The following is a 144,179-nucleotide window of genomic DNA, read 5'->3' on the forward strand; positions in this document are numbered from 1 at the left end:
ATTTAGTAGTTTAGCCACCCCTACCCACAACTCACGAGACCTTCAAAAGACATGCGCGAGAGTTTCATATTCTCTCGCTCGCTACACGAAAATTATTAATCCTAAAAACAAGGACATGACCTTCATGTAGAAGATTTAATGTAATTCATTTATGTAGTGGAATACGTTTTCGCTGGAGGCTGTAGTTTTAGAATTATTCAAGAAAACCCTACAAAATAAACTTTCAATCGGTGATTTTCATGAGTAACTAGAAAACCGTGCCCTCCAGGGAAAACGTATCTCAGTACAAAATATATCTAAATTAAATTTGCTACAGAAATATCTTGTTCATTTTTTTTTGTAGGGCTAATAGTTTGTATGTAGTGCTTGGGGAAATATGAAAATCTTGGGCATGGTTGCATTAAACCCATTGCCATGGCTACCTGAATCACGCTGTAAATCTCAGACTGTTTTAGAATGGAAGCATCGCAGTTTGAATGACAGAATGAGTGAATTATGTTTTCTGTTGTAAATCACAATTTCTTGTCCACTTTGTTTGCATTTTCTGTAAAGGAACCTGTCTGCATAAGTGTCCTCTTTCATTTATAACTTTATAACGATTTTTGCGTTTCATCTAATCAGTGGAAGAGAAATGCCAACTCAGATAGAAGGTAAACCGCTTCCATTACTGTGAAAGGTATTGCATCTACAGTGAAGCGTCGTAGACTGATTGGTGTCGTATTCAATGGACGATGTGACACTACCAAGGAGCACTGGCTATATAAAACCCTCTACCCAGCGTACTGCTTCTAACGCGTAGTCCCGCCCAGCAGCTCAGACACCGGAGCCTGCCCACTCGTTTGCTCGCCCCCCAGGGATCCACCCTCTGCCCGCTTTTACTCGCGGATCAGCCACCGTCTTTCAGAGAAGCCCTGCAGGGCGCGACCCGCCGTGCTCCTGCGTCAGAGGCGCTAAACTTAGCCCGCGTCCCCGCCTCCGCCGCCGCCATCATAACAATCATGCTCTCCGGGACACCTGTCGCCCGCTGACGTCATAGCTGCTATCGACTGCCGGCGGAATCGATGTCGCGTTGTCGATCTTTCCTCGCCGATGATGCTACCGTGACTCCCGTACCCGGAATAACGAGCAGCTACTCTTTCACCTCGGCGACACTGCCCATGGTATTTTTTTCTGTCGGTATCTGCGAAAGAGTGTCGTTAAATTGAGGCAGGAAAATGACAGATGCCTACTGTGTTTCCTACAGAGCCACGCCTACCGTTGCGAGAACTGTGTCCCAGGCAAAACTGTTTCAATCACTTCGGACTTACAGAGAACACCGTGACCATGAATTGTAATTTTAGGCATCAAAATAATTACCGAAAACAGTCACTTCTGTTGTTGCGTATCTACAGTGCATAACATCAGATCTTCAGTTCATAATGATGGCAATATTGTAGCGTATTTTCAATATAGTTTAGATAAACGAGTGTCAAGAATGTTTAGACCGCGGAGTGCGTCGTAATGTAACATCTCCCCCTCGCTACGAAAAACTGCGATCCGTGTAGCTTCGTAGTTTCTATACAGAGTTAATCTTTACTTTTTTTCAAGCAATTCTATTGCTACGAAATAGATACTCACTTTCGGAAAATATCTTTCTTTTACCGAGTCATTTTCACCTGTCACGACCGAAAGAGAGAATATTACTCAACTGCCTGGTAGCTGTGGTTTCATGGGGACGCAAACTATTGAGCGTGCTTGATTTTGTAGCTGTTTGAAGATAGACTGAACGTAAGCCTAGGAATTCGTGGCATCGCATCCATTGTTTCAGTTCCTAAAGTGTCATATATGCTAAAGATTATTAAAGAAAAAGCCGGTTCAGCAGCAGGAGAGGTTTTAACACTGAGACATACATCTATATCTGTGAAGTTAACCGTTTCATTAAACGCACAAAGCGTTGCGCTGCATTCTTTTATCTGCATAACTTTGCGGAACTACGAAAGTGCGATGACCACTAGCTCGAGGCCTTGGAAGAAGTTACATAAAAACGCACATTATGATCATCTGAAGATGAATGGTTGTCTACTACGAACAAGATATGCACTGTAAATGAACAACAAATCGAAAGGGAATGGTTGCCATCATTTATTAACTTATAAAATCCGACATACGTTTGCAAGAAGCAAAATTAAAAATTTTATCTAGATCTCTGTGTGTGATCACTGAGATATTTCAACGAATTTTCTATACTGAAGTGCAAAGCCAAAATTTCATGGCTTAACCTCCACATTTTATTATACACAGTCTACTGTTTCTCGACTGAAACTGTCTCATAGATAGCTTTGACGATCGGAGAAATTTTCGTAACGTTTCTTTGGAATACGGGCGCATGAGTATATTATCAGTCTGGTTTCGTAATGTATTGTACCAAGGACTGACTACAGAAGCAGATACGCATTACACCTGCAAGAATGTCACCCTCTGGACAGAAAAGTAGTATCAGGGGACGCGTTGCAAGCAGACGTGGTCACGTGGCTTTACATTACTTAAATTATTAATTAAAGGGCCTAACTTTCGATGAAAATAGGGATAAATTAATTAATGCCTGCTGTAAGGAGCATCACCTCAAAGCACCCCGTAGTCTCTTCAGTTGTTATGAATTTATGACCAAATTAGGGCACCTTCGATCGATTTATGCGGCCTGCCCTATTTCCAGTTGTAGCCTGAAAGGAGAGGTATGCAATATCAACATGCATTCGTTAATTCGTTAAGCGCAAGCCCGGTCGCTTTAATGAGAAATGATAGGGAGTCCCCAGCAGAACGTGCTGGTTCGCTGTAATAGCTCCTAATTCTGACTGCGCCAGTGATCGCGTGTTGAGAGGCCCTCTTCCCTCGCAGGTCTGTGGCGGCTATTTTCGGTAATTTCCGCGCCGTACGTAATTCATAGGCACTTGCCTCAAAAGAGCGCCGCGCCTAGCTATTCTCAGAGCCGAGCGGCCGCTTTTAGACGGTCGAGTTTCGTCTGCGGAGCACGTAAAGCCGACGAAATAGGAGCAACAGATGAGGCGTCTCCCTGCGGTGCTGCTTTGGCACTCTTTGTTCCCCCTTAATCTCGCCACTTCAGTCGTTCGCTTCCTGTTTCCTGGATGCCCTCGAAATAGCTCGCCTCGATACACTGTTAAGCTCAACTGTAATGAAACCTTTCCCGATCGTGTTTCCTATTGGCCCTCGAACCACTGTCACATTTTTTGTTTCATTTTCCTGCGTCGACAGGGCCAGGAGCAGGACAAAATATATTTTGTTCTCTATATCATATGAACGAAAAGAAGTAACAAGAGCAAAATCCTCATTCTCCAAAAGGAAATTTAACCAGTTCATAACAAAACGAAATAGAATTTTTCGTAAAAACCAGCAACTAGCCTCGTATTAAAATGTACTATTTTGTGTAAATAATATAACGACAAAAATACTGCCAAACTTTCAAGACACACTGCTCAACCGATATCCGCTACAGTAACATTTGTATGATACGATTGACATGTCTAAGGATTGAGAATGTTACAGAAGGGGCACGCAAACAGTTATCAACCATTCGAAGCTTACTGAGACCTTCATTAGGTGCCCACATATTCTATAATAACAGAATTCTGGCGATGGTTTGAGACGCAGTCTAGCCACTATCATTTCTTCAAAAACATTGAATAAATACTATTGCTTCTACTTGATTATCCTCAGCCTCTCTACTTCTTTCTCTCTTCAAGTGTTACACTATCCATTTCCTTTCTAACATAATAACAGGTTAATCACCTGGAACGGAAAGCCTGTGTATCAGCGCTAAACGCCTCAACCGGGAGACAATACTTTATTCGGTTTTCCGCAGTCCCAAAATCCAGATGAAAGCTAAGCTTTTGTACAGTCCAAGCGACGCAGCACACTGACCATCACATAACGCAGATCGTGAAGTTCCTTCCCTGTAATTTTTCCCTCCTGTACTGTACTGACATCGACCTAACCCTAATTCCTCTAAACGATGAAATCCTATGATACACGGGTATTCCGTCACATTCATCGCTCTTCCATGCTACACGCTGTACCCTGGTCGTCGAGTCGCCCCTTGTCTTCGTACTCAGGCACATGCGTAACACAGAATCGTAACAGTGGGAGTAGTATTGTGCGATGAGGAAAATAAACACGGCACCTGATTAGCGAAACCGGAGATTAATGTCGCAGACGATTGTTTGTAGTCTCATTCGGACTGCTCGTGGAAAAGCGGGTTGCACGATTATTGCGGGAAAAGCGGTATCTTGTCCATCGGTGCTGAGGATGTTCCTAATCTACGCGAACATTCAGTTCTTTGTTCTCCCTGCGGTTTTCCCTGGCAGTAAAGCAAGAAAAGCATAAAAAGAATCCGTTACGAGTCTGCAGTCGAGTGTCTACGATAGAACAGAATTTAATTTTCTAGTGAACACCGGCAAAAACTCGAAGCTTCTGTGCTAGATAAATCTGGTATCTAGAGACTAATTGACATCAGTTAATTTGCAACAAGTTTTTTTTCAGACAGTTTTGATACAGTATAACATAGTTATTCCAGTTCCTCTTATGAAGGACGCAGAGCTCTTACTATGGAATCAACATTTGCTTTCGCAACGTAGGAGGGTCTTTCACAAATCTGATACAATTTCCTACCTTGGGAAAATATTAAAAAATAGATACTGTTTAGTTGCTGTTGTACAATAAATGACTGTACTGTACTTGTGTGGAAACGAAAATTTACGGTTGTTGTAGAAGGTGTCAGAAGTGCAAGAAAACACTATTAATTGTTTTTTCATCTTTCAGCTTACACCACAGAAATATTGCTGCTATTTGTAGCTCCATTTGACTGTTTCCTCTTAAAGGGGAGTATGGAAATGAACGGAATCGTAAGTACAACATATTAACCCTGTGACTTTTACAAATCAAAATTTTCAGTATGATGTATATTTGAATGATGGAAATGATAGAAATACACGAAGTGTTTGCAGTTATCCGGTCATAGTGTATATGAAGCAAATTCTGCTTTTCCCTGTTAGCACCTCTGAAGTGGGTGCCATTTTCATAATAAAGCTGCTTGTAATCGAAAAATTCCACATTTCTGTGCTTAATAATCAGTCAACTGCCATTTTCATAATAAAGCTGCATGTAATCGAAAAAGTCAAGATTTCTGTGCTTAATAATCAGTCAACTGCACACAATTTTTATATAAATACGTTACTATGTGAAAACTGTATTCGCACTCTATTGTGATAACTTAGCAAGCATGGAACAGATAAGTCAGAGACGCTGCAACTCTGCGTCCAACAATACAACCCTTAAGTCTTCTATTAAAATATACATTGTAGGCTTAGAAATTTATCTCTAGAAAATAATTAATGGTGAAACAGTTAATGGAAGTATAAAGATAGCTTAGGCGTAGCTAAACAGGTTACTGAGCATGTACCAGTCTTCATAAGACATCCTGAACCGTAGTAAAACGTAATTAAAATGATTAGTCCAGAATCTTATCGTTATAGATATTGCAAAAAATTATTTAAACTCTCATAGTGTACTGCAGTTAACAGTAAAGTGGTTGCAAACTCTTGAGAGTAACTAAACATGTGACTTCGCAGGAACCACAGGAAATGCTAACATACGATAAAAGTAAACACAAACAATGGAATCTGTTTGCTTTGGACTTAGGAACACGTCTAAAGCACTATAATACTGCTATTATAACATTCACTGGCTGCTCTAATGAAAGGGAAAAATTACTTTCTTTCTTAAGCGAATTCCTGCGAAATCACAGGAATGAGAGATGTCGTTCTAACTTGTTAAATACCTAAGAACATTTCAGACTACGTCAGGAAGAACTGCTAAGTTTTCATTCAGTGTCCTGAGAATATGTTTGGACTAAACGGTTTTATCATCAGAGTGAAGGAAAATTAAGCATGCACCTGTAAAACAGTTAATAGTGAAAAAATTTCTATTGTTATGAGTTTTTATGGTAGAGAGCTGCAGAATAGTTTGTATTGGACTTTTAATTATATCAGTTTTTTGTATTATTTAAAATATTTGCGAATATTTTAGCAGTAATTATCAAAATATGTGGAAATATAATTTGGTTTTGGTAGGACATTATGATAAAACAACTTTGCCGCACAACATTTTTTTAACCGTTTTCTCGTGAAGAATGACACTCCTTTTGAGTGCGCTATTTTGCAGGGCAGACTAGAAAATTAAAGAGAGTTTCAGCTCTGTACCACTAATTATTTTGAACTGGTAAACTTCAGATCATTCTGGGTTAATGATAGCAGATAGCTGGTGCCGAAGATCTCCCGTTAAACATTTTTGCGAAGCTGACACTGAAGTTAACGTGCCGTAGAGAGGTATATTCACATGGAGCACCTGTTATTTCGCGAGAGCAAGCACTGTAGACAGTCACATTAGTTGAGCTACAACACAATCTCTTCCTGAGAGCCCTTGATATTACGTCTATTAATACAAAGATACACTCGATATCACTTAATTGTTTGAAAATAGTGTTAATATATATTAGGTAGAAGTTTCTCTGCAGTTGTCAGAGAAGTACGGATATCGAGATGCAGTGGCATAACTAAGGGCAGGATGTATCCGCTCAATTGTGTGCATAACTAGATTGCCAGAAAGTTGTAAGAAAGAGACAATGGTTGCCTCGCAATAGCAACGGACCGAAATAGATGAATTTTATCTGTCATGTCAGCATCTTTAAGTGTCAACCATTGCAACGCTTTCACACCCGTGACTGTGGTTACCCAGAATGATATGAAGTGAAGGACAAATTACAGGGAAAAATGGAGAAAAAGAAAAGCAAAATAATGTAATCCTCGCTAGACATGCTTCCGTGTCGTCAATCGCGTGTCTGCTTCATTTTTAGGCCGTGTTGTTCAGTCTTTCTCCGAGAAGCACGATCTGGTGGGTTGTTTCGGACACTCTGCAGAGCCGCCAGGTTGAGTGTGGCCGCTCGGTGACACGTCGGAGCATACGCGCTTGCGGACAGGAAACCTAAATGGAAACGAAAATTTCCCCCGCAGGTACAGACGGGGGAGCGGACTGCGTGGCGGTGGGGAGACGGAGCGACCAGCCCAGCCCAGAGGCCGCGGGCTGCTGGGGTGTGGCAGCGGGCAGCGCCTATGTGGAGAGCGGCTTGTGCAGGCCGCCCAACTGCTCCACCAGCGCCTCCTCGCTGCTCACAAACCGCTTCTGCGGAGGTCGCCGGCTCACCTCCTCCTGCGGGCACAGGGATGACACTTTTATTGTTTACCAGTCACTTACATTCGCAGCAACAGCCAAATTGACACACTTCAGACACAGCATTGTAAAATTTGAAAGCAAAATTTTGTTTTTACAAGGTAATTTAGCTGATGAAACGAAATGTCGTGTGGATAAGGCCTCCCGTCGGGTAGGCAGGTCGCCTGGTGCAGGTCTTTTGAGTTGACGCCACTTCGGGAATTGCGCGTCGATGGGTATGAAATGACAATGATGAAGACAACACAATACCCAGTCCCTTAGCGGAGAAAATCTCCGACACAGCCGGGGATCGAATCCGGGCCCATTAGCATGGCATTCCGTCACGCTGACCACTCAGCTTTCGAAGCTGACAAGTAGTTGATGATGAAGATACTAAGTTGATGATGATATGATGTACTTCACATTGTTGTCAAGATTATACGCTGTTGTTGTTGTTGTTGTTGTTGTTGTAGTCTTCAGTCCTGAGACTGGTTTGATGCAGCTCTCCATGCTACTCTATACTGCGCAAGCTTCTTCACCTCCTAGTACTTACTGCAACCTACATCCTTCTGAATCTGCTTTGTGTATTCATCTCTTGGTCTCCCCCTATGATTTTTACCCTCCACGCTGCCCTCCAATACTAAATTGGTGACCCGTTCATGCCTCAGAACATGTTCTATCAACCGATCCCTTCTTCTAGTCAAGTTGTGCCACAAGTTTCTCTTCTCCCCAATTCTACTCAATACCTCCTCATTAGTTATGTGATCTACCCATCTAATATTCAGCATTCTTCTGTAGCACCACATTTCGAAAGCTTCTATTCTCTTCTTGTCCAAACTATTTATCGTCCATGTTTCACTTCCATACATGGCTACACTCCATACAAATACTTTCCGGATCGACATCCTGACACTTAATTCTATACTCGATGGTAACAAATTTCTCTTCTTCACAAACGCTTTCCTTGCCATTGTCAGTCTACATTTTATATCCTCTCTACTTCGACCATCATCAGTTACTTTGCTCCCCAAATAGCAGAACACCTTTACTACTTTAAGTGTCTCATTTCCTAATTTAATTCCCTCAGCATCACTCGATTTAATTCGACTACATTCCATTACCCTCGTTTTGCTTTTGTTGATGTTCATCTTATACCCTCCTTTCAAGGCACTGTTCATTCCGTTCCTGCTCTTCCAAGTCCTTTGCTGTCTCTGACAGCTATCTGATCGAAAGCACCCAACGCCAGTTGGTTGACGTTAACATCCGGTCTGTGATGTATATATGCCGACTGACGCGAAGACTGAAAATTTGTACCAAGTCCAGGATTCGAACCTGGGACTCCTGCTCATTAGGCAGACGTGCTAACCACTACGTCCCGTGGCACAGCGGGTTTGTGCAACTGCACTAACTACCATCACGCGCCTCCCTTCTCAGTCGAAATTCCCATTCACGCCTCAGCCCACTTGGTATTGACCCTAAATTCGAACAGCATTGCAGAAGCTCTCTCCATCTATATTGGAACGGCACCTCGGTATGGAACGAGTATACTGCCTGAAACCGAGGTTTAGGTACTTTAATAAAACCATATGTTTCCAGAGACCCTTTCATCTGTGTTGTATACATGCAGACTGAAGGGAGAAATGAAAATTTGTTCCGAGGGCAGGATTCGTTCCACGGTGAGGCACCATTCCAGTACAGTTGAAGAGAATCTGCAATGCTTCTCTAGTTTAGGGAAGATACCAAGTGGGCTGAAGCGTGAATGAGAAATTGTATTGAGGAGGGAAGCGTACTAGCATCCGTCAGATGTCAGGGTGGTGTAGTGTCTAGCACATCTGCCTCGTAAGCAGGAGACCCGGCTTAACGTCCTGGACTTGGTACAAATTTTCATTCATCGTTTGCGTACAGTCCCCATAGATGTTTGAGACTTCGGAATGTCTCTGGAGCCGTATAGTTTCATTTGATTAAAGCACCTATGCCCGGGTTTCAGTCAGGATACCCCTTTCGTTTGATGCTGAAGTGCTATCCCAACAGAGCTAGAGAGCGTCTGCAGTGCTATTACAGTTCAGAGGAAGTACCAAGCGGGCTGAAGCGTGAATAGGAAATTGGACTGAGGAGGAAGGGGTGCTTGCGTAGTCAGTTCAGATGTGCAGAGCTACTGCGCAAGGGTGGAGTAATGGTTAGCGCCTCTGTCTAGTAAGCAGGAGACAGTTTCGAATCCTTGCCTTAGTACAAAATTTCGTTCGTCGCTTCATTCTGCATATATACATCACAGATGTTTTAGATTGTGAAGGTCAGAAGGCACATACTTTCAGTATGCGATTTGCCCCCTCCCCCTTGCCTTTATGACGAACTCGGGTAACCTATTCTTCCTCAAGGTCTGACACGTGAGAAGGTAGTTATTAGGACGTTCGGGACAGAATAAAAGTCAACGTTGTGACTCATCCGAGAGGTGTTCTGCAGGGTTCACGACGTGAATCTGAGCAGGCCTGACCATTCGGGAATCTATTGCCCCACAGATGCTTCTGACGGGCTCCACTGTCATGCATCGTCTGCAGACTGTTTCTTTTCCAACCGGCTAAAAAAGCTCATCTTCTTGAATGCCTTGTCATCCAACGGTATCAAACACGGACTTCATGCAACTACTTAGAAGGGCGAGGCGAATGAGGTGGGATGTGCAATAGAGCAGACGAACCGACAGCAAAGGGAAACGTCATAGAGAAATACACTCTGTGATGCCATCAACGTATTGGTATACGAAGCACCCGAGCCATGAGGGTTATATATTACCATTGAGCGAATGAAATTCAATCATGGTCATTTTAAATAACATTTTCATCCTGTAGAACTGTTCGACAGCCCTTTCCGGACTTGTAAAGAAGAAGAAGAAGAGACGAACCATGTAATATTAAGATATCACGATAAGACAGACAGGGTAGATGCGACACTAAATCAACTGAGTGCTAGGCAAGGTACAAAGGCTCCCAATTCGTTACCACTCTTTTGGCAACAACAGACGTTACAGCGTATAAACTCATACTCACAGCTGTAAAGGAATTAGGAGTGTTCATATAATCAGCCACGTCTAAACCAGGATCCTACGGGTACGGTAGGGTGGAGGAGGAGACGGGCAACAGGGAATCATAGGCGTGAACTGCCGCTGCCTGGAGGACGTACTCCAATACCCAAAACATCAGAAGAGAAATCGAACACATAAAGTCAGCTGTACTTCCACACAATTATTTAAAGTTGTTTCTAATTGACTTTTAATTAAATGTTGCACATAGATAAACCGAGTATATATATATATATATATATATACTCCGCACTCCACCATACGGTGCGTGGCGGAGGGTACCTCGTACCACAAGTAGCATCTTCTCTCCCTGTTACACCCCCAAACAGAACGAGGGAAAAATGTCTGCCTATATGCCTCTGTACGAGCCCTAAACTCTCTTATCTGTGTGGCCTTTCCACGAAATGTAAGTTGGCGGCAGTAAAATTGTACTGGAGTCAGCTTCAAATGCTGGTTCTCTAAATTTCCTCAGTAGCGATTCACGAAAAGAACGCCTCTTTTCCTCTAGAGACTCCCACTCGAGTTCCTGAAGCATTTCCGTAAGACTCGCGTGATAATCAAACCTACCAGTAACAAATCTAGCAGCCCGCCTCTGAATTGCTTCAATGTCCTCCCTCAATCCGACCTGAGAGGGATCCCAAACGATCGAGCAGTACTCAAGAATAGGTCGTATTAGTGTTTAATAAGCGGTCTCCTTTACAGATGAACCACATCTTCCCAAAATTCTACCAATGAACCGAAGACGACTATCCGCCTTCCCCACAACTGCCATTACATGCTTGTCCCACTTCATATCGCTCTGCAGTGTTACGCCCAAATATTTAATCGACGTGACTGTGTCAAGCGCAACACTACTAATGGAGTATCCAAACATTACAGTATTCTTTTTCCTATTTTAGAGTTAGCTGCCATGCTTTACACCAATCACAAATCCTGTCCAAGTCATCTTGTATCCTCCTACAGTCACTCAACGACGACACCTTCCCGTACACCACAGCATCATCAGCAAACAGCCGCATGTTGCTGTTTATATATATATATTGTTTTAAAAATATTTAATTTTAGAAAAACAATCAAAACCGACAGTTGCTACTCTCTGGTTGCATGGTCGTGGAACAAAAAGGCAAAATGATTGAATAAATAAATTCTTCAAGCAGTACACAATTCTATAAACGTGTTCTTATGCTTCTGCGGTTAGTGTTACCTTCAGGGTAATTCAGGGAACACAACTTACCACTGACACCCTCACAACAACTCGTCCTCTTCCTTTGTCACACTACAGGTACTGCCCACTATTAGGTAGATGTCTCTAAGTCAACTGTTTAAACGTGCGTTGTCGGTTTTTCTTCTAGGACGATTTCAGAATTTTAAATTTCAAATGTCGTATAGGTAGGTTGTTACACTAGTGTCCTACGTCGTTTTTCGTATCAGTTTCGCGTCAAGACGGTCATATTATGACGATTTGAGTAGTAGTTACACATAAATTTAACTGCTAGTAAGCTTGTAATGGAGGGGTACGGAATGTAGACTTATGAAGTGTTCCTGCTGGTTTATCAGCTTCGTCGACTCTCCGAAAAGCCAACAGACAGCTAACGCGTGAGCTTTCCATGGATCGCCAGAGGCCAGCCATGCCCGTCTATCTGCCGTCTGTCAGCTCGGAAAATTGGTTTCTGGGCCCTCCGGACGTACGGCGAGGCAATAAATCACAAGCCAAGTTCTCTGAGCAAGTGGCGCGTCGTCGAGGGAGACAGGCAGCGCCACAAGCGGAAGGCGGCCGCAACACGCCCAACAGCCGAGCAGCTCTGCGCAAGTCTTCCAGACAACAGTTTATGCGTGTTATATCGTCTGCGTATACTCGTTATGAACCACATGGGGCTGAGGCAATTATTACTGCTAACCCGATAAGAGTTAGAATTAACTCTCGGCGTGTCTTCGCTCAGCACTGAGTATTGCTTGCAAAGAAACTGTTCGGTACTGTCAAGTAGTATCGGCGGAACGATACATGTGACGTGAGAAAGTGAGGAACATATTTGTTAACCATGGTTCGAGCTGCAGAATACAAAATGGAACTGGTGATGTAAAGAACACGTATGTATTCCATTTTCAGATCTTCAAAATTTTCGTTTACATATTATTACGCATTTTTACTTCTGATGATATGAAAAAAATAGTGTTTATTTAGCATACACCATACCGGGGTGTCGAATTCGTTGCAGAAGCTTTTTCACACCGTTACTCGCAAGCGACTTCCAATCAAACAGCGTGCCTATGGAGTATTGCCCCAAATGTGTGACTGTATTCGTAATTTCTTGTCAGAATGGTCACAGTTCGGGAAGCTATATAGTAAAACAGAAGTGATCTTGCGTTGTCCAAAGAAGTATTATGGAGCATTTGCTGTTCACAAGTTGTATAAGTAACTTAGGAGAGAAGCTGAGCAGCACGCCCCAGAAATCAGGTGAAAACCTCCCTGAACCAATATGAGCTCACTTAATGTAGAAGTTATACAGTAGAGCATGCTACCGTCTTAGACAGGGAATGAAAGTTGACGAAGAAAGCATCTGTCGGGGGGGGGGGGGGGGAGGGGAAGGGTGTCACACATCGACACACGTCGATTAGTTCATCGACTTTGCCCTCAGACACACGCAAAAAGCTACGTACTCAAGTGATTCGATTGGAAAGGTTTTCGATGTGATTATGGCCGCACGAAGCGAATTAACAGACTGGACGCAGAATGGTAGTTGGAGCTAGAAGCATGGGACATTCCATTTCGGAAATAGTTTGAGAACTGAATATTCCGAGATATACAGTATCCAGATTGTGGCGAGAATTCCAAATTTCAGGCATTACCTCTCACCACGGACAACGCAGTGCCCGGCGGCCTCCACTTAACGACCGGGAGCAGTAACCTTTTACGTATCGTTGTCAGTGCTAACACACAAGCAACACTGTGTGAAATAACCACAGAAATCAGTGCCGGACGTGCGAAGAACATATCTGTTAGGACAGTGTGATGAAATTTATCGTAAATGGGTTGTGGCAGCAGACGTCCTACGCGAGTGCCTTTGCTAATAGCATGACATCGCCTGTACCGTCCCTCGTTCTTCAGATGGCTTGTGCCCATATCGGGACGTCAAACTAATTCCACATGGCTTTTGACACCGTTCCCACAAGCGAATTCTAATAAAATTGCGTGCCAATGGACTATCGCCTTAGTTATGCGATTGGATTCTGGATTTCTTGTCACAAAGGTCACAGTTCGGAAAGTCAACAAGTAAAACAGAAGTGATATCTGACATTTGTCAAGAAAGTGTCACGAGCCCTCTGCTGTTCCTGATCTATATAAATGCAAATAAATAAATAAATAAATAAATAAAATAAAAAAAATAAAAAAATAATAATCCAATTTCACTGTGGCAGGCGAGTCTACTGCACTAATCACTGCGGGGCCTCGCTAGTTAGGAAATGTTTGAAATTATGCTTAAAGTTTGTTGGAAGTCACTAAGTTCTCTCATTATTAAACACTGAATGAAAAGAGTCTGGGTAATCTGCGCTACATTTCAGAAAGTAAACTCGTTTTCCACGCATCTTAATGTTTAGCACATCAATCTCCTCAACTATGTGTCGTTCAGTGATATATTTTTGTATGTATGTTCAATAAGACGTGTAGATCTGTCTGCAGAGGCCGTTGCGAATAGAGTTTGTGCAACGAAGCCACCCTGTGTGGCCGAGCGGTTCTAGGCGCTTCAGTCTGGAACCGCACGACCGCTACAGTCGCAGGTTCGAATCCTGCCTCGGACATGGGTGTGTGTGATGTCCTTAGGTTAGTTAGGTTTAAGCAGTTCTAAGTTATACGGGACTGATGACCTCCGATATTAAGTCCCATAGTGCTCAGAGCCATTTGAACCATTTGTGCAACGAAGTCATGAGGTGAAACATCGTACTTGACGCTGAAGTTCTACTGAGCTCGATTTTAAGCAGAATCTAGTTTTTCACGCATCTAAATATGTATGACGTCACATCTCAAGAAATACGCTTATGTGCAGGTGTATTCAATGGCATATCTGCACAGTGGGTGCAAACTGTGTTGCGAATAAAGTATATGGTAATGAAATAGTAAATTAAAACATAACCTGTAATGTTAAAATGTTACTCCACGAACAGCGGAAATGTAGTAAGCTGGTTCAAATGGTTCAAATGGCTCTGAGCACTATGGGACTTAACATCTATGGTCATCAGTCCCCTGTAGTAAGCCATTACGATTTTTCCTTCCGTCATTTTGTTGGAGGGTGTCAGAAAAAGTCTCATAAAGCTTTGAAATTACGCGTAAAGCTTGCTGGTGGTCGCAAAGTGCTCCCATTCTGAAATATTGTATGAATAAAATCCGGTTATTTGCGCACAGTCTGTTACGCTGCCTGAAGAGAAACACACAGTTTCTAACTGTAATACTTGTCTTATAGTGTTAAATTAACATGAGCTTGTGCCTCCTAATGAGTAGGTTATGACAACATTTTAAAAATTTAAGTTAATCGATAATCACGCGAAATATTGAAAATCAATTTTATTTTTCCCTGGAAGGCGTTAGATAGGCCACCTGTAACTGGTGCTGGGTTCTGGATTTCGGGATAATCGCACAAAATCAGTCGTATTGAACACCGAGCACCGAGATACGCGTATAAGGTGGGCAAATAAACATTAGCGATGCATCCTGGATTAAGTTTGGTCGGGTTCTCTTCACCGGCGATCGCAAAATTTGTGTGAAGCCTAATGATCGGTGTAGTAAAATATGTAAGTGACCGGGTACCAAGATACGTCTCATGTATGTAGTTCGACGGGTTTAGCAATGAAGTGAGGCAGTCACGTTCTGAGATTATGTGTTACCGTCGGAGTCCTTTCTGCATCACCTAGAGCTGTGAAGTGTCTGAACAGTATCCACCAACAAACTTTTCAATGTGACAGTGAGCATTCACGCATGGCTACGTTCCTAGAATGGTTCAAATGGCTCTAAGCACTATGGGACTTAACATCTGAGGTCATCAGTGCCCTAGACTTAGAATCACTTAAACCTAACTAATCTAAGGACATCACACACATCCATGCCTGTGGCAGGATTCGAACCTGCGACCGTAGCAGTAGTGCGGTTCCGGACTGGTGTGCCTAGAACCATTCGGCCACAACGGCCGGCCGTGGCCACGTCTCGAACAAATTCCTCCATTGGCAATGATCAATGAAATGTGATGGCTTGCGATATCTGCTGACGTTAATGCGATTCAGCTTGTTTGGGACCAGTTTATACCAGTAATGCATGATCTCACCAACGGTTCTCATACACCACAGGTCCTAAGGAGGACAACGGTAGAAGAGTGGAACACGCTTGTTCAGAAATGTCTGTACCACACTGCAGCCAGGATGATGCTTTTTACAACGCATAGGGTGCAGCAACACGGTATCGACTGCAAACTAGGACAGACTTTGCTATCATAGATGTGCAAAGATGTTCACTTTCGAAAATATTGGCTTATTGTTTTCTTTTTTTAACCTTAGTAGGAACTTGGTAAATAGTGTATAGATCTAAGGTCCTTGATAGGTTTCCGAATGTATGTGACCGCAGAAGTCTATGCTCAGTTCACGCAACTCCAGAATATTATGGGCGCGAACATGTCCGATATGTGTTGAATCAGGTCAGAGTAGCCAAATTTGGTACCCAAGACATAATGCGACTTCATCATGCTGATGAAACCGCTGTAGCACGATTTTGGCCTTGAGACACAAACCGTTATACTGTTGGAAGATGTCATCGTCTTCGGGGTAGGATAAAGCCTAAAGGGATGTAGTAACGTTAAGCTATTCCACACCTGTCATGTTGCACTAGATTACTACTAGTAGTTCCATGAAAACCCCAATGAACGTGCCTTTTAGCATGATACTGCTCCAGCCTTCCAGCGTCCGTGGGCGGTGTATATTTCGAGCAGGCATTCATCTGGAAGATGGCTTATCCGGACACAACTATCGACCTTGTGGAACAAGAAACTTGACTTGTGTCGGTGCTAGCGCTTCTATAGATCCTCGCTCCAACCTCGATGAGCCCGTGCATACTACAATCGTAAATAATGATGTCGTTGTACCAACATGAGAACACGTAAGGGTCGTCTGCTGCCGAGGCGGTGGCAGCTGAACGATGTGCTCCGAAACATTTGTGGCTTTGCGTCTGTCGTCAGATTTGGCATAGATCGCCGCCTGTTCTGCTTTACACTGTGTGTAGGCCTCTGACTTTCAAGTTTGATGAGCCATGGACATGATACACCTTGCTCAAAACAGTTGTTCGCGGACAGGTGACCGGCTTCACCGTTCCCGACATCGTCGTTCACAGGCAGTAACAATTTTGCCTTTGGCAGAGTCGTTTATGTCAGCGGATTTCCCCATTTTCGGCATCACAAGCAGAATTACTCAACATTCATGTTCGATTCGTTTATATACTTTTCTTACGACGTCACACATCCAGCCACTATGGGGCATTCAGCAACAAGGTGGGCAGTGCAATTAACGATTTGATCAAATGAAACTATATGGTTCCACAGAAATTTTAAAGCCTCAAACATCTGTCATGTATACGAGGCGTGTTTTTTTTTTAAGTTAGGTCCGTTTTGTTGTAGACACTAGTAACTCGAGCGCATACCGCAACGAACACGTGCGTCGTTTACCGGCATGCCTCAGGAACAACTGTGCTCAGTTTCAGCCCTGTAGCTAACCTGTACAGTTCTCTTCTGTACTTTCAAAATGTTTATCATCTCACCCGCCGCGTGTCAGGTTCGCTCAGTGACACGGTTTTTGTCAGTAAGGAACCTATCTGCTGCAGAAATCCATCTACAGATTTGCGAAGTGTGCGGTGATACTGTTATGAGTGAAAGCAAAGTGCGTAAGTGGGTATGAGAATCCAAATATGTCAGTGACAACGCCCATGATGAGGACCACTCCGGTCGCTCTTCTTTGATTACAGACGATTTGGTGGCTTCAGTTGAAGCGAGGATTCGTGAGAACAGGCGCTTCACAATAACAGGTCTATCAAAGGAATTTCCTGACATGTCGAGATCAGTGCTCTACAACATTGTTTTTGAACACGTTAAGTTTAGGAAACGGTGCTCCCGTTGGGTCCTGAAACTCCTGACAGAGGACCACAAAAACCAAAAATTTGAGTGTACGATGAAGTTCTGGACTCGTTACCATGAAGAAGCTGACTGCTTCTTGACTCAAGTCGTAACTGGAGGCGAAACATGGGTTTCGCATATCACGCCCGAATCGAAGCGACAGAACAGGGAATGGGGACACACACACTTGCCTGTAAAGGTGAAGGTCGAACAAACTCTGTCCCAGAGCAAAATCATGGCGCCGGTGTTTTGGGATAGGCATGGTGTTTTTGGTGGTCGACTTCATGCAACGAGGAACCGCTATCAATGCAGAAGCATACTGCCAAACCCTGAGAAAGCTACGCAGAGCGATTAAAAACAAAAGACGCAACATGCTGACAAAGGGAATTGTCCTTCTCCATGACAGTGCAAGACCTTACACTGCAGGTCAGACCCGCGATTTATTGGACAGTTTGAGCTGGGAAGTCTTAGACTATCTACCCTACAGTCCTGATCTTGCGCCGAGCGATTACCATCTGTTCCTCCACTTCAAACAACACCTCAGTGGCAACCGTTACAATGATGACGACGATGTGAAAACGGCAGTGAACTCTTGATTATTGGAGCAGGTGGGAAGTATTTATGAAGAGGGTATTTTATAATTGGTTGAGAGGTATGATACGTATTTGAAGAAACTTGGCAACTATGTCGAAAAATAGAGTATGTACTTTCTGAAAATAAATTTTTTTTTTGAAATAACCTTTCGTTGAGTACTTATGTTCAAACGGACCTTACTTAAGAAACACGCCTCGTATGTACAAACTGAAGTAGCAAGACTGGGTTTTGAACCCAGATCTCCTATTCACTAGGCAGATATACTAACCACTACGCCCCCCTGGCGCAATGGCTTTGGAAACCACGTAGATTACCCTAGCACGCCCACTTACTCAATCCTAATTCCCACTAAGCCACAGCCAACTTTGTATTCCCCGTAAAGTCGAGCAGCATTGCATAGCTCTCCAACTGCGCTGGAATAACATCTCATCAGTAACCGAAAGTGGAGATGCTACCTAAAACCCGCGCGTGGATGCACAGCCTCTGCGCTGCTGTTCAAGTTTTTGGGGAAATACCTAGAGGGCTGAGGCATGAATGGAGTTTGAGTTGAGAAGGGAGGAGCAGCAGTGCAATCCATGCAGTTGTGCAAAACCACTGTGGCAGGGTGTCGTAGTGGTTAGCAGATTCGAATCTCTGTATTGGTAAAAATTTTCATCCGTCACTTCAGTTTACATATAGATTATGTTTTGGCTCATCAGCATATGTCATGGATTCATTCCCTGGTGCGTTAAATAGAAGCTACACCCGGTTATAAAATATGCGTATGGTGTAATATACAATACTTCATCCGTTTATTTTCAGTACAGGACGTACGACGAATCACTGTAGTCGGGACAAGTCAGCGTGTCAAGTAATCGATGTACTAGCGTGGACTGCGCGGCTGTTTTGTGAATGAAGTTGTCTTTGGCAAGAGGGGTGGGGCTGTGACGACAGTAGCGCTTGAGGGCGTTGTCCGAGGGAGGGGTACATATTTCGGTGGTGGTGGGGCGGTAGGAGGGAGCTTCATGTATGACACATGACGTATGACGCTCTCTGCGCAAGTCTGTGTGAGTGCTTTCCAGGCACGGTCCAGTCTACTGCTGTGTGTGTGTGTGTGTGTGTGTGACGGAGAGGCGCAGGACCAGGGGGTGGCGGATGGGGGCGCTGGCAAGCTGCCCAGAATTGCAGAGCGTCGGCGGCGGCGGGGAGTAAGGGGCGGTGGCGGTTTGACGTCAGCAGCGACGCGCCTCCGCCTCCGCTGGAGCCGCGGTCTTGTGAATGGATCCGCTGCAGCCCAGCTGCCCACGCGTCCAGACTCTGCAGCCAGCAGCCACCAGCTGCCCATTGATCTGCACAGGACTAGGAAAGCGACCTTCGCTCCTGACCAGCGTTACAGTGTATTGTGATAACGTTTTGGTATCCGACAGGCTACGTCGTACGTGAGACGAGGCTACAATACTCTTTGTGACGGCTGACCTCTATTCTCTCTCTAAGGGATTGCAGGGCATGTTGGCGTTTGTGAATGGAGTTCCCTTCCCAGAATGAATTTATCACTGTGCAGCGTAGTTCGAACATGTCTGGGAGACTGTGTGCCAGATGTGGACTCGAAACCGCCAGAAGTGCTCTTGCAGAATGCATTACCAACAGACGACTCTCGCTCCGCCCTCAGCGAGAACTGCGCTCTCGTGTTTTCCGAACATAGCGGAAGCTGTCCTTGATACCGTCCTGGACTAACACTCTGGAAGAAATTGTGCTGCGGAGAAACTGTTTAGCTGAGAGCAAGTTGCGAACTGTGCTCGGATAGGTCAGCTGGTAGTAGCATTCAGTTCCAGGCTACTAGGAAGTTTCGAAACAAAAATCATTGGGATTTAGAGTGACAGACTCATATTAGAAACATTCTCTTAGGCAATGGCTAAGACATTTTTCCACAGTTATTTTTGTTTAGCAGAGCTGGTCCAGACAGGAACGTGGGCAAACTTCTGTGAAGTTTAGCAGAGAGACAGGCTCTACTGCCAGAAGTGAATCTTGATGGTGGACCATAAGTCGTGATTAGATAACTCAGTGTCTAAGCCTATTCCCCGCAAATGACTTGGTTCCAGGTTATAGCCCTGGTCCGTTACAGAGTTTTAGACTGCCGCGAATTTCAAATTCCCTTTGTGATGAATACTAGGAACAATTTATACGTCTAATCCGACGCACAATGCCAAGGAAAAACTTGATCATTTTGGAAATGATTAACGTTCGTAGCTCAAAATGCACTTTCATTTTTTTTTTTTTTTTTAAAAAAAAAAAAACATCGCTGAACACAGTGCACTACACACCACATAGTTCCAGAGAGCACATTCTGTCTGTGAACCGTGAAACTCCTACACTTGCCCAATCAAACGACTCCCAGCTCGTGAAGAGATTATAATTTTCTGATACCTGGTTAATTGGTAGAGAACTTGTACAATATGAAGTATTTCTGGAAGGGAAATGTAGCCATGGGTTTGAATTTCAGTCCATCTACACCAGCGCCGGATATACACATGCCACCCGCAGTTTTTGCAGAGAAGATCTACCAACCTGTGAGCTTCACGGCTCGGAACAAAATCGCAAGAGGCGCATCTGTTAGGCTGGTCACGAGGCTCCTCTTATTGCCGGAGGAGGTTCATAGTGTCTTTGGGTCTTCGTACAAAAAAAGTGACGAAAGATGCCACCGGTGCCTCAGTTGAAGTCAGTTCTTAGTTGGAGCCCGGCCGTAACTTCATCAGCGAGAGAGATGCCGCCGTTATGTACGAGTGTGCATGCTTCTTGCATCGGTTGCGCCTATTGACTGTGCGACTCGCTACAGTATTGTCAGTAACTCGTTTCCGTATGCTAATCTACAACAATTCCGACGTGAAGGAATAGCGCGAGTGCCAAATCGTAGGGGCGGGAACGCATCTTGTTTCTGGAATAGCAATGTAAACAGTCCCTGGCTGGACCAGTCTCCGTAGTTCTCACGACTATTAGTATTTCAGATATTTTTCGGCGCACTCTATCTTAATTCGGTAGTTTGACCATTCATCACAATGTCCGTTAATTTTTCTGCAGGAAGACTAGTTCTAGCCAGTTTCTTTGCATAATTTCTGGGTAGTAACCGTTATTTTTTCTAACAGGCTACTAACTCATGTGTTGTGTTGTTTTAGAACAATATGCAACGTTTTACCAGATCTGTTAGTTTTTCCTTGAGGTGCGGTTTCTACCTGTTATCACTTTTTACTATCACATCCTAGACGTGATGAATCCTGATACCGGGGTCGGTTGGGATGGCAGCAGAACCGCAGATTAGGCTTGCGGGCTCAACATCGCCACTTCATTAGGGGAACAGACAGCCAATTTTATAATTGCTGATATACTTTCAGTTAATCTCATCGAAATGGCTCTGAGCACTATGGGACTTAACGTCTGAGGTCATCAGTCCCCTAGAACTTAGAACTACTTAAACCTATCTTATTTAAGGACATCACACACATCCATGCCCGAGGCAGGATTCGAACCTGCGACCTTAGCGGTCGCGCGGTTCCAGACTGTATCGCCTAGAACCACTCGGCCACCCCGGCCTGCTTAATCTCATCATTACACGACATCTGAACAAGCGTAGCAGCCATAACGCAGCAAATTAATGTTTGTATCATGATATTTCTGTTAAAGCTATACTAAATAGCCAAAGGAACTGGTGCACCTGCCTATTATCGTGTAGGCCCCCGCGAGCACACAGAAGTGCCGTAACATGACGTGGCATAGACTTGACTAATGTCTGAGATAGTGCTGGAGGGAATTGACACTATGAATCCTGCAGGGGTGTCCATGAATGTATAAGAGTACGTTGAAAGCATCCCAAATATCGTCAATAATGTTCATGTGTAGGGGAGACTGGTGGCTAGCGGAAGTGTTTAAACTCAGAATAGTTTTCCTGGAAACACTCTGCAACAATTATGGACGTGTAGGGTGTCGCATTGTCCTGCTGGAACTGCCCAAGTTCGTCGGAATGCACAATAAACACGAATGGAGGCAAGTGATCAGAAAGGATGCTCACGAACGTGTCACTTGTCAGAGGCGTATCTAGACGTATCAGGGGTCCCATATCACTCCAACTGCGCACTACCCGCTCCACTATAGAGCCACCACCAGCTTGAACAGTCTCCTGCTGACATGCAGCGTCCATGGATTCGACCAGGCAACATGTTTCCATTCATCAACAGTCCAATGTCGGTGTTGACTGGCCAGGTGAGGCTTAAAGCTTTGTGTCGTGCTGTCATTAAGGGTGCACGAGTGGGTCTTCGTCTTCGAAAGCTCATATCGATGATATTTCGTGGAATATTTTGCACGCTGCCACTTTTTGATGGCCCAGTATTGAAACCTGCAGCAATCTGCAGAATGGTTGCACTTCTGTCACGTTGAAAGCCTCTCTTCAGTCGTCGTTCGTCCCGTTTTTGCAGGATCTTTTTCCCGCCGCAGCGATATCGGAGATTTGATGTTTTACCAGATTCCTGATATTCACGGACTCGTGAAATGTTCACACGGGAAAAATCCCCACTTCACCGCTACCTTGGAGATGCTGTGTCCATCGCTCGTGCGCCGACTTTAGCACCACATTCAAACTCACTTAAAACCTTGATTACCTGGAATTGTAGCAGCGGCAATCTATCTAACAACTGCACCAAATACTTGTTGTCTTATATAGGCTTTGCCTACCGCAGCGCGGCGCTGCTCCAGCGCTCATTTAGTGCACAATATGCGTCCATTTCAGAGGCGACAACACAGTAGAAAGAGGCGTTTCACGTTTTCCGTTCAACCCGATGCAAGTCAGTCAGCTCTGCATTCAGTATTTTACGGACTATAAGACGCACTTTCTTGTTTAAAAAATTGCATCCGAAATGCAGGCGTATCTTATGCTCGACATAAATGTAAACGTGTCCAATGTTTCATTTAAAATTCCGGCCAGTCTTAAAAAAGGCGATATTTTGATGCCACGTTAAACCCTATTTGGCATCATTGGATTCAACTGACAGCAGCAATGCACCGATGAGACGAACATGAGTTGTGGGATTCACAAACTTGCTAACACTACCTCCCTCCCGTCCCATCCTCACAAACCCAGAACATTCTCTAGCCTGTGATGAGTCATTGCAGTTTACAGTGCCTGTGAACTTGAATTGAAAGTGATTTGTGTTATCGATAACAGTACAATGTTTTTGTCAGTAGCTGGTTTCGAAACGGAGAAAATGACAGATATTCATATGATGCGGGCTATAAAGTCAAAGTAATAGCATAAGCAGAAGACAATGGGAACAGAGCAGCTGAGCGGCATTTAGGCCCTGCACCAAAAGAAAAAAAACCATTCGCAATTGGTGGGCTGGTAAAGAAGAACTGAAAAAAATGGGGAAGACTAATTATGTAGTTAGAGAACTGAATGAAAACTGACTAAAACTAGAAGATGTATTGAAATGGATTCAAGAACACCGTCAAAATGGCACTATAACTGATATAAAAATGATTCAAATAAACGCTCGTAAGCTAGTGCTTCAATGGGACTTAGCAGACTTCTGCGAACCAAAACTAAAATATCTCAGTAAATACCACAAGAGTATGAAAATAATATATCCTCCTCCCATCATTTTGTTACCGGTGTTCAATACCGAAGGCAACCAGTGTGGAACAAGTCCGGTAATGAATATGGACGAAATCCTCTGATATTTGAAGTGGCGTGTAGCAGAACTGGTACCTTGATAAGTGCTAAAAGTGTAACTATAAAAACAAGTGGACATTAAGAAATGATCTATACTGTTATCCTTTCATGTTGTGCTGACGGTACTAAACTTAGTCCAGTGATCATCTTGAAGCGCAAAACAACGCAAAAACTTTCTGAAATACCGTCAGTTATTGTTCACGAACATTACAAGAGTTGGATGGACGAGGCTGGTATGAAATTATGGATTAACAGAGTGTGTGCTAGTCATTTGAAAAATTCTGTGGAATACCAATTGAGACAGGGAAATATAGAGCTTGCTGTTTTCCGGGATGACTTACGTAACAATTGAAAGCTTTTGGAGCCGGCCGGAGTGGCCGAGCGGTTCTAGGTACTACAGTGTGGAACCGCGCGACCGCTACGGTCGCAGGTTTGAATCCTGCCTTTGGCATGGATGTGTGTGATGTCCTTAGGTTAGTTAGGTTTAAGTAGTTCTAAGTTCTAGGAGACTGATGACCTCAGAAGTTAAGTCCCATAGTGCTCAGAGCCATTTGAACCATTTTTGTGCAAGCTCTTGATGTCTCGATGAATAAACCATTTAGTTTGTGTATGAGACAGGAATGTAACAAGTGGATGATAAATGAAACTCAGCATGAATTCACGCCGAAGGCAACTTTAAAACGAGCTACAATCAAAAAATTGTGTCAGTGGAAAACATAGTTGTGGTCTAGTGTGAGAGAAGACAGTATTGTTAAATCTTTCAAGAAGTGAATCATCAGTAACGTTCTCAATGGCAGTGAAGACTGTCTTATATAGGAAGAGGACAACGATGACGACGAAGAGGAAGAAGAAGAGGAAAAAAAAAATGTTCAGTCGACGATTTTCAGGGATTTTAAAGGTCAGTCCGGTTTTACTGATTAAGATTTTTTTTTTTGTACTGTGGCAATCTAATAATGAAAATGGCAAAAATCTTCATTTTTAAAAATATTGCTTAAAAATTAAGGTTCCTTTTACAGTCGGTAGTGACTTATTGTCCGTAAAAAACGGTAAGGGTACTTCTTATCAATGAGATGCTTCAACACTGAATCGTCCTTGAGGGTCGCAACGATCTTGAATTGGACCATAGGTCTCCAAAATCACTAATTCTCGTGATTTCTTTTAGTGGACTGTGAAAGGAGCAGTGTGAGTACCTCCGATTTCAATACTTTTGATGACCAGCACCATCGCATAACAAGAGCAGTGCTCGCAAAAGTATGGGCTTTACACATCTTTAAATGTTGGTATAAAATGGAAAGATAAGAGGCTAATGAAGGAGATGCATTCAAAGCAAGAAATGAAACTGGAGCAAGGAGTGAGGAGACGGAAGAGATGAATATTGGAAGGCTTATAAGACAAGGATTCTGGCTGTCACCGAAGTTATTTAACATATAGTGTGGTTGTAATTAGCTTTCACTACTTGAGTTAGTGCAGACGGAAAACGGTTTACCGTATCGGTACGCAGCTATGTGGGAATGATGTTGAGACTGTGCGCCGCAGGATTTGCGGTGTTGGTTGTGTTAGTGCCATGACATGCAGTTAGGTGTCGGTAGTGGTAAGGCGACGTAGGAATGAACAAGCGTCAGTGTGTGCTACATTTGCTGAGAGTAAACATGAATCTGGACTAAGCGAGCAGGCATTTGCGTGTAATTTTTTTTAATGAAAACAACAGCAGTAACACTGCTGGTCTTCGCGAGAATCATTCAATTAAAGGAATACGGGGAAGTTGTCTTTCCGCACAAGTGTTGAAGAACATGATTCAGAAGTTCGAATTAACTGACGATCTGGGAAATGGTCTTGGGAGATTCCGACGGCCAATTGTGCCACAAATTGTTTGAGAAGTTACTGTCGCCATGGCTGAGAATGCTGGACGCAGTGTGCGATGCTCGGGCAGTAGACGAACTGAGCCACGACAGCTGAACATTTCATGGTCCACTGTTCGAAAAGTGTTACAAACTGTTATGAAATGGTATATGTAGTGCTGTTACACGCTGTCGTGGATGAAGATGGTCGTCACATTGAGCAACCTGAAAAGTAAACGTGGTAACTTTGCAAATTTTTCCACAAAGTTTTATAGTCCTAAGACCATCCATTATTCATGGGGGCCCTCTGAAGCAACGAAAGTTTAGTTATAACCACCATCGACATAGAGAAGAACTAATAGCTAAGGCCATATAGGATGCAAGAAGCACTGTAATTGGAGTGATGAAGCAGAACCGGCGGAATCAGAAGAAGACCTACAAAATATGTTGAATAATATTGCAAGAAGGCTCGAAGAGTATGGAATGAACATAAACAGGGGAAACACAAAAGAGATGATAATAAGCAAGTAGCAATTTCCAGTTAACATTTTCTTAGACGAAAATATGATGGAACAAGTAAAATACTTTCTGTATCTGGAAAGTTTAATGACATCAAACGGAAGCTGTGCAGTAGAAATAAGGAGGAGGAAATCTACGGGAAACAAAGCATTTGAAAGTGTGAAGCAGTTACTAACTTTTGGAACAATTGCAATAGATCTGAGGAAAAGATCTGTCAAATGTAGTGTTATACAGTAGAGAATCAAGGACAGTTAAAAAGAAAGAAGATAGATATTTAGAAAGATTTAAAAGTGGCTGTGGACAAGAATGCTTAAGGTCAAGTGGACTGACAGAGTTAGGAATGAATGTTATGAAGAAAATAGGGGAAAAATAAAATTATCTGAATTGATCAGAAAGAGGAGAAAAATCTTGTCTGCGGCATACACCTCATATATTGCAACATATACTGCAACAACGAAGTACAGAGGGAAAGTCGAAGGAATCAGAGGAAGGCGCAAGAAGGGAATTAGAATGATCGATGACGATAGAAAAAGACGAACATCCAAACAGACGAAGGAAGATTCTCAGAACAGAACTCGATGGACAGCTCCCAGTTGAAACCTTCCAAAGACAGATACATTAAAGAAGGATAAACCAGCAATGATAATTATTACCGCAAGGCGGAGGCCGCTAATTGAGCTTTCTAATGCTCAAAAACGGACCGAAATTCATATTTTCGCTAGAGTCCGCAGTTTTCAAATTATTCAAGACAAACGTACATCCAAACGCTTTTATCCTGAATAACTCGATAACCAAGGTCTCCAGCGAATACTTATCCTGCTAACTAGAGTAAATTTCATACCGAAAGTTCTTGTAAATGTTTTCTGTATGGCTAAAAGTGAGCATGTAGTGAGAGAGACATTGTGAAAATCTCAAGCGTCGTTTTTGAAGACATTGTAGGCTGCATAAATGCTATCGATAGCGGCAGCTGATTCACCCTTTATAATCCTTTGCGACTTAACTCAGCATAGCCAACTGTATAGCGATTAGTGGTGTGCTGAGCTGGTGTGAGCTACCGGTGCGCTGCGTCCTGCGTTGACTACGCGCGGTCAGACACAGGCGGGAGGGGGTGGTGTGGTCAGGTCAGGACCACGCCGTGCGTCCGCCCCCGCACGGCGAGGTGTTCCGCATTGCGGCAGCCAGGCACAGCACAGCACGACACTCGCGCACGCCCACGCAGCACCGCTGGCCGGCCACCTGCCGCCGTAGGGGGCGGGAGAGGGGGGAGAGGGAAGGGGGCGCACTGCGGCTAGTGCGTTCACTGTAGGAGGTCAACACCACACAGCTGTTACGTTCCACTTGTAGAATACTTTCACTGACCCTCGTAATGCGACTGTGGACTGTGTACGGGTACAGATGGACACATCAAACAGCGCAGCACACTGCAAGCTGCACCTAGAAACTGAATTTTTCTAGTTGCCTCTCATGGCATCAATAAATTTGAAGAATGGCACAGTTTATACCAAGCTGTTGCTTTTATCATACACTACTGGCCATTAAAATTGCTACGCCACAAAGATGACGTGCTACAGACGTGAAATGTAATCGATAGGAAGAAGCTGCTGTGATATGTAAATGATTAGTTTTTCAGAGCTTTCACACAAGGTTGGCGCCGGTGGCGACACCTACAACGTGCTCACATGAGGAAAGTTTCCAACCGATTTGTCATACACAAACAGCAGTTGACCGGCGTTGCCTGGCGAAACGTTGTTGTGATATCTCGTGTAAGGAGGAGAAATGCGTACCATCACGTTTCTGACTTCCGCGATTGCAGTTTGTCGTATCACGACATTGCTGGTCGCGTTGGTCGAGATCCAATGACTGTTAGCATAATATGGAATAAGTGGGCTAAGGAGGGTAATGCGGAACGCCGTGCTGGATCCCAACGGCCTCGTATCACTAGAAGTCGAGATGACAGGCATCTTATCCGCATGGCTGTAACGGATCGTGCAGCCACGTCTCTATCCCTGAGTCAACAGACGGGGACGTTTGCAAGACAACAACCATCTGCACGAAGAGTTCGACGAGGTTTGCAGAAGCATGGACCATCAGCTCGGAGACCATGGCTGCAGTTACCCCTGACGTTGCATCACAGACAAGAGCGCCTGCGATGGTGTACTCAGCGACGAGCCTGGCTGCACGAATGACAAAACGTCATTTTTTCGGATGAATCCAGGTTCTGTTTACAGCATCATGATGGTCGCACCTGTGTTTGGCGACATCGCGGTGAACGCACATTGGAAGCGTGTATTCGTCATCGCCATACCGGCGTATCACCCGGCGTGATAGTATGGGTTGCCATTGGCTACTCGTCTCGGTCACCTCTTGTTCGCATTGACGGCACTTTGAAGAGTGGACGTTACAATTCAGATGTGTTACGACCCGTGGCTCTACCCCTTATTCGATCCCTGCGAAACCGTACATTTCGACAGGATAATGAACGACCGCATGTTGCAGGTCCTGTACGGGCCTTTCTGGATACAGAAAATGTTCGACTGCTGCCCTGGCCAGCACATTCTCCAGATCCCTCACCAATTGAAAACATCTGGTCGATGGTGGCCGAGCAACAAGCTCGTCACAATACACCAGTCACTACTCTTGATGAACTGTGGTATCGTGTTGAAGCTGCATGGGCAGCTGTACCTGTACACGCCACCCAAGCTCTGACTCAATGCCCAGGCGTATCATGGCCGTTATTACGGCCGGAGGTGGTTGTTCTGGGTACTGATTTCTCAGGATCTATGCACCCAAATAGCGTGAAAATGTAATCACATGTCGGTTCTAGTATAATATATTTGTCCAATGAATACCCATTTATCATCTGCATTTTTTCTTGGTGTAGCAATTTTAATGGCCAGTAGTGTATTAAGTGCATGAAATAAGTAATGCAACACTTATTCTTTTCTCGGCCTGTTTTGGTTGAAAAAATGCGGAATCTCTTGTGATGCATTGTGAAACATTCCCGCTTCAGTCCCTGTAGCTTCATGATGTTCCTACAGCTAGCGGAGCGTTAGGTAGCCTTCAGAATGATATCTGTAGCGGAGGTGCGTTCCAAGCAGAAAGCAAAGACTGAGTTTCCTTTGGAGGAAAACGAGAGCATCAGACATACTCATAGGCGCTTGCACAATCTCTACGTAGACCTGGCAGTGAACAAAAACACGGTGAGCCGTTGGGAGGGGCTTCTGTCATCATCGTAACAAGTTCACGCAAACCTGTTTAATCTCCCGCGTGCCGGCCGGCCGTACATAGTTGTACCGCCTACAGTGTTGCAACGTGCGGACACTCTCATTCGTGGTGGTAGATGGCTCAGAATCGAACATCTTGCTACACAACAGGACGTCTCTGACGGTAGTGCTGACACACTCATTCACGTGTTGGGGTACTCAAAAGCGTGTGCCCGCTGGGTTCCCAGCCGCCTAACAGAAGATCATAAAGAGCAACGAAGGACCATCTATGAGGAATTGTTTTCATGTTAAGAGGCTGAACGTGACAACTTTTTGTCGAACATCGTCACAGGCGATAAAACATGGGTTCATCAGTTCAAACCCTAAACAAAACGGCAATCCATGGAGTGGCGCCACAATACCTCACCTCCGAAGAAAAAGTTCAAAGCCGCATCCTAAACTGGTAAAGTCATGGAGACGTACTTTAGGTTTTCTGAAGGGGTGTTCTGTTTGATGTTCTCCGTCTTGGTACAGCGACCATCTCTGAAGTGTATTGCGCTACCCTAAGGAAATTGGAGAAACGACTTCAGAGTGTTCCTCGTCACAAAAACACAAACTAACTTCTCCTTCCCCGTGACAGTCTGCAGGCCAGAGAGGAGCTCACAAGACTTTAATGGACACTTCTTTCTCATCCACCCTACAGTCCAGATCTCGTGCCTTCAACTTTCCACCTGTTTGGCCCAATGAAGGATGGGCTCCGCTAGAAATAGCACGTGGATTAGTTTATTGAAATTCTGAAGAAAAACAACTTGCTTCTAGAAAAAAAAAAAGTGTTGCGTTACTTACTGAACGCCCATCGAAGTACTTTACTGAGCACTACTAGTTAGTTTGAAACTTCCGCCATTTTCATTGCATCTATAAAAATAATAACGCACTAGAATTGGAAAGCTGTCTCTTTAATCGCCACTTTCAATAGTCCAAAACTGTTTTATGTCTTCTATGCAGAGTGTCCCAGGAGCAATAGTCAATATTCAGGGATACAAAAGAAACGACCATTCGAAGCAAAAATTCTCGTAACCATGGGCTCTAAAGGAGCTACTAGAACTTCTTTATTTTGGGTACTGTAAAGAAGAGAAGAAAAGTACAATAAACATGGCCAGTAAAGTGCATGAAACACATTTCTTCTACTGTTTAAGCCCGTACCGTTCTTAAGGTACACATTTTAGTATTCCACGCTCAGTAGACCAGGTTTCTTATTTTGGTCGATACTGTCTCTTCCCAAAACATGGAAGGCAAAAGCTTGCAGGTGAACAGATTAATTTCGCAGTATTGAAGATGAAGATGTGCTCATAGCTCTTAAGTTACGCATTTTAGAGCTCATGAAAACTGCGTTGTCTTGGAATGATCGTTCCTGTCATAACCCTGAATATTAACCATTCCTACCGGCACACCCTGTTTTTCAATTACACTCTAAGATGAAGAAGGAAAAAAAGAAAAAGAAAGATACACCAGAAATTATGTGAATGAGACGTAAATCGGAAGATGTGATATACATGTAGAGACAAATAATTGCTATTCCAGAAAAATTGGATGAGTTGTTCAAGAGAAAGAGCTTCACAAATTGAGTAAGCCAAAGACGTGACACTGACTGACAAAGCTGTTGGACGTCCTCCTGAAGGATATCGTACCAATTTCTGTCCAACTGGCGCGTTATATCGTCAAAATCACGAGATGTTTGGAGGGTCCTAGCCATAACGCTGCACACTCTCGCATGGGGAGAGACCCGGGGACGTTTCTGGCCAAGGTAGAGTTTATCAAGAACGAAGACGTGCTTTGAGGGTGCCACGGATGACGACCAAAGAGGCACTGCTGCGATGAGAAATGGTATCAAAGACCATCACTGCTGGTTTCGGACCGCGTGGCGGGCTTCAGGGAGGTTAGTATTCCACTGCTGTACGGAGTATCTCCAGATACGTCCGGCCTGGAGTGTAATTGGAGTAAGATTGTCCCCATCGATGAGTTCCGATTCGAACTTAGCCCCGCTGACCAGCGAGGAGTAATGGCTGAGGTCTCATTTCTTTTCGTAGCATGACATCTTTGTTTGTCTATACATAAAGGGTGTATAAGTTTAAGTATTCATGTTTTTAGAATGATGCTACCACACGTTGCTTCTTGCGACTGCAGCGATAAATGTGTTATTGACATCCATCTCGCAGTTTCAATTCTCACTGACCATTGGCCAAAGAATTAAACACTATGGAAAAAGACACCGAGTTTCACCGGGAAAACCGCCATCAGTGGTTATGAGTGAGTGCCGCATTTAGCTCTATCACTGTTCAATTTGTATGTGAATGTATACTTTCAACTCGGCCTTCCATCCGGCTGACAGCGTTGAAATTCCGCGACGTTTCAACTTTCATAGAAACTCATAGAAACGTCGCAGAATTTCGACGCAACTATCCAGATGGAAGCGTGAGAAAATTCCGGTAGCAATATTAAATTTTATTGCAAATTTCTGTGAAGTTCATACGGACTCTTCCATATTTAACCTGTCCTAGCCACTGTCCTACTTTCTCTATTTTTTTTAATTAAAAATGAAATTCCTCCAGCTGTATTTAAGATTTTGTATTTACTTCGCTGCTAGTTTCGACGTTGCGTCAACGCCATCTTCAGGCCCTTACACTTTGATGAAATCAGTTGTGTGTGGCTCAGTCTAGTAGCCCGCGGTGAGACCAACACGTGCTCCACATTGATGGCGGGCGGTAACTTTCTCTTTACCTGGTTAGCATCAGAACCACGTTGCTGTTACAACTGTCAAAAAAACTTAATAATTTTATTTCATCTCATTCCACACAAACATAATTTAAAAGTTAATTAAGTGTTACTGCATTGCAGTTTCGCAACTATTCATTTGTTCAGTTCTGTAGTTACTTAATTACAACAAAACACTGTAATTAAACGATACTTTCATATCCAGTTTTAGTGAAGCATTTTTCATTATATAAGGCCTGGCAGAGTCAAGAATGTAGAATTCGAATCTTAATTTTTGATATAACCTTTATCTGTGTAGATTCAAATGGTTCAAATGGTTCTACGTACTATGGGACTTAACATCTGAGGTCATCAGTCCCGTAAACTTAGAACTACTTAAACCTAACTAACTTAAGGACATCACACACATCCATGCCCGAGACAGGCTTCGAATCTGCGACCGTAGCAGTCGCGTGGTTCAGGACTGAAGTGGCTAGAACCGCTCGGCCACTGCGGCCGGCGTATCTGTCTAGATCGCGAGTTTATAAATGATATGACCGGTTTCTATTGTGCCATCTATTATCTTCGGATCATAAACTGTTTTTACAGAGTGTAACACATCACATGAATTACTTTGAATTATTGGGTCATAATACTGCAGTATTTTAAGACACAGTACATGAATGTACCTCATGTGACGTGTTACGCTCTGCAACGATATTCTATGAGCTGAAGATGAATGCCAGTAGGACAATGGAAACCGATCACACCATTCTACAACTCGCGATATAGACAAATAAAGGTTATACCTTTCCATTGTAGTTGCTGTATCCTAGCACGAAATAGGAAAGTTAATTCGAATCAAAGAGTGACTGTTTCATCGTGTTTCTGCTCTTACTTGGTCTGCAGTATGAATAAATTAATTCAGGATTATGAGAATGTGATAACTTCTGTCGACCGTTCTAAAACTAAGAATGGCAATTAATGCTGACTTGAAGAACTAGTGTCGTAACAAATGAAGTATACGACAGAACTTTTCTGAATCTCGTCCATAATCCTCTGGTACCTGTAAAATTTTGAGACTGTGGTTGGGTTCTAGAAGACTGGAAAACCGTGGTCTGGTCACATTAGTCCCGGTTTCAGTAGGTAAGAGCTGATGGTGGGTTCGAGCGTGGCGTAGATCTCACGACGCTATGGACGCTTGTTGTCAAGAAGGCACTGTGCAAGGTGGTGGTGTCTGCACGATGGTGTGGTTCTCTGGTCCAACTGCACCGGTAATTGAGTGGAAACGGTACTGTTTGGCTACTTGGAAGCCATTTTCAGCCATTCACTAATTTCATGTTCACAAATAGCGATGGAAATTTTGTGGATGACAATACGCTATGTCACTGGGACATAATAGTACATACTGGTTTGAATAACATTCTGGACAGCTCGAGAGAATGATTTAACCACCCAGATCGCCCGATACGAATGCCATCAAACATTTATTGGACATAATCGAGAGGCCAGTTCGTGCACAAAATGCTGCACCAGTGACACTTTCGCAGTTATGGACGGCTATAGAGGCACTGTCGGTCAATATTTCTGCAGAGATCTTGTTGATTTCTTGCCAGGTCAGGCTGCTGCGCTACACCGGGTGAAAAGGGATCCGACACGATATTGGGCGGTATCCCATGACTTTGGTCACCTCGGTTTACATCCTTGTACGAAACATACTGCAGAGTAGGTTACCAGACCATATTTATCCAGTGTTTCATAATGAGCGCACGTAACGACTTCCGTAAAACGTTAAGCATAATTCAAAACTTTTCTAAACTTTTCCTTGCTTGCATGCTTAACGTCAAATATTTAATACATTAACTCAGTTGTAAAGTAGTCGGACGTTTGAATCTGTTTTCTACATGACTGATGTAAACTGCATGCTTAGTGGGAATAAAGTCATTCCTCGTGAACAACCTTCTTGGTACAAAATGCTTACGGAGACGTATTAGGCTTTTGGAAAATTGGCAATGATAACACAGACAACCACTGCACGTACATTAAAACGGGTAGTAAAACAATAGCTCATGTGTGCGTATATGTCTACACGCACTTTCAGGCCCTTTCCACAGACTTGGATGTGGCACTCTCAGACCAAACCATTAACCAATAACTTATTATGTAATCGAAGCTGGCTGTTATTTAGAAACAGAGTTCTACTTTTAAATACGGGTATTAGTTTTGAGTCGCGCGATTAGCGTATGGTCCCCACTTCCCTCAGCGCAGGTTTCGGTACGCTGCCTGTTAGCTCTCGGTAATCCAGTGGCGGCCTCCCACACGAGGGCGTTCAGGTCTCAGGAGGGGAATATTGGCACGATATTGTCCGCTTTATTAGATCGCGTAATAGGAGCGCGTAGGCAGTCTTCCATTAGGGGCCGGGCTCATCAGCCAGAGGATGTGCAGGGGCCGTCTCCCAGCGGTCTGCCTCCCCCTGCTCTCCAGATCGGCAGGCGCCTCCGAGGTGTGCTGTCAAAAGCTTCTAATCCCAGAGATACTAGCTGCTATCACTCGGAACACCACATTAAATTCTAGAGACTATAGCCGTGATATCCGTCACGAGAGAAAGAACTATAAACTAACAGAATACATCTACATCCATACTCCGCAGGCCACCTGACGGTGTGTGGCGGAGGGTACCCTGAGTACCTCTATCGGTTCTCCCTTATATTCTAGTCTCGTATTGTTTGTGGAAAGAAGATTTGTCGGTATGGTTCTATGTGGGCTCTAATCTCTCTGATTTTATCCTCATGGTCTCTTCGCGAGACATACGTAGGAGGGAGCAATATACTGCTTGACTCTTCGGTGAAGGTATGTTCTCGAAACTTCATCAGAAGCCCGTACCGAGCTACTGAGCGTCTCTCCTGCAAAGTCTTCCACTGGAGTTTATCTATCATCTCAGTAACGCTTTCGCTATTATTAAATGATCCTGTAACAAAGCGCGCTGCTCTCCGTTGGATCTTCTCCATCTCTTCTATCAACCCTATCTGGTACGGATCCCACACTGGTGAGCAACATTTAAGCAGTGGGCGAACAAGTGTTCTGCAACATACTTTCTTTCTTTTCGGATTGCATTTCCTTAGGATTCTTCCAATGAATCTCAGTCTGGCATCCACTTTACCGACGATCGACTTTATATGATCATTCCATTTTAAATCACTCCTAATGCGTACTCCCAGATAATTTATGGAATCAACTGCTTCCAGTTGCTGACCTGCTCTTTTGTAGCTAAATGATAAGGCATCTATCTTTCTATCTATTCGCAGCACATTACACTTGTCTACATTGAGATTCAATTGCCATTCCCTGCACCATGCGTCAATTCGCTGCAGATTCTCCTGCATTTCAGTACAATTTTCCATTGTTACAACCTCTCGATACACCACAGCATCATCTGCAAAAAAGCCTCAGTGAACTTCCGATGTCATCCACAAGGTCATTTATGTATATTGTGAATAGCAACGGTCCTACGACACTCCCCTGCGGCACACTTGAAATCACTCTTACTTCGGAAGACTTCTCTCCATTGAGAATGACATGCTGCGTTCTGTTATCTAGGAACTCTTCAATCCAATCACACAATTGGTATGATAGTCCATATGCTCTTACTTTGTTCATTAAACGACTGTGGGGAACTGTATCGAACGCCTTGCGGAAGTCAATAAACACGGCATCTACCTGTGAACCCGTGTCTATGGCCCTCTGAGTCTCGTGGACGAATAGCGCGAGCTGGGTTTCACACGACCGTCTTTTTGAAACCCATGCTGATTCCTACAGAATAGATTTCTAGTCTCCAGAAAAGTCATTATACTCGAACATAATACGTGTTCCAAAATTCTACAACTGATCGACGTTAGAGATATAGGTCTATAGTTCTGCACATCTATTCGACGTCCCTTCTTGAAAACGGGGATGATCTGTGCCCTTTTCCAATCCTTTGGAACGCTACGCTCTTCTAGAGACCTACGGTACACCGCTGCAAGAAGGGGGCATGTTCCTTCGCGTACTCTGTGTAAAATCGAACTGGTATCCCATCAGGCCCAGCGGCCTTTCCTCTTTTGAGCGATGTTAATTGTTTCTCTATCCCTCTGTCGTCTATTTCGATATCTACCATTTTGTCATCTGTGCGACAATCTAGAGAAGGAACTAGAAAATCGCAAAACCAAGAAGGAGCTGTGCGACATAAGCCAAATTCATTAGGCGTGTTTCTACGTCTGAAATATGATATCTATACAAATTTCGCGCCAGTCGCATAAGAGTGGCGCCAGTAGCACCACTACGATGTTGCGAAACAGGTTTGCCTTAGGAAATACTGTACGGACGTGAGTGTTAATGCCTTTGAGAATGGACATAGTGAGTTGATGTTAATCAAGGATACCTTAGGCGACAAAGACGCCATTATCAGCACATCACTGCGTTTGAACGAAGTTGTGTAATAGGGCAACGAGAAGCCGCATGTTCCTTCTGCGATATTGCAGAAAGACTTGGCAGGAACGTAGCCAGTATAAGTGATTGCTATCAGCGATGGTCGCGAGAATGTACGGTCACAAGGTGACCAGGTTCCGGACGGCCAAACGGCTCTTCCATGAGGGAAAGATAATCGTGTTCGGCATTTCTCTGGCGCATCGTACTCCATCTGCAGCAGCGGTTTGAGCAGCGGTTGGCAGCACAGTGATACAATGAAGTTTTACAAATAGCTTACTTCAAGGACAGCTCCGAGCCAGATGCTGACCCCAAACTACCGCCATTTGCGGCTTCAGTGGTGTCAAGCGAGAGCTCATTGGGGGGCTGAGTGAAGGTATGGTTTCCTTCCTAATGAAAGCTGGCTCCCCCTCTGTGCCAGTGGCGGCCGTGTGTTGGTTAGAAGGAGGCCAGTTGAGACCCTGCATCCAACGTGTCTGCCTTCTAGATGCACTGGACCTTCACGTGGAGTTATGGTCTTTCGTATGACAGTAACAGCTAACAGCACTCTCGTTGTCTCACACACTCTGACTGCAAATTTGTACGTCAGTTTTGTTATTCTTCCTGTTGTGCTGCCATTCGTGAATAGCATTCCAGGGGGTGTTTTCTAACGAGCTAATGCTCACCTACATGCCGCTGTTGTACCCCAACATGCTCTACAGTGTGCCGACATGTTGCCTTCGTGTGCTCCATCTCCAGATATCTTTTAGTGAAGCACTTATGGGACATCGTCGGACGACAACTCCAGCGTCATCAACAATCAGCATTAATCGACCCCATATTAACCGGCCAAGTGCAACACGGTTGGAACTCCAACACACAAACTGGCATCTGGCACCTGTACAACAAATTGCTTACACGTTTGCATTCTTGGATTCAACAGTCTCTCGGTTACACCTGTTTTCAATGTAACAGCATTTTACACATGCAATGGCTTATGTCGCGTATACATTAACCTGTGATCTTGCAGTGACAGTCACTTAAATATGGTACCAAGAGAAACGTATTCCCGAAATTTCGTTACTATATTATGTATATAATTTTTTGGTAATGCGTCTTTTTTGAGTCACTTTACATATTATTACTGTTATTATTCATTATAGTAACTACATATTTTATAAATATTTGAAACAATTCTCATGTATTCTTTAGTGTAATTTGGACATTTTTAAAATGAATGAAATGTTTCGATCTCTGTCAACCATCGTCAGATCTACGTGCTTACAACAGCAACCTGTCGTGCACGTGCCAGCACCTCCCATCTGAGATCCGTACCCTGATACTGGGTTCTGAAACAGTCACGGCGTATTGCAGACGCATCTGCGGAGACCTGAATATGGTCAAGAAAGATCGAAACGTATCATGTAATTAAGAAAGATGTGCAGCTGAGACTGAAGAACAAAGAATAATCGTTTTAGACTCTAGGAAATATGGTGACTGCCTTTTCTGGTGTGCGCTCAGACAGCTTTGGTCCTGCAGTGCTACCTGCATGGAACATATTATCCTCGAGTGCGGGTTTATTTCCTCCATGGGGTTCTTTTGCTTCTGATTGGGTCGGCGCTTGTTTTGTTTCACTAGAGAATAATAGTGTAATTACAGTTGATTTAGTGATACCCCAGTTGCCTGCCGGCCGCTGGTGGCCGATCGGTTCTAGGCGCTTCAGTCTGGAACCGCCCGACGACTACGGTCACAGGTTCGAATCCTGCATCGGGCATGGATGTGCGTGATGTCCTTGGGTTAGTTAGGTTTAAGTAGTTCTAAGTTCTAAGGGACTGATGACCTGAGATGTTAAGTCCCATAGTGCTCAGAGCCATTTGAACCATTTTGAATCCAGTCGCCTTCGTTTTTCTGAAAGTACCTCCACAGAGGTAAAAATGCTGTAATACGCCACCAGCAAAACACACAACGCAAAACGTTGAATAATTGATTACTGTTACACACAACACAATGTGGTACAGACCCGACATTCTTTTTTTTATTTTTTATTTTTATTTTTTTTATTTTTCAGTCAACTCACACACGGAATGCAGTAGACCAAGTCCTAATCAGTAAACCTGTCCACACTTCTGCGTGTCACTGATAACTTACAAGTAATACTACCACTAATATAAACCCGAAATAAGAACCGAGCAATACAGAATGGAAGTCCGAGGACGAAGGGTCGAATGGGCATTACTATTGTCAACAGTACGTGCCACGACTGAAGAGAAGAGGTTTGTTTCCAAACAAGATACAAAGCGCTTACCGTCGATATTTTCACTTTTCTGCAGCTATTTTCAGTGTGACACTGATAGAAGGATACTCATAAACGGGGCTATGAAATGAAACGAAATGCAATTACTCCGTAACGAATCTCCAGAGATAACTGCTCCCCAACACCAAATTAAACAGAAAATATCCTTGAGCAACCGACTTAATTTTAACAGCTGTAGCTAAAGTGATATCATCATGAAAATCGTCCCACGTCAGCTAGGGTTCTCCGAAAAGATTTACAAATACAACGCAGCAAAAACTACAGAATAATAGGAAGCTGTTTTCCACAAATTGGTTGACATTCAGTGGGTACCTTTGACCCAGCACTTACAAAGGACACTTCGTTGTTACAAAAATATTTGGAATATAGCGGTAACCATGTCCTTATTGATTCTTTAGTTGTTGTGGAAGAGTTATTACATTTATTTAATCTCCTGATAATTTGTGGAATATTTACCTACTTTTCAAGTGCAGTTACCTTTTTTTTACTTTTCTAGAGTTTTGGGAACTCAATATAACCTGTTTGCTGCTAGAGAACTTAATTCATTTCTTGTATAACAGAGCGTAATATCTTTTACTCACTGCAGCTTTTGAACTCACATTAAAAAAAAAAGCAAAAAAACAAAAAAAAACAAGCAATGGTTGCCGAGAACACCACACTAGCGCAGTCAATCTGATGTCAACACATGGGGTTTGAGGGAAATGAGTCTTTTTAGAGTCAAAAAAATCCATAACGCTCCTTACACAGGCTGCTACACATCATTCATTACATTTTCTCTAAATGACAGGAAGTTACAAGAGTGACGGATGTTATTTCACATATAATATTCCATTTCAAAGGTCCTTCCGGCCCCTTTTTTCGGCAAATTCATCATTTTTGGTTTTCCAAATATTTGCACAATTTATAGCGTAGAAAGCTTTTCTTTAATTTGACGGCCACATTCTCTGTATAATTAATTTTCTTCTCCATTCATCTTTAGTAGTATTTACCTACGCTAGAGCTTTTGCAGACCATTATTGCTATTCAGCTTCGGGTCAAGCATTCCCGAAAAGCGACGAAAGAGAGAGAGAGAGAGAGCGAGAGGTAGATACTGTCATCAGCTGTAGTTCCACTTTTCTTCTGGGCGTAATTTTCACTTTTATCACTGCCTCTTCAACCAAGCAGCTGTGGAACACGTACCTGTCATGTAGTCTTTTTTATTGCCACTTACCTTTCGTGATGTTCCACCTTTGATATTTCAACTTAATTCCTGGAGACGTTGAAAACTCTACGGTACGCTACACGTCCTTTTTATTCATTCTGAAACATCTTAGTTTACTTTAAACACTTATAGGATCATTCCATTAGTACATATAAAAATATGAAAAATCACTTGGATGAAAATTAACTTAGATGAGAAAAAAGAGAAAAATGGGCTCCATACTATCTAAAATATTCTGAAGTGCCACCTAATGTAACTACTCAATTGTTTTCTACTTCAACATTACGCTTGCATTTCTGAGATCGTATTAACTTGCACCCATTTCACGTCAGCAGATTAAGGTGTCCTGGGAAACATATTTGCAGGTGGGCTCAGACGCTGAATAATGACCCAGCTTAAAAGCAGAGGATACTGTATTTTATAAAGAACGTCTCAAAAGACTATAAAGCGGAGAAGACGCCCACTGCTGTTCAGCCCAAATGGCTAACAAAGTGCAAGATAGCCTTTTGCTCCTATTACAGTGTTTAACACTCGAGGAAGCTGCTAGGGTCTGATATACTTTGCACAGCGAACTTCTCATCTCAGAGTAGCACTTACAACCTATGTCCTTAATTATCTGCTGGTCATATCCCTATATCTATCTTCCTCTACAGTTTGTGCCCTCTACAGTTCCTTCTTGTACCATGGAAGTTATTCCATGATGTCTTAACACATGCCCTATCATACTGCACTTCCGTTTGTCAGTGTTTTCCTCTCCGATTCTGCGGAGAACCTCCTCATTCCTTAACTTATCAGTCGACCGGGTTTTCGACATTCGTCTGTAGCATCACATATCAAATGCTTCACTTCTCTCCTGTTCCAGTTTTCCCACAGTCCATGTTTCATTACCATATAATGCTCTGCTCTACACGTACATTCTCAGAAATTTCTTTCTCAAATTAAGGCCTATGTTTGATACTGATAGATTTCTCTTGGCCAGGAATGCCCTTTTGCCAGTGCTAGTCTGTTCTTTACGTCCTTCTTTCACTGTCCATAATGGGTTATTTTGCTGCCTATGTAGCAGAATTCCTTAACTTCATCTACTTCGTTACCATAACTCCTGATGTTTTCTCGCTGTTCTCATTTCTGCTACTTTTCATTACTTTCTTCTTTGTTTGATTCATTCTCAATCCATATTCTATACTTTACATCTACATCTACATACATACTCCGCAATCTACCATACGGTGCGTGACGGAGGGTACCTCGTACTACAACTAACATCTTCTCTGCCTGTTCCACTCCCAAACAGAACGAGGGAAAAATGACTGCCTATATGCCTCTGTACGAGCCCTAATCTCTCTTATCTTAGCTTTGTGGTCTTTCCGCGAAATGTAAGTTGGCGGCAGTAAAATTGTACTGCAGTCAGCCTCAAATGCTGGTTCTCTAAATTTCCTCAGTAGCGATTCACGAAAAGAACGCCTCCTTTCCTCTAGAGATTCCCACCCACGTTCCTGAAGCATTTTCGTAATATTCGCGTGATGATCAAACCTACCAGCAACAAATCTAGCAGCCCGCCTCTGAATTGCTTCAATGTCCTCCCTCAATCCGACCTGATAGGGATCCCAAACGCTCGAGCAGTACTCAAGAATAGGTCGTATTAGTGTTTTATAAGCGGTCTCCTTTACAGATGAATCACATCTTTCCAAAATTCTACCAATGAACCGAAGACGACTATCCGCCTTCCCCACAACTACCATTACATGCTTGTCCCACTTCATATCGCTCTGCAATGTTACGCGCAAATACTTAATCGACGCGACTGTGTCAAGCGCTACACTACTAATGGAGAATTCAAACATTACAGGATTCTTTTTCCTATTCATCTGCATTAATTTATATTTAGCTATATTTAGAGTTAGCTGACATTCTGTACACCAATCACAATTCTGTCCAAGTCATCTTGTGTCCTCGTACAGTCTCTCAGCGACGACACCTTCCCGTACACCACAACATCATCAGCAAACAGCCGCACATTGCTATCCACCCTATCCAAAAGATCATTTATGTAGATAGAAAACAACAGCGGACCTCCCACACTTCCCTGGGGCACAGCTCATTAGACTGTTCATTCCATTCAACACATCGCATAATTGTACTTCACTTTCACTTAGAATAGCAACGTCATCAGTGAATCGTATCATTGATATCCTTTCACCCTGAATTTTATTCTCATTCTTGAACCGTTCTTTGATTTCTGTCATTGCTTCTTCGATGTATAGATTGAACAGTAGGGGCGAAAGACTATATCCCTGTCGAATCAGAAACAACGTAACTCCTGCCATAGAGCCATTGGATCTACAAACACGTAAGTGGTGATGACACTTCGTGACTCCTCTGACAACTAGTCTTGATGTAGTGATTTTCAGCATACGCTGTATTGTGAGTTTCGACACTGACCTTCTCCTGCAGCGTGGCCTCCATGCTGAGCAGATGCCTGATGGTGTCGTAGACGGACGTGTGCGAACCGCTGCCGCTCCGCGTCCCAGTGGGCCGCCGCACGGGGGTGGCCGGCCTCGGCATGGCCACCTCCTTCATGCCGCGCCGCTTGTCGTCAAAGGCGGGGCGCGCCGTCGTCGTCGACGTCGTCGTCGTGGTGTCTGGCGCAGGTGTGGAGGTGCTCGTGGTGGCGGCGGCCTGGCTCTCGTCGCCGGCAGGCGCTTTCCTGTCAGAGAAGCGCATGCCGCCCTCGAACCAGGGGCCCAGCTCTGTCGCGAACTCTGGCCGCTTCTGCGTAGCGAGGGAAGCGGAGGCGGCGTGCTGGCGCGCCTTCTTCACCAGAGACTTCAGTTCGACGACGTCCTCGTCGTAGGCGGCGGGCGCCGCGTCCTCCTCGGTGCCGTACGGGTAGGGTAGCTGGCGCGCGCTCGACGTGTACTCCCAGGCTGCCGCGTCGTCCGCCAGCAGGCGCTCCTCGTGCTCGGGCAGCAGCGGCAAGCCGTACGGCACCTGTTGCTGCACCTGCCCACACACACACCGAGATCTGGGTACTTTGCACTCTGCGCGGCCTGCAGCGGATGCCAAGACAGAATAATACAATGAAACTTTCACGACTCGACACCTTAGCTCTGGATGTGTCGTCCGGGTTCTATGGTGATGGTTCAAGAAATCTTCCCGTTTCTAACGGTTCGACCAACCCGGAGCTGGACATTTTCAGAGGTTTCCAGAATGAGATTTTCACTCTGCAGCGGAGTGTGCGCTGATATGAAACTTTCTGGCAGATTAAAACTGTGTGCCGGACCGAGACTTGAACTCGGGACCTTTGCCTTTCGCGGGCAAGTGTTCTACCAAATGAGCTACCTAAGCACGACTTACGCTCTGTCCTCTCAGCTTTACTTCCGCCAGTACCTCGCCTCCTACATTCCAAACTTTACAGAAACTCTCCTGCGAAAGGCAAAGATCCCGAGTTTGAGTCTCGGTCCGGCACACACTTTTAATCTGCCAGAAAGTTTCATTTTCAGAGGTGCTCATGGGTCCAGTGGGTCTTGCCGATCGATGGGTCGTACGTCGAAGAATGGCTTAAACGCCGCAACAAGAACGTGCTACAAGTTTACACGTGATCGGCAGACAAGACTTGTCACAGATTAAACTTAACTGTTAAGTGTTTTATCATTCTCAGACGACAATCGATTGTTTATTCTTATCTCTGAGAAGGATTACCATATGTAAACTTCTATCATTCCCTTTTTTCACGGTATTTATGTTGCTTTCCGGCGTCTGATCTTTTAGTCGGCTAGTCAGCAGAAAGAGAGCACTGCTGAATATGTCCAGCGCAGCTCTGGACGAAACATCAGGAAGGGAAAATTTTCATGGATCACGACTATACAACCCGGAAAACGCATCAGCAGCCAAGTAGAATGTTCATATGATCTGTGACAAATTCGCTGCAAAATACTCAATTTGAGCCTAAGTGGGTTCAAAATGCAATGTTTGGAATATTTTTTATTCTTTGGCAAGAGAATGAAAGCTTCTTGAAATTGGTTATGGGTTATTATTTTTTGAGACAAAGAGAGAGAAGGACAGAGAGAGAGACTGAACCTGAAAAGAGAGAGACTGAGTGGAAGATGTGAGACATTGAGTGATGAGGGAGAAAGTGAGTGTAATGTGTGTCACTTGGTAGTACATAGTGTGTTATATTTGACTGCACAAACACTGTGAAGGTAAGAGACTGTGTTTGTGTGTACATTGGTGGCAAGCTGATGTTTGTTTGTTTGTTTGTGTGTGTGTGTGTGTGTGTGTGTGTGTGTGTGTGTGTGTGAGTGAGTGAGTGGGTGTGAGTGATGGAGGGAGAGAGGTACACAGAGTGTGAGACGTTAGTGGGTATAGAATGTGAGGTAATGAGCCGATAGAGGGAGATAGTAGGTGGAGGTTATGGGAAATGAGAAATAGAGTGTGGGGAAGAGTGGAGGTAGAGTAGAGGTAGAGTACCTGTGGGTGCAGGTAGAGCTGAGGCGGCTGCGCGTGCGGGTAGAGGGAGGCGGCGGCGGCGGCGCGCTGGCGCTGCTGTTCGTCGCTGTACAGCTGGCTCAGAATGAGGTTGCGCAGGAACTGCGAGTTGACCTCGGCTGTGTCGTCGCGCGGACTGCTGTGCTCGAACCACATCTCCTGCCCGATGGGCAGCGCCTCCTCCCGCTGTTCGCGCTCCGCCTCCTGCTGGATCTCGTCCTGCCACCACAGCATCGCCTGGTTTACACCCACACAGCATGCAACCAGTACAGCTGACTACTGTCCACCGACAGGCGAAACATCTACACTACAGTCTACTCAAAGTTCAAAACCCAGCTAAAGCATGACCCACAGCGCCGAGTGTAAGCTCACCAGACAAACCATTGGTTACTTAAAGGGGTGCACTGCGTAGTTAGTCAGGCGAATGCTGTCCTGGAAATCCACTCGCAAACATTCCCAAGTGGGATTTCCACTGCCTTACACTCAGATTGATGGGATATTTGGCTGAAAATGTCTAATATAAAAGGCCAACCTTGATCTTAAGAGGTCATCATAAGCAATGCTCCACGATACACACACATCGCGGACCTTCACCGGGAATGAGACTCTCACGGAAGTAATCCACAAACTCACCAAAAGACTATACAGAAACTCCAGACATTCGCAGAACCCGTTTATTCTGAATCTGGGTTACTACGACCACAACCATGGATGTAAACATAAAAGACCAAAAGACAAACTTGTAAGGACCTAACATCTATGGCCAAGTACACGCAAACACAACGGTACAAGTGAGCCCCTGTTAATCAGACGCCATTACTGGATATCCAGTTGGAACACACTTTCCGAATAACTGGCACCACGCAGGGAAGCCGTACACCGTATACTACATGCAGACATACTCCAACCCTCCACACAGTGAGATGATCTATGGCCGATCTCCCACTACTATATAACGATCTTGATTGTTCCAGGAATGCAGTGGCTCAGCAAACTCGGATACATCGCCATCGCTTCCCACGGCAATGATGCATGATACCCATACTAACAAACGCAACCTTGCATGAACTATCGCAGCTAGTAGGCCACTACTGCTCTTACTACCCATCCCACTGTCGCAGAGGTTTTTTTTTCACGGCACGAGCCTTAGCACTCTTTTCCCTCTGCTCTTCAAATTGCTACCATCATTCGCGTTTCGTCTACTATCAATGACCTGATGGACCGTGTTAATGCGTAGTCTTACCCAGACGCACGGATAACATCACAGCCCAGCATCCTGTGATCCACCTGTTAGATAACTAACATGTTGACGGAGGTGACAGTAAAACTTTTGGTTTGGTCACCACGTCAGTGCGGGCGTGGAAGGGCCCCATCTCTATTTTAAAAATCTCAAGAGGTCGTGTGAAAGAGATACGAAACTGGAAAGAAACTCGTCAGTTTGGAGTTCTTTATGGTGGAGAACTGGAATCGGGTGGTCATGTGTGAAGTTGCGCGTATGTTTCAGCCAGTCGCACGGTATCTGTGCAGTAAATGGGAGACCTGACAGAATGGCAGAAAGGAGTTATTGCACTTATAAGTGTCAGTGACTCCACTTTGAATTTGCCTGATTTGTTAGTCTATGAACTCGAACTCTCCAACATGTCTACAAGGAGTGGTGTACCACTCACATCTATGCAAAACAGAATAAAAACAAGAGGTCGTAAAACTTGTCTAGCCTACGGCGAACAGAGAAGAGTGGCAACCAGTGTCGAACACCACAGCAGTTGCTGCTGTTGCTGAATCCAGGTCCGTTTCAACCACTTTCAGAGCAAACATTGAGAAAGGAACTGCGTGAAACAGTTATATGATTGGAGCACCTCGTATAAAATCGCATCACGGGGGGACATAAATCTGCAGATCTTCATTGGACCAAACAACTCATGAACTGAGGAATAGCTAACTGCAGACGTTTAATTTGGTCCTGCGAGCCATTTTGCCATTTAATTCGCAGTTGGTTTTGGTTGGAAGTGGTTTTTCAATGTTTCTGGGATGTTTCCAGAGCCATGACTTCGCCCAGCTCATTCAGGATACAGTGATCATGAACCAGGAAGTTTATTTCAACATTCCCGGTGACCAAGTGCTGTCCTTTTCATCTTAGTGAGTATGCTGTGGACAGACACGTGTCCCGTGATGACAACAGCCGTTTTAATAGGGCTACACACTCACACGGCACTGTTTTAGAAAGCATTGCTTGTACGAAATAGAGCACGATCTTTTCAGAACTATATCCTACGAACGGTTAAGAAAAGAACATATATCTTTCATATTCCTAGAGTTATGTTAACAAAGATCTGAGGGTGCTGAATAGGTTCTCAGATATGTGAGTGGCTCGAAGCCTTTATAAACAGTAGAATTCAGTACGTTATCTTGGGCGGCTGCCAAAGGTATCGGCAGGACTGCCTAAGGGAACAATACCATTCCTGTTTTTTTAACACATAAAGGATGTAGCTGACAGTGTGAACAATAACCTTCGCACTTTTGCCGATAATATTGCAGAATACGGGGAAATATCGTCGTTGAGTAAATGTATGGATGTTGACAAAATTTCTACATGTTCTTATGAATGGCAGCTTCCTCTAAATGTGAAAAAATTAGGTCAATATAGAAGAGTCGAAAAACAATACCGGTACTACAATGTACGAATACAATCCCAACCAGTTAGCAGTAAAGAAAGACACCGCATCAGTTCAAAGGCGTGCTGCCAGATTTCTTTCCAGCAGGTTCGAGTATCACGGAAACGCTTCGTGAACTGAAATGGGAATCCATGGAGGGAATGAGACGTTCTTCTCGCGGAACACTGTGAAAAACTCTAGAGAACAGGGACTTGATACAGAATGCAGAACGAGTATACTGCCTCCAATATACATCTCGCGTAAGGAACATCTTTTTGACTTAAACATTTTTAATTGCGTTACAATTGAACTCACGCAGATAAAGTTTAGTCCGTGTTGTGAATCATTACTGTATCCTCTTTGAAGACGACAGATAAAGCCTGATGGTGGCCTTGCAAGAGTAAAACCTGGTAACGAAATAAATTAATACTGTAGAACATCCACAGCTTCCTGCTTTTCATTCATAAGTATCCTCCGTGATGCATAATATGTTGACTTGTATAGTTGTAGGTATCACATCTCGACTGGACCGTTAAATTACCCGATCTTGATCCCAAAGAACATGTCTGGCAAAGAACCCTTTGGCATCAGAGTCTAGACAGTGTTCTGGATCTGTGATGGCGGGGCGGGAGGCAGACAGTGTTAGCAAGTTTGTGAATCCCCACAACTCACGTTCGTCGCATCGGTGCACTACTGCTGCCAGTTGAATCCATTGTTGCCAGATAGAGACAGGCTTCTCATGGCCTCGAATATATCGCCATTTTTAAGGCTGGAGGAAATTTTTAAATCAAATACTGGCCGTTTTTATATTATTTTCGATTACAAGACGCGCCTGAATTTTGGAGACAATTGTACCAAGAAAAAATGCATCTTACAATCCGTAAATTGCGGTAGGTAAGGCATACTTGAAAGTAACTTGTGCAATCATTTTCGACGAAATGACGCCATTATCAGGAATACATTCTACTACAATACACAGCGTTAGCGTGATGTCTCCTGGATGTGACGAATGTTTTGTCAGGTGTGCACAGCAGCGCTCAGGCAAGTACTATATTAATTCTTTGCCAATCAAATAAAGACTGTGCGTTCGAGAGCGAATTACCTCAATGTCTTCTATCGGGTCGGAGGCCACCACATCGTCGTCGTAGTTGTAGAAGCCGTAGCCGGGGTGCTGCCTCGGCTGGTCGTAGTAGTAGGGGAGCGGCGGGTAGGCGTAAGCGAGAGGCGGCTGCGGCTGCTGCGCGTAGTGGTAGTCACCGTAGTAGGCGCGCGGCCATGCCCCCGCTGCCGCCCCCGGCGCCGCTACCGCCCCCGCCGACACCCCCGAGTTGCGGCCGTAGCGCTTGATGCCGAACGCGGGGTACGCCAACAGTGGCACTGCTGCCAGCCACAGTGCCAACGCCGCCGATACCAGCATCTGTCCACACACGTCACCTCAGACACTGACACCCAGTGTCCGCCCTCCTTCTCCACCAACTCTCATTAAACTAAATCATCACATACAAAGCCAGAGTAGGCGCATAAAGATTTCTGCAGTACTCAACACTGTTAAGGTTTTGCTACGACCAGTACAATTATGTTCATGTAGGCCCATCTTCAGGCGCACACTGTTTTCAGTTCACATGTCAAACTTACACCTGTTACTTACATGGTTATTCGTACAGTTGTGAAAATCAGTATGAAGCAAAGGTTTCTGCAAATTGATTATACAATGTCTGAAACGTTCATTATGAAACTATTAGATACATACACTGATCAGCTGAAACATTATGACCACTGCTCACTGCAATGTTGGATGCCGCCTGGTACCGTTACGGTCACGTGACGAGGTATTAAAAGTAGTAAGAGGAGCAGACAAGGACAGGGAATCATCCTAGTGAAGATATTGACTGAAAATGCTGAAATCCTTTGAGATAAACCGCTTTGACAAAGGGAAGATTATTATTACGAAGAGCCTGTGAAGGAATATCTCGAAAACGCCGAAGCTAGTCTTACATTCAGGTGATTCTGTCGTAAGCACATACGGAAAGAGGTAGAAGGACAGTGAAACTACCACCAGGCGCTAAATGATTGGATGTCCATGACTTTCCACAGAACGTGTGGTTGGGAGGCTTGTCTGCTCTATAAAGTAGGATGGATTGTAATCTGTGGCATCTCTGCGGAAAGAGCAGAATGATGGGGCACGAAAAATTGTTTCGGATCACACCACTCATCGTACACTGTTGAACATCGAGCTCCGCAGCAGACCACCCTTAGCGTTCACATGTTGACCCAACGACATATCCAGTTACGATTGCAGTAGGCACGGGACCATTGCGATTCAGCTGTCGAACAACGGAAACGTGTCGGATGTACGGGTGAAACACATTTTTGCTACTCTCGGTCCCTGTCCCTGGTCGTCTCCACGGACGCCGTCATCGAAGTAAACGGCGGATCGAAACGAGCAGCGTGCCACGGACGCAGGCTGGTGGGATCAGTATTGTGCTATGGGAGACACTCTCCTGCGCTTTCATGGGACCTGTGGTAGTAATTTAAGACATGCTGACAGCTGCGAACCACCTGCATCCCTTCATGATTGATGTGCTCCGCGACGGCGATGTCATCTTTCAGCAGTGTAATTGTCCGTGTCTCGCCTGATGTAAGTCCAATGCACCCTATCTTGGTCGCCGTCGGGCTTGCATCACCGCGTACGCAAATAAGCAGCCCGCTATTTACGCGAATTGCATGACCTGTTCGTAGACATGTAACGCCAAGTACCTCCACAAACCTACCAACAAACTGTCTGATCCCTGATACGCAGAATCAGTGATTTATTTCGTTGCAAAGACGGACAAACGTGCTATTAAGCATGTGGTCATAATGTTTTGGATCATCAGTGTACATACAAGCCATAAACAATCATATCGGAATGACATAGTTTCTTTCATAACACGGCTAAGAACAAAAAAAAAAAAGGTGTTTGCGTTTCCTGCATGGAAACTGCCTCAATGCCTCAATTCTTCTTAATTACCTCAAAAATTTTCTTCGGGATTGATCATTCTTACAATGAAACTGACGCCCACTCTTCTCGTAATGCTCTTTTCAGCAGAAATACGGCCTCAAATCGCCTTCCAGTGCAATAAACACGCCTTGCAAGTATTTCCCATTGTTTTTCCACGGGGCTAAAACCCAAACTATGTGCAGGCCAGTGCAAGACATCGATACATTTATCTTAAAACTACTTTTCTGTTGTGCAGAAATCTTGGGAGATGCATTATCTTGTGGAAACTTTACATCTAGGACCCCTAGGTTCACATACATTCTAATTCACACTCAGTGTACATATGAGAGTTTATTCTATTGTTCGCGCAAGCAATGCGTGATTGACCTTTAGTGTAGAATGTTGCCCGAATCATAACCCTACACCAAAATTTCTATTCATTCCTACCTCCTGCTCTGTTCTCAGATCATGCCAATCATACTGAAATCCATCCAGACGATCCCATTTGAACTTTTTCCCATCACTGAAGGTCACTTTATCCCATTCTTAAGTCCGTGACATGTTTTTCAGAAAACTCCAATTTAGCCTGTTTGGACAGTAGAGCGGGTTTCTGCAGGCTTTTCTTGGATGCAGACGTTTCCATTTGACAGTATTTGTCGTCACGTCTGGCAGTTACTGGTATTTGTAAACCAGCCAGAAGTTGAATAACGGATTGTGGCCCTTGCATTGTGCAAAAGAAACCGTTTAGATAACAATATTTTCCGTTCTGTCCACACTATGCCCGGATATAGCAAAATTATTAATCACTGTACTTAAAGGATTCAACTTCTTGGTGACTGACGATTAGAGAGTCCTGCTTCCTTCTACTCACCGAATTTTGCTTTTTCACCACATTATAACTGTTTTCGCAAGGCTAGGTCACAATCGGGGTTCATGTACACAATACGCACGCTCACTAATGGTGTCTAATATCCGCAGGGAAAGCACGTACGTATTAACACCGCATAGAGCCGGCTGCCTTTCCACCCTCTACCACCTGAATCGTTGATGTCTTGTTGTGTACTGTACTACTGACATCAAATATGATACTATTTTACTGCATTTGTCAGTGTACCGGATCCCAGGCTATTGCATATATACTTTGAGCAACAAATCCAACCGACAATGTTAATTTTCCTAAAAATATTCACGTCTTTATATTGACTTGCACTACAGTAAGTACCTCTGTGGTTTCCGAAGACAAAACGCTGGAGGTCCTTATGATTAACGAGTACTATGTTTTAAGGACTGCAATTATTATTTAAAAGTACGTTGGTTGACTGTTACACCACCATCACCAGATCAAGGTGCGTGACATCGTTCATGTACAGATTGATTCTGTAATGTTGTTACAAACTTTCAGGGGTGATGGGGAAGGGTAAATATATCAATTTGAGATAAGTGATCCTGGATCATTGCATTTTGACGTCATTAATGTGTGTAGAACCTTGATTAAGGCCAGTGAAAGATACTAGTCAAGATATTGGAGTCCTCATCTAAGAACTTGCTTGCTCTGTAAAAGAATAAAGTATGGAATGAATGACAGTGATGCAAAAGTTGGGAGGACACAAATTTTTGGAACATGAAGTTCAATCACAAATTCTTATAAACAAAGCTCAGCAACAGACTACATCCTAACAACTAGCTCACGAAAAATTGTGTTTAGGCTTTGTAACTATGAAAATGAATATCCTGGCCTGGCTGTGGTACTGCACCGATGGCAATGTTTCAATACATAGACTTCCCCGAGAACGCTTTATGAACACAAGCAGTAAAGCACGTAAAATTTCAGTGGGGTAAATATGTTACTGTCTGTGTGACACTTAATAAGGGCCTAATCCTTAGTGGCAATTGTCACGCCTTGTTTGCTACAGATGTGGTGTTCAGTGCGCTGTTTTCCTCGAGGATAGCTATTTGTCTCAGAACGATATATCGGACCACGAAATTTACGCGTATCGATTGGTTATCGTCCCACAACTCTTCGCAACACACTTGAATTTGCTACCGTAAATCCCTTGACATGTAACACTGCAGAATCGAGAACGATGAACTATAGGTGACTTGTTTTCCATAGACAGATTGACATTTTACCATTTGGGTGATTATTGTATTCAAGATCATAAGTATATGTGAAGAATTTTAAAGTCATTCAACATTCGATGGTAACGGAATACACGCATATAAGAGAAACTTAAAGCACAAGTAGTTTGACACGATATTCAGGTTTTTTTTTTCGATTCATAATAATAGTCAAAAGGAACATTATAAATTCACAATTAAAAAGTACTGTTAATTCACGTGAGGATTTTTAATTGTTATGGTGGTGTATTACATTTACAGAAGATTGTGGTTGGTTCGTGAAACACACTAAATATATCGCCAAGGAATCAAAGACTTTATTTACTGAGCTCTTACATGATTTTATAGTGGAACAGAATGGAACTTTTGCTATTGAAGGATTCCATTCGATTTCTCAAGGACTTACGATTTATTTAATTAATAACAATTTAGTATGTTTCTTCATGTTTTTATAATAACAGTATAGTTAAGTAAAACTTTATATGGTGTTTCTTGTGTGCCCCGAAACAAATGTAATATTAAGTTCATTGTATGAACAAGGTCGACCAATTTAAAAGTGAGAAATTCTGGGAACCTTGCCACAAATTCATTTTAATTATGCAATAGGTTATTGCGGAATCGATGAACCTCATTAAGCTGATATGGCGGTGACATTGATGAGTGTTACGTGCAGTTATGACATGAAAACTCTGAAAGCGAAAAAACTGATGAAATGGTTTGCGGTAGTGGATAGTGAATGCAACACGTCTCAAGGAGACATTTCTCTTTTTCTTGCTTTATTTGCCATCACACAGTCTTGACTAAACCTGGTGGTTATTCTTCATACAATTTGTTGTTTTCTACGTAACATTAACGGAAAGAAGCATTAGTAGCGCAAGGACATAAGACACGTTTGGTCAGTATGAAAAAGAAATCATAACTGACTGAAACTTGCAAATGTCTTTGATGTTTCAGTAATAGGCTTGGATTGTGCGTTTCCTTCACTGTCACACAGAACTAGTGGTTAACACAGTAGAAGCAATAGTCTATCACTCCTAATAAAAAGAATCAAGGTTTTCGGTGCTAAAGAAAAATGTTGTTAAGCATTTGCTCATGTTACATGGTGTGTCAAGCTCCTGGTGGTCAAACCACATCACTGATTGGATTAGCAAACAAGTTATGAAGCGATGCAAATAACGATCTTTTCACAACAAATCTACCGCGTGGGATAGCCACGCGGTTTGGGGCGGCTTGTCACGGTCTGGGCGGCTTCCCCCGTCGGAGGTTCGAGTTCTCCCTCGGGCACGGGTGTGTGTGTCGTCCTTAGCGTAAGTTAGTTTAAGTTAGATTAAATAGTGTGTAAGCTTAGGGACCCAGTTTGGTCCCATAAGATCTTACGACAACTTTCCAAATTTCCAAACAACAAATCGGTAAATTTCTGGACTTGAGCGTTTGTATATTGCAAAAAGGTTTGTATACCGTCTTAAAACAAAGGTAAAGATTTATTGTCTGTAGGTTGTTTTAAATTGCGTTTAATGGTTTGCTGAGTTTTTAGACTTCAAACAAGTCACTATACAAAATGCACCTGTTGTTACCAGTTAAATGAAATTACAAGCGAACTGATATTAACTTGGCGACTGAAGTGACCAGGAAACGTTAACACGTGATAAAAATATAAATAAATATTTAAAAACATCGCAGCTATATTTCAGGTACTTTTATTACGTCACGGACACTTTCATTCTACATGATCGTCTTCAGGTGACTGAAAGTTCACCAACAATCATCGTAACTGGAACATACCTTTGTTATGAGTCAAAATTATCTATCGCCGTACATAACGCTAAAAGACACATCCTGGAACACGACAAGCTCACTGAGGCACTTCGACGATTGTCTGGTACAATCACAGCCGTTAATACATGCACGGAACGTCACAACATTCTGCGCAATACTGATTGCTTTAATGTTATACTGAGTAAGGTGGGATATGTCGTTACGTTGCGTGCTTGTACTGATGGCTGTCGGTGTACCGATCTATAACGTGCCTTTTAGCATTTTGTATAGAGATTAAACATTTTTGAGTCATGACAACGGAACATTTACGTCACATTATGAGAATTAGTTAAGCCACTTGAAATTGTTAATTAAGAAAGAAACTAGTTGTGGTGTCTCTGAAACAGAATTGCGATGGTTTTCGTTAATATCTACCTTAGTTACAGAGCACAACATGACTAAGGTAATTAGAATTATAGCTCTTTGAGCACACGTGAAACACCAGCAATAGTGAAGGAAGACGTTTCATATATAGTTTACAGGTTTGAAATTAGGATACCCTTCACAATAGATGTTTGCAGTGATTGAACTTGAATTCGGATGTCATGCACATTTGTGCTCGTGTATGCTTAGATACTACTGTGAAATTATTATATTTAGTAGCTAGAGTTATTGTGGCATAACATTCAAAAATGTCTGAGACATGCACACACACAAGACGACACAGTGAGAGAGAGCAAAAGATACTAGAAGAGATGGAATATACATTAATGGTACTTAACTACTTGCATTTATAGCCAAGCGAGCGGCAGCTGCAAAAAGGAAATACAGTTTACGTGAGTTATTGTCATTCCGTGAAAAACGCCGGCGTGGCTACGGGCAGTGCTAGGGCTGTGGAGTCGTGCGTCGTGCGGGGAGCTGGAGTCCGTCCCGCGTCTCACTGGCCGGCATAATTACGGCATAAAACTTCCCTTCCCACTTTGTCCAGACTTAGGACTGGCAACGGCCGGGCGCCGGGCGTTGGTGTGGTTAAAAATTTTATCGTATAGTTATGCGACCAGATCCATGGGGCACGCCGCCCATGATCACTGCTGAACACCGCGATAGGGCGAAGTGGCGGAGATGGGGCGAACAGAATAATGGGCCTGCGGCATATGGAAGTTACAAAGGAAATTTCGGAAGAAAGTCACACATTTCACTCCACGTAATGTTGATGCCTCTAAGTCAACGTCGAATATGTCCCGGAAATGGACAGAAAGAAAACGTTCTACAGGCCAGTAAAGACAACGAAACGAAAACAATGAACAATTTTTAAACATAACTTTTGAAAAAATTGTTGGAAATTGACAATGATCAGATACATAATTAAAATACCAATAAGTCCTGACCGCAAGGATTAATTAAAAGGTAACAATCACACGTCATGTGGTACCTGGTTTAGATTTTCTCAAAAATCATCTTCATACCATTATCTGAAACTTTAGATATTAGTATTCTTTAGACGGAAACAGGCGTCAAAATTAGACATATCATATACTCAATAAATATGGATAGACGGACTTAACACAGTAAAAATCTTGTATACAATCATATGGTGAGCAGAGATGTAGGAAGAGAGTTGGAAAGTGTCGGAGGACACGACTGATAACTGCTAAATAACATCAGAACGCTACGCGCTATAAAGAGGAAGCTTCTCTCGCCCGCTGCGTGATATCATTGATAGCCAGTAGCGCTTAATATACGATGGTAACATACGTAAACCATAAAATGTAGATCTAGATGTAGATAAAGTATACTATTAAGAATAATATAAAGCAAGCAGGAAACTGTAGTAATTATTTTACATTGGTGAAAATAAATAACCAACAGAAATGAAGGTAAGAACACTAAACCACCTTCTACGGGCGTTGAGTGGTACTTCAAACTCAAATATTGAATATTGGAGACGGTAGCTTCGAACCTCTCTATACGTAGTGTCGAAGGCGAGGAATATGAGATCTAACGGCAGAAAGACGCCTCACCATGGAGACAACGATCGATGAATGACGATCGGAAGTGAATTGAAAGAGGTATGAAACCTAAAACTCGGTAGCAAAATAGTATGAGTGGCGAGATGATGTCTGAATATATATTAGAATGGTTAAATTCAAAATGACAAACGAAAATTCACTTATAGTTCGTCGAAATCCGACATAAACACACTGACAGGCTTATGACTTAATTACACAGTACCATAATTACCAACTTTATTAATTATAACCAGTCATATAAAAATATAAACAGAAAAGAAATATATATTTTATAAAAAGAGGGGGAATATAAACTACAGATAATTTAAGAAAATGGAAGCAGAAGTGCAGATTTCTTTGCAGCAAATCGTCAAGTAGATCAAAGAAAAGTTCCTCCTAAAGTCCAATTCCTCGTTAACTAGGGTATATGGTTGTCTTTTGAGCCTTTTTGGGTCATTGTCTAGAACTTTTAGATTCTCCCACATAATTCTTCTTCAGTATTTATTATGTATAAGATGCTGTCCGAACAATGATTTAGTACAGATTGTTAACATGTATCATACAACTCCTGTTGTTTGCACTTTGAAGCGAGTATAAAATTACGGCCTCTTTGTTCTGTGTAATGACTAACGCAATCATTAGAAAAAATCTTGTAAACCCCTGAGTGCAAAAATTTATTATCCCGTATTTCCAACGTTATGTCTCAGTTTATTTTGGAGTAGGTTGTTGGTAGTAAACGCCAGGGTTGTAGCTGTATTTTTTTAAAGAACCTGTCAATTCTGTCAGACAGGTTACCTACGAGGGTCACTTTAACGAATTTCGAGGTAGTAGTGACAGGAGCGTCTGAGGATTTTCGTTTCAACTTATTAAATACAATGTCAACCTCATTTGCACTGAAATCGTCGTATTCTACAGTACAAGAGAATTTTGGATGAATGTTACGTAGAACTATAACTAAATGATCAACTTCTTCTTCTGGAGCTCTATAAAATAATAACGTATGACCTACATATCTTTTATAGTACATGATAAAATGACCTATACAAGTAACCTGTCTGAGAGAATAAATTGGTTTCTCAAAAATACAGATATAGGCCTGGCTATTGCTATCAACAAAGCACTTCAGACTAAGATGAGACATAAAGTTTGAAGCACAGATAATAAATTTTTGAACTCGGGGATTTGCAAGGTTTCTTGTAATGATTACCGTAGTCATTACATAGGACAAACCGATTGTAATTTTCTGACTCGCTTCAAGGAGCTCGCAACTGGCGTAGCCTGTACTAAATCTGTGTTGGGGTAGCATCTCATAAACAGCAAACATTCAGGAGGGACTATCCAGGAGAATCTAAAAACCCTAAACAACGCCTCCAAAGGGCTCTTATTACACGCCTTGTAAGGAATTGGAACCTATGCCCGTTATGAAAGACTGCCATCCACCTTACGTAATGAGCAATTGGACCTTGACGAGAAACTTCTCTTTGATCATTTTGACGATCTGCTGTAATGTATATCTGCCCTTTCATTTCTCTTTTTTAAAATTATCTGTAATTTCTCTGCTCCTCTTCTTTTTATCGATATGTACTTATTTTCAATGTTTGTTCATCTTTTTATAAAGGTGGTAATTATGATTCTTTTTCTATCATGAAATTGAGTCATAAGCCTCTCAGTGTTTATATGATATTTTTCGACTAATTGTCAGTGCATTTTCCTTTTATCACTTTTAGTTTAATCATTCTTACATATGATCAGACATTTTTCGCCACTTATACTGTTTTACTACCGAGTTTTAGGATTTCATCGAAAGACATCAAGCTACCGTCTCCAAGACAACGTTTGGCACCGCTACTCTTGTCTTTGCTTCAGTATTTGAGTTTGAACTAACAAACAATCCCCACAGACGGCGGTTTAACGTTCTTTACTTTATTTCTGTTGGTTATTTATTCATACTTATGTTTACAATTAATTTTGCCAATGTTTAATATTTACAACTAAGTCCTGGTTAATTTTATATTAAAATACAATATTAAGGATAGTACAAAGTAAGCAGGACAAAGCAATAATTATCTACATGTACATCTAGATCTATGTTTCATTGTTTACATATTTATCCATCGTGTGTTAAGCCCTACTGCTTATAAATGATGTCATGCAGCAGGCGAGAGGCGGACCTTCCTCGTTATAACGCGTAGCGTTTTGGTGTTATTTAACAGTTACTGGTGGTGTCCTCCCACACTTACAATGCTCCACTGTCGTCACTGGTAACCGTTTGATGGTACACATGCTTTTTATGTCTTAAGTCTGTCTATCCATTTTATTATGCAGATGAAGTGTGTAATTTTGATGCTTGTTTATCTCTAAAGTATATTAAAGTTTACCGTTTCCGAGACAGGGTTTGAAAGTGATTTTTAAGAAAATCGAAAACGGTCATCATCTGACGTGTGATACTTAGCTTTAAGAAATCCTTGTAATTAAGACTGATTATTATTTTAATTTTTATACAATTTGTATAGTAATTAAAAGCGAAAACCGACACCAGTCGAAGTATTTGATAACGGAAGCAAAAACTTTCCGCTAAACAGGAGCTCGCAAGCTACAAGTTTTGGAGGTAACTGTGAATGATCGGCTATGAACCACATCTGATTTAGTTATGAAGTATTGTCCTAAATGGTACAAATACGTTTGAATTTTTACTTGCTGATTATTTCCCCATCTAAATGGACTCAAATTTGAAATAAACCTACGTTAGTTTATGAGTCATCATATCGGAAACATTACTTTTTGTGTACTACTACATGATTACAGTGTGTCGCGTAAGTTCCACTAAAAAAACGTGCAGTACATCCACTGCTAATTCCCTCTCTGGTTTTTAAGCGGCAATCCTCCCCGGCTAACGGGCAGGCAAGAGAGCTGCTCCAGCAGTCCATGTGCCCTCGGTTGCCTACACAGGCAGGTGCCTTGTGCCTCTGCCGGCACTTCGCATAGTGCATGCAAAACACTTGGACGAGCATAAGAAGTGATCGTAACAAAGTTGATACCGGAGGTATCGTAGGGGAGTAGTGATCGTATCATTGAGCCAAGCATTATTCCAAGGTCTCTAAAACGAAATCTTGCTGGACTGGTTGAGCAAGTTCCGCTTGCGTAGCATTGGCGAGTGTGGTACAGACATAAGATACATTGGCATATTTTGATAGTGATGTAAGACGCATCTAACGTGCCAGTATGCTACTCTGTGGGTTGATCAGGGTCCGTACCTAAGCTCCCAAGATCGCTTGACGTCAGTCCCCGATTTTTTCTATGGACCTATGAAAAGCAAGTGTGCAGCAGCCCCCTTAATAAGGTTCAAGAACTGGAACTACGAAGTATACAGTTCTGTCTCGGTCGGGGGAGGCTGTGGGGTGACAGAATCTGTAGCTGACTACAGAGGCGAGTATAGTATCACAATGAGAAATCGACACCTCATTTAACAGGTACAAGGGTGTATTACTTGTTACGACATGCCATGAGTGAAATTTGAAAACAGTTAGTTGGAGAATTAACAGTAAAGTTTACGTTTAAAACATACCTGTACTAACTTAAAACGAGGTCAGTGGTGGCTCATAAGCACACACTGGCAATTATCTCTTACACAGATCGTTTATAGACTAATTTCTATTGGAAGTTACTGTTTCCGTTATCATATAATTCAAAAAAAGTCAGTTTTCAGTATTAATTACGATAAACCATATGTACAGAACGTAATAACCCAACAGAACAAGATCTCTTTTAAGATAAATCCTGCCTAGAAGCGTTTTACCGTAATCAGCACAAATAAAGATAACCGCCTTGGTCTACAACTTTCAACAATTTTTCGTGAATTTAGTTCAGTAATACTACGTCAAGAGTCACATTTTGTGGTTGTTGTATGTTAGTGGAAGTAAAAGCGGAAGCAAACCACTTTGTGAAGTAAACATGCAGCATGCATTCGTGAACACAGTGTGCAGATCATAACGTATTGTGCAAATGACTTCGTACACAATTCGAATACACTGCGATTCCGCAGCAGTAAAGCAATATCTGATTAACGTAATATTATGCAGAATTAAACTGGACACGCCAAAACAAGTTTGATAAGGCAAAGCGACATTAATTTTGTATTGTACAGTGACTCACATAATCTTCCAAATGTGTAATCTGTGAGAAGTATTTGTAAGATGTCGACGTAGATGTGTAAAAGAAAAGATACAATTCTTGAAGCGATGTGGAATTGAAATTAAAGCCGTCAATAGTCATGGAAGGCCAAGTGAACATAATACGAACCATTTTTGGAATGACGAGGGACATGCGCATGGTGTTCGTTAAGAGCAAGAAAAATGTATGAATAGCCACGCTTTTAATGAGTTTCAGTAATGAGGGACTCACTGTCGACAATGTTCAACGTTGACTGGAATTTTGCACCGATGAGATTCAATACTGACGTGATTGAGTGCTACTGAACATATGAGTTAAATTCACACATGCGCGCCACGAGCGAAGCAATAGTTGGATAATTTCAAGACTGATTTAAGCAATCACAGTAATTAACCCTTTAGATCAAGGTTTTTAATGTGTATTTTTGATTTCCTGAAGAACATGATTTGTCACACACTGTTCTAATTATAACATATAGCTATCCACTACTGAAACACCCGCCAGTTTCTCTTGCGAACCGAATGAATCACTGTGTAGATTCTGACACGTGGCCTAGTTGATACTGAGGTGGCTGCACCATTAAAATGAGGAAGAATGAGAGCACACCATGACAGCAATCTGGTATGTTGCCGTTGGATGAATTGAAGAAATGTCACTTCTGAAGATAGAACTTTGTTTTACATCCCGAAGGAGGGGAGAGGGAGTATGAGGAAATGGCGAACTACATTTCTTTCGCAATGCACTTCGGGTTCCCAAGGAAATTTTGGGTCATAATTCGAAGACATTTTTCCTAGCCAGCACTGGCGTGCGTAACGATCCTGAGGAGATGGTACCTACCGCAAGGTGAATGATCTACCGATGTCGTGCTGGGCCCTAGCAAGAGATGTAAGAATTATCAGCAGGTGCTGCTATCATGGTCTCTCAGTGCCACGGTCGCCTCGTGTTCAGCAGAATCACGTGCTGGGGCGCCCGCAACTGGTTGGAGTCTGTCGTCCAAGTCGGTGTCGTGTTGTGTCGTGTCGTGGCAGTGTGTACCGATCATTTCCCTCTTCCAGCACAGTTATGTCTGCAGTATATCTCAACAACTACAGTACTGTTTCGTTATCTGCCGCACAGTTTGTATCGACTTCATGTAGTGAACCACCAGCCCTTCCTTTTAATTCTCATTGTTTTGTAACTGACAATGAGGAACATATTTATATGGGAGTCTAAATTGCGCTCGCTCAGTAACAATGCTGTTGCAGTCAACCACACTGTGGAATAGCCTCCAACTGATACACCAACGCATTCGCAGAGTCAGAGCTCAGACTGCTGGGACATAACTAAATCATCCAGTTTCACTGCTGTGGTTAAAGTGTGAAGCATACGAGTACATTAAATTAAACTTCCTTGTCTTACTTTAAAGGTATGCGGAAATTTACACCTTGCCAAACTCATCAGTGTCATCATACACACACACACACACACACACACACACACACATGGGCTCGCGCGTATGTGTTATTGTACAGGTTTTTCCAACATTTTAGCCAGTTCAAACACAATCGGCTAATTCGATTTTAGTATGAACGCTGGGCGTACAATCTTCTACCAGTAATATCAACAACAGCATTTCAGTATATTGTCTCTACTCTCCTATCAGTTTAACTCCAAGAGCAGGTTTATTTCTGTCTTCCGCACAGCTACATAATGTCCTGGAACTGAGACATTTTTCTTATTCAGCCACCTATTTTTTTCGTGACGGATACTTGGTGTATCTGTCGCATTGAGAATAGCGTAGAGAATGTACATACCTTCGTGACAGCTATAATGGATACCTTTAAGCAGAGAGTAGTGGACTAAATAAAGGCATTGCATCTCAGGTTATTGCTGTGCATTCACACAGGTCTAAGACATAGAGCTGTAGCACGGCGTTGTAATACGGTATCTTATTTAGTGACATTCCTTACGGCTCGAACAGATGGAAGATAACGCGTCGTGCGGAAATTGTAGTGATGTGACTGTTGAGTTGAGCACTTACGAATTCTTCCCAACTAAGACAAGGACATTTAATTCAATGTGTTTTTTATTTTGTGCGGTTCCACAGCCTCTAAATACTTAATAACAGAAGATATAGTCCGTAGTAGTCTGTAATGTAAACGATATTTATTTAAATCGAGCGGTTACCTACATCAACAATTTGTTATTTTCAAGCATATGTGTCATATTACGTATTATATATTCTAACTATCAAATTATTTTTCTTTACGTGTGCGAAGCAGACTTCATATTCCATCATTATATTGGGAATGGATCCGCATCAGCGTTGCAACGTCACATGTCATATTGATACCTGTACTCTAAATACTCAATAAGTAAGGAAAAATAATTTCAAAATTGCAATATTTAATACTTAATATCACACATGTGCTAGAAAATGACATATCGTCAAAATCAGCTAATTGCACGATTTAAATAAAGATCTTTACGATTACATCCCACTACAGACAATATTTTCATTTATTAAATTCAATGTGTTTTGCATATTGACCACATTATTAACTTTTGATGGTGTGAGGTAACTGATGAGACCTTAGACTCTTCCAATGCTTTGATGTGTAAGATGAAGAGATTTTTGTAGCGTAGTTGAGTGCTGTGAGTGCTGTTTAAAAACAAACAGTCGATAATTCAAGTCTCAACACCAGATACTCTTCCTTAATTCTCGATGAAAACGCGTCGTCTTAGTTTCGATCTAAAAATTTGACAGGGCGTCGAAAGCGAATTCAGACTCACTTTCTTCCATTGTGTTCCCGCTAGCTATAAAACCACTATACGAATTTTGTGTTACTTCTAAACAGTTAAGCAATATTCGCTTCTCTAGATTCAAGCATTCCATGCTGTACAGTCAATATTATCATTGCATGAGGTACTGAGTTAAGTGTGCAAGAAATCAACGATGTTCTAAGTTCATCGATATTTCGATCAATTAAAAGTCATTCATGTATGGCGTTCATTTAGAACTTGTGACACTTTCGTGCATATAGACAAGTCATTACAATTTTCCGTGTCGACACATCTTACTGCGCTCCGCCGTTCTACGTTTTATGCTTCATTGTGGCGCACAGACCTCTATTGTGACGCAGAGCTGACGGACTTTGCTGGAGGAAGGGAAACGACCGGCGTGTTTCTTGTCGTTGAGTCAGTTGTTGTCCGCTTCCACAGTACTGGGAACTGGTGATAACTGACTTCCGTTCATAAGCATCCACTTTCCCGTACTCTGACAAACCACGCCAAATCGAATTAGGGGACATGTGAGCGGGCCTTATATGGACTCTCTGACTGTGTAATGATATTTCATTGCGTCCTACAGCCTCTCCAAATTCCTTCCGGTTTATGTGAGTTCCTGCTTCAGCATCATATGGAACGCGTCACTTCTTAAAACCACTTCGACTGCAGCAAAATAGTCGATTCAGCTAAACTGGTTCCATTAACAACAGTATTTCCCTGGAGTTCACTGCGTGCACTTCCTTTCTTATTGTTCGCTCAAAAACTGGTTGAGATGGATTTGCGTCAACTGTCAGCGGCGTTTACCGTAATGTTTGAAGCCGGCTGTCACTGATAAGGCCCAGTATTCGCCGGTGCCCACCGTCGCTGGCCACTGTTCCTACGCCGGGTTAAATGGCTGCGAGGGATACACCTTTTGTTGCAGACATGTTAGACGGTCCGCGATGATACATTAACAAATGAGTTAACGTCATCAACGATGGATCATGTGCACGTCTGATCAGGTTACTTTGTTCCAAACTGTCACATATCCACGTCGACTCATCTTGCTGCGCCAATTCCATACAATCGACTGTTGCATACGCATCACTGTGTTGCCATAGTCTAACTTCAGCGGTAAGCTGGTAACCGGTTTACGGAAATTAGGGCGCTCCCAAGTGAGTAGTGCTCTTTGTTAAGAGGGTGACTAACATTTTATCCAGTGAAGTTTTTACACTGGGTATACGGAAATTATCATTACAGACTTTTCGGACTTTTAGTGGTGACTGAGTCATAATGTTATGAACAGGAAAACACGTCCGGAAACGTTATCCAACGACGCTACAGAGATCCTATAAATGTGTATATACAGTTTGATGTTACAAACTTTGAAGGGTGATGGAGACGGGTAAACGAATATTTGAGGTAAGGGTTCCTGCTTCGGAAACGGACAAGTCCAAAGTTACAAGGAAAATCATTCTGATATCTCTGATATGAGGGGCTTGGTGTGGGGAAGAGAAGTGCCAATGAGGTGCAAGCAGGTGCTATACAAGACTTACTTCACACCCATACTAATTTACGGCTCACAGACTTGGACAATGACTAGAACAGAGGAGAGTAGGGTACAATCCGATGAAAAGAAGTTACTGAGAAGTATGCTAGTTAAGACGAAGAGAGACAGAGTGAAAAGCGAAGATGTTAGGAAGGAAATTGGAGTGGAGAAGTTGACTGAAAAATTAAAAAGAATAGATTAAAATGGTTTGGGCACGTGAAGAGGATGGGAGAGGGAAGAATACCAAAAAGAATGATGGAGTTCAATATTGAGGACAAGAGACCAAGACGAAGACCGAGAACAAGATAGATTGATACAATAAAGATGAATTTAAGGAGGAGAAACCTGCTATGGAGCCAAATTGTGGAAGAAGAATGGTGGAAAGACAAAGTGGCGAAGTACCATTGATACCCCAACCCGGCCAGATGTTGGACAGAGGGGAAACGAAGATGATGATGACCTCTGACAGTGGAATACATGTACCAGTAAAGTAGTTCCTAAGAATGTGTGGTACATAACTTTCAAATGTGGTAGTAAGAATCAAAACATGGAAAAGTGTCTAATAAACGTAGGGCCGGAAATGCATACCTGTGGAGCTAGGAGCATTTGTTCATCTTCGCTATTGTGAAACATATCTCATCCACTGAACGAATTGCTCATAGCTCTTGGTTTGGTCCATACCACCAGCTCTGAAAGTTGCCTACTCTACAATCTTAGCAACAACACTACCGGAACATGTAATCCACTGTCAGAGGTATAAGAAGGATTTTCGCTTGTCACTTTCGACTCGTTCGTTTTCGAACCACGGACTCTTACTTTAATTTGATTAATTTATCTGTCTCCATCATCCTGCAAAGTGTGTAACATCATCTCGGAAGGATTTCGTATCATGACAAAAATAATTATGGTCTTTAAAAATGACGTGCATATTACATGGTTCATTATATTCCGATTTAATTTTCGCAATGTTTGCTTCAGTAAGTTGCGATTAAGATTAAATTATATGTGTACGGCTGGAATGCAAAATCTACTCGAAACCAACAAAAGATCTAAAATTTTAATCGTGTTGTTCTAATACCATCCTGCGGAAAGGACGTGAAGCTGCGACTAACAGATCTACGCTTCAGCAAATATTTTAAATGACGTAGGTCTCAGTAAGTTACAATTAAGATTAAATTATATGTGTATGGCTGGAATGCAAAATCTACTCGAAACCAACAAAAGATGTAAAATTTTAATCATGTTGTTCTAATACCATCCTGCGGAAAGGACGTGAAGCTGCGACTAACAGATCTACGCTTCAGCAAGTATTTTAAATGACGTAGGTCGTGTTTAGATATTGAACAAATTACTTTTAAAATGTGCCAGATTAATAATAAAGTATTTCGGTAAGGTATGATTTTTGTTGGCTTTGTTCGCAATCTAGTCTTCGCCGATAATACCCACAACACTTGTCCCATATCTTTGAAAAAATTGGGAATACACATAACTCAACGCTTTGACGCGAAATTATTAATGTAGTCATTTGGTCCAATTCTGAAGATACCTCGCAAGTCTCCATGAAGCATAAAGCATGGAAACCGCATATCGTTCATGTACAGGAAATCGATCTCCAATTTTCCATTAGACACTTGAGTGACACGTTCAGTACTAGTCACTGTAGAGCTTTTATTGAGATGTAACCTTCCGCTAATGTAGTAAAAAGTGTATGTTTATGAACATGGAAGTTTCAACACCAGCATGTCTCGTGGAGGTGTTGGTTAAAGGTATTTTGGTAGTGTTGGTTGATGTGGAACTGGCATCCACTAATAAAAAATGTTTTTTGGGATAATCGAAGCTCGAAGAATGCACAGACATTCAGCAGAAAACACGAAAGCCCGAATAAAATGAATCTGCATTCGACTTCAGTTGTGCCCGTTAAATAATAATGGACTATGATGACCGTCTTAACAAAGGAGTCTACTGATAGTTTAGAGAAACTACAATTTTACTAAGAACACGGAACGAATTCTTAGCGCAGTAACAGGTATTTAATCTAACAAATATGTTTGCAGAAAACAGTGCCAAAATTTGGATTCCGTGTTTCCCAGTGTTATAATCTAGTGGGTAATTTGTAGCCTTATTTCCTTTCAAATGCAAATAAGTATAGGGGACTGGCGAAGAGAAACCTGTGTATGCAGATCACACATATAGCTTCAAATGTTACGATTTTTGTGTGCATACGAGTAACACAGTGGATGATGTGTGTGCGTTCTTTATTGTAAACAAATGTTTGTTTTTTGATTGATTCTGGTGGTAGGTGGTTTTGAGTATCTGACAGAATGAGTTTGACATGGATAGTAGGTGTGGTTTGTAGAATTAATAACTGGATGTGTTCTATTCCCTCAGAAGCACAGCTGTTCTGTTCTCAGGTTTTATTACTTTGAAATTTCTAGTATCTGTTGACGTGGAGTATACAAACTTCAACCTGATTGCGTGCTGTGTTTCTCATGTTTGGTACTTTCACGTCCTACAGTGTTTTCTGCTTGGATATCAATAATTAGGTTGTCTTTTTGAAAATGAATGAAGTTGTAACCTTAAACCAGACCAAACATATACAGAACATTTGCACATACCTCTTCCAGTTAGTTAATTCAGACTGCAGTGGAACGTTATCTGCAGTCAAAGACATCACAGTCATACAACAGAATGAAAAATTTTCTTTACCCCAGAGGTGCTAGCGTTCAATATACCTGTTCATGTATGTCTTTCGACAGACGAAGCAACATGATTTTAGCTGAAAATATTTTTAACCATAGATAAAATAAATTTATTCGACAAATGGAACATATTTCACCATGTGCCCCGTAAGAGCATGGATTTATGATTATAAAGCCACTAAAATGATAGAAATTGTACTACAATCAGACAACAAACCACTTTAGTTTTAAATAGTTCTAGTGGTTCAATTAAGAACGGGTTCGCGTGATTATAAGCCCATCTTCAGGTAAACATGGCCAATGAGGCAACTGGCCGGCTCACAATCTGTATCTCGGCATGCGGCTGTCACGGCCCCCCCCCCCCCCCCCCCAGGTGTGGTGGTGTTGAGTGTGCGACGACCACGCGCTTCATAGTTCTTGTTCGCCTGAAAATGGGCTTATAATAGCCCGAAATCGATCATGACTGAACCAAGAAAACTATTTACAGCTAAAGGGAATTAATATCTGACTCTAAGTTGCTCAGCTGTGGATATCCTGTTAACCATATTTTATGCAGAATTGCACATTTTTTCTATACAGTGATGTCACACAGAGGTGTTGGAATGCAGTCACACGACTTTTTTTTGATGACTTATTGTCAGGATGAAGCTATAGTGTAGATATGAGCCAGACATTCCCTTACTCGGACTAAATCGCTGTAGGATGTTAGCGGAGCTCACGCAATAAAGTTGGTTCGCTCTCGAGGCTTTTGCATAGATATGAGGTAATAGCTAGAAGCGGCTGTAGCGCGTCCATGTTGAAGTGATAGCATCACAGTTGGTGCTGGTTCCAGCGAAGTGGCGCGACGCACTGGCAGTTGTGTACAACGCTGAGCAGAAGAGCAGGGCGTGCAGTGCGAAACACGTGGAGGAGGAGCCGAATCTAGAGTCGTGAAAGCATCTAGAAAACGAAACTTCCTGCCACACATTCCGCCCTCACGGGTACGGCAGCCATGCTGGAAGCTAGCCAGGCGGGGTTGGCCACCGGTTACTGCTAAGCCACGAGTCTAGTTTCCGACAATAGTCAAATTGATGGTGATATCTCTCCCTCGCATGCTGACACCTTCCAATTACAACACACTTACCTCCAAATTCTCAGTATGTTTCCTTTACGGAATTTCGTGAAAAAGTTGCCTAGAGTCTAAGTGCCGGGAATGTCCCTTCTACGGCTCATTTGCTAACGAGCCATCACGTAATGACCGCCAGCTTAATTGCATGTTAGTCTACCTTTAGAACACTGCACAGAAGTGATTCTGCGTGTCATGAATACGACAATTCTTTGGTAGGCTTCTAGAGGTACATGGGACATGCAACGCCTGTAAATTACTGGCCAGTACTTTGTGGGTGCGCAGCTGCGCCCAATGTCGTCCCAGAAATGGTCCCACGGGATGAGATTACGTGAATTTAGCGACCAGGATATCAATGTGAGTTCAAAATCACGTCCATCAAACCAGTATAGCACGATTTTGGCACTATGACACGGGCAATTACTCTGTTGCCAGATGACATCGCCACTGGGGAATACATCCAGCATAAAATCAAGCAGGTTGTTCGCAGTAATATTCACGTAGTCCACAGCCGTCACGGTGCTTTCGATTACTACTGCAGGCTGCGCGTAAACCGAGGTGTATGTTCTCCACTATGTAACACTGCCCCCACTGGCATTACTGTGTGGCGTATTACATGCTCCGAGCAGTGATTCGCCTGGTAACATCTACGACTATCGACGTAGTGTAACAACGAACACGGCGACCCGTTTCCGTTGAGCAAAGGCCATAATTCGGTGATTCAGTGACGGCTGTAGTCGTAATTGACGATGTCGTTTGATCGACATGGGAAAACGTAGGTATCATATAGTGTGGAACGATGGACTCCAAAACACTTATGCCTGCATCAACATCGTACTCTGTCGTTAGATTTACCACAGATCGCAGACTATCCTGATTTAGAAGTCGGGAAAGCCTCCGATCTCGACTTTGTGTGATGAAACGAAGACGCCCAACTCGTTTTCAGCTATTCGTGGTTTTTCGTCGGTCATCAACCACTTTCTACACGTGCTCACGACAGTAGCGTACTAACACTCGACAAACTTACACGTTTGCGTGATTCTCATACCCTGGTGCTAGATCATAAACACCTGCCATTTGACAAAGACACTGGATTTCGCTATTTGCAGCCCGAATCGTTGCTAGAATGATTCTCTGTTCATCTTATTCAGGGTGGTGAGAAACTGTACGAAAGGCTTATAACGGGGTTGCACCTGAGGTTGTGCTGAGAAATAATTGTTTAGAAAGAAATTCGGTAAGTTGCGCTGTTTCCCAGTTATTTAGCATTGAAGTAAGTAAATCAGGTCGTTGTCCACGTAAATTCGAGCAGGCTGCTGGAGACAATGTCGCCAAACTTGTTCTTTGTTTAGTTTCCTCAAGCCGAACCCAACATAGATGTTACTCACCTAGCTTAAATTTATCACTTCGAAAAACGTCACATTTTAACTTGTTTGGAGCATTCGAACATGTGATAACTCACGGACACCCAGATGTCCTTGCATGACGGCATTTAGAGCTGAATTTCCGCACTAAGCCACCTGATTGGCTAAAGTCACTTCTAAATAGCTCGGAAACAGCACAACGTATCGAACTTTTTTCTTAAGAGTTACTTCTCAGCACAACCTACACTGCAGCAGCCGTGCAAGCTATTCTGACTGTTTCCGACCACCTTGTATAAATTTCCTTACCGCGTCAAGTGTCCACTTCGCCACCAGGCAGCGTTCATTCTTATGGTAGACATTGGTCGTAAAGATTTGACTCATCTGTGTTAGTTGACAACGCATCAGTTTTGTTTGGCCAGTGGAAGGATAGTCATAGTTAACCAATGAGATGGGACAAAATATATTTCGTGCCTCGAAATCGAAACCATGCGATGTTTAGTGGGTTTCTGAAGATTTCTCTGGAATAGTTTCTCAAGATTTTTTAGTAGTAAAAACACAAAGTAACCAGTGAGTATTTTTCTTTTTTTTTACCACTTGTTTCGGAATCTTAGCTCCATCATCCAGTGGCATTTCCGGTGTTAAGTTCTGATGATTTCCCCTGGGAAACCAAGCATGTTCCGGATGAAATGTTACTGAGCTGAACACCTGATAGAGAAGCAAACCCTCCGAAACGTGTCGTAAAAAGTACTTAAAATTTAGTGACCGGTTACCTTGCGTTTTTGTTGTCGTTTTAAGACAGCCATGGAAACAGCCTACCAAGCCTGTGCATGTGCAAATTTCGTAGTAATTGTTTGGAATGAAGGTTGTAGTGTAAGACTTCATTTTAGTGCAGCTGAGGGACGAGGTTAAATTCAGATATGACAATTTCGTTACGGGTTAGCGAATTTTTGAATGTGATAGAGAAGCAGCTATTTATTAGAACGAAGTTTGTGATTACTGTGCAACGTACGAGGGTATAATGATTATGAAACTTCTTGTTTCATTACTGCTATCTGACCTCGGCTCTGTTTAAGTGCGCGAATATACCCACAGTATCGTTTGAATCGAATTAATATGATAATTTATTTTACTAATAATACTCTTATTCTATCAGTAGTTTGCTACCTACTGAAGTAATAATGCTTTGACTATGGTCCGTAATGAAATTTACATTTATTCATTAAAAAACAGGATTATCAAATTAATTCCTAAAAAGTAACTATACAACCGTTGGCACAATGGAGACTCTATCCCTAATCGTCTCTGTCCCTAACTTACTTAGGTTAATATTGGCCACGCAAGTGGTTTTACTAAAGTTCTACCTAGACAGACACAGAATCAGAGAGCTCAAGCAAAGAGGTAGTGGAACGCGTACGCACTTTCAATTACAATGCCCTACTTTGCCAGCTGTTCGATCTAATATCACCATAATTCCGCACGTAGATTACGACAGTCGTCCCAGGCACCAGCGTGATGTCACCTTCCCCTTATGAGAGCTCTTTCGAAGCAGAGCCTCAGCGTCCGCCTCGCACCACCGCTGACACCGAAGTCCCTATCTTGTTCCTCGCACATGTATCCATACGCGTTTTTTTTTTTTTGGCCAACCAGGACTCTGAATTATCTCGCGGTTCTTGTTGCCGCCAAACTTTGCCGTTCCTCTCATATGTATTCCTACACTTTTCGGCCAATCAGGACTCTAAAATTTCGTGCAGATCTTCCACCTTTCATGGGCGCGCCTTATTTGCGTCTCGTTAGCCGCAATGGAGGGAAACAGTCTCTCTCTCTCTCGCACGTACGCTGTCTCTCTCTTCTTCCACCTATGAGGTCTCCTGCTCCCCCAATACCCCCCTGTGGTCACAAGTGCACTCAACCGACAAAGCAGCCGCCGTGTGAAGCACCGGCCAGCTGCCGGCCACTTAGCTTGTCCGACATCACGAACAACTCTTTCCTGTGTCCGTCCAAACCACCTTCCCAATGATAATATGCACAATTCTAAAATCATAAGAACCAGTATTAACCTTAATATGTTGATACTACTATCGATCTTTGAAATGGCTATCTCTGTTCGCGTGGTATTTGTCATATATTATTTTCTGAATAAATATCACGTAAGGTGCTAAAACCTGCCACCTTGCATCTGATTATAGCGTATCTTCACTTCGGGTTTTTGTTGAAAGCTGTTAATATAGTTGTGAATTAGTGAAGGAATCGAATGTGGTGTTATTATATGAACTCTAGATATATTTAGCACACAGTTCAATAAGGAGATTGTCAGTGAGTAAAAATTACCTACATCTCACATTATTTTGTATTGCAGTTTCATCATTCGTATACTATTAATTTAAAGTTGAAATTATCGCAGTTTGTATTTTTTATCAATCAAAACAAATTTCGTAAATGCTGTTACTCTAAAAATAATTGATTTATAATTTATGGTACTGTAAATAATTTCAGTTACAGGATTTCGAAATGAGTCTTAAGTAAATCAACAACAGTTTCCTAATTGTTAGCTACGCGTTTCTCGAATAACAGCCGTTTGTGTGATGTGAACACTGCTATCCCCTTAGCATTCCTTGAATTTTTGTTTGTCCTGGAATCACAGTGTTTGTGTGGGTGTTGCGTTTTCGATTAATTTCTCCTCCGTTCGTGCTGTGTAGCTTCTTATTTCCTTTCCTGCTATTGTTCTCTTGCTTGTATTACTTTCATTGTACCGAGATCAGTGACACAGTTGGCTATCTGTCATAGCGCTTGGATTTCCTGGAGCCACCTTCTGCGCTTTTTTTGGACAGTGCACCCCAGCTAACGGGCGGACGAGAGAGCGGACTCAGTTGTCCATGTACCCCTGGTTGCCTATACGGGCAGGTACCTGATGCTTCTGGCGGCGCGCTGCAACTTCCACGAAACAAACTTGTTCCGGAAGCGTAAGAATAGCTCGTAATTAAGTTTGACGAACGATATCTATTAATAGCTTAATATCTATAGCTATATATTTCCTCCATAAGGCACTGTGCAATACAGTGCTTCCAAAGATTCACAGGAAACTTCTGCGACATTTTCATATGGGCTGGGCTTTACCATTCTAGGACCTTTTCAACATACCAAAGTCTGCCATTCTCCTTCCCTGTTACAGATGCCCGTCCCATGTCATATGACTTCTCACTATTACTCCAAAGTATTTAAATGGCATGGTGACGTCCAGGTGTTCACCGCTAAGCCAGAGATCGGATTTTATCGGGCTCGGTCTCTTTATTATGTGTATTATTGTATATTTACCCAGAATTAACAAAAGTGGAATTTTTCCAGATTGCTCTAGCGTTTCTTTACGGTCTTGAACCGACGACAATTTTCTGTGGACAGCAGCATTGTTAACGAATAATCTAGTAGTGCTGATAACCCTATCGAACAATATATTGAACCACTGAGAATTACAGATGTGGATTATTCTGGTCCTAAGACTTCTGTGGGGGTGTGGAGAAAAGTAAAGACTTTTTTTTCTCAATGGTTCATCGCGACCCGTGGAAACGTTTTTAGTGGCTTTGGCTGTCAGCCTCTGCATTGAGAAATTTATTTTTTATTACGTTTCTCACAGAAACGAATGTTGTAAACGCCTGCGGTTGTTGCGACGAAAACACAGTCTTTCGTTTATTCACTTCTGTTTCCTCTAATGAATGTGAAACTCATAGCACTCTGGATATCAGCTGAACATTTTACACAATGAGATTTTTGTATTCGTGTGAAGAATTTGTTTTTTCACCTTCTTACGTGAAGGACATAGCTATGGTTTCATCATGCTGAGATCTGGAGTAAACCATAGACATCATTTTACGTTGAAGTTGATAAAACAGTAAGTCATTAGTTCAGGCGACACAAATAGCGAGACTTAAGTTTATCTAAAAGTGGCTGTCTTCTCCACCTCAAAATTACTCAACTGATATTTTTTATTTATTATCCTTACCTATATTCTGTTTATTTTTCGACGTACATGTAAACAGAGTCTAACAGTAAACAGCTTTTCTACAATAGAGGGTAGTGTGGCATTTCCTTAATACTGGAAATTAATGAGCAGTTTCACTTTTCGAATATGCCTGTCTTAATAGAAAAACTGCCTCTTCTCCGGAAGTTGTCCCATTTCTTACCTCCTTAGCTGCCTTCAACATCTTCAAAGACATTTAAATCCCGTATTTAATCAGCAATGGAATGTTCTTGCACCTCATATTTTGAAAGGTGCCCTGTGCTGGAGTCCGCGTTTCATATTTTGAAATATTAGTTATGAAATCCGTCGGAAGTCCATATTCAAAGTCAAGACATGCGTTGTTAGCAATAAGGACCTACTCTTTGCCAGTATTACTGTTATATTAACGCCTCTAGGTCCTTGGTGTCTGCATCGTATTTTACGTATACATTCTCGAAATGAATTGACTGAATTTGAATTGCTTTCTAATGCCTCTTCGTTATTTCCATTTTTTTATGTTGACTGTTGATCTTTTTCGTGTACTGCTTGTCTACGACACAAATAAAGCCTTCTCAGCACGATATGGCTGATGGCTCTTCACGATATATTTTATGGATTGCTGTGAGAGTTCTAAATATATAATATTTCGTACAACACTTCGACGAAAAATTTGCATCAATTTTCGTCAGTGATTTAAATGTCCCACCACATAAAAACTTTGCTTTTGTAATAAGCACTAACAGTCACATGCAGTGATAATAAGTTTTTCATTCTTCCCAATAAATCAACACACATAACCAGCCTAAAGATGCGACTAATTCATTCATACATCTCGAACACGTAACCTTCTTTGGATTCCATGTCACTTCTAAGACACTCTACATTCTTTCACACTGTCTTGAGTAGTTCATTTTATCTAATGGGTGATCAAATAGTTTCCGATTGAGGGCGATGCCACAGCGTTTATGCAATGTAATGTGATCCCGTCGTGGGTTTACAAGCAGCGTCTTATAGCGATGGATTAGTGCTGCATTCGTGTCTTTCCGAGGTGCGTGCGGTAAATGCGAAAACGGGAACGACGGCGTCCAGACAGGACCAACGTCTCGTTATTCTTTTCTTGGCTGCCGAAGGGCAAACACCGATACAAATCCATCGGCGTATGAAGAATATATATGGGGGAACACGTCTGTCGAAAACTACCGTTCGAGAAAACTGCGTCAAGGTATGCTTCTGACTCATGATAACACACGCAGAAGTTACGTCGACTGAAGTGGGAGGCACTCGAGCACCAGCCGTACGGTCCTGATCTCTCTTCAAGCGATCACCACCATTTTGGTCCCTTAAAAAAAGGCCTTGAAGGGTCGACGATTCCTGTCGAATGAGGATGTGCTGCAACAAATTACGGACTTCTTCTCGTAGTCCGAAACGGTGTCTCAGTAAACGGGTACCTTCAATCTGGAGCGTCCATAGGATGATGGCCTCTTGTAGACAATTTGCTTCTTTATGTGTTACACTGGCACTCACTTAAAGCAAATGTGCATTTATTCGTGCAGCTAGTATTTATTTTGTACCTGTATATATGTAATGTTGGCACAAATCGGTGAAGCAACTCATCTCGTAAAAATTTTTCAGGTATTGAATATAAAAAATTACCCCCAACAATGTTCAGCTGTCTCCAGACCTGAACTGAGCTATACGAGGCACACGGAACGTATATCAAGTTGGTAAGTAGGAAATTTATCCGTACCTAACTTGTAATTCATCTTTCGCTCTTCTCTCTCTCTCTCTCTCCCTCTCCCTCCTCCCCCTCCCCCTCCACCCACATTATTGGCACTATTTTATATAAAATAAAGCTGTATATTATTAGTAAAATCTTCTCTGGCTTCCAGCCGCGTCAGGGGGTTAAAATCGCAAGAGCTTTCGACAGAGCACTCCTCAGCCATTGTCAAATAACTGCCCTGTCCCCATGGCCTCACCTAACGAAGCGGGAAGCGATAAAAGATTTTATTGATTCATATCGCCGCGAGACCATACATTCATACATTACCGTATGTTATTGTTAATGTAAGGTGATTTCTACTACCAACTTGCATTTTAATGTGCCAGCTCCACTATAATCATGGTGAATCTCGTACAGGTTGCATCTCCATCAGCAACATACCTGAATGACAGCAAATGTGGATTTACTCATCCAGCTAGGTTTTAGCATCCATACACTTGATGGCGAAGGAATCGTCTATTTTTCTTTGATACCTTGTAAAATACTCTCGAGAATTATAGTGGCTGGCTCAGACATACAAAATTTCTGTCAACAATTGCAAGAGTCTCTTTATTGCATGAACCTAGACAATGATAAGGAATCTTATGCCTCCCACCTTGTATCTGAGATTACGGAAACTTGCAGAATTCATTTATACCCGTAACGGCACTATTATTCCCCTGTTTTATCGTGCAATAAATGGATGACAGAATCTTCAACACAATGTACACAATTTTTGAAGAATCATATTTTATCACACCATACGTATTAAGACAGTTAGTTACAGATAAAAAATACTTAGGCATAGATCACGACATTAATTACGGGACATGTATATAGCCTTTTGTATTCATGTAAGTTTTTTACATAAGCGTATAGTAATTAGTTTTAAAATTTCAGGCTCAGATGCCTATTTACATTGTAAAAAACACTACAATTTACGCGTTTCGAAGGTCGAGCGTTCATGTTCGGAATAACCTTACAAGAATCTGTAAAAGAGTCACTTTTACAGTTGTCTGTAAAAGTGACTCTTTTAGAGATTCTTGAAAGGTTATTCTGAAGGTGAAGGCTTGATATTAGAAATGCGCGAATTCTAGTGTTTTTTACGCTGCGCTGTAAATAGCTAGTTGGGCCGACATATCAACACTGGTTTTTAGAACCACGGCCTCATTTCCATTACAGACAAAATCATAATAAGCAGGAAAATACCTGATTTGTGAGTTAGGCAGTAAGTTAACGAGGTCCGACGGAAGTGGAATATACTCATTGTAGCACTCATTCTGATTCTGCCATTTTAGTTTCGCCTTGATTTTCGCCTTATTGACATACTGATTGATGTACAAATCGGGAACTCTCCTGTATCCTATAACACTGATGCAGTTTGCCTATAAAGTTGATCTAGTAGCGAACAGTTACGATCGGCCATATCTGTAACTGCTGTCGTTTTCTATACCTGAGAATGGCGTGTTACTTGACTGAAACCGGTAGTTAAAATAAAGTGACATACAGGTTACTGTACTAAATCATAATTCCTTTTTCAAAAGTATTTAAAATCTATAAGTTATCGTCCCATTTAAACAAATCATTAATGATACGGACAAGGTCTATATCCTGAAGCTTTGTATTCTCTTGCAGTATTACCTGCATTGAGAGTGGTTTGTTCCTGTGCAGTAAATTCTTTAGACAATACAAGAAGCCGTGTTAATGACATACGGCGAGGGTGAGAACTTCAAAGATCTATTAGAAAGGAAACCACTTTAATGGAAGCTTTTACCCAGTTACACAAGATTTTAATTTATTGCCAGGTAATTGTTTCTTAAGCTATGAGGGTTATGAAATTCGGAGAAGAATGATGAGCACTAGCACCCTTACGCTGCAGTGAAATGTGTGATGGAGGGGGAGAGAGCTCCCGGGAGAGGTGATAGCTCGTCTGGGTGACCCACTTGCTGTAGCCTTCGGCCTTCGGGCCGGGCTGTGATATCGATTCTGGGGCAGGATGGCCGCGGGCACCTGTACCGAGCAGTCGATGTTCCGCTGGAGTGTAACAAGTGGCTGCGGCGAGCCGCCGTTGTTTTGAGGCCTCAATGGGCAGCTTGTTAATTCTCCCACAGCCGAGAGGTCAGCTGAACTGTGGCTCGTTCCGCGGCGACCTGACATCTTGTTCTAAATGAGTCTATCTTACCGGTCAACTTTATCGTATCAATTCTAGTAAAAGCAGTGACGAAAAGGGAGTTATATGTTATTGCTGGAACGTATGTTAACAAGCCTTTCCCTGAGACAGAAAATAGTACCAAAACTGGACAGATTAGTCGGCAGGGAGTTTCCTGTGATATTCATTTGTAGAAAAGAAACTTATTTGCCATCTGTCGATCGCTGTTTTTATTATTTCAACCCGACCAGTCTCGGGCATTATTGCCCATTTTCCGTTCATTTCTCGTATTCAACAGCCCTAGCAGAACTACCAGTTTCACTGACAGTTAAGAATGGTTACTCTGTATCTGAAGAATGGTGACGGTATCCCAAAGTAGTCAGTTTGAAATAATTAAAACAGTGGTAGACATAAGGGAAATAAATCTATTTTCAAAAAATTACGTACTTTCGCAGAATGACAGGACAAGATACAACATAGGTGTTGCATCCTTGGAATTGGACTGAGCTGTAGTGACAAACGAATAATCTACATTTAAGATAATTCTCATTTATTGTTCCGTCTTAGTTTTCACTGAGGATCATCTACAGATCTAAAACGAAGTAAGACTGAATATGTACCATCTAATATTTTACTTAAGATAGGTCTCTTTTATTGCTCCGTCTCAGGTTAAAATTTTTAATTAGATTATATGTTTCGATCACTCAGGATCATCTTCAGATATAAAAAAAAGTAAAAATAAATATGTACCATCTAACATTTTACAATAATTAGAAAAGAAAAGAACTGTACGTGAATGTAGGATTTACCTAAGCAGCAGCTTTATACAATTTTTGTTTTTATTACTTCCAGAATAAGAAATTACGGTTTTATACTTTCAAAATATCTTAAGATACTAATTCAACTTTCCCTATATTATTTACACTTTTATATTCTTCTGTTTTATCTCCCTTTTACCATTTTACGTATCCATTCTGGCATTTGGACTGAAGGTTTTTTACGTGACTTACTTTTTGTAATTTTAGTGTAAGACCCTCTCTCGTTAAATACAAAGCGTCCCTGACACTATCCACTCCTCCGCTTCCCTAGCCTTGTTTTCTCGCTCTCAATCCTCCTCGCTCTACTTTATAATTTTATTATTTTATATCGTTTAAATTTTCATACCCTTCCTCCGCTTCCCTAGCCTTGTTTTCTCGCTCTCAATCCCCCTCGCTCTACTTTATAATTTTACTATTTTATATCATTTAAATTTTCATACCCTTTGTTCAATACTCTTAACGAGAATTGTAACACAATTGTAAGTTCTGTAGTTTTAGCACGACTTCTCTTGTTAAACTCATGACATTTCCACCACATCCATCCTGTTTCCTTTCCTGCCACCCAATCAGTCTCATTCCATTTTTCCTTCACCCCACCTCAAAAATAAACCTGTTTAACACCAACTGAAAAACAGTCCTCTGTTAGGCAGGGTGGATAGGCTGTGCACGCAGCTACTTAAGTAAATTCTGCATTTATCTGCAATATTTTCTTTTCTACTTATTGTAAAATATTAGATGGTACATATTTAGTTTTATTTTTTTCCGGTCTGGGGATGATTCTGAATGATCGAACAATGTAATGAAAGCTATGCAACTGAGACGAAACAATAAATGAGAATTATCTTACGTATCAATGCAGTTGCTGAATCTCTCAAGACGAATATGTCGGTTATAGTGAAAACACTACAACATGTGTGAAGCCAACTGTGAGCAATAAAATTGCGAGGCAAAGGAAAACAAATACATCGTAAGCAGGTTTTCATGTTATTGGCACTCTTGTTTACTTTACCGAGCGACATGGAAACAGGACTCATATTCTTGATGCCGGCCGAAGTGGCCGTGCGGTTAAAGGCGCTGCAGTCTGGAACCGCAAGACCGCTACGGTCGCAGGTTCGAATCCTGCCTCGGGCATGGATGTTTATGATGTCCTTAGGTTAGTTAGGTTTAACTAGTTCTACGTTCTAGGGGACTAATGACCTCAGCAGTTGAGTCCCATAGTGCTCAGAGCCATTTGAACCATATTCTTGATGACAGCAATTAAAATCCGCCCTTGGCCATCCAGATTTACGTTTCCCGTAATTTCCTTTAATCGCTCAATGCAAACGCCGGGATGGTTCCTTTGAAAGGATATGGATTTCCTTCCCCGTCCTTAACAAAGAAATCCGAGCTAGAGCTCCGTCTCTATGACTCCGTAGTGGACTGGACGTTAAACTCTGATTTTCCTTCCTTTTATTTACCAAGAAGCAGTCGAGGAAGCGAAAAAAGTAAGTTATAAGAAGAAATGAAACAGACACCAACGCTAGGGTTCGTAGCCATAAAAACCCTTCTGGATGGATGTAAAAAAGACTTAGAAGAGCTACCTTACAATGAATACGACTTACGGACAAATAAAGTAAAGACGACAGCGATGAGGAACATCATATAAGAGAAAAGAAGCTTAGTATCAGAATTGGTAACGATGTAGTTGTGAAAGTAGTTAAGCTATTCTTCTTGGTATAAAGCATAAATACACATGATGGCCGTAGTGAGGATGATATCAGAAGTGGACTCACTCTTTCTTCAGGAACAGATTTCTTGTGATATTACATACTGATACGCAAATGAAAAGGTGTTCCTAGAAATGAACGAGGGGTGTTTAGTTAAGTAGTGCAACACTTCTTTTCTGAAAATACTTTGTCTTTTATTAGGATTCCAATATACCACATTATTCCCCATTCGTTTGGCTTCAAAAGTTGTTTTTCGAAATAATCTCCGTTCACTATGGCGGCCTTACACCAACTTAATGAGCCGGCCGGTGTGACTGTGCTGTTCTAGGCGCTTCAGTCTGGAACCGCGTGACCGCTAGGGTCGCAGGTTCGAATCCTGCCTCGGGCAGTTAGGTTTAATTAGTTCTAAGTTCTGGGGGCCTGATGACCACAGATGTTAAGTCCCATAGTGCTCAGAGCCATTTGAACCATTTGAACCAACTTAATGAGAGGTCCGGTATGCCTGTTTAATACCACTCTATGGCTGGTGTCGCATCAAACGACTTGCTGCATCAATAGCCTCCCCAGCGTCTACGTCTACGTGCTGCTTAACGCAGACTGTATCCTTCGTTGGGCCAAACAGGTGGAAGTCTTACGTTAGGTGACGGAGAACCCAGCGGACATACGGCTTTGAGTACCCAAAGTAGTGGACGAGCGAGTCAGCACTGTCATCAGAGAAGTCCAGTTGTGCAGCGAAATGTTGGACTATGATTCGCCGATCACCTCGCGGGTAGTGTCAACACTTTCCATCACTGCAGGAATCACAGTTGTGTGCGGCCGGACAGTATGCGGGAGGTCGGACAGGTTTGCACCACCTTGTTACTATGATAGCAGACACCTCACCCAACAATTTACCCTAATTTTGTTCACTTCCAGATCTCCGTAGACATTTTGGAAGCGCATATGAACATATGCCAGAAGAAAGTCCAGGACAGCTCTCTTCCTGAAACGCACCTCCTTTACAGACGTCAATTAGAAGGTTATCTATAGCACCGTCATCTATCGGAACTTCATGAAACTATAGGGTCTGGAGCGAAAATATTCCACGACGTCCTACAATAAATTCTCAATTTTTCAACCGTAATTGACGATAAAGTAAATGTGCTGATTTAGTTATTGAACGCCTCTCGTATATTTTGGAACTGGAAAGTAGACCACTGCGAATCCAAACAAGAACATCAAAGCAGATGGAGTATGATGCTGTCGACGATTGTTACAAACTGACATATGAAGTGAAAAACGAAAAGTTACTGAAAAGGGAAAATGGATGTCGTGTGACTAGGGCCTCCCGTTGGGTAGGCCGTTCGCCCGGTGCAAGTTTTTTGATTTGGCGCAACTTCGGCAATGGGGATGGAATAATAATGATTAGGACAACACAACACGCAGTCTCTGAGCGAAGAAAATCTCCGCCCCAGCCGGGAATCGAACCCGGGCCCTTAGGATCGACATTCTGTCGCGCTGACCACTCAGCTACCGGGGGCGGACGATTGAGACAAAGATCGAAATATATAAAACGTATTTTAGAAGACTTTGGTGCGGTAGAGACGAAAAAGCGAATCTAAAATCAGAAGATAGAAACAAACAGACAGACAACAGAAGTTGCATTCAGAGGTCATTTACATGGTGTTAAAAATTCTGAGATGTGGTAGTACAGACCAAAAGACAAAATTGTTCTTTAAAGAATGGCTCTAAAATGCATACCTAAAGATGTATGAGCACTTGTTCATTTTCGCTATCTTGGAACGTGTCTGTTCTACTGAACAAATGCTTATAGCTCGCAAAGTACGCATTTTAGAGAATTGTGCTTACTGGACATTTTTTCCTGTTTTGGTCCATGCTACCACCTCTCAAAGTATGGAATGCTTTTTTTTTTTTAATCCCTGTATATTATTTATTGGCTGTATTGGAAGATACTTACGCCATTCTCAACTGCCCATATCACTCCTTAACCGACGGCTGCGTTATTATGCTGCGTACTAGAGGACTATACTAAGATGCCTGAGATGATGTATGTTCTTATCATGTACTGACATAGACATTGGCTGAGAGGTAATATGGGCTGCTGAGAACGGCGTGAGTGTTGAAACCAGTCTAGCCAGTCGTTCTTCTTTTTCTTGGCCTTAGCTCGTGTCGTCATGGATTTGGCACGCCAATCTGTATTTCGCAATGTTAATGGTAAAGGGTTTCCAGATGGTCGTCCTGTAGCCCTTCGACCCTAGGACTTAATTTCTGTACCCCATATTTTTGCATCTAGTGTTGTCCCAAGACAAAGTGTGAGAACAGTTTCGAAATGTTTGTGAATCGTAAAACTCAGATGGGACAAGGGAACCAGCCCAGCGTTCACCTAGTCGGATGTGGAAAACCGCCTAAGATCGATATCCAGGCAGGCCGGCAGACTGGTCCATTCAGTTAATCCGCCAGACCGATACAACCCAGTGCCGGTGCGCCTCCTCGAATACCACAAGCGGCGGGCTAAGGCGCGTGGCTGCCCTATAGGGTCTGACAAGTCTAGCCAATAAACGATGTGTTCAGTATTAACTGTGGATCTGTTTAGTCAAATTTAGCATGATCACTGATGCTCATCAATAAGGCAGATGTGAATAAATGGAATAAAGCGTCAAATCTGTTATAAGGCCGATGAGTCAAAAACTGGCACAACCAAAGAAAGAAGGGAAACTTATGTTTCAGTTTCGGACAGTTGTTGAGGTTACAAAAGTATCAGTTACTCATGTTGAATACGCCCCTTCGGTATATGTCTGGAGAGATTTAAGTTGCCTAAGGAAACCCCTGTTTAGGCTTATTTGCTAACTACTTCAAAGCTCATCAGCCCTAAGGCAATAACACTATTAGATGGAGTGAAAAGATATCTCAAGCATCTTTGTTTTCCCCTTTTTTACCCGGCATCTAGCTGCATTTTGTCAACATTCATTGTTACAGTAAAACATGAGTCTGATTACCTTGGTTGAGCGTTGTCCATTATGCAAGAAAATGCACACGAATTATCCACTTTCCTTCAGTATGACATATTTCATTAACAATACAATATACTTTCAGAGAAAATTGTGAGTTGGTACGTTACTCGTTATCGAAAGGTAAGTGTTATGTAGAGGAATAGTTCTAGCCTCTATATGCGAGGGTGACGTGGAAATGGGACCAACGTGACACAGAAATAATGAAGAGACGGTACCCGTTCTACCGTATTTGGTGAAGTTGAATATTTAAAAGAATTTTACTACAGGAAATGAGAACTATTTAATAATAACACAGTAGTAATAGAAAACAGGTAGTCAATTGCCAACTACTTCAGCATGTTTCTTCTAATATGAATGTAACTGTTTCCTAAGCAACTGAGCATTTTCTGTTCCTTGTCAAGAAAATATCCAGAAACTGCACCGATAATTTAATCTCGTATGTCCTACAAAACAGCTAATAATTCTTCAAAATTCTTAAATGAGTTTCTTTATGGTTCACAGGAATAAGGTAAATAAACGGTGTGGAAAAAATTTCACGATATAACCCTGTTTAATACCCAAATAGTTTCTTTTTTGTTTGTAACTGTCGGAACGTTTATTCACTGAAAGTTTATTCTCTGATGTGAAGCAGTGTGTAAGGATTTATATATCAAAATTTATCGCTGACACAATTCTAACATGATTCCGAATGTAACTGACCAGGTTTCATTACGAATTGTAGAATCTTCTTACATAATACCAGCTCATCGTTAAGAATCCAACAAGAGTGAAAAAACTACAAATTTTAGATTCCACCAGTACAGATCAATTGAAAAAGTCGATTTAATGGGTGTGGTTTCCTGAGCGTCATTTCGAGGCACAACAGCTAATATCAGTTTTGATATTAATAGAACAACAACAGGCACGAAAATATGGTCTCTGCATAATTATTTCATATTTTTGTTTATATTTTGTATTTAATTTTTATTCACACATATTTAGATTCCACCAGTACAGATCGATTGTAAGAAAGCGATGTAAAGGGTACAGTTTGATAAGTGTCATATCGAAGCACCAACAACTGCCATAATAGATCACATTATTTTTCAATTAGTTTTGATAGTAACAGGACACCAGCAGTCACAAAAACTTTTATGATCTTCGTACACTTGTATGGCTATAATCATAGCATTCTAAAATCCTTGGCGTTGATTCAGTTTAATTGCAAAACGAAGTGATCCTTCACAGCAGACGTTACTCATTCAGAATAACTTTCAATAAAAGTTTACACAGTGTGGGAAGTCACCTACTGACAAAGTTTCAGTTTCGTAGATTTCGTTACTATTTTAAGGTAGAAAATATTGCAAGCACTACCAGCCCAAAATATACAAGAATATGAGTATTTAATTTCTCATTATTTTGAGATTTATAATGATTGTTCATAGAAGTATGTGCAAAGTGTTCTGTACATTTGGACCCACATTTCATGTGCGTGGATTAATTCCATACTCATCGAAAAAATTCATATTTGTTGATATCAGTCGCCTAATGTGGAGTGTTATAAACTATCAGGGTGTCTTTTCCTATCAGTGCTCTATCAGTCATGTCTGATCCCTTTATCACAAACCCAAGCAGAAGATTGTTTGACTCCAGCTAAAATTTTTTATAATATCTCTGGTGCCGTACAACTGTAGATGTACGGGTGTTTCAGAAATTGCTTGCGTGTGGAACCGCAGCTCTTGCTAGCGACGTGCTGTGCTCTGCTGTGCGAGAGAAAACGTTGTGACACATCGAGAAAAGGTAAACAGATGTGATAAAAAGGGTGCAGCTGAGAAGGCAAGAGAAGAAACGTGTGGTGCCAGTGAGGCGAGGTGCGGGTGGTGGCATGGAGTGGTGCAGTCGGTGGTCTGGGATGGTGCCAGGCACACGCAGGTGCTGTCGTGGTGAAGTGCTGTCATCCTGGTGCGGTGCCAGAAAAGCCATGCACCCCGGAAACGGAGCGTTTCTTCATGTCGCCCAATTTGGGCGGGAAACTGTTCGGTGTGAGTGGCTCTGTGTGTCAATGAAGTAGTAATCTTCACGACTTAATGTTGCTTGCTGTGCTTATCGCTCTGGAAAAGCACTAGCGTCATCAGACGGTAAGCATCAATTCACACTGGCATTTCAAAAGCTTCGTCTCTAAATATTACGCTTCATTTATTGGAATTATGCCAAGTGTCCCTCCTCACCGTAGGCGGAGTGTTGTCGTGACAACTCACACGTGTCTTTTGACATGCCAGATAACTCGTAATACAATTAGAAACAGTCGGGAAAGCGAATTCAATTGCTTAAAACTCGATCGGCCATGACTAAACTACAACTGGCATTGCACTCCTTGATTCCGATGACACTCTGTGTCCACATAGCGAAACAGTAACCTTCCGACCCAGTTAATAAACATATACTTTATTTATGACAGTAATCTTCATGTTAAGCATCTGCTAACCATAGGTCACAGTAAGAAGAAATAACAAATAACAGTTTAGATGCTAGACGCAACTAGTGTATAAGGAGGGACAAGAGCTTATACTAGAAATGAAGTACAATGATGGACGACCATTTAGAGTAAATGCAAAAATCTTATATTCAAATCACACAGGCCACCCCACGCGATTTGGTCTCAAATATCACTTTCTGCTACAAAAAATAGAAAATACTACGTGACACTTCATAACACGTGTTGAAGAACTTTACACGTTCATATCGCATGAACAGCGCCAAAGTGTCACTAAAACTGGGCGTAATATTGTGAACTGTAAACACGTATACGCGTAAACGATAATTTCTTGGCATCGTATAGGCCACTGCTAGCAACTGCTCCGAAAGTTATCATTTGTCTCAATTTTAAAGACAAAAAGGAACAATTTGCAGCAAATGTATACGATTCTGGCAACAAAACTGTGCTCTAGTTGCACTGTATTACTAAAACACGTCATGTTGTGAACTGCGAACATGTGTCATTCACACGAGTACTATAATTTCTTGGCACCAAGCATGCCATTATCTGCAAATGCTCCGAAAATTAATCACTTTAACCGTTTTGAAAAACACGGTGGGACACTTTGCAGAAAATGTGCGCGACTGTGACAGCAAATCCGTTCCCCATAGTTACTTTCAAACAGGCGAGAGTGTCGCCAGCTGTGGCTAGCTCGCCATTTCCCATTCACAAGTGGAGCCAACGGCCCGCCTCCCATTCAAGCTTCGTGCTGTAGGGGACTTAAAGACAAGTTACACACATGTACATACACACAAGACACTACCCAGTGCTGCATATATCTGGCAATGCATAAGTTACATGAGTTGTAAAATGTGCTTCTGTGGTTAATTGAGAAGGAAAAGACAAGAGAAATACTGTGAGAATGTTGCGTGAGAAAATTTGTGGCAAGCAGAATTTAAGTGGTTACTCACGGCTCTGCAACGAACTAGGCCTTTACACAGGTATCACAGTCAGATGACCTCGGTCGAACAGCAGACGAATGTAGCAGGCTGGTTGGCTTGTGCAGTAGTAACTGTGGGCGAATTAGCGAAGCTCAGGTATATTTACGCATTGTTATTCCCTAGGTGGTGGGAGATGAAGCGAAGGTTTTGCGGTAAGGGGACTCACCTCAGGGGATCAGGCAGTCGTGCCGCAGAGGAGAGAACAGCTGAACGGCTAGGCGCAGACGGAAGCTGGACGCTAGGAGCGACGAGTAGGCGCACACAGGTTGGCGGCCGGGAGCGACACTCTATTTATAGGCGCGCGCCCAGCCGGCCACCCACTCGTTCTGAATGAAACCCGCGGTCGGTGGAGGGGAGGCGCGCGCCCATTGGACGGTGCCGTGCCGCCCGCCGAGCGTCCCTCCCCCCCACCCCACTCCCCACCCGCGACCGCGCTGACGTAGCGGGAGCGCCTCGGGCGTCCCGCCGCCGCGCGACTTCCAAATCAGGGGGCGGTATTGATCGGCGCCGGTTCCAGAAAGGGTTTTACTACGCGCCATGGCGGAGGTGGCGGGGGCGGCGGAGGCGGCGGCTGGGCGGCTCCCATTCACAGCCAGCGCCAGGCCAGCGCGGCCCGGCTGCTAGTCCCGGTTCGCCGGTCTCCACCACCTGTCGCCAGCCGCCACTAATGAAGCGTCCACATGCCTCCCTGTTCCGGCGGATGCGGTTTGCAGATAATGGCTGCTTGAGACGATGAGGGCTGTATGTGCCACCTTGAAAGGGGCCCTCTAAGTTATTATTGCTGTTGAAATTCTGAGCATTAAACCCAAACGATCTGTTTCGTGTTTCTAGATATTGATACTTTGACTGCTGACCATATAAACATTGCCATTCCTTTGAGAACCTGTCATTTTTATAGATTTTCGATATTTTGTATTAAGAAAATTCCCAGACATTTATCTGTGATACTAAACTTTTATGAAATCTTGAAACTACGTCTCCTGTGTTACATATTTCCTTCTGCTTTGAAAGTTTAGTTTTTATAGCATTTTAAGGATTGTTGATTTTTGTAAGGATAAGTAAAAATTCTTAAAAAGTAGTAATTCTTAATAACCATTCTTGTCCAGATAATCATCTATTACACGTTCAATAATTGAAAACTAACATCCTAATTATAGATTACCTTCCATGTAGCGGTTGTTCACTAGTTCCACTGGTAAATTTTCTCTTCACTTGCAGTTTATCCTGATGCTCGGTTAGCTGAGCATGTGTTGTATATCCTCTGGATCCGTCTTCAATTGATAGAGGCATTACTCTGTTGTGTTGCTGCCTCGAAGGTAGTGTCTTCACACATTGGTAATGCTGCATATAATGCATTAATGAATTAAAAACAAGCCCACTCCTACCACAGTAGTACAAGTTTATATGCCAACTAGCTCTGCAGATGATGAAGAAATTGAAGAAATGTATGATGAAATAAAAGAAATTATTCGGATGGTGAAGGGAGATGAAAATTTAATAGTCATGGGTGACTGGAATTCGTCAGTAGGAAAAGGGAGAGAAGGAAACGTAGTAGGTTAATATGGATTGGGGGTAAGAAACGAAAGAGGAAGCAGCCTGGTAGAGTTTTGCACAGAGCACAACCTAATCATAGCTAACACTTGGTTCAGGAATCGTAAAAGAAGATTGTATTCATGGAAGAAGCCTGGCGATACTGACAGGTTTCAGATATATTATATAACGGTAAGACAGAGATTTAGGAAACAGGATTTGAATTGTAAGACATTTCCAGGGGCAGATGTGGACTCTGACCACAATCTATTGGTTATGAACTGTAGATTGAAACTGATGAAACTGCAAAAAGGCGGGAATTTAAGGAGATGGGACCTGGCTAAACTGAAAGAGCCAGAGGTTGTACAAAGTCTCAGGGAGAGCATAAGGGAACAATTGACAAGAATGGGGGAAAGAAACACAGTAGAAGAAGAATGGGTAGCTTTGAGGGATGAAGTGGAGCAGGCAGCAGAGGAGCAAGTAGGTAAAAAGACGAGGGCTAGTAGAAATCCTTGGGTAACAGAAGAAATATTGAATTTAATTGAAGAAAGGAGAAAATATAAAAATGCAGTAAATGAAGCAGGCAAAACGGAATACAAACATCTCAAAAATGAGATCGACAGGAAGTGCAAAATGGCTAAGCGGGCATGGCTAGAGGACAAATGTAAGGATGTAGAGGCTTATCTCACTAGAGGTAAGATAGATACTGCCTACAGGAAAATTAAAGAGACCTTTGGAGAAAAGAGAGCCACTTGTATAAATATCAAGAGCTCAGATGGAAACCCAGTTCTAAGCAAAGAAGGGAAAGCAGAAAGGTGGAAGGAGTATATAGAGGGTCTATACAAGGGCGATGTACTTGAGGACAATTTTGTGGAAATGGAAGAGGATGTAGATGAAGATGAAATGGGTGATAGGATACTGTGTGAAGAGTTTGACAGAGCACTGAAAGACCTGAGTCGAAACAAGGCCCTGGGAGTATACAACATTCCATTAGAACTACTGACGGCCTTGGGAGAGCCAGTCCAGACAAAACTCTAGCATCTGGTGAGCAAGATGTATGAGACAGGCGAAATACCCTCAGACTTCAAGAAGAATATAATAATTCCAATCCCAAAGAAAGCAGGTGTTGACAGATGTCAAAATTACCAAACTATCAGTTTAATAAGTCACAGCTGCAAAAACCTGACACGAATTCTTTACAGACGAATGCAAAAACTAGTAGAAGCCGACCTCGCGGAAGATCAGTTTGGATTCCGTAGAAATATTGGAACACGTGAGGCAATACTGACCCTACGATTTATCTTAGAAGCTAGATTAAGGAAAGGGAAACCTACATTCCTAGCATTTGTAGACTTAGAGAAAGCTTTTGAGGATGTTGACTGGAATACTCTCTTTCAAATTCTGAAGGTGGCAGGAGTAAAATACAGGGAGCGAAAAGCTATTTACAATTTGTACAGAAACCAGACGGCAGTTATAAGAGTCGAGGGACACTAAAGGGAAGCAGTGGTTGGGAAGGGAGTGAGACAGGGTTGTAGCCTCTCCCCGATGTTGTTCAATCTGTATATTGAGCAAGCAGTAAAGGAAACAAAAGAAATATTCGGAGTAGGTATTAAAATCCATGGAAAAGAAATAAAAACTTTATGGTTCGCCGATGACATTGTAATTCTGTCAGAGACAGCGAAGGACTTGGAAGAGCAGTTGAACGGAATGGATAGTGTCTTGAAAGGAGGATATAAGATGAACATGAACAAAAGCAAAACGAGGATCATGGAATGTAGTCGAGTTAACTCGGATGATGCTCAGGGAATTAGATTAGGAAATGAGACACTTAAAGTAGTAAAGGAGTTTTGCTATTTGGGGAGCAAAATAACTGATAATGGTCGAAGTAGAGAGGATATAAAATGTAGACTGGCAATGGCAAGGAAAGCGTTTCTGAAGAAGAGAAATTTGTTAACATCGAGTATATATAGATTTAAGTGTCAGGAAGTCGTTTCTGAAAGTATTTGTATGGAGTGTAGCCATGTATGGAAGTGAAGCATGGACGATAAATAGTTTGGACAAGAAGAGAATAGAAGCTTTCGAAATGTGGTGCTACAGAAGAATGCTGAAGATTAGATGGGTAGATCACAGAACTAATGAGGAGGTACTGAATAGGATTGGGGAGAAGAGAAGTTTGTGGCACAACTTGACTAGAAGAAGGGATCGGTTGGTAGGACATGTTCTGAGGCATCAAGGGATCACCAGTTTAGTATTCGAGGGCAGCGTGGAGGGAAAAAATCGTAGAGGGAGACCAAGGGATGAATACACTAAGCAGATTCAGAAGGACGTAGGTTGCAGTAGGTACTGCGAGACTACAAGGGCCCTGTATATTGACTTTATTGTTTCCATGACTGTGGCAGGTAATAAATGTTTGTGGTGATATCAGGGGCTTTGGGGAATGCTTCGGATAAAAACCTAAACTCCGTCTGAAGAGGCTATAAAGGCCCAACGGTACCGACCGGGCTCCGTGTCACACTCAGTGCACAAGCGTCACTGGATGCAGATACGGAGGGGCATGTGGTCAGCACACCACTCTCCCGGCCGTTTTGTCAGATTAGGAGAGTAGAGCTGCCACTTCTGAATCAAGTAGCGCCTCAGTTTGCCTCACAAGGGCTGAGTGCAGCCCGCTTGCAAACAGCGCTCGGCAGACCGGATGGTGACCCGTCCAAGTTTAGCAAACAGAGCACAGCATGTTGTCATCAATGGAGAGACGTCTACAGACGTTAAAGTAACCTCTGGCGTGCCACAGGGGAGTGTCATGGGACCATTGCTTTTCACAACATATATAAATGACTTAGTAGATAGTGTCGGAAGTTCCATGCGGCTTTTCGCGGATGATGCTGTAGTATACAGAGAAGTTGCAGCATTAGAAAATTGTAGCGAGATGCACGAAGATCTGCAGCGGATAGGCACTTGGTGCAGGGAGTGGCACCTGACCGTTAACATAGACAAATGTAATGTATTGCGAATACATAGAAAGAAGGATCCTTTATTGTATGATTATATGATAGCGGAACATACACTGGTAGCAGTTACTTCTGTAAAATATCTGGGAGTATGCGTGCGGAACGATTTGAAGTGGAATGATCATATAAAATTAATTGTTGGTAAGGCGGGTACCAGGTTGAGATTCATTGGGAGAGTGCTTAGAAAATGTAGTCCATCAACAAAGGAGGTGGCTTACAAAACACTCGTTCGACCTATACTTGAGTATTGCTCATCAGTGTGGGATCCGTACCAGATCGGTCTGACGGAGGAGATAGAGAAGATCCAAAGAAGAGCGGCGCGTTTCGTCACAGGGTTATTTGGTAACCGTGATAGCGTTACGGAGATGTTTAATAAACTCAAGTGGCAGACTCTGCAAGAGAGGCGCTCTGCATCGCGGTGTAGCTTGCTCGCCAGGTTTCGAGAGGGTGCGTTTCTGGATGAGGTATCGAATATATTGCTTCCCCCTACTTATACCTCCCGAGATCACGAATGTAAAATTAGAGAGATTAGAGCGCGCACGGAGGCTTTCAGACAGTCGTTCTTCCCGCGAACCATACGCGACTGGAACAGGAAAGGGAGGTAATGACAGTGGCACGTAAAGTGCCCTCCGCCACGCACCGTTGGGTGGCTTGCGGAGTATCAATGTAGATGTAGATGTAGAAGTGCTAGGCCAGCCCGACAGCGATAACTTTGGTGATCTGTGGTGTTACCACAGTGGAAAGGCCGTTGACAATACTTGGGATGTGAAGTTCAAATTTCGTGAATCTGTTCTGTCCCTCTGGTTGGCTCCAGGTGGCGTAGCTTGTCAACTGATTCAAATTGTCTTTGTATGCTTTTCTTGATGTATAATGCATCCTTCGCAAAACAGATCTGTGAACCCAGTGTGGCAATCTAACCAACACTGCATGTTCAACCCAGACTTCAAAATACAAGCTGATAGTCTCATTATCGCTTTTAGCCACAGTCAGTCTTAATTCAAAGTTCATACACACAATAATTAATGAAATCGAGACCAAGAATCACATACACTGTGCGAGACAGTGCAATTAGAACATTCGCCCACATTTCATGCAACTGACTCATCAAATCTGTTCTTACTGCGTTCTCTACTGCTGTCTTCCGGGTAACTGCTCTCTTAACTGTAGTTTTCTTTGTTGGGAACTCTGTCCACGCTCTCTGTCTTAAAAAACATTCAGAGACAACGTTCAAGGCCGGCTCCGAACTACTGGTGTCTAGAATACAAAAGAGTCGTAATTCATATCCTAAGTATCTCTTGGGTGTCCTGCTTCCTTAGAAGAATGTGTCTCCTTCTCTCTTTCTCTTTCTCTCTCTCTCTCTGTTTCTCAAAACTAAATGGTTCAAATGGCTCTGAGCACTATGGGACTTAACATCCATGGTCATCAGTCTCCTAGAACTTAGAACTATTTAAACCTAACTAACCTACGGACATCACACAACACCCAGTAATCACGAGGCAGAGAAAATCCCTGACCCCTCCGGGAATCGAACCCGGGAACCCGGGCGCGGGAAGCGAGAACGCTACCGCACGACCACGAGCTGCGGAATTTCTCAAAACTAATGTAGTGAGTGCAGGATAGCTTCTCACTACGCACAGTGCTACCAGGGCTACTATTTTAGTCAGTTTCTATATCTAGCCTCACTCGTACTTGGAATGTATGTCCTGGGGTCAACAGTCACAAATTCTACACGTGCATTGCGATACTATCAGTTCTAGTTGGAACCGCATACCATCCCCAGTTGTAACTGCTATGTGTGGACTCACAACCTCTCTGATTACTGCTTGGCTGTGTCTTACAGTTTCCTTGCAGTCAATAGCGTGGTTAACCAGTGGTGCGACAGGTGCTCTTTCCCCATTAATGCGATCGCAACCCAGTTGCTGTAGTAAATACGGGAACGTGTGCACTTCGTCCGCTCACTGCTCGGTGAACATTGACTCCCACTGAGTACACTGAGATTTGGTTGTCAGCATATCTAGATGAGCTCTTACGGATAATTTGGAGCATCGAGGTATTGAATCCTGTTAATCATTTCCTAGAAGTAATGTATATGGTTGATGAAGCAGGATTCGCTTTATGATTCTAACATTAGGATGCTTTATTTCTCGGGTAAAAATACGTGTTTAATGTCTTGACCGCCCACCAGTCACTCAAGAGAACACGAATCCTTGCTGTCGATTCGTCACGTAAGTACCTTCACGCAAAATTCATTTTGAGCAGCTGGATCAAGACATTGGCTAAGCGACATCCAACTGCGTGAGCCATATAACCAGATGTGCATCAGTTATTTGTTCATGGAAAAGAGGGTACTTTGGGGCTGCCACAAAATGACAGTGCGTCTCTACCTTATCAATTTCCATTGGGGCTGTCTCATCGTTTGTTTTATTCTTTGCTGGCTCTCCTCGGAGCTGACATAGACGTGTCGTCAGATCCTCAAAGTCTTCATTCCACCCTTCTTTTGTTCCAAAGTGATATTCGGTATTATTACCATTACTCTCTATAGACCATTGATGGTCCGTGACCTGCCAAAGCACATACAGTTCCTCCTGGTACTTCTTATTAGTCTCGGCTTGTGCCTGTTCAAAATTCGGCAGCGACTGATTTTCGGGGATGTGTCCTACCGTAACATGACAAGTGCGGTCTGATCCTTCCACCGCAAGTAACAATAAACGCTCCACTGCTGTGGTCGGTTATTATAATTGGTTCGACACCTCCTATACGATTCCGTTGCTTCAGAATTTCATCATGTTGCATGACTTGTTAAAAGACATTACACAGCAGCGCCGTTTGTTCTTTAGTATCCTAGCTGACTACCCCACACAGCTCTATTGGATCGAATGGCAAAGTACCGCTACTTGCGACTAATTTTCCCACAGACGCGATAAGCTAACGTTCTATATTCTCAATGAACGTCGATCGGTTTACAGTCACATCGTCTAGTTTACTGCACACGCTTTCACGCCATTGTTCGATCGTCTCTAATCTAGTTCATACATTTCCAATTTGTCGTTTACTCTCTTCAGTACATGCATCAATTTTTAATTCTTTGAGCTTCGATTTTTTCACATAATGTACTACTATTGTTTTGCACTGCTGATCTTAGCTATAAGTTCTGCATCTCTAATTGCTGGAAAATAAGATTTTGGAAAGCAGACAAACCACAACTGGATGTGGAATGCGAGTCTGCATCTGGAATAGTTTCCTCGGTCGCAGGTTTTGGTACCTCAAGCGCCACCTGAATTTCTGGCGCAGCCAGAACGTTCACCACGTTAAGGCTGCATCCTTCTGTGTGATTCTCCAAGGGCAACGCATCTGCCCCACTATCGCTGAAGACCCCGACCACATTAGCAGAACGTTTTCGTCCCTGAAATATTTCGTCCTTCACTTTTGTTGCCCTTACCTGGCGTGCAAACACTTCTTCACCGTTCGTTTGAGATAATTGTTAGGTCAAGGATGTAGGTTATTGACACATGTCAAATTGCACGAAACAGTAACACACGTATCTAAGATGAATTTAAAAAAACTATGTTATACTCATTGGTATTCATAGGCAGCAGCTATATCACACTATCTCACGCGCATGCACATACTAGCCACAAGAAAAGCCATACTACTCAAAAATTAATTAAAAAATAAATTAAAATAAAAACCGTGAAAGGTGTTGTCAGATAAAGTATTGAAACCTCCACTTTACTCTCGATATGTTGGCGAAAATACACGTTTAAACACGGAGGTACTCATAAAACATCACCCGAAATTGTGCCAAACGTATTCTCTAATTTCGAGCAATTAGTTCATGAGCCCACTCGAAGAGTAAATGGTTGTGAAAACACACTTATCCTCTGAGCAACAAATAATCCTGAGCTAATAACTAACATCAGAACGGATACAGGGATCGGGGAACCCAGGTTTGTCGTAGGGAGATTGAATATCGTAGCTGCCAAATCTTCCGAAAATAAAGGAAAAATATATCTATTCAGGAAAGCAGATAAAAATTCGCTTCCTGAGACAGTCTCCACACCTTCCAAACTATATAAGTGGATTAGATTAGATTAGTACTTGTTCCATAGATCATGAATACGACACTTCGTAATGATGTGGAACGTGTCAGGTTAATAAAAGGTGTCTTTACAAGAAATTAGATTAGACAAAATATTACATGACACTCAATATTTTTAACTTTCTTGTGGGGTTTGGGAAATTACCCACTTACTATATCCAAAAATTCATCTAATGAGTAGAAGGAGTTGCCATTAAGAAATTATTTTAATTTCCTTTTAAATGCTATATGACTATCTGTCAGATTTTTGATGCTATTAGGTAAGTGACCTAAGACTTTTGTGGCATCATAATTTACCCCCTTCTGAGCCTTGAGTAGTGAAGATCATCCTTTCTCCTAGTGTTGTAGCCATGTACACTGCTATTACTTCTGAATTCTTTCGGATTGTTAATAACAAATTTCATAAGTGAATATATATATTATGAGGCTACAGTGAAGATTTCTAGCTCTTTAAATAAGTGTCTGCAGGATTATCTTGGATGAGCTCCAGAAATTGTTCTGATTACACGCTTTTGTGTAATGAACACTCTTTTACTCAAGGATGAGTTACCCCAGAATATCATGTCATACGAAAGCAGAGAATGAAAATAGGCGTGGTAAGCTAATTTACTGAGATGCATATCGCCAAAATTTTCAATGACCCTAACAGCATAAGTAGCTGAACTCAAACGTTTCAGCAGATCCTCAGTGTGTTTTTTCCAGTTCAACCCCTCATCAATGCAAACACCTAGAAATTTTGAATATTCTACCTTAGCTACCGATTTCTTATAGAAGTCTATATTTATTAATGGGGTCATTCCATTTACTGTGTGGAACTGTATATACTGTGTTTTGTCAAAGTTTAATGAGACCCCATTTGCAGAGAATCACTTAATGATTTTCTGAAAAACATCGTTTACAATTTCACCAGTTAATTCTTGTCTGTTGGGTGTGATAGCTATACTTGTATCATCGGCAAAAAGTACCAGCTTCGCATCTTCGTGAATATAGAACCGCAAGTCATTAATATATATTAAGAACAGCTGAGGACCCTAGAGTGAACCTTGCGGCACCCCATTCTTGATTGTTCCCCAGTTTGAGAAAGCACCAGTTTTTTTGCATATTATGTGAACTGTTTATTTCAACTTTCTGCACTCTTCTGGTTAGGTATGATTTAAACCATTTGAGCACTGTCCCATTCATACCACAGTACTTGAGCTTATCTAGAAGTATTCCATGATTTACACATTCAAAATCCTTTGATAGATCACAAAAAATACCAACGTGTGACTTCCGGATACTCAGAGCATTTAATATTTCATTATTGAAAGTATATATAGCATTTTCCCTTGAAAAACCCTTCTGAAAACCAAACTGACATTTTGTTAAAACTTTATTTTTACAATGGTGTTAAGCTACTCTACAATACATTACTTTTTAAAAATTTTTGGATAAGGCAGTCAGAAGAGAGATTGGGCAGTAGTTGTTGAAATCAGACGTATCCCCTTTTTTATGCAGTGGTTTAACAATGGCATACTTCAGTCTATCTGGGAAAATACCCTGCTTCAGAGAGCTATTACATATGCGGCTAAGAATCCCACAGATTTCTTGGGAACAAGCTTTTATTATCCTGCTGGAAATGCGATCAATTCCATGTGAGCTTTTATTCTTGAGAGAGTTTATTATCTTCCTAATTTCAGATGGAGAGGTGGGTGGAATTTCAATTTATCAAATGGTGTGGGTAAGGCCTCTTCCATTAACTGCCTTACTTCTTCTAATGAACAATTAGATCCTATTTTCTCTACAACATTTAAAAAATGATTATTCAAAATGTGGAAACCAGATGTGGTTTGAATTTTAAAAAAATGTATCGACAGCATTTGAGAGATTTACACCAAATAAATCAACAAACGATCCAGTTGATTCCCCATGGTACACAAAACGTGTCAGAACACCGTTGTAGAAACAACGAAAAAACCATACCAAATTCAAACGGATGGAAATTCCCCAAAAGCTGCGATCTCTTACAGAAGCTAGTAATTTAGCGCGGATTACGATGCGAGATGCTTATAAGAGTTTCCATAACGAAACTTTGTCTCGAAACCTGTCAGAAAATCCAAAGAGATTCTGGTCGTATGCAGAATATGCCTTATCTGCGCGATAGCGATGGAAGTACTATCGATGACAGTGTAGATAAGGAAGAGTTACTAAACATAGCCTCCCGCAGTTCATTCATGAAAGAACACGAAGTAAATATTCCAGAATTCGAATTAAGAACAGCTGCCAACCATGAGTAACTTAGATATTCTCGGAGTAGTGAAGTGGTTTAAATCACTTAATAAAAGCAAGTCTTCCGGACCACAGTGCACACCAGTTAGGTTTGTTTTGAAGTAAATGCTGATGCAATAGCTCCATACTTAACAATCAGATACAACCGCTCGCTCGACGAAAGGTCCTATCCAAAGACTAGAATGGCACTCAGGTCATACCAACACTCAAGAAAGGCGATAGGTGCAGTCCACTAAATTACACGCCCACATCATTAATACCAATATGCAGCAGGATTTTGGAAATTTACTGTGTTCTAACATTATAAATTACTTAGAAGCGAATGATCTATTGACGTACAGATTTTGACGCCGTATCTCACAAGCGTCTTATAACCTAATTGCTTGCTTACCGAATATCGTCTCAGTTATGCGACTGGATTCGTGATTCCCTGTCGGAGAGATCAGTCTTAGGTTGTTTGAAATTTATGCTCTCGTTTATCATCTAGTAAAGTCAACAGAACAACAAAACAAATTGGAAAACTATTTAGGAAAGATATGTGTGTGGTGCGAAAATTGAGAATTGACGCCAAATAATGAAAAGACTGAGTTCATGCACATGAGTGCCAAAGGGAATCCGTTAAACTTCGGTTACACGATAAATAAATCAGACCTAAAGACCGGAAATCAACTAAACATCTAGGAATTACAATGACGAACAACTAAAATAGGGAAGAACACACACAAAATGTTGAGGGCAAAGTGAACCAAAGACTTCATTTTATTGGCAGAACACTTGGAAGATGCAAAAAGTCTACTAAAGAGACAGCCTACACAACGCTTATTCGTCTTCTTTAGGAGTACTGCTACGCGGTGGGGATCGTTACCAGAAAGGATTAACGAAGTACATCGAGAAAGTTCTAAGAAGGGCAGTGTGTTTTGTATTATGGAGAAGTAATGGAGAAAGTTCACGGAAATGACACAGGATTTGCGGTGGACATCATTAAAGCAAAGGAATTTCTCATTGCAATAGTGTCTTCTCAGGAAATTTCAATCACCAATGTTCTCCTCCGAATGTGAAAATATTTTGTTGGCGCAGACCTACATTCAAAGAAATGATTATCATAATAAAATAAAGGAAAGCGGAACTCGCAGAGAAAGATATAGATGTTCGTTTCTTCCATTCGCTCTTCGAGTGTGGACTAATAGAGAATTACTGTGAAGGTAGTTGGATGAACCCCCTGCCAGGAGCTTAAATATGATTTGGAGTGTATTCATGTAGATGTAGATGTAAATGTAAATGCCGGTCGAAAAGAAATTAAACTCAACGGCCGTTCCGAGGCCTTGTTACAAAGCTGAATAAAGAAAAGTCCACCTGAATTTACCAATGTGCATGCATTTATAATTACACCAGCAGTCATCTATGTTAGAAAAGATGCTTAAAGGTATATGGAACTCCCTCCTTCGCAGGAGAGCTTCTGTAAAGTTTAGAAGGTAGGAGGCGAGGTACTAGCGGACGTAAAGCTGTGAGGACGTGGCGTGAGTCGTGCTTGGGTAGCTCAGTTGCCCGCGAAAGGCAAAGGTCCCGAGTTCGAGTCTCGGTCCGGCACACAGTTTTAATCTGTCAGGAAGTTCCAATACTTATCATCTTGTTGTGACAGTGTATCAGCCCACCAAGCAAGTCAAATGAAAATAAGCCGAGAGTAGTGTGCTATTAACTATGTCGTTTTAAGAATACTGCAGGATATCTGTTGATTATGGTGCTCTCTGCCCCTGATATGTAATAATTTGAAAGAGGGGAGTACAATACTGGTACCGAAGAGTGGTGTCATAAAATGAGAGAAATACGTTTTCTGAGAAGAAAAGTGAAGTGACCTGACAGGGAGGAATAAACAAAGTGAAACTTCACATTTTGATATGTTATTTGATGAATTACAAAATCGAATAAAATTTGCTAATAACTTAGCAGTATGAGCCAACTTCTCATCATGGCGTTGCTCCCTATCTTATCTGGTCGCACGCACTGAATCGATTGTGAAAGTTGGTATGAAGTCGTTGTATCCTCTCCTGAGGGACAATGACCCACAACTGTTGTACTGATCCTTGATACTTTTGATATTGGCGCTAGGAAGGAGTTAGCGTCTGATTAGATCTCACACATGTACTATCGACTATAAAAGTGTGGCTACAGTACTTCAACATCACGGAGACAGTTCATAGAGACACATGCCATGTGTGGACGACCATTGTCCTGTTAAAACATGGCAATTCGATTTTTCGCATGACAGGCAGAACACGAGGAAGCCAGATGTCTGTGACGTAGTGTTGAGCCGTCAGAGTTCTCTCAGTCACTACCAGCTATGACGTGAAGCCATATCTGATGGCACCCCTCAATGAGTTCAAGGAATAACAATGATATTCCTCTCGAATAAAGAATGGAAAAAGTGGGTCGCATCCATAGTCGCTGAAAATGTCCATCCAGGGTAGAAGTGTATAAAATACAATCCATCGCTGAACACAAAACGATGCCATTCATAATTCCACTTTTTCTGACCACCGCAACACTCCACATGTAGCCATTCGTGTTGTGGCTATGTCCTGAATGTTCGACATCCTTGGTGCACAGTAATTGTATCTGCCCTGTGTATATCTCTGCCCTGTTGCTGGGATACCAGAGAGCTCCTGCCTGCAGGAGACCACAAGAGCCATCAGCCAAAACATTACGAGCACTGTTCACTGTGATGTTGGATGCCGCTTAGTGGTGTTGCGGGCACGTGTCACGGTAACAAAAGTATGTAAGCGGAACCGAATAGGAAGAAATATACTGTAAATGGGGAAATACATTGAGATAAGGGAAGATTATTATTATGCAGAGCCTGCGAAGCAGTATCTCTAAAACGGCAGAGCCGGTCGAACGTTCACGTGCTACTGTCGTGAGCACCTACAGAATGAGGTAGATGGACGGTGAAACTATTACTGGTGCAAAATGGTTGGGCGTCCACGATTCTGCACAGAATGTGAGGTTCGGAGGCTTGTTTCCTCTGAAAGGAGGATAGATGGTGAGCTGTGACATCTCTGCCGAGAGAGCGCAATGCTGGTGCACCACAACTGTTTCAAAACACACCATTCCTCGTTCATTGTCGAACATGGAGCTCTGCAGTAGACCACCACTAAGTGTTCACCTGTTAACACGACGACATTAACAATTACTATTGCAGTGGGCACGGGATTATGTGGATTCGACTGTCGAGCAATGGAGATGTGTCGGCTCTTCGGATGAATGACGTTTTCTCTACACTAGGTCGATGGTCGTCTCCATAAACGCAATCTTAGAGGTGAACGGCGACTCGAAATGTACACCGTAAAACGGACGCAGCTGATGGGAGCAGCATTATGCTATGGGAGACATTCTAATGCACTTGCATTGGACCTGTTACAGTAACTGAAGAAAATCTGACAGCTGCGAAGCACCTTCATCCCTTCACGCTTGATGTCTTCCCCGATGGTGATGTCATCTTTCAGCACTATAATTGTCCGTGTCTCGGAGCTAGAACCGTGCCGCAGTGGTTAGAGGAGCATTAAAGTGCGCTTTGTTAATTCGGTAAGCCTCCAGCTTATGTACTCCCTGACTTGTGGAAAGCTACGAAAAACTGTTTCGGAAGCTCTTGGTATGGGGGAAACATAGAGAATGTTCCAATGGAGGCTGTTAGAGTAAAATTTACTTAGTCGGTGTCGCATTGCTCTAGCGAGTCAATAATGTTTGGAGTTCAAGGACATGGTGAAATTTTGATTAGGTAAATCGAAGATGTCCGCATCGCAGTACCAGATTTGTGCCTTCATGTTACGTTTCGGAAGGGTTCTGTCCACAGATTTTATTTTCTAGCAAGCCCCAAACCTTTGGGTGAGGCAGACTGTTGTTTGGCATAAAAAATGTCCGCTTCAGTGAGGAAAAGCGTGTTCCAGCAACATTTTTCCCAGAATGTGAGACCAAAGATCATCCGCCTGGTAAGCTACACAAAATGCAAAATCTAATAACGCGAGAGTAAGTTTTCGTTGCAACCAAGTGGGATTGACCAGTACCACGAGGAAAGGGTGGACGGAATAGACATCAAGCACCCGTGATCTTTGTATAGGTCTGATTAGGTTACTAAAATGCTGCTGTAATGTCAGGGCTCTCCCACAGGCTGACTTACCACACGTATGCACTGCCATGTATTATCAATGGTTCGCTGGCTGTTAGATTTTATTAGTAACGCGTCACTAGTGAATTGGGAATAGTATAATAAAATTTTTCGAATACGTATGTTAACAGGTATACAGAATTGAGTATGGGGTGGCGCACTGTGAATTGGAGGGCATTACCAGTGGCAGGCAAGAAGCGACTTCATTTAGGAATTCAGGCTCTCTCTCGGCCTTATATTCACCATTATCGAAGGATTGAGCACTGATGTGACCCTTGTGTGCGATTCTCTTGAACAGACTGGATGCCTATTAAATCATGTCGAAAAAGTTATTATATTGAAATTTAAAACAAGGGAGAGGAATTTTTTGAGCAGCTATCAGCAGAAGAGTGGACGTTTATCTGCAAATGCAGTCGCTGTTTGATATTTAACATTTGAGTATAGAGCAAGGAGGTGGCTTGTTGGAGCTCTTCTGTTGACGGATCAAGTGCCGGTTCAGCATCCACCCTCCCAGTTATCACGACCAATAATGAGAGAATTATAAGAATCGTTGGTCAGCTTTTGGATGATGGTATAATTCAACAGTAAGTCTTGTCCAATGCGTCAACGATCTTTTTAGTTCCATAACCAGATGAGGAAGATTACTGGCCGGTTGTAGATTACAGGGCCTGAATCGAAAGATGACTCAGAAATCCATACATTGCCCGACCTTAGTTAATTGCTTTACTTGGTTTTTGGCTGCAAAATATTTTATCGTCCTTGACCTGGATCAGGCTATCATCAGGTGCCTCAAGCGAAGGATTTCAAGCCTCTTGCTGCCTTTTCATCAATTTGAACTTCTTTTAATACAACCGAGTTCAATTCGGGTTATCTAACCGGAGAAGCCATTTTATCGCAGTTACTAGATACTGTTCTGGGCGTCTTAAAATTCTTATGTGTCTACAAATACCTGGACAATATAGTTATTTACAGTGAAACTTTTAGTGAGCATCTGGATCATACAGGTCTACTCCATCTCTGGGAAGCCAGCCTGACTTTAAAACCTGCTAAGGTCAATTGGGCCTGAAAAGAGTATCATTTGTTGGTTATCTTGTGTACTGTGAAGGTGTGAAGGTAGACCATGATCAAGCCATGACTGTTCATCTGTTCTCCAGGTCTAAGGATAATAAGGACATAGCTATGCTTGTAGAGGTATTGAACTTTTTTCGCAAATTCATTGCCAGCTTTGTAGAGCTGACTGCCTCCTTTACAGAGGAAGGGTGAATATTTGCAGTGGGGTGATACACAACGGGCGTCCTTCGATGCATTAAAGACAGCATTGGTTAGTGCTCGAATCCTAGTTGTATCAGATTTCGTTTTAGAGTTTGTCTTGCAAACAGACGCCTCAAATTCTGGTGTCGCAGCAGTGCGCCACCAAGAGAAGCAAGGAGAGACGAAGCCTACCGGTGGTACCTACACGTCATTATCAGTGATGGAGGGCAGTACTCTGAATAGAAACTGGAAGCAGTAGCTTTATTACGTGCATTGGAGCGACTCATCTTTTCTCTTGAACATAAGCCATCTCACGTAGAGAACGACAACCATCTCCTAACGTGGGTGCTAGCTAGGCTGCGTAACATGGGGAAAATAGTATGGTGGGCTGTGCGGATATCTGCCTTATGTTGCAACGTTTATATTAACCAAATGGCTGATGCTGTTTTCCGAATGTTTCATCAGGAATCCCTGGGAAGGTGAGGAAGGAGCAGCTTGTGCGAGAACAGTCCCCAGTGAGATTCCAGTGATGCTCAGAGGGTTAGCCGAAAAACAAGACGCTGAACCTCCATTACTGAAAATAAAACAGCAGCTTCAAGTAGGGAAAGAGGCGCCAGGGTATTTGCTTGACAAGGGATTGCTTTTCTACCGTAGCAGCAATGATGGGAATGATATCTGCCTGCCACAGGACCTGGTCCCACCCCTGTACAAATACTTTCATCTTTCCTTGTGTGGGGCAACCTGGGAATGAGGCTGTTATGAGGATTAAAGATCACCTAACTCCTACGTTAAATGGCAACGATGAGAAATTAGTGGACCAGTACAACGAATCCTTGAGAGCAAAATCAACCCCAACACCTGGCTATGGAACCTTAGCTCCGGTAGGGCAGAGTACTCGATGACCAAGGTGTTCATCGCTTACCTAGGTTCCCTACCCTGTAGAAAACAAGGTAATCAATAAATATTGGTGGTGAGGGACAGCTGTGCGCGAGCACAATCCTACGTTAATTCAAAAGAATTGAGGATTTGCAGGAAATGTCAGGCTTGCACCCCATAGGGCCGCCGCCCAGTGTAACAAAGGCAGGCGCTTCACCTTGTTATGACCAGGAGACAGTTTACTTTAAGAATTTTTAGTCGCAAAACAAGGGGAACTAGGTCACTTGTAAGATGTTTATACATTTTGTGGGACCGTACAAGACGGTTCAAATTACGTCCCCAGTGAGCTTCCTGATCCAGGACATCCCCGCCAGTATATTAACCAGGGCTCGTATTAGTTATCTGAATGTTACCAATGGGAACCAGGATGCCAGGGAATCCTCTCATACCTTCAAGTTACTCTACCATTGTAGGAAGTCAACCTGCACCAGGGAGCCATTAAGTCCACTTATTGTGGACTACATTGTGAGGAACCGTTTTTCGTTCATTCCATTTCACTTCAGTGAAATGGAATGAAGACATGCATTTATGGTCAGACAAGTATAGGGTCACAACAACAGAAGCAGAAAATTGTATAATGAGAGATAGGGCAGAGAGTGAGTTACTGTGAACGGTTCGGTGGTAAGATTGTTCTCATCAGAATCGGCAAAAAACCAATACCGACAACAATAGTTTAGGTATACGTGACGACGTCGCAAGCAGAAGATAGAGAAAGTGTAGGAGGATACTGATCGAGTAATTAGTATGTAAAGGGAGATGAAAATCGTATAGTCATAAGGGACTGGAATGCGGTGGTAGGGGAGGAAGTGGGACAAAGGGTTACGGAAGACTATGGGCATGGTATTAGGCAGGTCAGTTCAAGAAGAATGGACATCTATAAAAAGGGCAATCACCGAAGTGTAAGGAAGACGTAAGTATAACGAAGATAACTGCGAAGTAACTGTGGATAGTACATGAAAAACTACGGCTGAATAACGGAAACAGAGAGTACAAAAATGTGCAGCGTAATTCAGGAAACAGAAACTGAACTCATTTAGAAACGAAATAAACGGCAAGTGCAAGAAAACTAAGGCGAAATGCTTCATGAAAAATATGAAGTAACCGAAAAAGAAATGGTTGATGGAATTACTGACTCAGCATGTAGAAAAGTCAAAACAGCCTTCAGTGATATAGAATGATGGGGTGGTAGCGTTAAGAGTTAAATGGAAATTCCACTGTCAAATGGAGAGCAGAGAGATGACAGATGGAAACAGCAGATTCAACGACTCTTTGGGTTCAACGGGAATAGTACTGTTAAATGCAGAAGAGAGAGCGGATAGGTGGAAAGAGTACGCTGGAGACCACTATGAGACGGAGGACTTACCTGATGACGTGATGGAAGGAGAAACAGGAATTGACAGGGAAGAGATATGGGATCTAGTATTATTATCAAGATTTAAAAGAGCTTTGGACGATATAGGAACAAATAAGGCAGGAGGAATAGATAACATTCCATCGCAATTTCTAAAACCATAAGACGAAGTGACAACAAAACGCGTTGGTCTGTAGAGTTATGAGACTAGCGATATACCATCAGACTTCCGAAGAAAACATCATCCACACAGATCTGAACATAGCAAGAGCTGATAAGTGCGAGTATTATCACATGCTTAGCTTAGCACCTCATGCATCCACGTTGCTGACAAGAATAATACACGGAAAAATGGAAAAGGATGTTGAAGATCTTTTAGATGCCGATCAATTTGGCTTCAGGAAACGTAAAGGCACCAGAAATGCAGTTCTGACATCGTGGTTGATAGTGGAAGCAAGAAAAATCATGTCTCGTCCATAGGATCTGCCGACCTGGGAGAACCACCAGACAGTGTCAAATGGTGCAAGATATTTGAAATTATGAGCAAAACAGGGTCAAGCTATAGAGAAAGACGGGTATTATACAATATGTACACGAACGAAGACGAAACAATAAGAGTGGGACATCAAGAACGAAGTTCTTGGATTAGAGAGGATATAAGAACGTTTAGTCTGTACATCGGAGAAGGAATGGCGGTAATAAAAGAATGGTCAAAAGTAATATTAAAATTCCAGGTGAAAGGATATTAATGATAACATTCGCTGATGATATTGGAGTTCTCAGTGAGAGTGAAGGAGAACTACGGAAACGTTGAATGGAATGAACAATCAAATTAGTACAGAATGTAGACTGAGAGTAAATTGAAGAAAGGCGAAAGTAATGAGAAATAGTAGAAATGAGAATAGCGAAAAACTTAACAGTAGACTTGGGAACCACGAAGTAGACAAAGTTCAGGAATTGTACCATCTAGGCAGCAAAAAACCCATAACGGTCGGAGCAGGGAGGACATAAAAAGCAGACTGGCACAGGCAAAGAGGGCAGTCCCGGCCAAGAGAAATCTATTGGTATCAAACATAGGTCTTAGTTTGAGGAAAAAATTGCTGAGAGTGTGCGTTTGGAGCACAGAATTTATGGTAGTGAAACATGGACGCTGGGAAAACCGAAACAGAACAAAATCGAAGCGTTTGACATGTGGTTCTACAGAAGAATGTAGGATTAGGTAGAATGATAAGGTAAGGAATGAGGAGGTTCTTCGCAGAATCAGCGAGGAAAATACTGAAAAGAAGATGGTACAGGATCACATGACATCTATTGGGACTCCATGGAACAACCTCTATGGTACTAGAGGAAGCCATAGAGGGTAAAAACTGTAAAGCAAGACATTGGATTATATCCAGCGAATAATTGAGGGTATGGTTACAAGTGCTATTCTGAGATGAAAACGTTGGCACAGAATAGGAATTCGTGGTGGGCTTCATCAGATCAACCAGGAGACTGACGACTCAGAAAAAAACAAATAAAAAATTGCCGTGTACGGCAGGTACTATGAACATAACAACTGAGCATCTTAGTCTCATTTCCCCTATCTTTGGACCCCTAAATGTGTGGTTAGTGGTAATGCACCAACCTTTCCTCATCTTACCGAGTAGCGTGGCTTGTTTGTTTGTGCACGCAAGCCGCACTTTCTGGCAATTTTTTCTGTGAAGTTATCCGTAAACTAATTGTCTGGTGTATTACCTATTCAGTGCTGGCCAGCCATCTTTAACTCATTGCTGTTTTGTATTTGATTAGATAGTGTTAACCAGTTCAGTGATTGCCAACATGGTCCTATACTTTGGTTTTTTGTATTTTATTAAAACAGTGTTTAATTCTGCTTGTGTGTGTGTGTGTGTGTGTGTGTGTGTGTGTGTGTGTGTGTGTGTGTGCGTGTATGTGTGTGTGCGTGTGCGTGTGCGTGTGCGTGTGCGTGTGTTTGTTTGTATATGTTTTACAGGACAGATCAGCCATTATTTAATGCCCTTTTTTTTTTAAATTTAGGGCTGAACCCGGAATGGAACTCCTAATACACTTTCGTTGATTTGTGGTCTTCACCAAATCATTTTGAAACGTAAATTCTTAATACATCTGTGGAAAGGATATCTATTTTGGTAAGCTGGGCGGCTGAATCTAGTAAATTCTCATTACTTGTTATTATCTGTTGTTTTCAGCCTGAGGCCGGCCGCGGTGGTCTAGCGGTTCTAGGCGCGCAGTCCGGAACCGCGCGACTGCTACGGTCGCAGGTTCGAATCCTGCCTCGAGCATGGATGTGTGTGATGTCCTTAGGTTAGTTAGGTTTAAGTAGTTCTAAGTTCTAGGGGACTGATGACCACAGTAGTTAAGTCCCATAGTGCTCAGAGCCATTTTTTTCAACCTGATGCTTGTGTTATTATCTTTTGATTTGTTTGTTTGCGTTTCTGCCATCCCGAGCTTAAATGATCTCTTCTGTATATTTGGTTGTCTACTGTTTTTGTTTTCCTACCTGTAAACCTTGGTATTAACCGATTGTCTTACTTTGATATTGTATAAGTCAGTTGTATATAGGACCTATAAGGGACCCTTATTTCTGTGTTTAGTTTCCCTTAAGATTTAATACACCTGATTTCTCTTAAGTCCCGGTTAAATAAATCAAAGCGGCCATTTGCGGCACCCTGTGTGTACCAGGAGATTTGCCGTGAATCTCTCACGAACTTCAGGCCTTGCACGTGAGATGTTGACGAGCCATTGCGAAGTAAAATTCACTGTGTTTTTCAGCCTGATAACCTACCTGCCTGTGTAGGCATGTTCAGAAGTAAGCTTAAGACCTCTCTAAATAGTTGCTAATGGATTTCTTGAATTTTAACTAAATTGAATGTAAATCCGGCTTCATGAAGTTTAAAGCTAGTTTATGTAACCGCCAGCCATTGATTCAGTTATCCTACATCTGGCTTGAGTGCTATTAAAGTTCTTTGTAGTGAGATTCTGTCAGTGTTACCGAAAACTGGTCTTTATGGCCGAAGAGTTTTGTTCCTTAATGAAATTTTTTTGTAAAATTTAAGTACTCTAAATTATTTTGGCTTCGCCGTGGTGGGCACATTTCATTGTGAATACAGGAGGGTGTAACTCACACCGCAATGAAATTATGTGTGTTTTTTTTTTTTTTTTTTTTTTTTTTTGCACACAGTCAATTTATGAATAAGACAGGACACATCTCCACGCTCGGCGTACAGAAGCATTACATGACCCATCGTTTACAAAAAAAAAAAAGCAATGGACAGACCAAACAAATAGTCTAAAATAAGACCAGATAATTAAACCAACTTTATCATTTTAATGAAGAGATGACAAATATTAAAATGAATTCACAAATCATAAATAGTCTAAAAGCAAAACTTTATAATGAAACCAACTTTTATCTTTTCGTAATGAAGAAGCTGTATTTAAAATGAAAACTCATAGTAATAACCATTAGAAACATTAACAAACACTAACAATTAATGGATTATAACGTTCAAATCTACACGTTTTTCACCTTGACTCGGACCTTGTGTCCCAAATCGAAAACAATACCATTTTTTGTTCTGCCACCAAGTTTCAGTCAGGAGGGATACTACCCCTGGTACCAATGAGGTGTGACATTGGGAGGGAAGAGAGAGACAGTAGTTACCTGACATACTGCAGCACAAAATACTTAAAGTGTTACTAACTTAAAAACACCTCATTACCGGATTACTAGGCACTGCCATCTCTGTGCTAGTAATTCATTAACAATGTTATCTCCCAGATATCAGCGAATTAGAAGAAATGTAAAATTATCCTCTTAATTTGAACTTTATTTTATTTACTTGTAGTAATTAGCCTCCAGAGCAGCAACCAATTACCCAGAAAATACACATGTACAATGGAGGAACTGCCCTCTTTGTTTTTTTAATTATATTTTAATTATTTTGATTTATGCTTGGAGTATTTTATACTAATATTTCATGGATGAGGCTGCTCTGAAGGATTGCATCTCTTCTGTTGTATATGTGCGATTGGCTGGGATAATTGGTTGCTGCTTTCGAGGCTTATTACTGTGAGTAAATTAAATTTATTCATGTGTAAGAAGATGCTTTTAGATATATTTTGAGTCACGGGTGTCTGTGATACAATATTTTACTGGGAAATCACATTCTTAACGAATTACCAGTGCAGATCTGGCGTTGCCTAATAATCAGATAATCAGGAATGATTTTAAGTTAATAATACTTTAAGAATTTTGTGAAGCCGTTCGCCATGTAACTACTGTGGTTCATTTCGTTAGTCTGTTCTCCTCTCTCCTATTTTCATACCTCATTGGCACCTGTGGTAGCATCCCTCCTTAGTGAAACGTGGTGGCAGAATAAAAATGGTGTTATTATCGATTTAACCAACAAGCGTCCGACTTGTAATGAAACAATGTGTTGATTAGTGCGTTATAAGCCATTAACAACTTAAAGTTTGTTACCGTTGTTCATTGTTGTTACTGTGATTTTCATTCTCAGTACATGTTCTTCATTACGAAAAGATAAAATTTTGTTTTATTATAAAGTTCTGCTCCTAGATTATTTGCGATTTTTATTCTAAAAGTTGACACCTTTTCGGTACAAAAACTTAAAATTGGTTTTATTATAAGGTTTTGTTTTAGACTATTTGTTGGTCTATCGTATGCTTCTTTGTAAACAATATCTCGTGTAATTCTTCTGTACTCCGAGTGTGATGCTATGTGTGTAGTCATATTCATAAATCGACTTCTTCTTTCGAGTTAAGAAAACTCTGCAGGAAAAGCAATCTACAATTTCTTAGCGGTGTGATTCATACGCTCCTATACGCATTGTTTTGTTGTACTAATGATGTTTATCGTATACAATAAAGATTGCCCAAACGTCCGATAGGTGCGCCACCTGCAGGAAAATTTCCTCATGTTAACTGAGGCTAGGTTGTTGGTCTCTCTTTGTATCCGATTTCATCATTACTTGCATTGTACTCCTTTGGATAACGCTTGTCATGATTTTTGCTGAGTGGAATGATGTTTATTCCGATTGGATTGAACGCATTTTGATACGTTAGACATTGTACGTTGTGACATACATTGTCTGTTTGGTACTTTATGTAACAATTTGCAACATTAGCCTATTGTTTCACAGGATGGTATGAGGATGGGTTGTGTATAAAAATCCGAAACTAGTCATCATCTAGCAATAAAAAGAGCTATTTTGCTACTTTGGCTGTTTGTCATATTGAAATTATTTATAAAAGGTTTTGTCTGTTCTACTTTTCTCCCCTGTTGTTCCTACCATCTCAGAGGGAAATATTCCTGTACTCTTGTATGCCGAGGCGGATGTCCCACTAACCACTTCCGTCTATTCGTAAGTGTCTTCCATAGAATTATTTCATAACCTGCTCATTCCTGTAGTTCTTCGTTTTGTACGTTATTAGTTGGTTCAATATTTAACATTTTTCGATAGCACTTCACTTCAAATACTAGCAATTTATCTCCGTATTTTCACTGGTTCCCGTTTCACTTCCTCCAAGGCAGTGCACCTGACTTATACTTTAAGAAACTTCATCTTCATTACTTAACTAATATGTGATTCCAGAAGAGCCCTGGCATTTCATGGAATCTTTTTTTGCTAGTGTAAATAAAATGACGATGTCTTCCTTGCTTCGGCCATTCTGTGTAACTTATTTTTTAGGTACTATTTAGTACTCTGTAGTTGTCAAATTAGATGTTAAGTCAGTCATCAGCCCCTTTCTACTACACTTTGTGACAATCTTTCCTGTGCTTATTCTTAATCTATACTTCGACATAACTATGCTGTCCATTCCTTTCTAGGTCTACTATTTGCAATATAGTCGTGTGCTTCTGTTGAATCTTTGTACCTCTTGTGAAACTTTGTTTCACAGCCATCATTGTTTCTTCGATGTACAGGGTGAACGACAGTGGTGACAAATTGCAATATTGCCCTGCAGCCATCATCATATGACCTTATCATTATCACAGAACGTTGCGGAGCGGTAGTTAGCACACTAGACTCACATCCTGGAGGAGAACGGTTAAAATCTGTGTCCAGCCATCTAAATTTAAGTCTTCCGTGATTTTTTTACATTGAACCATGCAATTCCCGGATGATCCCTTTAAAGGCGCTGCGGTTCTCTTCCTCACCTTGAAACTATCCGAGCTTGTCCTTTATTTGTGATGATGTCACTGTCGCCGAGGAGTAAACCAAAATCTCCCTTACTTTTGTCCATCTTGAGTTTGCAAATTCATTACGTCAGTATGAATGTTTGGCATACTGTTGATTTTACCTGTGTATTTGTACTTTATCTCCTCCTTCTAACGATTGTGAATAATGTAAATTTACCACATATGTATTAATAAATACTCTTGACGCTGATAAGATCGTTTCATTGCGAATGTACTGTCTCTCTCGATCTCTTGTGGCAATCCAGCATGATGCGGCGAGTAATGAGTATGGTGAACAGGGGGCGCAATGTAAGTAGAGTGCGACAAATTGGGAATCTGGGTGGGATGGACAACGTTCTCTGACAGCCGAAGCTATGAATGCGACCGTAAAGCAGGAAATCCGGATTTGACTCCCGGTCCGGCACAAATTTTCACTCGACGCTATTGAATTCATTTCAGTGTTCGATAGTTGATGGTGTCAGAATTTATTTCCATTTATCAAATGTTGTGAATTTTTACCTCACATTATGAAGGCTTTTCTTGCTCCACAAAATGTAGGAAACTATCCCGACTTTTACGCAATCTAATTAATCACAGCTATATGATAACTATGCAGTTCATTTTTAACTGCTTGGCAGAGGGTTCACAGTACGAGTTTGAGATTATCGACCGTTCCGCTCTCCAATAGCCCGTGGGAAAATTGAACACCTAAATATTTCCCTATGATCCCTTATTTCACTTATTTTATCACAATTATCGTCGTTTCTCCCCACGTATTGTAGGAATTAACTAAATACTTTTGAATTCAGAGGTGAAAATTGGTGATTGAAATTTAGTGCGAAGATGTAGCCTCAAAGAAACACACATTTTGCTTTAAGGATTTCCACCAAAACTGGCTTATCATATCCGTCACAGTTCATACCCTACTTGGTGTTAACAAAACACGAGCTGCCCTTCTTTGAACTTCTACAATATGATTTTCCAGTGTAATCTAGTAAGTATCCCATATAGCCCGGTAGTAGTCCAGAAGAGGACGGACGAACGTAGAGAAGGCAATCTCCTTAATAGATTTCTAGCTACAACCGACATAATCATCTTGATAGATTCAGTAACTGTATAGATATTTAAGATAATTCTCACATACTGCACCGTCACACTTGCACATTTTTCATTAGATTACATGTTTCGATGGCACTGGATCATCTTCAGATCTACGTGGGTGCGTCAGCAAAAGGTCTTGTCTACTCAGAACCACTCTAATAGATCTGTAGATAATCCAGAGTGATCGAAACATGTAACGTAAATAAAAATGCGCATCTGAGAAGGAACAATAATTGAGAATTATCTTAGATTTCTAGCAACTTCTATTCTGCGGATAAAACTTCGTGTTTGATTCTCCTTCCTGACAATGTTTTCCCTGTGGTAGTTTCAACCTAAGTAAATTGTAATCCCAGGTATTTAACCTAATCGACAACCTTTACGTTTGTGTGATTTATCATGTAACCGAAATTTAACGGAAATTTCTGGTACTCGCGAGGAAGACCTCAAACTTTTTATTGTTCAGAGTCTGTTTCCACCTTTCACACTATGCAGATATCTAGTGTAAATCAGTACGTAATTCGTACTGATCTTCTGACGACTTCAATAGAAGACGGACAGCATCAATTGCAAATAACCTAACAGGCCTGCTCAGATCGTCTCCTAAATCGTTTATGCACGTTAAGACCGGCAGAGGGCCTACTACACTTCCTGGGGAATCCCAAATATCTCTTATGCTTGACTCAGGGGCTCCCCGTCAAATACTACGAACTCTGATATTTATGGCCGGAAAGCACAAATCCAGCCGCAAAAATGAGATAACATGTCATAGTTCCGGAACCTGATTAGAAAGCCGCTTGGGACGAACAGTCCCAAAAGCCTCCTGGAAATCTAGGAATGTGGTCTCAATTTGAGATGTACTGTCGATAACACTCCTCGCTTTGCGTGACAAAAGAACCAGCTGTGTTTCACAAGGACGATATTTTCTGAGACATTGTCAGCAGATTGTTTTCTTTGAAGTATTTCATAAAATTTGAAAACAGTATTGCAAATCGAGATCAGCGATATGGCTGTACAACACAGCCGATTACTTTTATTTTACTTTCTTGCGTTTTGTTGTGCACAGTGTAACTTAGAGTCTTTAGGTACCAGGAAGGAAATCTCAATGATTTGTGCTCACACTGTCACCTTGTTACGGACAAACTATAAAATAGAAAGAAAGGCCCAAGACTTTGATTATCTAGTGTTAGTTTGCTACATCATAAGAAAAATTAGAGAGAGGAAATAATTCAGTTCCATGAAGCAGGGTTTCAGGATAAAGGTGTCGTTTGTTTAGTACTCAAGGTATTTCTCATAATTACAACAGCTGTAAATAAAATAAATAATTTGTATGCCAAAACAGTGCAGGGTACATTTCATCTTTCAGGTTGCACAAAAGAACTTGTAAAAGGTTAGTTTTCTAGTAGCATTCACTGACAAAATTATCAGGCGATGCTAGCCCCTCTGAAAGGGTTCATGTAAACGACCGATACCCGTTCGTACAAATCACGTTCCTTGAAATCGACGACTAACACGTGTATTCTGGAGAATTCCATATCGTGGACTCACCATTACTGACGTACGACCAGTAATTGAACTCTGTTTATAGAATGTACTACAAAAATCGTGCATATCTCAAGGTCTCTATGCACAACTACGTGAGTACTGATGCAAGAATGAAATGGTATGGCTCAGTATTATGCTAAAGTTATTTTGGTTTAAACTCATACCGTTTTCTTCTTTAACCTAGATACTTTCTGTGATGAGAATGTAACACAATCGGTTTTGGCATGTCTGTGAGCCAAAATGACTTCTATGATATTTGAATGAATTTCTAGTTACAACTATTAGCTGAAGGTAGTTCTCCGTCAGCGAGTGGAATTAAACAATGAAATGAATATTATTATGGTGTGTAATACTATTTCAGGCGCAAGGTACGCTCCCAACAGACATATATACTGAATCGCCAAAGAAACTAGTATCGGCATGCGTATTCAAATACAGAAACATGTAAAGAAGCAGTCTGCGGTCTGCAACGCTTATATAAGACAAAAAGTGTTTTTCGGAGTTGTCACATAGGTTACTACTGCTACAATGCCAGATTATCAAGATTTAAGTGAGTTTGAATGTGGTGTTACAGTCGGCGCACGAGCGATGGGGCACAGCATCTCCGAGGTAGCGATGAAGTGGGGATTTTCCCGTGCGACTGTTTCTCGAGTATCAAAATTTTAAACATGGCTGAAGCAGCAACTGTTGAAAATCTTCACGGTAAATGATGGTACGTATTTCTGAAGATTGTTGTTCGTGGTTTCCGGTGTGTAGGTGCAGTTTAAATGATTCTGTTATGTTTTTTATTCGTGACGACAGATGGTTTCGATTTACTGCAACATTTTGTTCGTTTTCGCTAGTATGTATCCTAGTCTTTAATTTGCGTGAAATTTTTGCGCATAACACTAGTGCCCTGTTTCGTTACATGTGTTTCTTAGCGCAAGCTTCAGCTGCTTGACACTAGAACATAGGCAAATAGGTGTTCATATTTTCTATTGTACGTACGTGTTTTAAATGGTTCTGATATGTTTTACTTATTAAGACAGAGGGTTTGAATTAACACAACCTTTAAAATTTTGACGCTCATGAGTCCCTGGCTTTTAATGTGCGCGAGTGTCTCATGCATAACACAAGTGCCCTCTCTCGGTGAAACTGTCTGCCCTAGTGCTTACACACTCTCTTCACGCTAGTTCACAGGCTAAGTACTGATAATATGCCGTGTTTGCATCGATCATAATTATGCTGTACAGGTAGATGTGATATTTTAATTTTAACTACTGACGACGAGCTTTGGCTCGGTTGATTTATGTATCTCCACTGCAGGATGTGATTTTAGTAAATGACTCCAATGTTTTTTGTGCTTGTAATTACTTTGGTAACTATCATGCTTACTTAAAGCTATAAGTGTTTGTTTTTTTTTTCTTCTATCTCAGTTATGTTGCTAAGTTTTGTTCTAACGAAGGTGTCTTCCTGTTCAGGTGTATTTTTGCTTCTGACGATGGAATATTTAGAAATATCGAAACCGTGGTCAAGGATTTCAATAAATCTTTATCCTGCAACTGTTTGGCTGTTATCATTTACCGTTAATATTTCACGAGTGTGCCATTAATATCAGGAATCTGGGAAAACACCAAATCTCCAACATCGCTGCAGCCGGAAAAAGATCCTGCAAGAACAGGACCAACGACTACTGAAGAAAATCGTTCAATTTGACAGAAGCACAGATTTCAATATTGGGCCATCAACAAGTGTTAGCGTGCGAACCATTAAACGAAACATCGTTGATATGGGCTTTTGGAGCTTTGGAACACAACACGAAGCTCGATGTCTCGCTTGGGCCCGTCAACACCGAATTTGGTTTATTGATGGCTGAAAAACGTTGCCTAGTCGGACGAGCCTCGTTTAAAATTGTATCGAGTCGAAGGACGTGTACACGTATGGAGACAACCTAATGAATCCATGGACCTTTCATGTCAGCAGGGGACTGTTGAAGCTGGTGGAGGGCTTTCATGGTGTGGGTAGTGTGTAGTTGGAGTGATATGGGACCCCTGATACATCTGGAAGCAATTCTGACAAGTGATACGTAAGCATCCTGTCTGATCACCTGCATTCATTCATGTCCATTATGCATTCCGACGGACTTGGGCAATTCCAGTAGGACAATGTGACATCGCACACGTCCAGAATTGCTACAGAGTGGCACCAGGAACACTCTTCTGGGTTTAAAGACTTCCACTGGCCACCAAACTCCCCAAACATTAACATTATTGAGCATATATGGGATGCCTTGCAATGTGCTATTCAGAAGCGATCTCCATCCCCTCATTCTCTTACGGATTTATGGACAGCTCTGCACGATTCATGGTGTTAATTCCCTCCAGCACTATCTCAGACATTAGACGAGTCCACGCCACGTCGTGTTGCGGAACTTGTGCTTGCTCACGGTGGCCCTACAGGATATTGGGAAGGTGTACCAATTTCTTTGGGTCTTAAGTGTAATATTAATTAAGTTCAATCTTCATGGTACGGTTCATTTACTGTACTTATCTGTAATGTTTCATGGATTTCTGATCTGATAATGTTCTGCCATTGTATTTCTTTGTGGTAAAATGGCTTAGTTGCGTCATACTGATGAATGTAGCCAGAAAATAGAGGAAGAACGCCTTGCAAAATGGTAATTATTCCTGAGTACTTAACCGAAGAAATAATATTTTTGATAAATCTTTGAAAGTCGCTTATGGGAGACGTAAGTGCAAAGCAGAAGGTGAGAATATATGTTCTTTGTAGGCTCTATTAAAATTTTGTATGCGACTTACTTCTTGATACTTATGCTGATAATGACCATTCTGTCGGCGACTTTAATTTGGATCTCGAGAAGTGCGAGGAATTGCATTGTCGCATAAATTATTGTTCAAACAAGAACAGGGGTGATATAAAGAGTTTTAAAGAAGCGGTGATTTTAAAAGGGGAAAAAGTTATGGGAAGGAAGCCAGAAAAGTGCTTTGAATAGACGTAACATTTAATTTGATCGTTGTTTCTTAATTTCCCGATAACAAAGTTACCTTCGTCTTGTACTGATTTACGACTGCGTGCATGTGTTTGTGTAATTGAGCACGCGCATGTTCGCCCCTGTGTGTGTGTGTGTGTGTGTGTGTGTGTGTGTGTGTGTGTGTGTGTGTGTGTGTAAGAGAGAGGGAGGGAGGACGTGCACAGTATATGGCTTATCAGCTTATCAACCTGTTTGTTTAGTAACTGCATACACAATCTAATACTGCCAGAACTGATAACTCGACAAGATAGTACCATCCAATACCAAGGCTAGAATATTCAGAGCAGATTTCATGCTTTATTTTTTGTTGGTTTCTCTTCAGATTAAAGATTCTCATTTCTGATGTATTCAGGATACGGTACAAATAAGTTTTAAACAATAAAGCACGTACGCCATTGAAGAAAAATACTTGATTTCGATTCATAAGATGTCCATGTATGTATCATTCCGTAAAGACAGTTTATTGCAGGGGGGGGGGGGGCAGTGTAATTAGAAAGTAACTGTTACCGCAAAACCCACTTACGACTTATTATAACGTTCTTGCAACACTTGAATTGGTGAATCAGAGCCTTCAAGATTGAGCGCAAATAGTAACGAAAGCAAGGAATAAACAAAAAGTAATTAACACCATTAGACGACAAGTGAGTACCAGTGCCCTTTCAATCAGGGTGGAAGGAAGGTTAGGGTTTAACGTCCCGCAACATCGAGGTCATTAGCGGCGAACCTTTAACCATGACGCTAGACTGTGACTGGAGCGAAAAGTACCACCATTGAAGCACACTTACTTACTACGACTGCAATTAAATTCTTAAATTAATTCATACCATCGGGAAATTTCGAATATTAAGTGGCAGTTCTGTGTGTGATACGCCTAGAAATACCGATTGGTTCATGAATGTATAGTGACGATAGCTGGTCTATTCGAGTGACAACGATTATATCAGTACAAATTCTTATTACATTATTTACTGACCCAACTCGTCACTCATTAAGAAAGTATTGATTGCATAAAAGCGAAGAGTGGGATTAATATGTAGAGTTCTCCTACGGTCCATTCGTGCTTAGGGGAGAGTGTTTTATTTTGCAACATTTTTATCAGAATTTCGCCGCTATCCAATGCTGTTAGAGAAGTGTAACATACTTTGTTATTCCATTTTTTAACGATCGCTTTTAGTTATTGAGTGCTGCAGTCTTTTCCTGGTATTACGAAACCTACTCCGAAAAAGTAAGGTTTTTCGAAATATGAAGAAATGTTTCAAGGTGCAATGTGGTCTAGTATCTACTATCTGAATTTGAAAAGTGTGCTGTCTAGTAAATATTGTCAGTACTGGGTTTATATAACGGAAATATAGGCAAAGTTGCAAATTTCACTTTTATTTCCTTGACGACTAGTTTCTGGGCGGAGCCCATTTTCAAATCATCCAGACAGTCAAAGCGGTATATTACAAAAATTTAAGAACCAATGTGATGGTAACAAACATGTACGTATAAGAAACTGCAAATAAACAGTTACAGAGCGTCCATATAACTGCAGTTCTCTGTGTGCTCTGTAACTGCTCATTTGCGCTGTTTATCTTGACATTGGTTCTTATATTTTTGCAATATACCGTTCTGACTATCTGGAATGTATGGAAAACGTCCTGACCCGAAACTAGTCATCAAGTAAACATGAAGTGAAATTTGCAACTTTGACTGTTTCCCTTGTTCTGATTAACTCAAGTTACTTCCACGAAATTTCTCAGGCATGGTGGAACTTTGTAATACTGTATTTAGTAATCTGTTAGATTGTTACTCTACTACACACAAACAATCTGTAAATGACATCAAATCTACTACACACAAACAATCTGTAAATTATATCAAAACAAGATAAAAGTTAAACATATTTTGAAATAGAAGCTACTGGAAACTAAAACAAATTTTCATTCTCAAGGAAGGCAAAATTATTAATACACAGTAGAAACTCATTTCATTTGCAAATATCGCGTGTGTCACGGTAGAAGATCTTCCATTCCAAAGTACAAGATGTGTACGACACATGAAGCATGGCTTAACCATCCATACTTTATATAACTAGTTTTAAAAATATATAGAATTTTACTCGCCACGTAACTCTGTAAGTGAAGAATTAACAACATCTTCGAAGTCACATAAATATGTAATACGCCTCACAACAACAAACACAGTAGAAAATGCCAAAAACTGCTCATTCCTACACGTGATTTTAAAATCGATTTTTGAGTTGGAACATAACCCAGGGAACATCTTGTGTTCCTAGGCCCAAACCTCTCTCTCCTACCTCTTCAGCAGTTGGGCATTTAAACTGCAACTATTCGCTAATGGCATTTGTCATAAACAATAAATTGCAGTTTGAAAAGAACATCAGTGCCCACAGCTACAATAACACAAGAAAAGCGACTTTCGCTACTCGTTACTAAAACTGTCAGTTGCTCAGAAAGGAGTTCAATTAAGGAACCACAAAAATGTTTGAGAAATTGTCCAATAACATAAAATGCCTGCCAGGCAGGAAAGCACATTTCAAATATAATATATTGTAATTTATTATGAACGATTCATTCTATCCAATGGACAAAAACATGTAATTATATACTGGATGCACTTCTAGTACCGAACACTTGGAGAAAAATTCACTTTTCACTTGATACATGAGTAATCACAATGTATTTTTTGCCTTACATACTAACCATTATGCCATTTAGCGAACATTTGGCAAAATGGAAACTACACTGACATAACTACATTGATTAAGGGCAGATTATCATGGTCCAGCGACTGGAAAAGATCACCTTGGATGTGGCAGAAGAGGTCGGTAATTCGCATGGTAGTCTAGGAGAATAGCTGAAGGAGGATGAAATAACAGGCAGACGACAAGGTATTGGACATAAAAATCCTCTCACACCATGTGCAGGTTGGGGGTTTGCCCTTTCTACAAAAGCAGGAGAGACATCCATCTGTGGTACATGGTAGATCTGATGAGAGAATATTTTCCTGGTACAGGCACAAGTCCTTTGGAGCACACGGTTGAGCGCACAATGTTGAACATGTTGCTTCAAACTAGCCATTCCACATTCGTCCTTGACCAAACGACATCATAAATTTTGAGTGAAGTGGGCACGCGATCACCGGGATATGATCTTGGATGAATGATAACATGTTTCGTCATTGGATTAATCACTTTTCTAGTTAGACCAGGCCGATGATTTTGTCTGGATGCGCATCTATCCCGACATGCCTCGTGCAGGGCGCTGGGAGTGATATTATGCTATAAGGGGACATTACTTGAGCTTTCACGGAACCTAATTAGACAACCTGCATTTCTTTATTCTTGATGTCTTCCGTCAGTCCAGTTACAGACCTTCTTAGATACCTACAGAACAGCACACAGAGACGAATCGTTGTGACCTTCTACGAAATCACTTCTTGGTCAACCTTTGGAGCGCGATACGGCATCGATTCTGCACGGCATTGTTTCAACAAGTCCTTGGTACGTTCTCGGAAGGATACGACACAAGGTATCTACGCACCTATCACGCAGTTTTGCTAAATTCCGAGCCGGTGGCTTGCGGGAACAAAACTTGCTCCCGGCATCATCCAGATGTGTTCCATCGGTTCCAGATCAAGCGCATTTTGATATCAAGATATCAGCGAGAGTTCACTATTTCGATTCTCCAACCACTGTAACTCGATTGCATTATGACACAGACAGTTACCGTTCTGGAAGCTGCAGACTCAGATGATCATCAAAGCGAATAATGGAGGAACTAGCGGTGTCCAAACAAACAATATTTGATGTCTTCGTAATCACTGGAAATGATGTCGATTTTGAATTACACACACCTCTCTCAAAACTACTCGAAAGCAGGCACCTGAGCGAACATACACTGGTGACAACGCTGTGCTGACCGACCACCATGTCATCGACTGCCAATAGCATTATTTGGATGCGCTAAGGAGAGGAAAAAGGAGCTAGAAATAACCAAAATCTGGTACTATTGAAGAATATTAAAAAGTAAGTTGTCAGTGAAAAATGAAGATGTTAGAGGATGTCAGTTGTAACAGTTATGTAGATGCAAAGATGTATGTATAACATACTAGTTCCACATTAAATTAGCCGACGTACATAGATAACAAATTTTTTAGTCTATTAAAGTTACAGTATTTAAATTAGTTATTCTGTCAGTAAATCTATGAAGTTTGTAATACTGGTTTTTATGAATGATACATAGTACAGTTCTGTTCCGATATTAATAACAGTGACTTCGAAAATATATGAAAATTACAATGACGGTACCATATTACTGATAATGATCTCTGTTTGTCACTTGGAACACTCTTTTAACCTCAGTTCTCACCCCTACTGTTTGAAACTGATGTTTAAGATTTTGTAAACTTTATTTTCAATATTTTTCTCGTTTTTCTGACGTACTTCCTATTTTGTAGAATAGAAAAGAAGGGCAATGTGATCTGAAGACGGTATGTTATAAATAAAGAAATTAGCAATTACAAACTTGTATGTTGACCCAGGTGGTGAATTAGTGATCGATTAAGGTGTGATTGAAAACGGTTGTACCGTGAATGTGTGTAAGCTTGGTATAGTGTCTGCGATTGGGAAAGCGGTGTGTTAACCTCACGTCACTCTATACCGTGTCCTAGCGATGTCATTGGTAGAGGATAACACCGTGATCGGACGCTTCCTATTAAGACGTCTGAGCAGAACTAGGAGCTTTTCTTTTCTTGTGTTAACTAGTACTGCGGCTCACATTGATATTTGACTGATCACAGAAGTGCAGTACAGTGTGGACTGAAGCAGAAAATACATCACTTCACTAAGGATTGATGCTAACCGTTGGATTGAAGGTCTACGGGGTGCTTTAGACGACATTTTGCAGTGGATGTCGCGTTAATGTCCTCGTAAAATGTACATCCGGAAGCGCCAGTAATAGTGTAGTATTCGGGACGATAATCATTCACAATCAAACGAATGAACCGGTTTTACGTTCCTTCGAGAGCCTTTTTTGCAACCGCAATGCCAATTTCGTTGCACTGTAAGTGGTAACGCCGTCACAGTGCACTTTTGATCGAGCCAAGCTCCAATGACGCTGCAGTGGAGGGACATACTGTACTTTCAGTCTAGATTATTAATGTAAAGGTGCTATGAAAGCTGTGCAGATACGCAGTGGACATAGTTAGGTTGTTTAGGTGTTGTGGCGCAGACAGCCACTAGTTACCACTCTAGAGGCACAGAAGTGCGTTTGGATCGTTCATCGGTGAGGAACTTCCGTATCCAGAAATTTTACTGCTTCAGGTATTTAAAAAAATCCTCACTTACTAAAAATAACTCGGATGTTACTTCCAGAGAGGTTAACACACTATTCCTAACTTGAGCTCCAAACCGGAAACATGTTTTTCGCGAGCAGTGCTATTAACGGTAGACCTGTCTTGAACACTTCGTTCTGGCAATAACTCCCCCATGAAAGGAAAGGTTACGGCATCGAATCCCAGACCGAAAATATCAGAAAACTTGTTTCCACTCCTCTGCAGATTTAAAGGAAACTCACGGAGTCAGACTACACACGCCAAGCGCTGAGACACTGTATTGCCCTAAGTGACCCCTGTAACTTTCAGCCGGCCATTGTGGTCGAGCGGTTCTAGGAGCTTCAGTCTGGAACCGCGATACCGCTACGGTCGCAGGTTCGAATCCTACCATGGGCATGGATGTGTGTGATGTCCTTAGGTTAGTTACGTTTAAGTAGCTCTACGTTCTAGGGGACTGATGTCCTCAGATGTTAAGTTCCATAGTGCTCAGAGTCATCTGAACCATTTTTGTAACTTTTACCAAGAAAACATATTAGAAAAATCGGGACGTCAATGCCTGAACCGCAATGTCCTGCTAAAAATACGGGAAATCTGTCAGAATTGGAAGGAAACATCAGGACAATTTTAGGCATTTTGCATACGTGCTCTAGGGTAGCGTCATTATTAGTCTGTGGTCCCCAGTGCGAAACCTGCCACCGCTTAAATTTCGAGTAACGATAAACGTTACCGGCCGAAGACTTCCGGAATAAGAAGTCACCCTCATTCTGCCAGCGGCCTTGTCATAGAGGGCGGAGGAGCGGGCAGAGGTTCGGACACACTCTTGTCCTATGGGTGGGAAACTGCTCCTAAAGGTGGAAGAATCAGCAACGATCAACGGCAAGAGGGTGTAGAAGGCAATGGAAATCACTGCGTTAAATACATGTAACGTGTGTCCACAGGACATGTGGCCTGTACCTTAAAAAGTGTCATGATCTCTCCATTGGCAAAAGACCCCGGAATAGTCCCCCATTTGGATCTCCTGGAGGCACTGCAAAGGGCAGGTAACTATGAGAAAAAGACGGAATATTCAACGAAAGGCAACGGTCCTGCGAGTTGGGGCTTTAAATGTCAGAAACTTGAATGTGGTGGGGAAGCTAGAAAGTCTGAAAAGGGAAATGAAGGATAATTTGCATATAGAGTGCTCGGTAATGTGAAATGGGAAGAAGGCGAGGATTTCTGGTCAGATGAGTATAGGCTAATATGAAAAGCAACAGAAAATGTTATAGTGGATTAGATTCGTTATGAACAGGTAGTTTGGGCAGAGAGTTAGTTACTGTGAAAAGTTCAATGATAGGGTTGTTTTTGTCAGAGTCGACAGAAAACCAACATCGACAACGATAGTTCAGGTATACATGCCTACGTCGCAAACTGAAGACGAAGAGATAGAGAAAGCATATGAGAATACTGAAAGGGTAATACGGTGCGTAAAGTGAGACGAAAATCTAGTAGTCATGGGGGGTTAGAATGGAGTTGTAGGGGGAAGAGTAGTAGAATAGGTTACAGCAGACTATGAGCTTGGGACAAGGAATGAGAGAGGTGAAAGACTAATTGATTTCTGTAATAAATTTCAGCTAATAATAGCGAATACTGTGTTCAAGACTCACAATAAGAGGCGGTATGCCTGGAAAAGATCGGGTGATACGGGAAGACTTCAGTTAGATTACATCACGGTCAGACAGAGATACCGTAATCAGATACTGGATAGTAAGGCATATCTAGGGGCATTAATATGTAGTTTCCCAGACATTTCCGAAAACAGTTTTAACTGCCGCACCCTGTAGATAGTTTTTTTTCCCTTGCTCTGTTTTCGAGTTGAAGAGGAAAGAAAATTACTAATAGTAGTACAACATATGTACACTACTGGCCATTAAAATTGCTACACCAAGAAGAAATGCAGATGATAAACGGGTGTTCATTGGACAGATATACACTCCTGGAAATGGAAAAAAGAACACATTGACACCGGTGTGTCAGACCCACCATACTTGCTCCGGACACTGCGAGAGGGCTGTACAAGCAATGATCACACGCACGGCACAGCGGACACACCAGGAACCGCGGTGTTGGCCGTCGAATGGCGCTAGCTGCGCAGCATTTGTGCACCGCCGCCGTCAGTGTCAGCCAGTTTGCCGTGGCATACGGAGCTCCATCGCAGTCTTTAACACTGGTAGCATGCCGCGACAGCGTGGACGTGAACCGTATGTGCAGTTGACGGACTTTGAGCGAGGGCGTATAGTGGGCATGCGGGAGGCCGGGTGGACGTACCGCCGAATTGCTCAACACGTGGGGCGTGAGGTCTCCACAGTACATCGATGTTGTCGCCAGTGGTCGGCGGAAGGTGCACGTGCCCGCCGACCTGGGACCGTACCGCAGCGACGCACGGATGCACGCCAAGACCGTAGGATCCTACGCAGTGCCGCAGGGGACCGCACCGCCACTTCCCAGCAAATTAGGGACACTGTTGCTCCTGGGGTATCGGCGAGGACCATTCGTAACCGTCTCCATGAAGCTGGGCTACGGTCCCGCACACCGTTAGGCCGTCTTCCACTCACGCCCCAACATCGTGCAGCCCGCCTCCAGTGGTGTCGCGACAGGCGTGAATGGAGGGACGAATGAAGACGTGTCGTCTTCAGCGATGAGAGTTGCTTCTGCCTTGGTGCCAATGATGGTCGTATGCGTGTTTGGCGCCGTGCAGGTGAGCGCCACAATCAGGACTGCATACGACCGAGGCACACAGGGCCAACACCCGGCATCATGGTGTGGGGAGCGATCTCCTATACTGGCCGTACACCACTGGTGATCGTCGAGGGGACACTGAATAGTGCACGGTACATTCAAACCGTCATCGAACCCATCGTTCTACCATTCATAGACCGGCAAGGGAACTTGCTGTTCCAACAGGACAATGCACGTCCGCATGTATCCCGTGCCACCCAACATGCTCTAGAAGGTGTAAGTCAACTACCCTGGCCAGCAAGATCTCCGGATCTGTCCCCCATTGAGCATGTTTGGGACTGGATGAAGCGTCGTCTCACGCGGTCTGCACGTCCAACACGAACGCTGGTACAACTGAGGCGCCAGGTGGAAATGGCATGGCAAACCGTTCCACAGGATTACATCCAGCATCTCTACGATCGTCTCCATGGGAGAAAAGCAGCCTGCATTGCTGCGAAAGGTGGATATACACTGTACTAGTGCCGACATTGTGCATGCTCTGTTGCCTGTGTCTATGTGCCTGTGGTTCTGTCAGTGTGATCATGTGATGTATCTGACCCCAGGAATGTGTCAATAAAGTTTCCCCTTCCTGGGACAATGAATTCACGGTGTTCTTATTTCGATTTCCAGGAGTGTATTATACTAACGGACAACTGATTACAAATGGTTAAAATGGCTCTGAGCACTATGTGACTTAAAATCTGAAGTCTGAGGCCTAGAACTTAGAACTAATTAAACCTAACTAACCTAAGGATATCACACACATCTATACCCGAGGCAGGAGTGGAACCTGCGATCGTAGCGGTCGCTCGGTTCCAGACTGTAGCGCCTAGAACCGCACGGCCACTCCGGCCGGCCCATGTGATTACATTTTCACGCAATTTGGGTTCATAGATCCTGAGAAATCAGTACCCAGAACTACCACCTCTGGCCGTAACAACGACTATGATACGCCTGGGCATTGACTCAAACAGAGCTTGGATGGCGTGTACAGGTACAGCTGCCCATGCAGCTTCAACACGATACCACAGTTCATCAAGAGTAGTGACTGGCGTATTGTGACGAGCTAGTTGCTCGGCCACCATTGACCAGATGTTTTCAATTGGTGAGAGATCTGGAGAATGTGCTGGCCAGGGCAGCAGTCGAACATTTTCTGTATCCAGAAAGGCCCGTACAAGACCAGCAACATGCGGTCGTGTATTATCCTGCTGAAATGTAGGGTTTCGCATTGATCAAATGAAGGGTAGAGCCACGGTTCGTAACACACCTGAAATGTAACGTTCACTGTTCAAAGTGCCGTCAATGCGAACAAGAGGTGACCGAGGCATGTAATCAATGGCACCCCATATCCTCACGCAGAGTGATACGCCAGTATGGCGATGACGAACACACGCTTCCAATGTGCATTCACCGCGATGTCGCCAAACACGGATGCGACCATCATGATGCTGTTAACAGAACCTGGACTCATCCGAAAAAAATGACGTTTTGCCATTCGTGCACCCAGGTTCGTCGTTGAGTACACCATCTAGGGCGCTCCTGTTTGTGATGCAGCGTCAAGGGTAACCGCAGCCATGGTCTCCGAGCTGATAGTCCATGCTGCTGCAAACGTCGTCGAACTGTTCGTGCAGAAGGTTGTTGTCTTGTAAACGTCCCCATCTGTTGACTCAGGGATTGAGACGTGGCTGCACGATCCGTTACAGCCATGCAGATAAGATGCCTGTAATCTCGACTGCTAGTGATACGAGGCCGTTGGGATCGAGCGCGGCGTTCCGTATTATCCTCCTGAACCCACCGATTTCATATTCTGCTAACAGTCATTGGATTTCGACCAACGCGAGCAGCAATGTCGCGATACGATAAACCGCAATCGCGATAGGCTACAATCCGACCTTTATCAAAGTCGGAAACGTGATTGTACGCATTTCTCCTCCTTACACGAGGCATCACAACAACGTTTCACCAAGCAACGTCGGTCAACTGCTGTTTGTGTATGAGAAATCGGTCGGAAACTTTCCTCATGTCAGCAAGTTGTAGGAGCGCCACCGACGCCAACCTTGTGTGAATGCTCTGAAAAGGTAATCATTTGCATGTCACAGCATCTTCTTCCTGTCGGTTACATTTCGCGTCTGTAGCACGTCATCTTCGTGGTGTAGCAATTTTAATGGCCAGTAGTGTATGTAAATGTATATTTAGAAAGATTGGTGAGCGTTGTGGTCAGTAAAGGTCGATATCTTCTGATCCAACTGAACATAAAAACGTTTGACAATGTATTTCATATGGTAGCATTCACAAAGGCACAATAAAACGGGACGTCAAAGTCAATGTTTCTCGCCGTGTACGGCGGGCATTATCTTGCTTTAATGTAAGCCAACGGTAGCTTGTCATGACGGGTAACAAAACGGGGCGTAGGATATCGTCGACTATGTCTGCGCTGTAAGGATGGCGCGGATGAAATGAAATGCCACACGAGACCATCTCTCCTGGTTCTCCGGCCATACGGTGGGCGACATTCAGGTCGGTATCCAGCAGTTCACCGGGGTCTCCAGACACGTCTTTGCTGGCCATCAGGATTATTTCGAGGCATTAATTTATTACTTAAGACAATTCTACTTCAGTCAAAGATACTTCAGGTCGAATGTGCTCGACACCACTATAAGTGGGCTTCTTGTTGTACACAGGTAAAGGTATTCGGCGTAAATGGCATCTTGACCTCGGCCCCGTTTCTGTAAGTCGCCCACTAACGGCCCTTGTGGTCACTGGAGCAGCAGTTGCACGTCGAATCGGTGATAATGATGAATCCCTGCCTCTGAAGGCCCCTCTGACGATTGCTTCTCTCTAAGTCAGCCGCTTCCTTGACGCTGTGTTCGGCAAGAGTTAAGCCAATCCTGACAACATCGCCTAATAGTGGTATCGCTCCTGTTCAGAATTCGAGCGATTCGGCGATTACTCCAACGGGCTTCTTTGAGTCCAACTAAATGTCATCTCTCAGATGCGTTACAGGGTATATTTTTAACGCGCCTGTTTACGAATCATAGTTACTATCCAACTGAGTTCGTGAAATAAAATTTACAAAGACTTCGTGCCCTGGTATCGGCATGTCCCTTGTTTTCTAGCCTTGTCAGCCGCGCGATGAAGATGCACTGCAGTATCGCACATTCATCTATTGGCCGCCAAAATTTACAGTTTTGTATTTTCCGTCGATACCTGTGTGGATATTAGTTTGTGATCAATTTTCATAGTTCCTCCCTGGTGCGTCGTGTTTTCTATTTTATTTTTTATAATAGTGTGCAAGCAAAAACGTTACAAAGAACAGCAAGTGAACCGTTTGTGAGATATGATTGAGAGCTGGCATTAACTCCAGGATTTAAATATTGTCCAATTTATTGCACATGTATGAGAAAAGTAAACTTTGCGTGTAAGTCCCCAATCGGCTCAAATTTCTCCCGTGCTCTAATTTAACGACAAATACTATGAAAAAGCAGCATGTTTGATTTACAATTCCCTGTAAAGTCATCCATTTTTAAGGAGATGTCCCACGTGTCATCCTAGCCTCTTCATGTATCACCGTACTCGTCTTTGCAGTAAATTATGTATTCATTCAAACACCTCTGGTCATATTGTACTGCTTGACGAGACTGTACAATTCACTTTTCCAGTACTTCAACCGTATCCACAGAAATGTTAGAGACATCATTTTAGGGGTGGTTCCAGAAGAAAGTAGAGATGAGTTTGCCCTGGAGGTCAATGCACAGGTCCTATTTGCCCTATCCACCTTAATGCGTTCGATGTACCATTTTACTTCGGAAGCGGTGCCCAGTCATGAGGCAATACATTCAACTAACGCTGACCATTGATAGCACTTGAGCAACATCGAATGTGGACTTAACCTAAAAGTTTACATTTGAAATACATTTGTATCAAGTATTATAATATTTCATACTGAAGTCAGTGGTGGTTCGTAAGCACACATTCTCACGTTCGGCGGTTGTATGAATCTATCGTAACTGATTTACTTTGACACCAGCAGATACAGCAGAAGCGCACTGGAACAGTAGCCAAAACGTTGGTGATAGTATTTGCAATATCTTTATTGGTAATTTCGCATAAATTCGTCCATATTACTTGAAAAACTAACAATACGGAAATCTTGGTTAGTGCTACATAAAAAATCCTATCAGGTAGTAGTGGTACAATGAACAAGAACAGTTTTGAGCATTTTTAGCAAACTTTACTATAATATATCAAATTAGACAATGATTACCATTTTGTATTAATAAATTTCCATAACAATAGTGCAGCTGCGAAGTCATTAATTGATACAGACACGGAAATTTTTCGGAGGGGCTCAACATAGACGAAAGGTGGCGGCTATCTTTCTTACGGCAGTGTCCTGTCGCACAAACGGAGAAAAGACCAACGTCCGTCTGAGCGGTGATTTTCACCTGCACTCGGGTAAAAAAGATAGAAGTTGTTTTGAATGGTCCGATAGCTGGACAATAATTTACGAGTAGCATGTGTGGTTTTCATTTTGTTTACTTTCGTCGAGATGATGGTTCGGGCTTGCGATTTGCATATAATTGGGTATGGGGTACTGTTTCGGAACGCTGAAGTTGGACTCAGATTTCATTGCAAGGGGCTCTGGTGAATTTTTTGGCTGATTTGCACATATTTTTTTGTCGACTGTCACCTGGACCCTGACAGATAGGATAAATCTGCGATTTATTTGTTTCGATAACTAGCCGTGAACTTATTAACTACTTACCACCCACTCCGTCTTCAGGCCACGAGTGGCCTACCGGGACCATCCGACCGCCGTGTCATCCTCAGTGGAGGATGCGAATAGGAGGAGCGTGGAAGCCGCTACTCCTCAGTTGGCATCACGAGGCTGAGTGCACCCAGAAAAATGGCAACAGCGCATGGCAGCCTGGATGGTCACCCATCCAGGTGCCGACAACGCCCGACAGCGCTTATCTTCGGTGATCTCACGGGAAACGGTGTATCCACTGTGGCAAGGCCGCTGCTTAACTACTTACCAACTTTCATTAATTTCTTAAAATTTAATATAGCGAGTTTGCCTGCCGCTATATTGTGCGCTCGATAATTTTTCAAAAAATTACCTGAGTTTGTAGTTACCATCAGTGTTGGAGCTGTGTCGTTCCAACAAGAGACAGCCAGGTCAAAAGCACCACAGGCGCAAAGATGCGAGCTGGTTGGTGTCACAGAGACTCGCCACTTGTGCGAGTTTTCACCAGAGCCACGGGTGGCGTTGAGGATGAAGATATCCACTTCGCTTCGGCCAATTTCCGGCCGAGTACAATCCGCCAATAACCGGTAAACAACGGACAGAAGCCTACTAGGAAGAGAAAAGAGCAGCTCTCGCCCACTTGGTTCTACATCATCGTCCGGTGCTGACTTAGGGAATCCTTAGAAGTGAACAGACAGTTGTTGTAAATTGCATTTGCTGTGTACTGTGAAGTTTATTTACGATTATTTGCACTTAGCCATCGAGGGCTCTTTTGGCGTTATGTAACATGCAGTGTTGCAGTCTTCAATATTCGACAAGTCACAAACATAATTAAGCGTGTTTAACTCATTTGTGTGACTTTGTTACTAATTTGTTGGAGTGTTGTAGAACCTTCATTCTCCTATCCTGTTACCTGAACCTGGGGCATAGCTGTGTAATAGTGGCAGGGAGAAATTGTCTTAGCGGTGTGCTGCACCAGAAGCCATTCCACGAACTCCCATTCTCGGCCTACTGTAACAACAATGGCCACTCGGCCTCCGTAGCAGCTGCAGCGAGGCCTTTACGAAACTTGTGACATGGGTTTACAAAACTTAGAAGTTACATGAACATTGTTGTTGTTGTGGTCTTCAGTCCAGAGACGGTTTTGATGCATCTCTCCATGCTACTCTATCCTGTGCAAGCCTCTTCATCTCCCGGTACCTACTGCAACCTACATCCTTCTGAATCTGTTTAGTGTATCCATCTCTTGGTCTCCCTCAACGATTTTTACCCTCCACGCTGCCCTCGAATACTAAACTGGTGATCCCTTGATGCCTCAGAATATGCCCTACCAACCGATCCCTTCTTCTAGTCAAGTTGTACCATAAACTTCTCTTCTCCCAAATCCTATTCAATACTTCCTCATTAGTTATGAGATCTACCCATCTAATCTTCAGGATTATTCTGTAGCACCACATTTCGAAAGCTTCTATTCTCTTCTTGTCCAAACTATTTATCGTCCATGTTTCACTTCCATACATGGCTACACTCCATACAAATACTTTCAGAAACGACTTCCTGACACTTAAATCTGTATATACTCGATGTTAACAAGTTTCTCTGCTTCAGAAATGCTTTCCTTGCCATTGCCAGTCTATATTTTATATCCTCTCTACTTCGACCATCATCAGTTATTTTGCTCCCCAAATAGCAGAACTCCTTTACTACTTTAAGTGTCTCATTTCCTAATCTAATTCCCTCAGCATCACCTGACTTAATTCGACTACATTCCATTTTGCTTTTGTTGATGTTAATCTTGTTCCCTCCTTTCAAGACACTGTCCATTCCGTTCAAATGCTCTTCCAGGTCCTTCGCTTTCTCAGACAGAATTACAATGTCATCGGCAAACCTCAACGTTTTTATTTCTTCTCCATGGGCGTTTCCATCTGGTTAATGCCTAGCAAATTACCTCTCTGGTTAATACAATTAAGAGTAATTCATCTCGTAGTTTTACTTACTAACACACTCTAGTAGGAAAGGAGGCTGAAGAAGACATCATCATCCTCGAGGAAGACAACGAGAGTCACCGTTTTTAATTTACAGCCCCTCATTTTTTTGCCGTTACTGATTGCATAATTCTAAAGGGCAGTGTTCATTTTTTGTCTAGTGCTGTCGAGCTGTCAGAAACCTTAGACGGAACTTTATATGCTTACGACATAAAGATCATCCGTACCAGTGGCACAGGCCTCGCCTGTTTATACCGACGAGTCGTCGAAGTATATTAATTCCGCGCTATTGTCCGTCGTTTGCTCTCGAACAGATAATCTAAACTTGGCCGCATCGCGCTCCCGTTTCGCTGGAGAGAACGTCCCCACAACGAGAAGGGAATCGGGCTTGTTGGCGGCCTGCCCAGGGTCGTTTCTGCGGTGAGAGCACTTCCGCAGAGTCAGCTGTTGGCGGGCGCTCAGTCAGCTGATGGCCTCCCGGGCCTGCGTGGGAGTAACGATCGCGTCACTACCACCTCCGCGTTAGCGAGACGGCGCCCACGCACGCTTATCCAGCGCTGCTCAGCGGTCAAACTTTCCGGGCGGAGCACCCACCGCTGTTGTCGCCGGCGCCAAATGCCAACTTGCGATGCAGGCAAGCACCAGGCGATCGCCGGCAAATGACGTGGCCGAACGCCAGTGGGCGTGTACTTCCAGGATTACCTCTAACGCCGGCAACTGGCGAAGTCAGCGCTCAAGTATTTCAAACCACAGGAGACCATTAAGGATGGTAATACAGCATGCGTTGCAACACCGTACTCTAAAGCGAAAACATGAATGTCATCACCAAACTCAGAAGTTACAAAACAATGAGACAATCATACTACTTTCAATATTATACGGGAGTTCTTCGTGGGGCAGAACCTGCCCATCAAACTAAAGGTGTTTCAGGTAATCCCAAACAGATGTCTTCGGCTAGTGTTGAAGGTGCCGTGTTGGACTAGAACAGACGAAATACATGAAGAAACTACACATGCCTGTTTTTAGCAACATCATACAAGGGTCACTCCAAAAGAAATGCACACTATTTTTTTAAAATCCATCTTTTACTCTATATGTTTGAAAGTTTTACAGTGCGTAGATACATCCTTTAGGAACAATATTTTCATTTCTCCACATAATTTCCATCCCTCTCAACTGCCTTACGCCATCTTGGAACCAGCGCCTTTATACCTGAACGGTAAAATTCTGGACCAACCTGTTGGAGCCACTGTTTGGCAGCGCGCGCACTTTCAGTATTCTGCTAACACTTCCTTCCCCTATCCCAACGTAGCGTGACAATTCGTTCACTGTGATGCGTCTGTCAGAAGTCACCAGTTCGTTAACTTTCTGCACATTGTCTGGAGTGTGTGCAGTACGAGGCCTGCCGCTTCGAGGACAATCCTCAATATTGCCGTCCCCGCTTTCATCACGTAACCTGCTTGCCCATCGACTAACTGTACTGCGATCAACAGCAGCATCTCCATACGCCTTTTTCTACCTCTTGTGGATGTTTCCCACTGTCTCGTTTTCACAGCACAGGTATTCTATGACAGCACGTTTGCTTCTGACGAACGCCAAGTGTAGCAGCCATCTTGAAGACATTCTGTGACGGCGCCACTCACGGGAACAGGTTGAACTATGTTTGAAAACAAGCGGGAAGGATGTATCTACACACTGTAAAACTATCACAAATGAAGAATGAAAACTGTATTTTTGCAAATATAGTGTGCATTTCTTTTGGAGTGACCCTCGTACAACAACGAGCAACAAACTAGTGCAAATGTAATATTGCTAAGACCAACGTCAAGACACATGGAACACACTGTCACCATTAACCGTGAACGCTGGCATAGGATGCGTGTCCAACGATCAATAATCGAGAACTCCATATAGGAAATATAGGAGTAATCACCATCTCAACAAGGCAAAACATAGAGGCCACATCCTCTTAAAGATCGACAGGATGTAAAATTATCAAAAGGCCAGTTGTCAAAGAAGAAGGACTTCTGACCAATATTTACAAAAAAAAGGTAATAGCAACGGTATGCGATAAGACTTTGCTTCATATTCGCACACAACCATTACCAAAACAGTGGCAGGCCTGCGGAGAGCGCTTTGTCAAGGGCCCAGATTTTTCGGTGGCTTAAGACATTTTTCAGCTGAAGATCAACGTCCCAGTGGATGGTCTATAGTTTCAAGAACTGATGCAAATGTAGATAGAGTTCGGGATCTCGTGCGTGCACGTCATTGGTTGATAGAATGATTGAGGCAAAGTTGATTTTGAGTCACACAGCAGTTTATCAGATGCTGACCACTGAATTGGGGATGAGACACATCTGCTAAAAGTGATTCCAAAAAACCTCACACAGGGCCAGCGGGATATGGGGACGTACAGGTGCAATGACTTTCTGGAACCCAATGAAAATGATACGAATTTTCTGGAACATGTCATTACCGGTGATGAGACTTTGAGTATGATCCAAAAATCAAGTGTGGTGGCACTTCCAAGCTCTCCTACATAAAGAAAGAAAGCGTGAATGAGGAACCAAAGATTACATACATGCTGATACACTTTTTTAACAGCAAAGGAATCGTTCATATTTATGTCAACCTCAAGAGTTTAATGAACACTTTTACTTTACCTCGTGTTCCTGCTGCTAAGAAGGCGAGTACACCATTTGTTGTATATTTTTATGAGCTTCAAACGGGAGTGACTGCAGTAATGGGTAGAAACTGTGAGTGCTGTGTAAAGATGAGAGCTGAGTTCGTGATCATCACTCACAGCTCCAGGCTGCGTTGGCTTCTGTCACACAGCTTGAGGCTGCTGCCAGGGGGCGTCACTGTGGGGGGTCGGACATGGGGACGCTAGACACGTCGAGCACGTCCCATGTGTCCCCCATTTGGTCCACTACTGTGACCGCCCTGGGTACTGCCTGCACTGAGGTTGACCCCTCACCCGTGGTTGAGTGGGAGATCATTCCAAAGTCTGGCAGGCAGCGAAAAACTTTTTGAGGGGCCGATCGTAGGGCCTTCCCAGTTCGTTTGACGAACAGGTTTCGGGCGTTATCTGTGGCTAACCATGTCTCTGAGCTGGATTCAATCATCCACACTGTTCCAGAAGAAGCTTCTCAGCCGGCAAGGTCTAGGCGTTCACAGAGTGTGGGTTGGCTGGTAGTTGGGAGCTCCAAAGTTAGGCGCGTAATGGCACCCCTAGGAACATGGCTGCGAAGGAGGGGAAGGAAGCCAATGTGCACTCCATGTGCATACTGCGGCGAGTCATTCTGAATGTGGAAAGGCTGCTTCCGGATGCCATGAAGAGTACAGGGTGCAGCCAACTGCAGGTGGTGGCTCATGTCTGTTCTAATGACGTATGTCGCTTTGTATCTGAGAAGATTCTCTCTGGTTTTGGACGGCTAGCGGAAATGGTAAAGACTGCCAGTCTTGCTTGTGAGATTAAGGCGGAGCTCACCATCTGCAGCATCGTCGATAGAACCGACTGTGGTCCTTTGGTGCAGAGCCGAGTGGAGGGTCTAAAATAGAGGCTCAGGCTGTTCTGCGACCTTGTACGCTGCAGATTCCTTGAGTTGCGCCATCGGGTGGTGGGTTTCCTGGTTCGGCTTAATAGGTCAGGAGTCCACTATACACAGGAACCGGCCACAAGCGTAGCGGAGGCTGTGTGGAAGGTACTGGGCGGATTTTTAGGTTAGACGGGCTCATGGAACCACAGAAAGGGCGTCCGTCTAAAAGGGGGCAGGTAAAACACAGCAAGTTAGTTTTAGAAACGATCGGTATTGTAGTTGTAAATTGTCGTAGCTGTGTTGGAAAAGAACCAGAGCTCCAAGCCCTAATAGAAAGAAGTGAAGCTCAAACAGTTATAGGTACTGAGAGCTGGCTGAAGCCGGAAATAAGTTCAGCAGAAATTTTTCCTAACCATCTAATAGTATTCAGAAAAGATAGATTAAATACAATTGGTGGTGCAGTATTTATTGGTGTCAGAAGTAGTTTGCCTTGTAGTGAAATTGAAGTAGATAGTTCCTGCGAAATAATACGGGTCGAGGTTATACTTGACAATCGGTCTAAGAAGATATAGTTGCTGAATAGTTCAAAGAAAACTTGAGTCTCATTTCAAATAGGTACCCCACTCATACAATTATAGTCAGTGGTGACTTTAATCTATCTTCGATATGCTGGAAAAATTATACGTTTAAAGCCGACGGCAGGCATAAAACTTCATCAGAAATTGTACTGAATGCTTTCTCAGAAAATTATTTTGAACAATTAGTTCACGAGCCCACTCGAAGCATAAATGGTTGCGTAAGCATACTTGACTCCCTAGCACAAAATAATCCTGGACAAATAGTGAGTATCATTACGAATACAGGGATTAGCAACCATAGCGAAACTCTGTTTCGGAATCTGGCAGAAAACCGAGAAAGATCCTGGTCATACATAAGGCATACCAGCGATAACAACGGTGAAGTCACTGATGACAGTGCCACTAAAGCAGAGTTATTAAACACGGTTTTACGAAACTCCTTCACCAAAGAAGACGAAGTAAATATTCCTGAATTCCAATCAAGAACAACTGCCGAGATGGGAAACATAGGAACAGATATCATCGGTGTCGAAAATCAGCTTACATCACTTAATAAAGGCAAGGCTTCCGGTCCAGATTGTATATCATTCAGGTGCCTCTCAGAGTATGCTGATACAACAGCTCCATATTTAGCAATTATGTGCAACCACTCGCTCTCAGATAGATCCACACCTAAGGACTGGAAAATTGCTCAAGTCACATCAAGACCCAAAAAGGGAAGTACGAGTAATCCGCTGAATTACAGGCCCATATCACTAACGTCGATTTGCAGTAGGGTTTTGGAACATATACTGTATTCGAATATTGTATTCGAACATTAAGAAGTACCTCGAAGAAAACGATTTATTGACAAGTAGTCAGCACGGATTCAGAAAATATCGTTCTTGCCAAACACTCCTAGCTCTTTATACTCATGAAGTAATGAGTGCTATCGACAGGGGACGTCAAATTGATTCCATATTTTTAGATTTTCAGAAGGCTTTCGACACCGTTCCTCACAAGCGTCTTCTAGCCAAACTGCGTACCTACGGAATATCGCCTCAGTTGTGCGACTGGATTCGTAATTTCCTGACAGAAAGGTCACAGTTCGTAGTAATAGACGGAAAGTCATCGAGTAAAACAGATGTAATATCCGGCGTTCCCCAAGGAAGTGTTATAGGACCTCTATTGTTCCTGATCTAATGTTAGGCCTCATTTTAGTTTCTTCCACCTACGCTCAATGGAGCACGTTATCATGATTTCATACGGGATACTCTACCTGTGCTGCTAGAACATGTGCCTTTACACGTACGACACAATATGTGGTTCATGCACGATGGAGCTCCTGCACATTTCAGTCGAAGTGTTTGTACGCTTCTCAGCAACAGATTCGGTGACGGATGGATTGGTAGAGGCGGACCAATTCCATGGTCTCCATGCTCTCCTGACCTCAACCGTCTTGACTTCCATTTACGAGGGCATTTGAAAGCTCTTGTCTACGCAACCCCGGTACCAAACGCAGAGAATCTTCGTGCTCGTATTGTGGACGGCTGTGATACAATACGCCATTCTCCAGGTCTGCATCAGCGCATCAGGGATTCCATGCGACGGAGGGTGGATGCATGTATCCTCGCTGACGGAGGAAATTTTGAACATTTCCTGTAACAAAGTGTTTGAAGTCACGCTGGTACGTTCTGTTGCTGTGTGTTTCCATTCCATGATTAATGTGATTTGAAGAGAAGTAATAAAATGAGCTCTAAAATGGAAAGTTAGCGTTTCCAGACACATGTCCACATAACATATTTTCTTTCTTTGTGTGTGAGGAATGTTTCCTTAAAGTTTGGCCATACCTTTTTGTAACACCCTGTATATTAACAACATAGGAGACAATCTGAGTAGCCGTCTTAGATTGTTTGCAGATGATGCTGTCATTTGCCGCCTTGTAAAGTCATCAAATGATGAAAACGACTTGCAAAATGATTTAGATAAGATATCTGTATGGTGAGAAAAGTGGCATTTGACCCTGAATAAGGGAAAGTGTGAAGTTATTCACATGAGTGGCAGAACACTTAGAAGGTGCTACAGATCTACTAAAGAGACTGCTTACACTAAACTTGTCCGCCCTATTCTGGAATATTTCTGTGTGGTGTGGGATCTGCATCAGATGGGACTGACGGATGACATCAAAAAAGTACAAAGAAGGGTAGCTCGTTTTGGTTTATCGCAAGGTAGGGGACATAGTGCCACAGACATGATACGTGAATTAGAGAGGCAATCATTAAAACAAAGGACTTTTTTTGTTGCCACGGGATCTTCACATCAGCAGTTTTCTGCTACGATTGCGAAAACATTTTGTTGGCACCCGCCGACGTAGGGAGAAATGATCATCACGATAAAACAAGAGAAATCAGGGCTCGCACAGAAAAAAATAAGTGCTCGTTTTCACCGCGTGCCGTTCGAGAGTAATCATGTAGATGTAGACGTATTCTCGAAAGACTAGGCAAAAGGGTCTTGTATGTGAGGCCAAACATCGAAAAAAACCACGTGTTGCATCATGACAGTGCGTCTTGTTATACAGAAGCTTCACTAAACCCTTTTTTGGGCTCTAAGAACAGTCTTGTGTTTCCTCAGCCTCCTTATTCGCCCAACTTGTAACGTTTTTCTCTTTCCGAGATCTTTCATATTACCGGCTTTGCGAAGCAGATGTGATCTCATACTATAAAATCAGGTGGCGTACCTGTATGATGAGCCTTCACACACTGACAAGTCGGTCATTAGGCTGTACGCAGAACTTGGCCTCCCCAGGAAAAATTGTCGCATGTATGGTCGCCCTGCTGAGAATACGCTGCGCTTCACGCGACGACATTGCTCTGTTCACATGGATACTTGTCTTCTGTTGCAGAAATGCCCATTTTTTGATTGAGAATGAGTTTCGCGGCTGTATTATTCTGCGCAGCCGAGATAACTGCACGTATGTACTCTCGGGCGCTAGTTGTGTGGAGCTGTTGATATTCAGCATGGCTTTCAGTATGGGTCTCCTGAAGTCATCGATTTCATACACCCGCGACAGTCGTGGAAACGTACATTGTGGTGGAAAGGTAAACTGCAATTCACATAGTACAACATTTTACCACTGTCAAAATCAGACACTTTCTGGTCACCGCTACTCCTTCTTACGTAAGGCACAAACAACCAATATTAACATGCGTTTCCTTAACTAAAAACCGACTGCATAATCGTTTCACTGATGCAGAATGTCGATAGCGTTAATTGTTCCTGCGCTGTGTGGTTGCACTGAAGCGTTAATCACTTGCATATCGAACTGTACTAATTTGACACCTGTTCCGTACTATCTCCTTGGTGATGCAATTATGAAGGCCAGCTCTTTGTATACACCTGTCGGTTAAAGCGGTCGGGGCTGGTTAAACTGATAGTTAATATCTATGTACCAATGGGTGTGCGCCATAGTCTTCATTTTTATCTTCATTGTCTACCGAGAAAGAAGATTTTTGTGAATTAGGGTAAAAGGATTCACCATACTGCTAGTAAATAAGTTAATTTCTAGACCAGTTTAGGAACAATGCAGCTCCATTTCAGTGGAAACAATTCTTCTGAAGTTATAGAAATCATATAACAAAGACATTTACCCATCGGTAGCCACTAGAAAGATTAATTTTACGTATAAAAATAACATATGATTATCCAGTTACACACATTTTTCACTCTGCATTGGAATCCACTGATCCTGTAGCTGCAACTGCTTTTGCAGGTCTCGGCTCATAATCGTCAGCGAAGCGAGTAAAATTCTTTTGAATTCCGAACCACGTCATGTTACAGTGTCCAATAAAAGTTCATTGAAAATACGTGAATCATTTACATTTAGAATGGGTATCGGAGATGACATCACAGCCAGCTGCTAGGCCACCATGCAGTGGAGCACGTCCTGAAGACAATGCAACATTTGAGGGTCGCTTCCCACGATATCTACACTTCTGATCTATGTTTCATACCTTGGCTCATTCTCTGCAAATCCATCAACCCACTACGAGACAAATATACTCATCTTAATTCTGAAGAAGAATACTCCATATGCATTATTCCTTCTCAGATAATTACAATAACTGTAACAGTTCTGACAACTGAAACTGTAGATTAAATACTGCAAAATAAATAACAATGGTATCTGCTGCAATAAGGAAGCAACATCAGAGTAATAGAAATACTAAAACACTACCTAAATTAATTCTGTTTAACACTCACGGCTCATCATACCCATGACCCTACCCAACTACGTCGTACAGGGAGTGACAGGACTGGTTTGTGCTGTGAGTGATCAATATTCTTCAAATTTTTCATTTAATGAAATGTCAGTAACAATTTTAAAGTGAATTTCCACGAATTCTAAAACATTGCTCTTTTTCGAAACTGCAATACTCAATAGCATTAAGAGACTAATAGTACCTGACTCAGTTCAAAATTCCAAGATTTTACATAAACAAAATTAAAAAGCAGGTCGTTGATCCCAAGGACATCTCCATAATCTTCTAAAGCACTGGAATTAAAATAAATTACGTAGGGTTGCCCAATAAAACAAATACAATCAGCCAAATAATTTAAAATGCATAACAGGCTCAAAATACGCTGTTCACTAAGCACGAAGGCACAACTGTAATGAGTAAACAACACACTATACTCAGAAACAGACATAATTCAATAACAAAACTCAGTAAGCACACAGGGATAACTCTGCTCTCTATCAGCACACTGCAAACTGCGCTGGGGAGATAGTTAACAATCCCTTGCAGCATAAGTTTAGAAAAGCACTGTACGATAACACACAAAGCTCAATACGCTGTCTCAAATTTGATTTCCAGGAACATGCAAGAAGGACAGCTCCGTGGCAAGCAACACTGGGAGTGCCGTGCCACAACAGTTCGTCCAGCACACTCTTCTTAACGTTTTCGACGCAACCATAGCAGCCCAGGCAGGCGGTGAAATCCACTCAGCCCACTCCTTTGGCGGTTCCTTCAGGTTGCGCTATCTTGGTCGCAAGGTGGCTTGTGCTGTTTCTCTAATTGCTATGACTGAACGATGGCCCACATATTAACAATTAAATACTCAGTTCAAAAGCTTTTCTTGTGTGGCAGTTAGACAAAGACAAAATGGAAAGTGAAAGAAATAAACATAAAGGTAAAAAGGTACGTTTAGTAAATTAAACGAGTTTTTAAATCTATGGATCGTACTTGTACGACACTGAAAGCTTACAGTCAATGTTGTAATACACCACCCGTCACTTATCTGGTTTTGGCGTGTGTTCACCCCAGCTAATTGACTAAGAGATCAACAGGGAGCTCAAAACTGCCGCAATATCGGATAACGCAACGAAAGTAATAAGGCCCTTTGACTCCTGCTTGAACTGTGGTGGCAGTGTTGACATTCATTGATTCAGAATTGATCACTTTTAATTAAAAAGCGGTGCACATCGATGTTATATTCAGCTATTGAACACCAGTTGCAAATGTTGAACATAAAATTTATTAAGAAAGTGACTTGGGATTTCAACTACTTGATTGAAAACAGATGCAGTCGATTAGCACAAATTTATTTTAACTCCCAACCTTCAATCATTACATTACATGACTCTCCTAACAGGCAGTGGTAACAAATTGCGTTTACGTGGAGAAAAGCGCGATAAATCAAAATTAATTCCTATCGACTGACCCAGGCGTAATGCAAAGTGGGAGAATAATTCCACAATACACGGCCCATGAAACCCTAGTGGAAACTTTTCCGACGTGATCCAACAAATTAATCAGTGCCTAACTCAAGCCGGAGCGGGCGCAATATCACCGAATTCAGCGTGGTGGGGCGTCGTCGTTGTGCGGACGTCGGCCGGCCTTGTGGTGCTGCAAGGCTGCGCTCGTCTATTCACTCCTAACTATCATGCTCAGTACATAGCTGAACCAAAACTTTCTATTTCCAAGCTCAATCGTTCTGTTTGCTAACTCCTAAACTGCAGAGATGCTCATTCTCTCTCAGGCAAGCTGAGTAAAGAACGCCACGTCCGCACTCTAGCCAAGCTGGGAACGGATGATCTCTACGGAGACTTTTGCCAGTCCGCTCTTCGCCTCGGTTTCCCCTCCAGCAAAATCACTTGCGCCAATTGCAGTGCAAGACGCGTTAATTGTGCGACGCTTCCCAGCGCTGACCAATGCCTGTTCTGGGAAGTGAACAAATTCCCACAAAATCTCCCTTCCTCTCAACTTATGCTATAGAGCTCCTCCCAGACCACCCATCAAGGCTAGCATCTGCACAAAACACCAATTTTTCCGGAATTCTGACTCCCAGGAGAGTACTTAATTCCTTGGTCCTACGTTCCCATCGGAGGCCGGCGTATTTCATTCTGTCGCTCTTCACCTGATTTACTTCAGACTCTGCGGATCGTGAATTCAGCGTGAAGTTGCTATAGTCACGAACACGCATATTTTGGCCTCTGTTGACCGCTCCACCGTAGCTTTGCGCGGCTTCCTCGCATGTTTCACTGAAAACGGGACGACGGACATTTATCAACTGGTGTACAAGTTCTCCGTCTGCTTCCCGGTACACCAGCATGGGGTCAACCACCCACTCACTGTCACTCATCTTAAGACAGCTGGACGCCGCGCCCTGTTACCGCTTTCTCAGAGCTTGAGCCGCTTTAAGCTGCCTATTGTCGCTTCCCTTCGCCACTCCCCATCCGGCCACGGTCAACTCAGAATACTTCCCTGGGATAAACTAGCCTCCAGTAAATCGACGCGTTTCCACAAAGTTTTCATGTCGTGTGAATTACTTTAAAACCATCACCCGACATTAATTATTCCAATACGTCCATACTATACCCTCTACAAGATACATTGGGCCTAGTCAGTCATTTATGTTCAGGCCTACTGTTCGCTCAACCTGAGTTAGGTGATCTTTAATGACTTACCATCTTACAATGTGAATTACCAGTTGTGACTTATGACAGTGAAAAATGGACTTTTGATGCCAAAACCATTCAGACTGAAGGTTTTCCAGCGAACACTGAAGACTCTGAGGCAGAGAATTATTAGAATGCTCAGGAATACAAAAAGATTGAACAATCCACGGGGTAGAGTGCAGGCGTAACTACTACCATACTGAAAAAAGTGGATTGTCAGCTCACCAGAGGTGACAATGGGGATCGCAAAGTAACGTCATCCGATATCCCATAGCATTTATCCCCCTCGTATTCAAATTTTTTAAGTCATCAGTCTTCTGTCTGGTTTAATAAGGTCCTTCATGAATCCCTCTCCCGTGTCAACCTCTTGGCCTCAGAGAGGCACTTGCAACCTACGTCCTCAATAATTTGCTGGATGTGTTGCACTCTCTTCTTACTTTAGAGTTTTCAGTCTCTACAGCTCCCTCTAGGTACCATGGAAGTCATTCACTGATGTCTTGGCAGATGTCCTACCACTCTGTTCCTTCTTTCTGTCAGTGTTTTCCGTATATTCTTTTCTTCTCTGATTCTGCGGGGAATCCTCCAATTTCTTAGCTCAGAAGTCCACCCAATTTTCAACATTCTTCTGTAACACCATATCTCAAATGCTTCAATTTTTTTGTGTTCTGGTTTTTGCCGAAGTCCATGTTTCACTACCCTATAATGCTGTGCTCCACACGCACATTCTCAGAAATTTCTTCCTCAGCTTAGCGCCTATGTTTGATACCAGAAACTTCTCTTTGACCGTGCTACTCTGCTTCTCACGTTCTTGCTCTGTCAGTCATGGGTTATTTTGCTTCTTGCTGTTTTCGCTTCTGCTGCTTTTCATTACATTTGTCTTTCTTCGAATTACTCTCAAGATATATTGTGTACTGATGAGACGGATCGCTCAGTTCATACATCCTGTAATTCTTCTTCACTTTCACTGAGAATAGCAATGTCAGCAGCAAAACTTACCATTGATATCGTTTCACCTTGAATTTTAATCCCACTCGTGAATGTTTCTTTTATTTTGTCATAGGTGCTTCGATGTATGTATTGAACAATAGGGCAAAATATAACATCCCCGTCTTACACCATTTTTTTAATTGAATAAGTATTATATTCGATTTTATATCCTCCTCAACTTCAAATACCAAATGAGATATTCACTGCAGGTGGACAGAGTTGCACATTTCAATATCAACATTACGCCCTCCATAATCACAGCAAAAAATGTCTGCGTTTAC

General features: G+C 42.4%; 1 protein-coding gene and 1 long non-coding RNA gene across 2 annotated transcripts; both read right to left on the reverse strand.

Moving 5' to 3' along the window:
• Positions 1-7,158: 7,158 nt before the first annotated feature.
• On the reverse strand, positions 7,159-48,437 carry LOC124803213. Its single transcript, XM_047264394.1, has 5 exons — positions 48,432-48,437; positions 48,263-48,397; positions 44,492-44,728; positions 42,464-43,024; positions 7,159-7,257 (listed from the first exon to the last, which is right to left on the reverse strand). Exons 1-5 carry the CDS (start codon positions 48,435-48,437, stop codon positions 7,159-7,161), a joined length of 1,038 nt encoding a protein of 345 aa, XP_047120350.1.
• Positions 48,438-48,481: 44 nt separating this feature from the next.
• On the reverse strand, positions 48,482-86,817 carry LOC124802408. Its single transcript, XR_007017116.1, has 3 exons — positions 86,708-86,817; positions 86,512-86,612; positions 48,482-48,577 (listed from the first exon to the last, which is right to left on the reverse strand). It is a non-coding gene; the product is annotated as an uncharacterized LOC124802408 (long non-coding RNA).
• Between the last annotated feature and the right edge of the window lie 57,362 nt (positions 86,818-144,179).

The sequence above is a fragment of the Schistocerca piceifrons genome, chromosome 6, assembly GCF_021461385.2.
Source record: "Schistocerca piceifrons isolate TAMUIC-IGC-003096 chromosome 6, iqSchPice1.1, whole genome shotgun sequence".
In the NCBI taxonomy this organism is placed as follows: domain Eukaryota; kingdom Metazoa; phylum Arthropoda; class Insecta; order Orthoptera; family Acrididae; genus Schistocerca; species Schistocerca piceifrons.

What these genes read in the sequence shown, in the direction of transcription:
- LOC124803213 (XM_047264394.1), bottom strand. An exon ending in AGCTCTACCTGCACCCACAG is followed by an intron (nt 43,025 to 44,491) that starts GTACTCTACCTC and finishes GTGTGTGGGCAG; the next exon opens with GTGCAGCAACAGGTGCCGTA. An exon ending in AGGCCACGCTGCAGGAGAAG is followed by an intron (nt 7,258 to 42,463) that starts GTCAGTGTCGAA and finishes CTGTGCCCGCAG; the next exon opens with GAGGAGGTGAGCCGGCGACC.